This window comes from Leguminivora glycinivorella, chromosome 12, assembly GCF_023078275.1.
Source record: "Leguminivora glycinivorella isolate SPB_JAAS2020 chromosome 12, LegGlyc_1.1, whole genome shotgun sequence".
Lineage (NCBI taxonomy): Eukaryota > Metazoa > Arthropoda > Insecta > Lepidoptera > Tortricidae > Leguminivora > Leguminivora glycinivorella.
Window position 1 is genome coordinate 12,254,633 of NC_062982.1, and position 144,179 is coordinate 12,398,811.

Here is a 144,179-nt window from a genome sequence, read left to right on the forward strand (position 1 = left end):
TAAATTTACGAACTTGTTCTACAGTGTTATTGTTAATTACTATTGTTTTGTGACTAGTATTTTGGTTTTACTGGCGTTTATTTAATTTTATTTTTATTTTTTCTAATTTTATTTTAAAGGTTATCAGTATCACGGTCTCTCTCTCTATTTAATTTCATTATACATTTTCATTTATTTATTTAAATATTCCCATTTTTTATACACATAGTATTAATGGCGGACTTAATGCAAGGAGGCATTCTCTAGCTACCAGTTAACCATGGGTTAAACCGAAAGATAGCTATAGTTTTTTATTACCTTTAGCAAAAAGTGAAAATTAGTTGTGTGCGGTAAAGTGGAAACTGATTTACCTACTACCTACTACTCCTTTGATTAGTTATAAATGTTATATATACACGGTGTAACATGAGGAAACCGAAAGATTTTAACTACGCATTTCTGAGGGCAAAATAAAGATATAAAATGTTATATGACGTCAAGCAAATTTCGCCAAAAAATATTTTTACTTACTTTTTTTTGTTTTTTTGGATGTATTTTCACATAAAAAGTAAATATTATTTGTAAAGCAAAGAAAATACTTTTGTGTGTCCTCATGTGCCCATCCATGTCCGTTTTTGTCATGTGTGACCATCTACTTTTTGATATCTATCAACGAGGATAGTTAGATTATGTTCGATAACGGCATCATCGCCACCAAAACAGCAGCGTTTTGTTCTGAAAAATAATAAGTAAGTAATTTGTTATTTTTTTAAATGCTTGTAACTCTGAAAGTAGCTTGTTTGCCACGGACGTAGTATAAAAAAAAAAAAAAAAAAAAGTAGGCGAAATCAGAAAAGTTTATATGACATTTTACTTACATTTACATACTTTGGACAGATTACGAATCGCATGATGAGCTAGAAGTCGTCAGTGACGGTGACGATGACGGCCAATGCGACATCGGCAGCCAGGGAAGTGAGCGCCGCGCCATCGCAGCGGCCCCTCCACGCGCTGCGCCTACGCCGATCCGCAACATTCACCCGCGCGCACTTCTACTTCGAACGTCCGACATCGCGCGCGCACACAAAAAATTACCTTTAATCGTGAACAGTATTAAATTGTGATGGAGAAAGAGCATCAGCCAGACTCGATGGCTACGATCACCATGAAGCCGGAGTACCCGCCGTCCGAGTATAGCGCCTCAGAACCGCCACCGGTATGAATTTACCCGTTACTAGCTTTGATTTATGTTAAGCACGTAACGCTCACGGATCTACTTATTGTCATCAAGTTTTTTGGATTGTGACACTGTTCCGAGATGAAGGTTGGTCTTCTTAGAGTTGCCGGTTGAATAGACTCGGGATAAAGGAGTGGGAACGGTTGCGAAGTAAAACGGTTCGATGCGGGAAAGCGCCTTTCTCTTGCGCTGTGCTGAGCTGACGTGTTAGTGGCTACTTGTTTGTAAACAAGGGCTTAATTGCCCTTGATATTACACATTCTAGTGGCAATATTGTACCTATGCACCATTTCGGTGTTGCAAAAAACCTTGCACTCATAAGTTCATGATTAATGTTACTTAATTAACTCACTTAGACAATTATATTAAGTAAACATTTTCAGTTGGGTACCTATTGAATTCAAAATATGTGAGCCAAAGGAAACAATTCAAAGAGACATTCATAAATCGTATTATATTTGAATGTTATTGTAATAAGTCACTTGAAAGACGTAACTAACTCAACATACTTTTGCCGGGAAGGCAATATCATTACCATAATGGTAAAGATATGTTTCATAATAGCTCTTTTGTCTATTAACTCCATATTTAGAGTCGTCAGGGTCCTTCTGCGAAAGGCAACGGCAGCGGGGGTCAGTTATTCAAGTGTTTGAGTAAAAAAATAACAAAATTTACTATCAAAACAATGTATACAGAATTTATATAAACAGTAACATATGTACTTAGGTAAGCTTTAAGCTGACATTATATAGTATTTAGACACAGGTCAGCCTAATGGCTGTTCGTGACAGATTTTATCCATTACTTCGTAACAAGTGGGATGTTTAACCATTCACAACAAAGGCCGGTAATAACTATGACAGTAAAATTCAAGGTTGGCGGCTGACGTGTTACAAAACTACAGGGTATTATGAAAACTTCACTAACCTCTGATGTTTTCCTTTTCTGCTTAAGGTAACGTCTACAGTTTATTAGTTGCCATTGCCACAGGGCTTTGAATCATTTATGAGATTTAGTAATATAGATAAGAATATAATCAAAAAATATTACTACCTATTAAAATCTAAAATATTAATTACTGGCATTATTTGAGGCATTACCTATAGTAGATTACTTTGAAGTTGATAAATAAATATATCATGTTTAATAAGATACTTAACCGGTGATAGATCTCTAGTACTAGTAATCATCATCATCATTCTCCTTGCGTTATCCCGGCATTTGCCGCGGTTCATGGGAGCCTGGGGTCCGCTGTGTCAATCAATCCCAAGATTTGGCGTAGGCGCTAGTTTTATGAAAGCGACTGCCACTTCTAACCCAAAGGGTAACTAGGCCTTTTTGGAATTAGTCCGGTTTCCTCACATGTCTACTACTAGTAATCAATCCCTAATAAATATATTAAGATATATGTAGGTAGTCTAGCAAAGTGAACGCTATCTTGAGATAGGAATGAAGAGTAACGGTTTTAAAGTGAATATATTGACATTCTCGCTAAAATATAACAAAAATATGTAGTTTATAAATAACAGCAAAAACTAGTTTAGCTGGCACACTTGAATTAGATATTTACGATGATGAACCGAAGTTTATAAATAACAGCAAAAACTAGTTTAGCTGGCACACTTGAATTAGATATTTACGATGATGAACCGATCAAGTTAGTTTAATACTAATTATAGATGGATTTTGGATGTTTGTTGTTTTTCATAATCGTAAGCATACACAAGGAATGACAGCGGCTCCCCCGGTCATGCAAATGCGTCTGACGTAGACAAGTAAATGAATTCTTAAGCGTTCCTTTCCGAGAATTGCGTCGCGTACGAATGTGGGAAAATCATTGTTCTATTGTCCCTGGCCATCCATTAACAGGGCCACTTATCACGCTCCTACGGCTCACGTATTTATCTAGTCATGATATTACTGAAACTTCATCGTCTTAAAAATAATTGCCTTGAGTTATTATAGGTATTAGAATATACCTAAGTGTGGCGAATTGAATAATTAGTTACATTTGTATTAAATAACCAAATATCAATAAACATTTGAAAAAAAAAACGCATGACACATTTTCTATAGGTAAGAATCGTAAATGTAGGGAAACGTTATCTTCAATTTGTGGACTTCTTAACGTTTAGTTGGTTCCTAGTAAACTTTGAATACCTACTCGGTAAGAATGGAATCCATTGGCATAGAAATATAACATAGCATAGCTATTGCCCGAGGCTTCGCTCGCGTTAAATTCGAAAATTGCAGATTGCTCCATATAATTAACTTTCACCCCCTATTTTAGGGAAGTGGGGGGTTAGAAAGAGACAAAAATAAACCTATGTCACTCCCCATCCCTTAAACTAACTCTACTTAAAAAATCACTTCAATAGTTCGCTCCGTTTTGCCGTGAAAGACGGTCAAACAAACAGACACACACACTTTCACATTTATAAATTAGTATGGAGTATAGATTCAAAATGAAAGTTTTCATTTTCATACAAACTGAACACTATAAAAATAACCGCTTAAATCTAATCAAGTTTCAGCAACTGCTAATCAAATGATTGCCTAATTCAGCAGTAAAAGGTGGTAGTTTAGCACCTATTGGAAACGGATTAGCTTGCAGCAGTAAAGATAAATAAACAATAAGAGCAATTGCAGTGAAATCGGTTACTAGGACAGTTGACCGAACGTGGCCGCAGAGCCGCCGCGGTCTTGCGTCACGTCCGACTGGTCAGCTACCCACAGCCTGCTCACTTTTGAAGCACAAACAATTCCATTCTGGAATGTTCCAATATTTGTAAATGCCATTCGTATTTATGCGGATATTTTTCCGTGTTATAATTTAAAACGCACAAAAATTGCAGCCGCATCGTCCGCGAAAGAATGGTAATTTTAAATTTTATGCGAATCATAAACATTTCTATTATGAAGCGATTAGCCGAACAATAGTTTTTTGTTTTAGAAGGGGGCAAAGTTGTTGTTTAACCGCACGTGCCAATATTGATACCAAGGCAAGCGAAAGATTCCAATATTGAACCGCGACCGTAGCAAGTGGTTCAAAAAGTGGAATCTTGAGCGTTGCGAGGGTTTCAAGGCACGAAGGTTGAACAAACTTTGCCACCGAGTGAAACACAACATTTTTCACCACACCAACACGAACAATATACTAACTATAAAACATCAAATTAAATCAAATCCATCAATATATTGAATATTTATGATTCAAAATCATCATTTATAAGTAAATTCTACCAGCCGGCTTAAGACATCAAGTTAAAATTTGTATGAAATTACTTTGCATCCTTGTGGATGAAATACAATTTTCCTATCTGTTGTCGAATAGCAAAGTAAGCTTTTGCCAGTTGGTGTGGTGAAAATTAATATTTTTAAGTACAACAAATTGCCGCAGCTCTCGATCTCTGCTCCGTCATCGTGTTTACAGTTTTATTTTCCGCAGATATTTACCTAAACAGATACTTGTTTAGTTTTCGTGACGTTACCAAATTGCTGGTTTTTACACCGACGACGCGATGTGTAAACATATTACATTATAGTAGATATTAATTCAATCGATGTAGGTACATCGAACAATCATTATGAATATCAATAAGGCTGTTTATTCGACACCGAAGCGCACAGACAATGGCCGAGAGGCGTGTTCAGATTTCAGAAATAAGATATTAACTCAATGTATTTATTTCATTTCGTCTATTTGAATATGTTTGAGTGAGAATGAGAGCTGAGATAAATACCAAATTACAATGCCTTAGTTCGCCTTCGATGCCTACTGCGTTGGACAGTATTGTACATAAATGTTAGTCACCCAACACTGCAGCCAATTACAAAGATATCCTAACGGCTACCGACCACTATCTAGGTTCCATTCAAGTCTGACCCCCGACGGTTGGGGGTTGTTACTATGATTGAGGCCAAGTTACATTAGGCTCGCAAGATAGTGAGACAAAATGTTTTGAGAACACTTAAGTAGAAAGTGGCTATTCTTAATAAGTATGGTTGTTGTTATGATGCACGAGATGGCTCATATTGTGTTAGATAAGCCTCCACTGGGAACGACCATTATTCAAATATCATTTTAATAATATATGGTACTGCTTGCTTTTTATACTACCGTACTGTTATTCGTCGTTTACAGGATCGTGCATAAATAGATCTTTAAAACCCTGCCTACATAAAAGATGTCAAGATAAGTCTATAGTCTGTTCTCCAAAAACGCATTTGTGGCAGTGGGTTTTTGGGTTTTAACGTACTGCGTAAGGTGACGGACCCAATCATGGACAGTTTAAGAAAAAAATTCGCCTGTTTTTGATATTTCACTGATAAATGTAAAAATTCTACCGCCAAGCGTGTTAAATCTTGAATGTCCTATCCTTCTTCTACATTTCAAGCGTATTGCAGAATAGATACTCCTATTGGTTTCTTCATAGTTAACAAATTAAAACTAGGTGTTTTTTCTCCAATTATGGACGGCAGTTCTCCAGTAATGGATCCCCCATTATGGACAGTGAAATAAATTTAAAATTTTACTTTTAAAGCCAACTGATACGCAATGAGTCAATTTTATACACCATAAATACAATTAGTTTGGGTTATTTTAACATAGGATTGTTTCTTGTTAATTTTGGTTTTGTAAATTGTTCCTTGTCCATCATAGGAGGTAGGCAGTTTTTCGGGTCCAGTAATGGACACTCGCAAAATAACGTCATTTCTTTATATCTTTGGAGCAACAAACTAGTATGTTTTATACCTTATCTCATGCGTAATGCAGTAAGTAAAACGCATTCAAGATTACTCCGTGCGTTATTTTTTTATTATTTTATACATGAACTCATCTCTCTTAGCAACATTACTAAGAATTCGTCTTGATATTTTTTTCAGTAAACTGGTGAATTTTATCTTGTCTCCAAATCCTTCAGAAATAACCTAATTAATTGAAACTTCAAAATTAAACAGCTCTACAACTCTAGTTTATGGTACATAGCCGTCAGTTTTTAGAAACTTGTTTTAGATACTTATTTTTAAGGATTTGTGTTTTTTTTTGTCCATAATGGCATCACCGTCCATTATGGGGTATTTTACCTTATAAACTCATTAACGCATTAAATTGAATGAACGTTAATTATGAGTTTTATTCAGTGGCAAAGTTAATTGAACCCTCGTAAGATTTTTTTTATACTTGCTATATGCAAGGATAATTTATATAGGATTTACAATTTTTATACTAAGAATGGTACCTCATTTTTTAAGCGCCACCTATTAAATAGGTACATTAATAACTACACTAATGATGCCAACAAATTTATTTTCACCACACCAACTGGTAAAGGATTACTTTGCTATTCGAAAACAGATAGCAAAATTGCATTTTATCCACAAGAGTGCAAAGTAATTTCATACAAATTTTAACTTGATGTCTTGAGCTAGCTGGTATAATTTACGTGTAAATGATCAATTTGAATCATAAACATTGATTAGATTGATAGATTTGATTTAGTTTGATGTTCTATAGTGAGTATTTTGTTCGTGTTGGTTTGGTGAAAAATTTTGTGTTTCACTCGCTACGCTCGCGGTTCAATATTGGAATCTTTCGCTTGCTCGGGTATCAATATTGGCATGTGCGGTTAAACAACAACTTTGTCCCTTTGTAAAACAAATAACTATTTTTTTCAAAATGTATGTTGACGTGATATCGTGATATTATAATAAATAAATAATTATGCCATTTGATCTTATAAAAAATAAATACACGCAAAAATATTTGAGGAAAATATGATTTTGGCCACTTCCAGGCTGCAAAACAGCGTCATTTAGTTTTAAGCCTAAAAAGCCCATACATTTCAGGGGGTAAAATAGAACCGTTTTTCCCCCGAAGGGTAAAAAACGGATATTTAGGTTCCTGCCGAAGCTTGAACCACTAATGAGATTAACACCTTCATAACTCGGCCCTAATCGAGTGAATTCCTCGACTAGTAGCGCCATCTGGCGCGCCAGTCAAGTACTAGTGTCGCCCGGTTACCAGCGCTCGGCTGCTTTTTCCTCAGTACCTTTAGCCGGCAAGGCCCTTAAGGGTGGTTCAAGCTTCGGCAGGAACCTAAATATCCGTTTTTTACCCTTCGGGGGAAAAACGGTTCTATTTAGGTGTCCGTGCCTTCGCTTGAACCACTAATGAGACGTGTTTAAACCTCTGCCGGCGCTGGTTAGGGCGTACTGTGACTGATATACTTTATTTATACAGAAATGTCATAATAAGAAATAGGAAGGTATACAAAGGGATGTTTCAAAATTTAGCCACTAAGGTTTCATGAGTTGAAACTGACTCCACACAGCACAGCACAGTTATCCATTATGACTCTATGATGGTGGTGAATCACTTAATTTATGTATAACATAAAACCGACAGGAAGCCAGTAGTTAATAGATCGGTATTACAATATTTACGGAAATAAAACCTGTTATTTCAATAACATTTTTGTGAGAAAATATCTGTAGCAACCCAAACTCTGAAGAGCTTCCCCTTCATCAATGGGTGTTACATCAACGTCGGCTAAATTTGTCTCGCGTTTCCCTTACAACAGTCCCTAGTCAGAACAAGATCATATACATGTTTTTTGTCTTATAAATTCAGCAAGATACTAGTCTTCTTCTGCTTAAGATAACTATAATTATATCATGTAACTATAATACACAATTATATCATAGCACTGCCATGAGCATTATGACATTATGTTTAAATTTTTATTTTTCATGTAAATTGATTACTGTACCATAAGTAATGCGCCTATATGTATCTCCGAATATGCACATATTATTGTTAGTGTACTGAGTAATAAGCAATATTGACATAGCTTAAACATTGTCTTACATAGCCCACTGCCAAATGTCAACATTTCCCATAGCATAATGTGTTATGAATTCTGTATATGAAATATACATTTGCCAAAACAATTGAAATGAACGCTTGAGTTGGAAGAAATTGCACGCTATCATATGTTAATTTGTAATTTATACCCACATCACGATAATGTATGCGTTACTGCTGGACTGGTAGCAAAACTGCAAATAAGATGATAATACATTTTCGGCTTCTGACTGAATTGACAATACCATGGCCATGGTTAGCTAAGGATCCATATAATAAAAGGTAAGCTCCTACTCAAAGTCTTTACGAGAACGGAAACTATGCAAATTTTTCCTATTAAATTAAAATCCTGGGTCAACTGAGCAAAAAGCTTTGGGATACAAGCGATTGAAACGAATCAATGATCTAATGAGTCACACATACTTAGGCGAAGATCAAATGAAGGCAATTATTTATAATTAAATTGACTTTGATACTTCCATGAATATACATCAATGTTAATGCGGGAATCCTCTCTACACTGTACGCGTCAACTTTATTTAGTCTTTTACTATGTCTAGCTAGTATGCTTTTTTCGATATTTGAAATATTTAATTTGTGTTTGAATAATTATGAATATGTGATGCATATATTTTTAGGCTTATCATTTTTATGACTTATGTGCTGACTAGCCGAATTTATAAAGGCAAAATTGTACGATTCGTGAGCTAGTAATTCTAAAACATTACGACTTATGGCTCTTTAGTCCATTTCGATATTCTAATAAGAATGTAAGATGACAGATAACTCTTCAAATAAGGGTTAATGATGTACGATTACCCATTTATAATAAAAATTCAGTCATCAGCTTAAGATAGTAAATAGTTTTCTTTTCAGAACTTTCGTAATTTATTACCAAATTGCAAAGCAATATATTATATATTGCTCTTTTGTGCGAATAATATAAATGTCTCACGTTCTTTATAAACTGATGTATACACATAAACATACGGGTTAATATTTACTGTATTCTTGCTTATTTCCCAAAATCCATATGCAGCGAGACTTCCCACAAACAAGATGCAACTGTTATGTAGGGTAATACCTGATTCTACAATTATGTCGAGATGACAATTATTTATTTATCGTATGGCATATAATTAGAATTTTCTTAAAAGTCGTACGTGCACACGGATGTAGCATGTAGCGCCACGGACGATGACAATGGTATTTACACTTGCCTGTCATCCGAGACCAATAGGTAAAAATATCGTAGCTATAAGTACTGCCGTACCTTAAGCGCTGAGCTTTTATTTTTCATTTAGGTTTCAAGACCTTACTTCTGATAAATATATAGTTCATCAATATCTATTTAAACGGCAATAATTTTAAGTTTTCTGTTACCACTAGAAACCCATTTTGCCTTGAATCTGCGCTCCCTTTTATGAGTGTCTTAACAAATTCTTGTATGTCAGGTATATTAGGAGTCCGAAGTCTTATAAATTAAGTCATAAGCACAGTAATGTTATAAACATCATATTTCTAGTTCCTTACACTAAATTCAATTGGGACCGGGACTCGTCCTCTGACCTTACGAACCGTTTTTGAATAAGTTGTGGCATCTCCTCTGTTACTGACAAATAGTCGCGCCGCAAAATTCTAATAAATGGCGTTTAGTAAGCAACTGCGGAAATGTGTATCGATCCTACAACGCGCTAATGGAGTTCCAAAAGTTAATTGTATATATACAACTTCTGTTAATCTCTCTAGGCCCCAGAAACCTATTCAGAAAACATTTGTCAAATGAAATAAACGGGAACTTTCTGTTAGTAATACCGCAGTAGCGGGCGATAATTTTAGGATGCGAGCGCCTCTTTATTTGTAAGAGGAAACTGTGTTCTAAAATCGAAAGAGATTCATCCTTCATTCCGTTTAATTTATTATTTCAGAAACAGGCCTCCACATTCAGTGACTACCTTTCAACATTTTATCCATAAGAGTGCCTTAGCAAATTGTGAAAATCGGCTTCTCTCAGAAAATGTATTGCCCTATTGGTTTTAATGAGCTTAAAGTGTTTTCGATATATCATACTCATACAACAAATAAGCACTTTGAATACAATTTACCTACACGGTTTCTTGCTTTGTTTTGTGTAGTTGTTTAAGTTTAGGACCAACTTCATTTACTTCGGTCAAGAGATGTAAGCCATAGTTCTTCGCTGTAAATAGTTTGAGAATATTGTTCGGTCGTCTCTTTAATCTAATTCGTTAGTTATTTATAGAAACATAGGATTCGTAACATTACGCCATCGAACTGGGCAACCGACACATCCTTTTACGACGAGAGTCCGTCCTGAGTAACAATGCAACAAGGCATACTAAAATGCTATTGTACTAAATCACATATCCTTTAAGTCATTTTGCCAAACTATCCACAATATATCGTATATATTTGGGAGTCAGATTTCCGGTACGAGTTTGTTGTCTTTGTAATTAACCTCTTCAAGGATTGTCTGTAACCTTGGTCTAGCTAACGTTAGTAATAATGCATGATTGAGTATTCTAACTGTTGGTCGATTAACGGCAGTTTGAGGTCAATTTGTAGTACATATATGTATATATCGTACTTAGAAAACTTTCCGAGCTGTAGCTTTTTATTTCTAAATGAATTGGTTCAGAAGTCTCTACTGGGTCGATTATTACAGAAGTAATACTTTTGTCAGTTCGGTATACTGAACAACATATACTGGAACATTATCCGCCATTAGTCCGACTGGATGTTTTAGCCGGAGATCTATAAGTTTGCTGAAATACAGACGAATATCCAGGTTTCACAGAGTAATGAGCCTAGTACAAGAATTTTCCTTCGCGGTAAGTTATTTTGTAGCTAATAGTCAACATTTGCTAAGTACCTGAGTGGTTCTTCTGCATTTCTAAAGTCCGTATCAAGACCCAAGACCATGCGTCAATTATTGACGCCCGTGAGTTGATGAGACTAGAGCTCTAATCATTCATTTAAAAGAATCTGCACTCTAGGAATAGCGTAAAACAGTGGCATAAATTAATGGATTTTCTTTTTTCTATTGGTATCTTCGCCGCCCCCTCTCCCTTTCTGATTGGGCAAGAAGGGCTTTGTAATATAAAGTGGTTTTTCATTCTGTTTAGCATTACTATTATGTATATTTCTTAATTCGCTTAGTATCTGGCAACAAAGTGCTAGTTAATTGCTACCGAAGCTCCACCCACACGTTTTTAGATGTGGAAGTGGAGTTTCACAACGTCAAACCTGCTAATAAACCTCTATCATGACGAGCATTCTAAAAGTTGACATGACAAATTAGGTTGGCAATAACGGCGTTGCTTTACAGTAATTGGATCACACATTCGTCATCATTATGGCCGTTCAGATATTCACGAGTGAGATAAATTTGGACATTCCTCACAATCATTCATCTGTTGGTCAGGTGACCACGCTGATTATGTATTAGCTAATTAGGCAATTGAGACGACGCCGATGGCGTTCACTTTACCTGTCTAAAACGACCCCACTTATGGGAACCCATCACGTGATGATTTTTGTCTAATAAGACAATGACTAAACTGTGTAATTGTGTATGTCTCAGGTTAACACGTACGCTGTGGTTCTGATTTGAAAGACCTTCTACGAAGTAGATATGGTTAGAAATACCTTATACAAAGTATGTTTAGCTAAGAGTTGTGCTAATTACCGCAAAGTAGATGTTAAAGCGACATAATCTCATTGAGATTCGAGTACAAATACAACATTTTGCCTCGTGATCACAACGCTCGTCTCATGACACGAAAGGTGAATTAGTGCATAGCATGTAATAACCCAATGGGTTCTCACAGGATGTCGTAAATCATCGCATAGGGCAACGAAATCCAAATTCCAAGTCGCTGCAAAGTTTAATCTTTTACGGGACGACGCTTGTCAATTTCTATGACAGTGTACTTTTTCGCACAGCACCACTTTACTCATGTTGTCTCTAATGACGAATCATGTCTGCACAATGAATGATCTCCTTTGTCATATCACGAGGCGATGCCCTATCGGATCGTGGGCCCTATCTTTTCATAGGCCAGGTTGTCTAATGGGACCTCATCTGTCGTTTCAAAACATCTCTTGTGTCCTGTCACCTCACGAGGCGAAGCTATGACTTTTCAAGGGACGAACCTATGTCGTCTCACGGGACGTCGCTCTGTCTCGTCTTACGTGAGCGTGGCATTTGTCCCTTATATTCTTTATGACGGTGCATAGGATTACACTGTCAATTTTCTTCATCGTCTCCATGCCACCACACAGGAACACACCCTGTCGTCTCGCGGGACAATGCAATGTCGTCTCATTGGACGACGCCTGTCGTGTCACAGCACGACGCCATGTCGTCTAACGGGACGACACCTGTCGTCTCACGGGACGACGCTTGTTGTCTCACGGGACTACGCCATGTCATCTCACCGGACGACGTCATGTCGTCTCACGGGACGACGCCTGTCGTCTCACGGGACGACGTCTTTCGTCTCACGGGACGACGTCTGTTGTCTCACGGGACGACATCTGTCGTCTCACAGGACGAAGTCTGTCGTCTCACAGGACAATGTCTATCGTGTTACGGGACGACATCTTTCGTCTCACGGGACGACGTCTGTCGTCTCACAGGACGACGTCTGTCGTCTCATGGGACGACGTCTGTCGTTTCACAGGACGACGTCTGTCGTCTCACGGGACGACGTCTGTCGTCTCACGGGACGACGCCATGTCAGTCTCACGTGAGTGAGGCATATGTATCCGCGTATTTATGACGGTGCCTACAGGAGGTCACTGCGTCTCGTCGCTGGGCCAAAGGCACCGAGCGGAATATCACGAAGTTAGAAGTAATCATAATCTTTTCGATGTTTTAAATTTCTCGAACTTTTTTTTTTTTAAGACTTGCTTTTGTAAACGTGTTGCTCGGCCGAGTTACAAAAGCGTACTGAGGAAAAAGCAGCCGAGCGCTGGTAACCGGGCGACACTAGTACTTGACTGGCGCGCCAGATGGCGCTACTAGTCGAGGAATTCACTCGATTAGGGCCGAGTTATGAAGGTGTTAATCTCATTAGTGGTTCAAGCGAAGGCACGGACACCTAAATACCCCATAATGGACGGTGATGCCATTATGGACAAAAAAACACAAATCCTTAAAAATAAGTATCTAAAATAAGTTTCTAAAAACTGACGGCTATGTACCATAAACTAGAGTTCTAGAGCTGTTTAATTTTGAAGTTTCAATTAATTCGGTTATTTCTGAAGGATTTGGAGACAAGATAAAATTCACCAGTTTACTGAAAAAAATATCAAGACGAATTCTTAGTAATGTTGCTAAGAGAGATGAGTTTATGTATAAAATAATAAAAAAATAACGCACGGTGTAATCTTGAATGCGTTTTACTTACTGCATTAAGCATGAGATAAGGTATAAAACATACTAGTTTGCTGCTCCAAAGATATAAAGAAATGACGTTATTTTGCGAGTGTCCATTACTGGACCCGAAAAACTGCCTACCTCCTATGATGGACAAGGAACAATTTACAAAACCAAAATTTACAAGAAACAATCCTATGTTAAAATAACCCAAACTAATTGTATTTATGGCATATAAAATTGACTCATTGCGTATCAGTTGGCTTTAAAAGTAAAATTTTAAACTTATTTCACTGTCCATAATGGGGGATCCATTACTGGAGAACTGCCGTCCATAATTGGAGAAAAAACACCTAGTTTTAATTTTTTAACTATGAAGAAACCAATAGGAGTAGGTATCTATTCTGCAATACGCTTGAAATGTAGAAGAAGGATGGGACATTCAAGATTTAACACGCTTGGCGGTAGAATTTTTACATTTATCAGTGAAATATCAAAAACAGGCGAATTTTTTCTTAAACTGTCCATGATTGGGTCCGTCCCTTACGCTTTTTTGTATGGGCTTTGTCAGTCTCGTATTATATCGTTCTTGCTATATGTAATCTTGTTTTTGTTTTTTGCTTGCTCGAATGTCAACGAGGGGTTAAGTAAACAATGACTTAGGGGCAAAGTTGAAAAATTAATAACCATTATTTGGAGGGCTAATTCAGCTTATTGAATTTAGGTATGCAAAAAAGGTAGGAATAATTAGCTCATACCTCCCTCAAAATGCATTAATAGGCTTTAAAATTTATCAGAATAAACTATAGGAACATAGTTATGTAAACTTTTTAATGTGTTTCTTCTTACTTATTATATGTTTTGTTGTATCTATATCTAAACTCATTTAAGTAATTTGTTTTACTACAGTTCTTTGTTTTATAAGTTGGCAATGTTATTTTTTAACCGCTCGTGCTAATATTGATACCCGAGCAAGCAAAAGTTTCTATTATTGAACTACGAATGTAGCGAGTTCTGAAAGTGGAATCTTAAGCGCGGTCAGGGTTTCAAGGCAGGTCGAGGGTTAAACACATTGACCTATTCATTCTATTAGTAAGTCTATTGGGAAGAAAATTCCCACTGGTTCAACTGGTAAATAGCCTAACACATTTTGCCATCGAATGAAACCAAAAATGACCATAATATACATATAACATACATATAATCACGCCTGTATCCCATAAAGGGGTAGGCAGAGCACATGAACTACTAAGTTTCAGTGCCACTCTTGGCAATAAGGGGTAACCATAATATGAACTGTAAAATATGAAACTGAATCTTATAATTTACTGAATATTTGTGATTAAAATCCTCATTAAGTAAATATTAACAGCAAGCTTAGGACATCAACTTAAAATTTGTATGACGCTTATTACTTTGCACTTTTGTAGACGAAATACTAATTTCTCATACATTTTTGAAGAATCAAGAGAGCCTTTCGTGTGGTGCAAGTTATATTTTCTTTCCGTATCGTTCCAGAATACCTTGACCTAATTCCTTAGTTATACATTTACAATGCAACAACTTTCCTAATGTCAGGGTCCTTTTTGTTCTGACCTCCTACCCATTAACAACTCTTTCAGCAAGCCAATTAACATTTACTAAGCAATGTGTAAACAAGGCAAGTAAGGATACCAACCAACCCTTCATGATGCAGTCTCGTGTTTTCTAAGATCAGTAACTAATATTTGTGACATTTTAAAGGTACCACATTGTCGCTTAACGCTCGCGACGAGACGCTTTAACCAAGCGCGGATCCAGCTTCGTGCCCAGGGGGGGGGGTCACGTGGTAAAGGCCCGGGCCCCAGGGGGGGTCACGTGGTCTATTTGTATGGCCAACTTAGGCTCCAGGGGGGGGTCATGACCACCATACCCCCCCCCCCCTCCCTGGATCCGCGCATGGCTCTAACACGTAATTCGTATAAAGATACGAGCAAATTTCGTCCTTATGGTAAGCAATAAAGCCGACAATGTGGTACCTTTACCATGAAAATGACATTTTTTTTTACGATGGCTCGATAGTAATTAGTTTTTCCGTGAATTTCAATTAAAATGAAATACGTTATGCGGTTCCACTATTATAAAATTATATCTACCTACAATACCTACATATTATGTGTTGTTCTCAAGCAAAAGGTACCACATTCTTGTTTAAGCGTAAGGACGGTTTAATAGGTAATGCGAATATAGATGCAAATTTCACCCTTAGAGCGTTTTTACATTATCCGATCCGATATCGGATGTAGAAAGGATGTCAAAGATGCAGCCTTTAATTATACAGGACATCGTTCCTTCACAATGTGGGATCGAATAATGTGAAAACGCACAAGGGAAAAATGTGATACCTTTTACTTGAGAATGTTACATATTTTTTCATTCGTGCAGTTTAATATTTATCGCCCTCTTCGTACGTGAGTGTTTAAATCATTTAAAGTTAAGTTAAACATGCAAAAATTGCACATTTGCACGATGGTGCATACTTACAGTTCATCTTAATAAATATTTCACTTTCGTCATAAAATTTTATGAACAATTACTTATATTGCGATTTCTCTTTAAATTCCTGTTATGTAAAAAACAATGGCTGATTGTCATAAAAATAATTACCGCATAGAAAACACAGCGATAAACTTGCTACTTGTATGTATACAATATATTATCTAATATCTATCTTAGTACCTACTCATGTATTTACTAAGTACTTACAAGTGTATTTAGCATAATTACCTACTTTTATGCATGGTAAACCAATTCGTACATAGGTACGTACCTACGTAATAGGACTTTTTGTATGAAGTAATTATATGTATGTATGAAGTATTTGGTATTAAAGTAGGTGTATATACTTATGTACCTACCTATACAATTATACATACCTGCATACATATTCTGATAAAAAACCATTCAACGGACATACGTCCGTCCCTCCCATTCCTTTAAAAATCAAATAAAAGTCATAAATACAGAAAAAAATAATTATTATATATATTACCTAGTTTTCCTTTGTTAATTATTTTGAAAATATGAAACGATTTAAATGAAAATTTTACCATAAAAGAAAAATACCTAGGGCATTAAATTATTAAAATTCAAGGTTGTGGAAGGGTTAAGACTAGACATCATTAGAACATATAAAATATCTAATATAAGTGTTCTCTTGAACATTTTACGATTGGCGCCTAGCTGATGGATTCCATGAGAATAGTTAACGATAATAATACCTAACTATAAAAATGCATTTTGTTTAAACATACGGAAATTCATTAGCAGTTTCTGGTTTCCTACATCGTAAGCAAATATTGCACGTAAGCTCAACATTAACGTTTTATATAAGTTAACAGTTTTGTAACCGTTGAACAACCGCGAACGTATAGTTGAACGCATAACCTAACATGATTTCTTTAATTTTTAAAATTTCCAAAACAGCAAATGATAAAATAATATGCAAATTATTTTCGTTTCGAACGAGTGGTTCAAGTAAATGAGTGTGTTTCGCGCTAACGGCGAGGCACTTTAGCAGAGCAAATTGTAAAGATCGAAATCGACGGCGTTTGCACTCGCGAAAGATGTTGATGGATTTCTCGAATGCAATCATGGAAGTACTTTCACTGGCCCCTCTGCCCCCCCCAGAGGCCGGCGGCTTCGTCCCTGCAGTACGCAACTTATGTAACACTGCAATTCTGTTGAAACCGTTTCGGAGTTGTTAGTAAACCGTCACTTCATTAACTTTGCCCCGCTGAAACGACTCCATGGCGCTTCAAGTGCGAATTGCTTCTTTTATGATGAGCTCCGTGGCTATTCAAGTAAAGTGAAATACGCAGAGTGTTCTTAATAATTATAATTGCTTACATAGAACTATTATGATAAAGATAAAAGATAAAAGATAAAAGACATTTATTCATGACGATCACATAACATGTACGGACATGTACAGACATCAAACATAAAATGGCAAAGAACAAAATGACATAAAAGTGTTCATCACGAAATGGACCCAACTCAGCATGATGTAATCTCTTAGAGATTTATGGTTTAAGTAAATCAACTACGGGTCTTGGCCTACGACCTAACACGAACCCACATCAGTAGCCGATTTGTTCCTAGAAAGTCCTTACGTCATTAGTCTACCAATTGAATGCAACTATGATTGTTTAAATTAAAAATACCTACCTCAAATGGTATTATATCCTTTACTTAAAGCTTTGAGGTACCTTTATTCACCTTAATGTTCAGATATGAAAACTAGAACTAGTTACGTAATTAAGTAATCAAATAATCAATGTAATCATTTTTAAATTGTAGGATTATAGAAGATAATAATTTGAATGTATTTTCGAATGGTAATCAAACCATGGCTAGCTGAACTCAGTGGTAGCGACCGGAAAGTGTTGCTTCACGCAAGACTAATCGATTTTAAACAATGGTTTTTATTAAATTATTATTCAATGTTTTTTCATTGCCATCAGTATCGATGATTAATATTGCATATTCGTAGAATTGCACTGGTTATTGTACTATTTTGTGTATGAATTAATCGTGTCCCAGCGGACGTAGCAACGAAAATAGGGTAACCTCATCGGTGACACGCCTAATTCGGTGAAACAACCAAAAATCGTTTTTCGGAATAGTGCTTCAAAGCTTGTATCACCGAATTAGGCGTGTCACCGAATGAGGCGCGTTTACCCTAGCATGTAAATTCAATTCATTGTGTATCAGTGACGACGAGTAATCAGGTGGGACACGCAATGTACTCGTGTGTAATGTGTATTGCAGTGAAAACTATGTTGGCAATGACCAGACCTGAAAAATAAGTTGAACAAGTAAAATGTACCCAGTAAAAAACTCTCCATTTTACGGGAGAAATTGGTTACTAAAAAATTCAAATATGTATTTTTAGGACTGGAGAAAGGAAGGGGAGGCCTTTGCCCAGCAGTGGGACACCATATAGGCTAATAAAAAAAGTATTTTAACCCCCGACGTAAAAACGACGGTGTGTTATAAGTTTGACGTGTCTGTCTGTGTGTGTGTGTCTGTCTGTGGCATCGTAGCTCCCGAACGGATGAACCGATTTAGACTTTTTTTTTGTTTGAAAGCTGTATTAGCCATGTTTGGTGGATATCGGTCCAAAATGTCGGTGGTTTTTTCAAAATTTATTTTATTTCAAGTGTCGTTCAGATGCTATCATCAAGGCCTAATATCATAAATTAAATATAACAAGATCATACCATCCCATACATTAAAATGCGACCGCCTACGAACGCGCTTACACTCTACCACACATAGATGGCGCCACAAAAAAATGCCTTGTTGCCTCCGATTATTTGTAGATTGGCATTAAGTGTCAATTCCGAGCCGTAAATCTATGTCAAAAGTGACACTTAACGCCATCTACAAGTATAATCGAAAGCTACAAGACATTTTTTTTGTGGCGCCATCTATGTGTGGTGGAGTGTAAGCGCAGTCTAAGGCGGTCGCATTTTAATGTATGGGATGGTATGATCTTGTTATATTTAATCTATGCTAATATTATTATTGAAATCATAGAGCTAAACCGAGGACAACCCGACGACCAGGGAAATAGACATGATGACCTAAAGAGTACCGGGGGAACCTTGACTAATGGAACCCTAAAAAGATATGTCTTTAATAAAACCTTCCTAAATGGCAGTAATTACTCCCGTTTATCGTCTTCGTGTCATTCCTATTTCGTGCATACATTTATAGGCATTTAGTGGCCGTATTTTTATGTCGGTAATAATAAATGATATAATTACCTGTGACCTAATGCTAGCCCCGCCTAATTCAACAGATAAGTTAATTAATGAAGGGTGATAAAGAAAATAATTACTCAATTCCCATTGCCGTCTTCTAGTTGGTTGGAAAAATGATTGCTTTAGAGTTATACATAGAGGACTATCTTTGTCACCCGTGACACATGTTTTAAGGAACCCTCTGCAGTATCAAACTATCAACACGGTTGCTTGTTATGACCTATTGAGTCGATGAGTGTATGAATCCCACACACACCAGGGGGGTTACCATGACGTACTAAAGACGTACAGTTTAGGTTGAGAGAAAGGGACACAGCTATAGCAGTTACATAGCTCCGTCCCTCTCTCTCAACCTAAACTGAACGGCTTTAGCACGTCATGGTAACTCCCCTGGTGTATGTTCTCCCCGTAAGATGATTATGATAAGAATGATAACGACTATTCATCTGATATTCTAAAAGAAATTCTAATAAAAAAATCTGTAATGACCACATTGCACATGAAGCAAATGATCTTGACCCCGACAGGAAAGTGACCACTATTTTAAACCCAAATTAATTTTAGGTGCAAGTATGAGAATATATTGAATATTAGGCGTACCTAGGTAGTTTCATCCATCATTCATGCGATGGGTGCTATAGGATAGGTAACTAAAGCTGTACCTACTTTAGGTACTTCTCATAAAGTAACTTTTCCAAAGAGTAACGGACTTCGTTTCTTTTTCAGTCCTTGAAATTGGAGTATCCTCCTCCTCCTATATATCGTTTCCCTTTCTTTGACATAATGATTGAAAGTAATGATTGCTGGATTATCATTAGTCATAATTCTGAAACGGTTAACTTTATCTTTAAATAGGTTTAGGCTAGGTTTGTTTTATGGAAATGTGGCAAAGTTACGCGTTTCTGAGAAAAACCAAATTCTGACTAAGGAAAATGTGGACTAACGATACATTATAACTTAAGACTTTATGGGAACGAACACCCATTTGATTCACAGTATACGTTTGCATGTTACAGGCATACAGACAGCGGCAGTCGTCGTCGGTGCAGATCGCGCGGATCGCTGCGCTGACGGTGGTGGCTGCCTCCTTCATCCTGGGCTCCTTCATCCTGGCCTCCAGCTGGATCTCGGCCCGCGCCTCGTGCCATCAGCTGGAACAGCTGGACGCTATGCTCGACAAGGAACTGGCCCTCGAAGGCAGAGCATACGGGAATGATGCTCTTGTGGCGGTGAGTTTTTATAGAGTTGTCACTGTTAACTTAGTTGTATTACTAGGATAGTGGTGTTTGGTAATAAATGACACATTCGTAGATGATACAATGTCCAAAGTACTATAAGCGTAAATTTAGGAAGAAACCAGAGCATTTGAGGAAAATAACTTGTCTTAAAAATTTCCATATACCTAGTGGACCTCGTTTCTTTTTAAGTTCTTAGAATTGGATATTCTTACCTAATCCTTAGATTTGACTCACAGTATTGCTACAAGTGTAGGTACATATTGGTAGTTAATTTATTACCAAATCTGATAAAAACAAGATATTTGCAAAAAGTATAATAAACATAACTTCAATTGATGCCAAACATTTACTCGAAGGACTGATAATTCCGGCTTTTAGACAGATGTCACCATTGTATAAAAAATACTAGGTATAAACCGTGACTAATTCGTGTGTCTCGTTTTTGTTGTGTTTTGTACACAAAAGTGGGATGTGCTGATTGTGCCGGCAAACACAGACAAGCAATCTCGTTTAGCTTAGTCGTCAGCCTTGAAAGTCGCCGCTTACGAGCTTTTTAGGACGCCTCATATCGCATTATCCACAGACCACTCGCGGCATTGCAGAGATTCGTTCTGTGTCAACGAGTCTTGTTATTGTACAGGGATTATTTACTTTTTATGCCGGTAATGTTATGTTTGCCGGAGTGGTTATGTAATAGTTGCGAGTCTGTCACACTCGCAACTCACAAGCCAGAAGGTACACATTAAACCAGCGCTGTGATTGCTACACGGAGATGCTCACTCGCAGCACCATTCGACAACGCAGCGACTAGTTTACCTTGAATAAGTTCTCGAGTGTTACGCAAAGATGCGATTCGAAGCATAGTTTTTTGATGTATAACTTCCATTGATGCTGGTGCAAAACGATAAAAGGTTAATTATTTAAATTAGCACTACCTACACCACCATTAAGGATAACCGTACCGTTGTTTACCTATGCAAAATCTAATAGACTAGATTCAGTATATCCTATAAACCAGGCAGTATTCTACCTGTTCTATATGCAATAGGTTTTTGCTTTAAATGCGCCGGTTCTGCATAATGTATGTGAATTGTCCGACATTGTCGTTTTCCTGGTGAGGGTTTTGAAGTCACCATTAGATTGCACACAAACAAGTGGAATGACTGCGCGTGAGAATAAAGACAGAGCAAGATTTAACGATGTTAAGATGTTTCGAAACTAAATTTGGGCATCACACTACTTTCATTTCCAGTTTTGGTATCCAAATTAGCCATCAATAGTAAATAAATGTAGGTAACTACTTCTTAGGTACCTATTTCCGAGTTGGTAACTTGCAATCACGGCATTATCCTTTACATTCGTTTTATAGGAATATATTAAATGTGCATCAGAGTAAAAGGTACCGACCAGTACCTGTTCCTAAGATTGCATCATCAGTGCCGGGTGCAGTGAAGTTAGTCAAAGGTCATGTCAACTACTAATGAGCTTTTATGGGATTAATACTACGGGTTATTATTATGTCTGACTTCATGCCGGCGACATTGCAGCGAAAGTTGCGCCGGCTGGCCGTTGAACCCAGGTCGCCAATCGCGGATGCATCTTAGTCTCCGGCAAACAATCTTGTGCATTTCGAATATAGCACTTGCGTGTAAACCTCCGCGTGAAAGTGTAATTATTTATATTTATCACATACGTTCATTTGAAAGGCGACGAAAGACGGAGCGCAAATACAATCTACATGATTCCTTAAGATGTCAAGAGTTGTTAACATGTTACCTACTGTAAGGTTTGTACGGCACATTGAAATCAAACTGAAGAACATAGAACATGTCATAGCAACATAATTATATTTTCTCAGTGAATGTTATCATTATATTTCTTTGAAAAGCGGATTCTATAATGATTGTCTACGAGGGACAGTTATTCACCTAACAAGAAACTGTGCTCATTCACTCCTTTTGTAAAACCAGTTATGGCCCGCATTTACTAGCATAAAGTGTCTCTGTCGTTACAGTTATCCGTGCATAGATTAATATTGTTTTCGTATTTTAAAAGAGTGGCCAGACTTTCTTTTCTTTGTGTATTGTTCACAAGTCACCTACGATGTAAGCGCTCATACTTACTGACATGCTAAGATTGAAGAAGATAAGGCTGGACAATCATGCCACTGCTTTTCGTTATTTTTGGGCCCTGACGTCAATGCCATGGATGCGATTTTAAATAAAAGAGTTTTTAATTTATGTTGAGTAATTCTGCCCGTCAAGATGTCAAGTCTCTTTAGATTGAGGATCAACTTAGTAAAAAAAGTTAACTTAGTTATTTTTCAGTTTTGCAGCAATTTAACAATTTTGCCTTCTAAACATTTTATTAAATGGTACTAGAGTCTGTTCGGAAATAGAAGAGTCGTGGAATGCCTTGGTCCCCATACATTTCACGACTCTTCTCTTTTCGAACAGACTCTAATATATACACATATCATGTAACTGTATACCTTTACAGTTTAAAATGTAGCAGACCCATATTTTTACACCGTATAAAATTATATAAACATTAGACAGCCATGAAGTCCTTGATTGATCCATAGTGCTATGTTATTGCGTAGTAATCTACTATCAGCGCTGGATGGTTAGAGGGTTTGAAAACCTAGTCGTAAAGTACGAACGGAGCCAAGTAGGTACCTTCTTAGATAATTGTGTACATCACCAAATATTACGTATAATCTCTTTCAGCCAAATAGGTACACTAATATAGGTGTGTAGGTATTTATATCATTTTAATAGCAAATTTTTCACGAGAATAACTCGAAAAGGTATTTAATTTCAAGCATTGAGATATTTTCTACCATCATAATAATATTCGCTGAATTTTTTGGGTGCCAAATTGAAAAACGTAAACAAAGCGTAGACTTTTCACGGCCGATCGATTGTTCAGTTTAATTTACACAAGCAATGAAGGTTGTCATGTTTAGAATAGGTATAAACAGCGCATTTGACAATTCCATCTTCGAAAACAAAGTACGAATTGGAATGTCATGATGTTATTAACGTTCGTAGGTAGGATTGCGAGCGGAAGCAGTCGATTTTCCGCGCCCGCGCACTACAATGATCTTCAGTCACATCCGTCCACGTCCCATCGCGATGCAGTCATCTGACTAATTAATGACTAGCTCAAGCACTAACCGTTGGTCAAATGATGGAGTAGCCTGCAATGATACGATCACGGAACACCAGTAAACTTGTGCGTGGCGGGTAATTAAAAATAGAAGAATCATGCTCTGTGACTATGTGCAAATGGCGTTTCTTGTTCATGTTTTTAACTGTGTCGCCAGTTATTAAAACACGCCAGTAAAGAGGCACAGGGAAGTGCCTACAAAAACGACTTCAAATAAACAATGCTTAAAACATAGCATAGTAGTATATTGAAATACGTAATTATTTTTAATATGTGCTCATTTTTTTCTTTTTTTTTGAGTGCTCTGAGATTATGATGAAGCTTGTTACAAATTATTAGAATCATCGCAATTTAGTTTCAACATACTGTGAGTCAGTAACATTTCAAAAAGGTCGCTACCATCTATTTAACTGTTTAACTAGTTTTATAACTTTACCTGTCCTTTGTGATTTTGCTTTTACTTACGTTTCTCCATTTAATTATATGAACTTTGGAAATATGTAATTAACTTTTAAAATTACATATTTTATATCGCCAACTTTTAAGTGTTAGTGGGATACGTAAATATTATTAACTAAATAATTTAGTTTACCTCTAGTTCGTAAAATTTGTATTTATGTCGGGATGTCGACCTATGTTTAGTTTTTGAGTAAATCTGGTCAATAAACTCTTTTAGTCAATACAATTTCTTCTGGTTTATACACGCTACAACTACCTGCCTTTAATTCTTATGTAATAGATATTAATTAAGATATTTCAGGGATTTTAGTAGCACCTACATACATATAATGAAAATAGTTACTTATAATTAGGTACATATAAGTTTTAATTGATACGTGGTCAGAGGTACTGTTTGTAAGCCTACGTCTAGAAAACATCGATGTTATCTTAAAGTTTCTCTCCAATCTCCAACGGGGCAATTTCCTTGTTATCACGCAACTCTAGGCAGACGACAGCGGCTAAACGCCTTAAATGTTTCGCAAATCCAGTAAAAGTGTTGTGGGCGTAGTGCACAATGCGACAATAGTGCCAGCAACGTAATCGCTGTTTTCTATCGGTTCGGTTGCGGTGTCGCGCTCGGCTGCCTCCTCGTCAACGTTCGTCACTTCATTTTCACACTGTTTAGCCCGTTCTGCGAACAGAAAGTTAATACTTACCTAAGTACTTTTTATGTAGTTATACCTAGATCATAAATTGCGTCGATGTCGGTGAGACGAAGTTGACGTCCTAGTGAGGATTGGTGGGATACTGCTGAAGAAGCACGATGTTCGTAGGTCATCATTAATTTACGATCCTCAGTGGGATCTTTTGTCCCCTAAGTTCCCACAACGACAATATGACTTTTCGCATCGTGTTTATAATTATTGTTAAAACCGACGAGGCCGCGCGACCTTGCACTTTTCCTATGGATGTTTTTTCAAACGCTTTGCATGATTGCGTTGTCGGCTCCAGTGATTACCAGTGAGAACAAACAGTCGTCATGAACAATGACTAAGCTCTATGTAGGCAGATACATATTTCTGTGTGCGCATTGAGCTACTAATACCTAAGTACAAATAACCAACTGCATTTTAAAACGTTCCTTGCTATATACCTAAACCAATGTAGGTAAGTAGGTATTATGCGGGTTTATTATGCCAAAGTATTCGCCATCTTGCGACGACCATTTTGATGTTTATTGCGCTAAAAGTGAACGGGCTTGTGGCCAATGGTTTTGCTTCATAATGTTGGTAAAGTTTCATTACGAGTATTTGAGAAAAACTTGGGTTTGGTTTCGTAAATCAATTATGGGTTATTGTACTCACGTTGACTTTGAAAAGTGTTTATATCAATAGAAAAAAATCAGGTAATATTTGTTTCAATTTCATTAGGCTTAATAATTTGAAAGAAGCAAAGATAATTACAGTGGAAATACTTATTGTTATCGTATATAGGTACTTTACATACAAATTAGAAAATGTGGCTTAGCTCGGGGATCGTATAGTAGTAGTAATAAATAAAATCATCAATATCAGACACCTGAAAATAGCAGTACCTAATCGAAACAATCGATGTAGAAACGAGTTGTCAGGTACTCGCTCCAATTAAGGTTCCTACTCAGATGAGCAGATTCCGCAATACTCCCTCCGAAATCGCGCCAAAACCTGTTAACTGGCTCTTCGATACTCGCTTGAGTTGTTTCCACATTTGGATTTGGACATGATAGTACGAGCAAGATGAAATATTCATTTGAAGGTCTTAATAATATTTGTCTTCGTGTAAATTGCTGTATTATTTCTTAGGGTTACATTAAATTAGAATTTAGTTTTCGGATTCGGAAGACGTAACTTGTTAAGGAATTATTATACCAAACAAATAAATCAAAAATACACAAATGTTACCTAGTTCTAAAAGAATGGAATTTAATAAACGAAAGCACGAAACGAGAATGACGAGATATACTTTTTGTCTGCGACTCCTGGAATGTGTTACCGGCGCTGAGCATTTTTATGTTGTCACATTAAAGATTTAATGAAATAGCAGCAGGATACGAACATTACATTGAAACCACTTTATTGTACTAATAGAACCTAACTAGTAGGATATGTCTTCCCGTTATACCATATACTTGAACTAGTCTTTCAGTAATTTAACCCTCTGCCAAAAACCTTCCATAAAGTAGGTACAAAATATCGTACAGAATTGTATTCTCAAATCTGCTCAACTTTTAGTGCCACTTTTAGAGATTAGCAGAAAACAAAATTAATTTTAACATACATTGACGGGTTGATGTCTTGTTTGAACCCATATTCATAGTCGAATTCTAGGGCACCCATGGAAGGACCTTTTCCTTCTTAATTTAATATTATATTTGTTTGTTATAGGACGAGCCCCTGCCGATCGCCAATGCGCACGCGTTACACGGTGTCCCACCAGCCGTCTCCACGGCCGAGGCGCCGCGCGCTCCCACCGCCAGCCAGACTAAGGAGGACGCGCTTAACCAAGCAGAGTCCAAAGTAGATGAAGACAAACTACAGGTACTTAGCTTTCAATTTTATTTATGACAATGGTAGCTGTTGACAGGTCGTGTACGGAGTTCCACCCGTAGCCTCCACGGCCGAGCCACAAGGAAATCCAAATTGCAGGTACTTAGCTCTCAGTCCAAAGTAGATAAAGATAAACTGCAGGAACTTGAATTTCAGTGTTTATGACAACGGTTAGCTGCCGATCAACTAGGGTAGGCGTTGTCTTCCACCCGCAACCTCCACAGCTGAGCTGCAAGGAGGAGGCGCTCAACCGAGTCGAGTCCAAAGTAGACGAGGATACTGCATGTACTGAGCTTTTAATGTTAATCGTACCTAGCTGTCGATCAACAAGCAAGCGGTGTGCATAGTTCCACCCACCCGGAACTTGCACGGCCGAGTCACAAGACGCGCTCAACCAAGGCCAGAGTCCAAAGTAGCTTTTTTTTGACGCACGATGTGAGGGACTCGCCGTTTCTTTCCCCTCCCCGAGCGAGAGTCCAAAGTAGCTGCAAATAAAATATGTACCTTTCAATGTTGATAACAATTATAGTAGCTGTCGAACAACAAGCGCAGGCGGTGCAAGGCATCCTGCCACCGACCTCGACCGCGGCCGACGTGCCCCCAACACGCAATGTCATTGTTTTTTTGTTTTTATTTTTATATCAATAACAATATAATACTCGTAAATCGGTAGTCAGTTTGCAGTCGACCGTGAAAAACTTAAAAATATTTATCGTTATTGCCTATTTAAACGATACTTAGAGGAACAGTAAAACAAATTTTAAGTACCCATCTTTTTTCGCGATAGTCTCTGATACATGTTTGATTTGAGCGGAAGAGAAGCTAATAACGAAGTACGAGTACCTACGAGTAGGTATATTCATGTTTCGCAGTAGGGTCTTTGACTGCCTGCGGCATTTGCAATATGTGAATATAGTGTAGTAAATATCATCAGAACCGCGCTCATAAACTTCGAAATAAGCTAGGAGTAATTTGTCCTGTTAATATCGCTTAGCAACTATACTTAAGTTATTAAATTCGATGCGAACGGCAAGTATGAATGATACCTCAATCATAATTTAGGGCAGGCAGGGCAGTTATAAGCTTTTATGTGTTCTTATTACGTTTTATCAAGGTACTTATTTTGTACTAACTGTACCAGTACGTGTACCTTCAATGTCCGCTTAAAAAACTCGGCTGAGACGTCAGTCACGTTTAGTTCAAGACTAACTTAGAATAAGATAACATGCATCACTGGCATAAGCCAATTTGTATGGATTGGTGTACGGGTTCTATAGTGGTCTGTCCGAATAACTTTAAAGAAAACATTAACTGTATCAGAAACACACTATTATTTTTTATTTACACGACACGAATAACTTGGTTAGGCTATCTGACTAAGTAAAACACACGTGCAGCGTTATTGAATAAACCTCGCGTAAGCCAAGTGAAGGGCGTTTAATCTCGCCAGAAGGAAAGTCTGTTTGAAGCACTTAATAGCCCGAGCTGAGTGCGCCTAGCCTCCACAAGGGAGCACACATGTATAGTGGAAAATAGTCACTTTGAGGATAAAGGCTTCTTTAAAGAGGAAAAGGGCCTGCCACTTCTTCATAAGAAATGGAAACCTCATTTTCCTTATGCCGGCTTAGCCGAAGTGACTATCGTTCACGCTCTTTGACTAAACGTAACTGGCTCTGTCGCACCAATAGGAAGAGCGATAGAGATAAATTACCATACGCTACGTGAAAGATTCACTTCGGTAAGGCCGGCTGGATATTGATATCGTGAAAAATATATTGTACACAATTTGATGAATGAACCATAGACACGTTGGCTCGACTTTTCCAGATTTTTTATTATTAAGTATAAGAATTCATATAACGGTTCATATAAGAATTCATATAGCATATAACGGTTACAACAGTTTACCTAAAAAAATCAAATGATTCTTATGAAATACTCTTTAAAAACATAATTGTATTGGATATATGTACCTATATTTAATCGATACAAAATGAGGTCTACGTGTAAACGTATAAGTAAAACGGCTTGTCATTTTCACGCAGCCACTTTTGTCTAAAGATTGCTCTGGGTATTCACATTTACTTTAAAATGATACGGTAACCCTCACACAATACTTAGTTATTTGAAATAAAATAGTGTGTGTGTAATTCTTTATTTATGCGGAACATCACATGAAATCAATAAATTGATATTTTTAAACAAACATGTTTATGTAATACATAAATGTAATACATAAATTTTATCGGTTATGGTATATTGTTCTGATTTAAATACCTACTGTTCAAATGAAAATATTTCGTGTTTGCGACATAAATTTGTTTTGTAAAAATGTTTTGACAAGAGTTCCAAAAATAACCATTTCAGTGAAATAACCTTTCGGTGATTATAATTGAAGGTGCATGGCGTCAAAAATATTACTTACACATTTTGAAAACATTAGTAATTATCTCCACAAAAACAGTCCCATTTATTCATCAAAAGAAATAATAAAAAAAAATATACGTCCACAGCGCAGGCTTCGTCATATAACAGAGTGTTCATCCACGAAACCTTATCGTCAAAAACAGTTCTAAATTATTCCGTGCTATATATACTTTCATGACCTTGGTCGGCCCACCGTATGAAATTTTGCGGTTACCCTATATTATTGAGACTTACACTGGATCATGTTCAACTTTATCTGTATTGAGAATTGCAATTGTGAAGCCAGCTGTGATATCGAGATCATATTGTGAATAACAATAACCATACCTATTATTGGAATTCGATTACGCACAGATGTTCATGTAACAAGGCGGCTAAGTAAATCCTCTATAACTACTAGAGGAGCCGTTAATATTCGGTATGCCACCTATTCGGCCACTTTGCCGAATATCAGATACTCTGCAAAATATTCGGTATGAAGGTTGTGAAATATGAAACCTTTTATTTGAGCGTTTATTGATTTAGAAAAAAAAAAATCTGTAGATACCTAACTAATTAACTACATTCACTAGTGCTGTTAACAAAAATAGTTACCTATTTGTTTTACAAGGAGGCAAAGTTGTTGTTTAACCACACGTGCCAATATTTATACCCGAGCAAGAGAAAGATTCCAATACATATTGAATAGAGAGTGTAGTGGGTGGTTAAGAATGTAGAATCCTGCACGTTGCGAGTTTAAAAAAAATTTCACCTCACCACTGGTAAAGACTCTCTTTGCTATTCGAAAACAGATAGCAAAATTGCATTTTATCCACAAGAGTGCAAAGTAATTTCATACAAATTTTAACTTGATGTCCAAAGCTGGCTGTTGGAATTTTCGCACTAATGATGATTTTTAATGATAAATGTTATATACGTTGATGAATTTGGTTAAGTTTGATGTATTATAGTTAATATTTTCATAGTGTTGGTGTGGTGAACTCGCTACGCTCGTGGTTCAATATTGGAATCTGTCGCTTGCTCGGGTATTAATTTTGGCACGTGCGGTTAAACAACTACTTTGCCCCCTTGTAAAACAAATAACTATTGCCACAGAGTGAAACAAATAGAAAAATGATGCCTTATATTCGGTCGCCGTATTCGGCTGAGAGTCAGGCCAGTATTCGGTATTCGGCCAAAACTATTCCAGACATCTCTAGTAACTATTGCTTTGTACTCGTTAGTTGTTTGAGTGTGCAATGAAGCGCAGTGATGTGTGATGTCACAGCCGCAGCTTTCACTCGCCCGGTGGGAGTCACTTGTCAGTCATTTTTATTGCTTTGCGGCTGCAACACTTCAGTATAACCACATTATAACCAGCATATAACTCTGTAGTATAGTTAATCAAAATGAGGTATGTTTTTAAGGGAAAAACTTATTCAAATCGATATAGACTTACAGCAGCTTTGGTTTAAGCCTTGATAATATGTATAATATTGAAATGCATACATACTCAACAGAATAGCAAAAAATAGTAATATATACACATTATTAAAAACATATAGCAATTGTATCATGCAAGATTAAAGACCAGTAAAACGAAACAAAAATAGGGACTAAAATCATCCTGAGTAGGGTGCAAAAGACGTAGGTATTTTATCATTGATTATTCCGGAATATGTACGTGTATCAAAATTTCACAAGCTTCCAAACCAATATGTAAAGAATGAAATAGACTTACTGTTTCCTTATTTGTGTCGCTTTACTTCAAAACTGGGTAAATCCATTCTGCTATATTCTGCTATAAGGTTCAGATCATATTATATTTTTTATATATTTAACCTTAAAGCAGAATGGATTTACTCAGGTTTGAAGTTAAGCGACACATTTTTGAGTTACAACTTTAGTGAAAGAACTAAGTAATCAACTAGGTAATATGTATTACCCACGTTCAGTAAGCGAAGAGAATAGCCCAATCCGTATCGCAGTTGCACTGCGTGAAAGTGCCTATCGTTTTATTACGTACCGAGCCAAAATTGACCAATTTTAAGCAATATCTACACGATTTCATATTCACTTAATGGGGCTTGACACTAAACCTGTCACGCAAGTAGCTTAATGGAAAGAAAGTAATGATTTCAATTTTATATATTGTTTTAATGATACGACATTATATGATGTTATGTTAAAAAAGTCTTAATTAACAAGGTCTAACCAGATTGATGCACTCATATATTTTTAATATATCTTGCCAACTCATTCTTTATGACATAATTTTTAAGAAAAAAAAACTGTCGCCTTTCGGGTTCTGGTGAAAGTTACTTGCGAATGTTGGATTATGTAGAAATGTGTAGGTATTTTTTAAAACTGCTTTTAATGCTTTAATTATTAGATGGCAACATAAATGAATATACGTATAACGTTAAGGTTTGAGGAGTTTCCTCAATTCCTCATGAATCCGATATTATATTATAAGAAATCGAAGCTTGACAAACTTTGACTTGAAAACTCAATATGCTTAACAAACATAACTAAATAAATAAATGTCACTGTTCTGAACTTAAATGCATGCTTTTCTTGCAAAAATACCAAAGTCACTTATGAGTGTGCCGTTCAGATTTGAGGAGTACGGTTCTGACTATCATCAGCAGTTCCACTGCACCAAATGTCACTGCTCTGGACGCAAGTGCATGCTGTTCTTATAAAAATACCAAAGTCACTATAAGCGTGCCGTTCAGATTTAAGGAGTTCGGTTCTGACCATCAGCAGTTCCACTGTACCAAATGTCACTGTTCTAGACGTAAGCGCATGCTGTTCTTATAAAAATGGCAAAGTCACTATAAGCGTGCCGTTCAGATTTGAGGAGTTCGGTTCTGACCATCATCAGCAATTCCGCTGCACCAAATGTCACTGTTCTGGATGAAAGTGCATGCTGTTCTTATAAAAATACCAAAGTCACTATAAGCGTGCCGTTCAGATTTGAAGAGTTCTATTCTGGCCATCATCAGCAGTTCCACTGCACCAAATGTCACTGTTCCGTACCTAAATGCATGCTGTTCCTTTAAAAACACAAAAATCACTATATGTATGCCTTTCAGATTCGAGGAGTTCCCTCGATTTCTCCAGGATCCCATCATCAGAACTGGGTTCTGAGAAAAATGGGACCAATCTTTATGCATATACATTCAATTAAAAAAAATAATTTCCAAATCGGTCCAGTAACGACGGAGATATCGAGGAACAAACATTAAAAAAAAAAAAAAAAAAAAAAAAAAAAAAAAAACTTACAGACGACTTGATAACCGTCCTTCTTGAGATATGAGGCGACGGTTAAAAATATATTAGTAAAGTATAAATTGATATCAAATTTTACGATTTATTACACATAATTAAAATTGCATGTGTTAATCGCTTATAAGTAACTTTATATCCGTGTATCGTGGTCTCGGAGATTAAGGAGACAACGCCATCCTCGAATCAGGCCTAACATGTCAATCACCTATCATGTCAAAAACCTAAAATGTTTCAGTAAATATAATATTTATACTCGTATGTTGTGAAAATACCTACTATTATTAAATGTCAGTTACATTTAAACATGTTTTGTATTTACATACGATAATAACATCACCAAATAATTCCATTGTTGTGGTACCGATTTTACTTGATGATAAATCTAAAATTACCATCTATATTCTTAAAAACATTTTTCTACTCCCGTGTTGTTATTCGTCATTTACAGTGTCGTGCATATATCGTTAAAACCCTACATAAAAGATGCCCGCCCCCGCCCGGCGCCCCGCGCACCCACGCATACGATATAGCTCTTAAAGCATTGTTAGGAAGCCTTTAAGGGATATAGCGTGGGTGCGCGGGGCGCCGGGGGCTGGCGGCGGCGGCGGCGCGGGGGAGTGCGAGCGACAGGGTGAGGTAGGAACAGAGGGGAGGCCGACGCGTCAAAATACAGGAAATAGTGCGAATTTCACGAAAGTTATTCTAGAAAACTATTAAAAAGTAAGTGCATGGTCGTAGAAAAAGTATCGTATGCAACGGTGTTTAACTGAGTCAAAAAATACTCGTGGCGTCTTTATTAACAATTTTCGGCTTCACCTCTAATTGTTACTCACGCCACTCGTCTGTTTTGACCTCACTTAAACGCCAGTTGCATAAAATACTATTTTTTATTAGCGGTTTTTAGGTATAAACAAATAAACCATCTTTAATCCGATAACTCGGGTTGCCGTACTTTGACATTTGACAATTCAATGATTACGAGGCTTAATAGAATGCCCTTTATTTTGGCAGTTTGAAAATGTATGTTTATTTCTTAAGTTTAACCTCTTTATAACAATCAATAATTGTTTTTGCTCTTTAGTAGGTACAATGTCACCAATTAATGCACTTTTTATATTAAACCCTTTAGGTACGGTTCTTCATTATTCTGCAACACAAAATACTTCATTACTACTCGTATATGTACTTACACTTGTATAGTGCCTTGTGCCGAATTTCAGTAATAACACTGGTAACCGGGCCAGTGGTGCAATATTCCGCGTAAACAATATTCCGGGATACAAAGCCGCGCCAGCCCGTGTTGGTAGTCAAAGCCCTTTCATCGGCAGATGTTAATTCGGCGAAACATCACTTGTGGTGCCCGAAAGCCTTGCTTTAGTTATTTGGGATAGTATCAGCTGCAAGCAAACGTTATTGCCCGTACATAGGAGCCGATGCGGGTTTAAAGATTTTGATAAGATTTGTTCTTGTTTTAATGCTACTAGGACCATCTATCACAATTTTTGGTCTCTTGGTTGCGTTATGTTAGGTATCATCACTATAATATTTGTCGTGCCTAAATACATTATGGTGCACGTGTGATAACCTGCGATTCCTGCGAACCATGCAAAACTGAAACGAAGTGTTACATTTTCATGATTATTAACTAGAATTGACCTCATGTCCTTAGTCCGGGCGGGGATAAACTTGTCTCTCTAGTTAGTTAGTTATACAAGTAGGTATGCATTTGAAAAGTGGCAATGGCAAGTTGCACCGTAAATTCAGTACATTAATGGTACCTAATAGTATTAACTTTATGATCGGCACAAATCTGTTCCCAACTTTTAAACACCGTTATCATTTGAAATAGTGGTTTTTCTATGTTTATGGTACGTTAAACGATTTAAATATCAAACCTAATAAAGGGATAGAAGCTATGTATATCAGGAGCCCGATTTCTCAGCAGCTCTCAGCATTGTGAGTAACACGTGACACTCAAAACCCTTGCTCAAAAAGTATAGTATGTTACTGTTTATTGTATTTTATTTCTTATTTTTTTTCCCGTCTTACTGTTATGCTGTGTAAGTTATTTCAATAGTAAATAAATTGTAGGTGAAATCCAGATTGGTGTCGTGTTACTCAAGATTAACGCACTGACTTGCGAGACCAAAGTAATTGATTTAGTTTTCACAGTAGAAAGTGTTTATTGACCGCAGTTTCTTAGCTGCTGCTTAAATATTTAAGTATTCGATATAAAATATTCTTGTACGAAATATACGCACATTATATATTTCAACGAAATATGATTTACCCATATTTTTCTTATTTAAGTGTTCAAAATACATGTTTTCTTGGATACTTAACGTGTTCTATTATTTCGATATGGATTTTATTTAGATTGTACTTAATATGTTACATTTAAAGCAGAATTTATATTATGGTACTATGGGTACCAATTTCAAATTTACTATATAATAACGTCATTTAAATATTCAAAAGTTAAAAGGCTATTTAAACGATGACATTAAATCTCCCGCAGTAATTAGTCAGATAGAGAGCCGTTTCAAAGACTTACCGTAACGACGTACTAAAGCACTAAAGATTTCGTGGAGTTCACTGGCTCAATAAATTTTTAAATGCTTAGCAAAAATTATGACTCGTTTGGTGGCTCGCTTTGAACGCTGAAACCTAAGTAATGGGTTCTCCGAAAATCGACTAAAAAGCAGTTTCTTTTCTTTTAAAGGTACTGACACTCCACTTATTAAGCCCCCCACCGCCCCCCCCCACCACTTCTAGCGTCTCACGAGCGTAGCGTCGGGCCAACTGTATGGCAAAGCCTTAAAGCGTCTCGCGAGCGTGGCGTCGGGTAAACTGTATGACAAAGCCAAACAGACGCGGCATTTTTTTCCAGACAGTTGGCCCGACGCTACGCTCGCGAAATGCTAGATGTATGGGGCCCTAAACAGTATAGCTGGGTAGTAATTTCCAGTTTAGTTTATCTATATTAGAAACAACGAACATTTACATTTTGTAAATTATTAACTTGAAGATAGATAATAGTTAGGTACCTATTAACTATCACAAACAATGCATATTTATAGGTATGTTCTCTCATTAGAGACTTGAGCAATGAATAGTTGAAAGCTTACGTCACTATTTACATAACTAGTCAATTCGTGGTGCATGCTGCAAGCGTTTTTATTGTCAATAAATAACTTGACATATTTTATATACTTATACATTAATTAGAAGTATATTTTTCACATCATACTTACAGTCGAGTTCATAAATATGTGTACATTTCTTCACCTTAACTCATTGCAATAAGGTGAAAAAATGTACACATATTTATGAACCCGACTGTACACGGGTATACACGCGAATTCGTACGCCTAAATGTCGTTAAATGCGATTCATAAATCTCATAATTAACTAAGCACCAATAGCTGTGCAGTTTTCGAAAAGTTTGTACAAGAATTAAGGAAAAAGTTAAATTTGTTTTTATTATTCCTTTTTTGTTACCAAGATTTATTTCTTGAATTGAGATTTTAGTAAGTTTTATTTGGTCATTAAGGTTCTCTAGTATCTATATTTTCTTAATTATAACAATTATCCTGTATATATCTTACGAAAGTCGACTTGTATCACTAAATGTTGGTAATAAAATAGGATCAATTAAAATTTGCTGACGTGGCTATGTACAAACTTTTTGAGAACTGCTGTTCTGATGAATCAAACTCTCTGAAATTCAATTAGTATTTTTTAAACCTTCAAACATTCTGAGCTTGAAAAGTAGTTCTTATATTTGAATATAATAGGAAAATTCCGTTCCACAATATCGCGTGGTTATCCTTGTTTGCGGTTTTGAAATTAACTCAAAAAGGAAAATGTTTTGCTTTGTCGTCAGTAGGTACAGATAAGAAAAAAAATCTGCTAAGCAAGTTGTCGCTGTAAAAGGCACATAGGTACGAGTACACTTTCCTGTTTTGATAAAACGATTTTAGTGGCATATGGCTATTAAGAGTATAATGATGTCACTAGAGAGTCGTTGACCTAGCGTTGCATGACTTGCATGACTCTTAATTATTTACCTAGATTCTTCTAAAATAGGTACCTACAAGCAACCCCGTTTTTAATCTGATGGTGATGATGCTTAGTTATATAATTAGTGCCAAGGCAAGAAGTTAATTTCTAGAATTTTCATTAAAAGAGTAGCGTTATAAATAAGCGAATAGCGACTTAAGGTACGTATCAGATATTAGCTCTTGATACGATATGGATCGGGATAGGTCATAGTCAAAGGAGACATTTCTGTTTGAAGTACGTCACTTTAGTATTCAATCCATATTCTATCTCGAGCTAATATTTGACGTATCAGAGTTAGAATTGACTCGTGACGCAGATGGAATGCTTCCTGGCCGTTCTGTAGCCCTTTTCCATTCTTCAACTTCCCCAATTTCCGGCTACTCACTGGCGCGTTGCTGTACTTGTGTGTGTGTTGCTATACTTGCTATAACTGTCGATAAAGCGCCCAACACGTGACCAACAACACCATAATTATCGTTTGATAGCCTCGTCTTACCGGCTCATTTGCGTTCACTACGTGTACCTAAAACGACCGCCGCCGATGTACTTAAAAGAAAATTCCTAATTGGATAATTAAAATAGTAGCCTGTTTGCTTCCTTATTTTTATCGGTCGTGTAGAAATTTAGTAGAAAGCCGTGGTAACAAGCAGCATATAAATATTACACTGATACTGCAGGCATCCGTTTGCGACTTTGTCTACGTAGAAGTCTTATTTCTTGATTAGGAACGTCACTGACTGCTGCAACATTTAACTGTAGGTAGTATATTCTGTAAAATACATATTTAGTCATTGCTATATTATATGCTAAGAAATTAGTTAAGTTTTTAATATTCATAAAATTATTAAAACTCCCCCGGGAAGAAAGGGGGTGTCGTAGAAGTCGACTGTGGGATTTGGGTCAAATTGTGGCGTAGGCGAGAGGCTGGCAACCTGTCACTGCAATGTCATAATTTTCGTTTTCTTTCAACTCCTTAATTGCCAAGAGTGGCACTGAAACTTTAGTAGTTTCATGTGCTCTGCTTACCCCATTATGGGATACGGGCGTGATTGTATGTATATATGTATTAAAACTCAGTGTTGGTGATTGTCTATTTGTCTCTAAGAAAGTTACAGTTACACTACAGGGTCGGGCTAGTAACATGAGAAAATAAACAAATAACATTGCATTGATTGTACTCTCATACGATGACAGCTACTTAGTACAGTTTACTCTCTGGGTTGGAAGGTCAGGGAACGACTGCCGTTTTCATAAAAACTAGTGTCTAAGCCAAACCCTGAGATTTGTTGCCAAAGTCTGCTTTCCACTCCAGGCTCTTTTGATCCCTGGCACAAATGGTAGGATCAAAAAATTGGTAGGATCTTCATGAACCATGAGTAAAAGTAGCTACTTTATTTACTTGAATTACACAATCCGGGAAACCCAATTAATTAAACGCTGAGTCATCGACACTGCTATCTTATAAAGTTAAAACCTTATATGTAAAATAAATAAAAACCACCCATGACTCTGCATCATATTGACTCCAAACCACCCATGACTCCGCATCATATTGACTCCCATGTTTTGATAAGTGATAAGAGTCGGTGTCGATTTAATTGCGGGTGATATTTAGGAACGAGGGAACAATGGTGCGCGGGCGCATTGTTCGGACAGGATGTCCGAGCCATTGTGGCGCGCAAACAGCACAGAACGAGATCTAGCGTTCATGTTTCATGCTGTTTCATTGACTGTTTAATGCAATTTGATGCATGTTTTTTTATGAAATAGAGATGTTTGTTTACGTTCATTGTCTTTCGATTTTTAAGTGTTTGTTGCATTGAGCAATGGTGCAAGCGAAATACTAATTCGGCATGCAGGCACTTGTATCAAGTTTACGTGTCACTAAGTTATTTTGTTGGTTTTTAGGTAATCTTGGTAATTTATTTCATTTTATAATTTACACCGTGTCCAATAAGTTTGAATACAGCACAAATAGCCAATAAAACAAAATGAACAAATAGTTACTACATTATTATTATATTTTATGAATGGCACTCTTATTTACTACATTCACAACAAATGTTTTGGAATAACTCCAGCATTAACTTGTTTACCAGCCTCAAACGCTTCTCAAACGGATCACACGCGGCACGCACCGTTTTATTCACATTTCATCCCAAATACTCTCAATAATCTTTTTGAAATGATCTAGGTTTATGATTTTATAAAAATTTAGTCTTCAAAGCATGTATGACCATACAAAGTAGTCTAATACGCCTAAACCTGGAGGCCTGGGTGGCCACTCATGTTTCGGATAAAAAACTGCCAAATTAGTCTGAAACTACGCTAGAATACCATTTGCCGAATGTGCTGGAGGTGCGTCTTGTTGGGACACATGATACTCATTCCCAAGCATCCTTTTTAACTTTAAGGCATTTTTTTCTCCAAAACCTTGGTTTTAAAGAAAAAAACGTTGATTTTAACGCTTTTATCTGTAAGTACTGAAGGTAGTTTACCTCGCTTACATACTGCATCCCACACCTGGGCCGATGGTGAGCTCTGGAACCTAGGCACATTTTTCTAGTTGCCCGGAACGTTATCTATCCTCGGTACCCATAATAGTTTATTTTGGACACGTGGCGTCTGTTTTATCACATACAGATTCTGCTTATAAAAAATAACTCGTCACCTGCGTGCCGAGCAAGTATTTTGTTGGCACTTTACCTCTTTGTTTTTCTTAGACACTTCGGAAATTTCATGAACTTTGTGCTTGTATTTTATTAAAAGGAATATACTCTTCAGTTTAAATAAGAATTTGATGGCCTGTGATCCCTATATCTTTAGAACTGAGGTAAAATGTGAGTATTCGGACTTATTGGACACGGTGTATATAAGTATAGTAGTGTCACTACTTGAAATACAACAAATCAAAAAATATTCATTAAAATAATTTGATTTGTTCCCTAGTTAGTTGCAAATCTTGGTAGGTAAATTTGTTTAGACACCTGCATTCTGCATATTTTTGGAGTAAACTGTATTTGATATCTTGTTTTCTTATTATTGTTTTCGAATTAAATAATTTACTTCATAGACACGAATTTAGCCAGATATAAATATCAAGTCAACCGTTCCCGTGAAACCAAGAAATGTTTATTGTTAAAATTAGCTAATGCTATAATAATAAGCAAATAAAGCACCAAGGCACGACTTTAAAATTGCAGTCGTGAATCAGATAGAGCCACTTGCTGAGACTTGTACGTGGTTTTACAATAGGTACAATTATTTATGCAGTCGTTTTTATACGACTGACATAAGTGTTAATCGAGACGGGTTTTTCCACCTTTTGGGTCCTTGGCATTCGCTCGAGAAGAGATAATGTAACTCCGTATAAGATAGGTACATAAAGTCCAAGAAAAAACTTAACCGCGGAAAAATCTAGGAATGTTTTTGCTTGTTTAAAGAGTGCACAGGTGGTTGATACTAGGTACTAGCTCGAAGGCGTCACTGATTAAATTTAACACATAACTATCCGTTATGGGTGAAATTGTTGAAACTGAGGTTCTAAAAGTTTTAATCTTGCGTCGAGAGTAGGTATTGTCAAAGCGATCTCCAAGCTCCCATGAGCCGTGGCGAGGATGAACTCTCAGTAGTTTTTTTTTTACAATAATCCTCTATATCCATTATTTTCGGTTCGAGTAAATAATTGATGTCATTTGTTTTTCAGAAAATCGATGATGTGAACCCGAAGTTCGACGCCCCGAACTCCGAGGGAGCCGAGGACAGTTCGGAGTCGGACAGCTCGGCTGAAGATGACGAGGACCTGGATGCCGTGCGACCCATGTTCAAGCTGCCGATCCAGTTCGACCTTGACGAGCTCGCTGGCGCTTTCCTGGCCAACAACCAGAAGTATGTACCGGTCAAATTCGAATGTTTTGACAACACCAAAACACGTCACTGTTTTTGGGTAACATACAATGTCGGATAATTCCAAAAATCTGACGAAAACAATCAAAACTTCAGTATAACAAAAGGACGTTGGAACTATATGACAGTCCAGTACATTTGGAACACCTGAATACACCGTCAAGCATCTATGCTCTGAGAAAGGCTAAAGAAGATACAATAGGTACGACTAGTGATCTGATATATCCCTCTCACCTTTTTAGAACCCATGTATTTTCTTAAGTCGAAAATTGTGTAGGCTTTATCTCACCATCTAGGTGAGCTTTCATGTTTGACCCTTATTTATGAAGTAATGTATAAATTCCAGGGGTCGCATGAACTGCGTGGTGGAGCGTCGCCGTGAAGACCCCATGGAGAGGCGATTCCCCTTCAACATCCTCGGTGCCTTTGCTCCCCGCGCCGCACAAGCTGAGCGTATCGCCATCATCTGCCACGGCGGAGATGAACCCAGGTAGATTACTAGAGCTCTGTACCTAAGATAGATATGTCAGGGGCCATGGGGACCCCAGGGAGAAGCGTTTCCTTCCAACATCCTTGATGCTTTCACTCTCCGCGACAAACAGGCTAAGCGTATTGCCATAATTTGCCACGGCGGAGATGAGCCCACGCTCGTAGATTCTATCTCTATCGCTTTTGCGTATTGGTGCGACAGAGCCAGACTACCTTTCTCGGCGTTTCGTTTTCGTTTCGCGTCGCAGAAATAGACTACTAGAGTTTTGTGAGCTGTAGTCGCGAGGACTCCTTTGGAGAAGCGTTTCAGGCGTTTCGGCCGATTTTAAAATTTCCAAAAAGTAATTGGAACGTCAGCTAAAACAAAAATTGCTAACAAAGTTTCAATAGAATAAATGCGATCTGCAGTCCTTCATGCAGACTTTCAAAAGTAAATTGTGCATAATTACCTACTAATTTCTAACTAAATCGGCCCAGAAACTGGGAATTCCATTTAATACCTCTATACATATTAATTTACATTTTTCTATGCATGCACTTATGTAGAAAAAAGAATTGATAACTTAAATCAGTGCACGAGTATCAAGCCTTTCATTCCATTTTCACAATGTTTTTATAAACCTATTTATATGCATCTGTGAGATGAGCTATTGTATCGTTAAAATGAAGTCCGAATACGGTCAAATTTGCGTTTCTCCTCTAGACGGTTGGTCCCAATGATATTCGGCGTAACCTTCGATAGGTACATTAGGGTAGGTAGGTAGGTATGTTACTATTGAAGGTAAAGGCATTGACCGGGAGAGCAAAGCTTGAGCTAGGCCCTTTTTATCGGATTTGCGAGGAAGGGAGGCGTTTGAGAATTACTAAATAGGCTTAAAATGCAGGTCTCAATTCTGTTTAGTCACTCTTTGAGTGAGAGTATTGAATGATTCACGGTTATTTTCATTAGATTTATATTGACCGGTATATAGACTGTGATTAACTTTTTGAGTATCGAACAATAAAGAACGATAAATACATACTATCCATACTAATATTAGAAACGGGAAAGTGTGTGTGTCTGTTTGTTCGTCCGTCTTTCACGGCAAAACGGAGCGACGAATTGACGTGATTTTTTAGGTGGAGATAGTTGAAGGGATGGAGAGTGACATAGGCTACTTTTTGTCTCTTTCTAACGCGAGCGAAGCCGCGGGCAAAAGCTAGTATTAGATAAAAACAATATGCTAAACGTTGACTCCAAATAAAACTAAGATTTTTTAAAGCCAGAACTTACTGTCAAAAAATTGATTTGACTTAACTTGACATTATTTTTAATTACACGACATATGCTCAGAGAGATAAAAAACTGGAGGTGAAAAAAACAATTACTGTGAAAAATATGTTTAACCAAGTCCAATATGAATGTTTTCAAGGTATGTATGTTTATTCTGGTTTTATATTGAAATGTTCTTTAAAATACTTAGTGAAGTAAAGGTTAGTATTTTCGTACGTAGTAGGCTTGTAGTAGGCACATAGATCATAATTTACAATTTATTATTTGATGAAAACTTTAAATTAAATTTTGTCACGTTTCCTACTGCAAAAATTACGTAGTGTCTAAAGAAAAATATTTTTAGAAGGATGGGTTTTCAATTATTTAACATTTTACTTATAGGTACGTGATCTTACTTATAATAATCCTGAGGTTGATGAACGCCATGATTATTAAAGTTCTAAGATAATATTATTGTAATACATACAAGTACAACGGTCAGTCGGTCACATAATCGGACTAGTTGTTAGTGACCACACCTAAGTGCGTTTTCACATTATCCGATCCGATATTTATTTATTTAAACTTTATTGCACAAATTTACAAAAAAAGAATACAAATGGCGGACTTAACGCCTTGAGGCATTCTCTACCAGTCAACCATTTAATCGATATCGGATGTCGGAAGGATTTCAAAGGTAACCATTAAAGGTGGCGGCTTCAGTGTATGGGATATTGGTCCTACATCCGATATCGGATCGGATAATGTGAAAACGCACTAAGTAGCAGGTGCCTGGTTTATAGCTAGCAAGTCCGATAACTAGGAACCCATTGTGTATTGTCACCACAGAATTGGTCTGTGATTGTCACAAACTCGTTTGCATTGGAGTTAAACTTGAAATATATATTAGGTTAATCCTGGCTGGCAGCACCATCAGCCTTTAGGCTTTAGGGTTTTTATAGCCGATAGCTCATAGCTTACTAGCTCGCGGTGGGACCAGTGCCTTACACGGGATACTTATGGGAAATCATATAAATTGTTACTGTTCCATACGTACATAATGTTAGTATAATCTTTTAGGCTAGTTAATCAGTTTTGCTCATAATAAAATGACGCAGTTTAAGGTAACAACATCGGTAGTTTCTCATATTTCCGCTAAAACTCTAAGTAAATTATAAACCTATCTTGTTGAAGACGAAATATCGTTTTCAAGGATAAATCGCTCGTCTCATGTAAACTGAGTTCCCTGGTACTTTAAAATTGTTTGATCTAAATGAGCGATGTGTGTATGACTCGTATTCCATTTTTACGTCAATTCTGCACAGCTATATTTTAACTACGGAATGGGTGACACTGAATATTAGATAATAAGAATTATATCACCCGGAATAGCTCTTCGTATTGGCGACGATGGTCACTTTGATTTCCTTCTTCTTAAAGCGCGTTTGGCTTATCGCTTGGCATGCGCTTCCTCGCGCTATGAGGTCGGGGTTCGTTGTCTGAAAACTCTGAAACCGAAACTAGGGGAAACTTTCAGACGTTAGCGCCTCCACCATGTAAGAGAGTCGGCCTATCAGTGGAGAGCATCCAAACATTTAAACAACGCTTTGAATCAATATTTTTTTATATTTTAGGAGCTAAGTAACAACCGTTCACTCTCAATCGCTGCTTCTATATGAATGCCCCTTTGAAGTGTCTGTTTTCCTTGACGTTTTTATACTGTTCCAATTTTAAATCAGGGACTGCCAGTCAGCGACCATGACTGCTGTAAAAGGTTTCATTCTGAATGCGAAACCTCTTACAGTATGTAGACAACTAAGCAGACAAACAAATAAAAGAACACTACATGAAGTTGAAGAAAGCGAACATGATGCGCGTTAATGGATTTATAATGTCAACTATAAAACATCAATTTGTTTCAGTACACTTAGTAAATTACACAACACACAACAGCAAATAAATACCTTGATCACGGCATATATGTATATGAAATGGCAATTACCGATTAATACAATTTAACTTCCATTAACCTGGTTTTTGCGTAGGTCATAATGGGTATCTGAATGAACCTTGTTTTTATCAAAAATATTAGAATCACCGTTTTATCATAATTCATTTGTTTTATCATAATAGGAACGCATGGTTGGGTAAGACAATAATAGATTACCAAAAGTTCTGAGTTTTTGACTTAGGCCCTATAGAAAAAAATACAAACATAGGTTAAAAGTCACTCAAAAAAATTTAAAAAAATATTTTTTTATAATATATAAAAAATTGCTTTTAAAATTCAGCAAAAAATACCAAAAAAACATGATATCAGTGCTGCCAGCCACGATCTTCCAGGTAGCTCATGTTTTCACGCGGCGAGAGGCAGAATATAACTCGAACTCACTGTTGCTTTCACACTCACGAATGTCATTGTTTTTGAGATATTGGCCGTTTAATTTACAAAACGTAAAGAAAAAAGTGCCAACACGAGTATCTCGAAAACTATGACATTTTTATTAAGGTAAAATTCGCTTAATATGATAACGCTAATAGTGAGATGTCCTATCCCCTTGACCCTTTTTAATTTTGGCGTTGGTTTACGGGACACCTGTATGTAAAAAGTGTAACATCCAACTGATGTTCTCATTTTGTTCCAGAGCGATGAACTTCCCAGACCCGCAGTCGCAGGTGTTCGCCTTCCCGCTGTCCGGCCCCGTGCGGCTGCCGCTGCGCCCGCAGCCGGAGCGCCCCGCGCCCGAGCCCCGCATGCCCTTCGCCCCCATGGGCCCGCAGCACCGCGGACCCTTCCCCCTGCCGGTGAGTACACTGCTTTTAGTAGACCGAATGGCATAATGCACGACTGGTGCTCTCCTCCTTTACAAACCTTATGGAATGAAATTAGTATGGCCAAAGAGGATCGAGTATTATAGAGAGTTACTGTCGAAGGAAAATGTGTAATCACAGTGCATAGACTGCCACCTCTTGACACAGGCTTAAAACTTTTGAACCTCAGTTTTGACAATTTGGCCCATATTCTTAGCTTGATATGTGTTAAAATGTCAAATATTGCGCCATCTAGCTGAGCGTGCCCCAAAGGTGTAATGCCATCTAGGCCACCGTACCTTTTTCTGTGTGGTACTGAGGTACGTTTTTTTCTTAGACTTTATCTATCCATACGGAGTTATATATGTCTTTGGTATGGCTTGCGCTCACAGTGATGACATTCCATAAGATTATGTGTATTTCTGATAATCTGGGCCCGAGCGGCTGTTGCTCCGCCTAACCGGACCTACAGTCGGACCACCCCGCGCTCGAGCCGCACATGCCTTTACCCCATGGGCATGCAGCACCGGGGAATATTTCCTCTGCTGTGAGTACACTAAACTTTGCTTTTGTGGAGCGTTCCATAGAATGTAGACAATTTGACTGCCTTGAAGACGTTGTCCCGACCCGTATGAACTCGAAGTTTTAGAAAATTTGCAGAAATTAAAGTATTTTATAACAAATGGTCAAAATATGCACAAAAGAATTATCGCCTTTAATTATGCGATAAAAATTTAACAAACGTTCAAAAAAAAATAAGCAAACTAAGTAAATGGTAATTCAGATGTAAATAAAATAATGCAAAAGAAGTAGGTATTTATTCTCAAAGGATAATTCGATGCTTAATCAACTCGTATCTAGAAGAAACAAGAACTTCTTTAAAATATTCTCACTTCTCCATAAAGAGCAACATATATTTATTGTGTAGTGTGTGAATAGTTGTAAAAGAATAATGGTCGAGTCGCGTGGTAGATTGCCGGCGCGCTCGTCACATGTCTCATGCGCCCGTGAAAAGAAAAATAAAAAGGTAATAGGATTTCACGACGTTTTCCTTCGTCGTAAATCAAGCCAAGCGAGATACTTGAGCATCCCGCTGGGTTGTTAGATCCACCCATACACAAGTAGGTGATTATATTAACTTTTCAATTACATACCAGATTGGGAAAACATTTTTCCCCTCACTAGCTCGGAAACACGTGTTTTGTCCTTTAATATCAGCGGGTAAAAACGCATTTTATCCACTAGTGGGTAAAGTAATTTGACCTTGAATAAAGTCAAATTAACTGCTTTAAAATTTATAAAAGTAGGTGAATCTAGTAATAAAGATGATTTACCACCTGTGGAACTACTGGAAGCAGTGATAAACGAATTTTTTGCGTTGTAGTTTCCTCGCTATAGTGAGAGGAAAAGTTTTGTGTTACACCACGGAATATATAATAGTACGTTACACTCGGGTGCAAATGTAGTTTACTTCTCGTGTGTTAAAAAAACTCGCAATTTCAGGATTCTATTCTCGAACCACTCGCTTCGCTCGTGGTTCAACTATAGAATCCTTTCACTTGCTCATTTTTCAATTCCACACTCGGCGTTAAAATACAACTTTGCCCCCTTGTATAACAAATAACTATTACAACACGTGTATCGGGTCAGATCGATCTTTTCTTGTTTCTGTAACGTTTCAAGGTGGCTATAGCCACCGTTACAATCGCTTACGCCTTGTAAGCGTTTCGTAGCTAGCTCTTCCTATCGCTCTTCTATACTGGCGCGACAGAGCCATACCTACTGCGTTTTGGTCGCCATTTAGCGTTAACGATTGTCACTATATGGTTAGGCCGGCCGGCAGGTTCTTTATTTAGTCGCCAAACTAGTCTATACTACGCATCAAAACTATTACTTTTGACCTTACATTTTGGTATAGTCTTTATTATTATTACCAATCATCATTATCAGAACTGTGCTCACGTTATATAACATGTGAGTGAGTGTTAAATAATGGAATAAATAAATAACTAACTTTTCCCCTCACTAGCTCGGAAACACGTGTTTTGTCCTTTAATACCAGCGGGTAAAAACGCATTTTATCCACTAGTGGGTAAAGTAATTTGACCTTGAATAAAGTCAAAATAACTGCTTGAAAATTGATAAAAGTAGGTGAATCTAGTGATAAAGATGATTTACCACCTGTGGAACTACTGGAAGCAGTGATAAACGCATTTTTTGCGTTGTAGTTTCCTCGCTATAGTGAGGGGAAAAGTTTTGTGTTACACTCGGGTGCAAATGTATTTTCCTTCTCGTGTGTTAAAAACCTCGCAAGTTCAGGATTCTATTCTCGAACCACTCGCTTCGCTCGTGGTTCAACTATAGAATCCTTTCCCTTGCTCGTTTTTTAATTCCACACTCGGCGTTAAAATACAACTTTGCCCCCTTGTATAACAAATAACTATTACGTTGCTTTACATATTTAACAGAAATCAGGGCAGTGCAATATTTCTGTATTTTTTATTTAAAATAACGAGTCAGATCAATAGCCACGAACAAGGCGTATCTGCACTCCAATTACCACTGGTTTTCAGCTTCATCTCAATCATTGTGAATAGAATGGGTAGATTTAAGAGGCAAGGGTGCGGTCAGTTCTCCATACAAACAGTTGAGTCCCCATTTTATGTTAAATATTTACATGTAATTTAATATACTATTTTCTTACAGCTGTACATTTTAGAAGTGAATAACAGATTTCATATTTTTTATATAATTGCTCTTATAATAAACAAAATCGAAGAAACAGTTGTGGGTGATAAACTGACAAATATATTTACAACAAATTGTGCCAACATATTTTTATTAATATTTAGAGAAGAAAATATTGTGTGCGAGGCAATTTCTACTGGGGGGGGCAATTGCAACTGATCCTTTTTTCATGTTTTACAATGTTTGCATTATTGAATAGAGCGTCCATTGGTTAAATATGGCACGCGTTTTCAGTGGATACATGTGGAACTCAAATAATGGAAAAAAACCGGCCAAGTGCGAGTCGGACTCGCGCACCGAGGGTTCCGTACAAACCTGCAAGGTTTACAAAGTTCGTTCATTATTAAAAAAAAATATATTATGTGATGTAACTAAAAATTTATGGTTTTCGTAATTTTTCCTTTATCTATGCTATAAGACGTTGCTTCGTACCAAATTTCAAGATTCTGAGTTCACGGGAAGCACCCTGTAGGTTTTGATTCCCTTGCAAGTGTCGAAAATTTGCGGCATAAACGGCTGTATCTTTTGATTGCGTTGGCTTAGAAGTTTGATTTTTTCACAGCTTCAAGGGACAGTAGACCTGAGTAATTGATATAAATTTCAGCTTCATACCTCCACGCGTTCCTGAGAAAAAGGGTCTTGACAGACGGACGGACGGACGGACAGACGGACAACAAAGTGATCCTATAAGGGTTCCGTTTTTTCCTTTTGAGGTACGGAACCCTAAAAATGAATCAGTTACAATGCCCCCCCCAGTCGGGATTTGCCCCGCTTACTACGTTTGTAGGAAAAAGCGATTTTACGCAAGTCTTCCACTTCTGTCTTCAACTGTAACCGTATTGTTTCATTCGTTAGTGGCTCTTGTAACCATTGCTCGTTGAAAGACTATATCTGAGTGGTAGTAGTGGTTGCATAATGTCATTCCCACATGATCCTCCCATTATATCCGGATCGACGAGTGCTATTGTTTCTAGAGTTTATTGTATATTGTTGCAGAATGTAGTTTGTATACCTATGTATGTCTTATGACTAGCAACATTAATATTAATGGTTTCCATGGTAACATATGTACAATTTCTTCTTGGACAATATATCATTCGTCTCACACGTATTTCTGATTTTTATTCATTTAAAATACTTTTTAGGACCCTAGGATATTGTTTCTTCCTTTAACATGGTCCTTCGAACCGGATATGAACCAGTGACCTATGGATTATCTGACTACTGATACATTCTTGGCTAGCTTCAAACGTTTCATTGCAAGACGTAATGTTCCAACCGAGGTTTATTGTGACAATGCTGCTACTTTTAAGTCAGCTAGTACTCAGTTGTCTGAGCTATATAAATTAAATAATAATAGATGTCATCAAATGCAAGTTCAAAATGTAACTGCCAAATTGGGAACAACATTCCATTTCATACCTAGTTACTCCCCTGTCTTCGGAGCCTTATGGGAAGCGGCGGTGAAAAGTTTGAAATACCATCTGAAAAGAATGTTGGGCTCACATGTTTTAACATATGAATTATTATACACACTACTTGTTCAAATTGAAGGTATTTTGAACAGTAGGCCGATAACGCCAATGTCATCAGATACAGAGGATCTTTCCTACTTAACGCCGGGGCATTTTTTAACCGGTGCTCCCTTAACTTGCTATCCTGAGCAGGATATCACGAACTTACCTGATAATAGATTAAAGTTTTGGCGGAAATGCACTGCATTGCAGCAACACTTTTGGCGATATTGGTCTAAACAATACCTAAATGTCTTGCAAAACCGTCCTAAATGGAAGACTGCTTTGCCTAATATTAAAGTAGGTGCTCTAGTTATCTTGCGTGAAATAGATACTCCACCTATGACTTGGCCTATGGCTAGAGTAACCAAGGTTTTTCCAGGTCAGGATGGGAAGGTAAGAGCCTTAGAAGTAAAGAAGGCAAATGGCAAAGTGCATACAACTTCTATTACCAAAGTTTGTATACTGCCTTTAGATGAATAATATTTTTCTTTAAACAAAATGTGTTATGTGACACTTTCATAATATGCTATGTTGATATTTAGTTCAGTGTATTATGACATGGCTAAAAATCCTACTAAATTATAACTGTTCTATGAGTAGGTAGTCATGGTATGGATTATTTATGTTGATGCTGGTTGCATCCAATGTTTATTTTGTTCTATAAAATGTGTCTTATGTTATGTACTATTTCATAACTACATCAGCAATCTTGTGAAATTGCCTACATAGCTGCTTATTAAGTTTTTTAGTAAGTGTTAACATAATTTCAATTTACAAACCTTAAAAGATTACAGTCCACTCAAATATAAAGCTGTGTAATGCAACTATGCAAGAAGCTAATAAAAATGTAGTATATATATATATATATATAAGAAGCTATTGATTTCAAGCCTATTTGTTATTTTCTGTCGGCGGAGTATGTTGCAGAATGTAGTTTGTATACCTATGTATGTCTTATGACTAGCAACATTAATATTAATGGTTTCCATGGTAACATATGTACAATTTCTTCTTGGACAATATATCATTCGTCTCACACGTATTTCTGATTTTTATTCATTTAAAATACTTTTTAGGACCCTAGGATATTGTTTCTTCCTTTAACATATATTCACAATAGTAGGAACTATAACTAAATTTATTGTTTTACTCGTATACACTATGTAACATAATTGCCGAAGATAAATCCTACGGCTTATACATTACCTTCTATAGTACCTTTAATTTTCATGGTGTTTATTTAAAAAAAAACCGGCCAAGAGCGTGTCGGGCCACGCTCAGTGTAGGGTTCCGTAGTTTTCCGTATTTTTCTCAAAAACTATTTAACCTATCAAGTTCAAAACAATTTTCCTAGAAAGGTTTTATAAAGATCTACTATTGTGATTTTTTTCATATTTTTTGAACATAGGGTTCAAAAGTTAGAGGGGGGGGGGACGCACTTTTTTTCCTTTAGAAGCGATTATTTCCGAAAATATTAATATTATCAAAAAACAATCTTAGTAAACCCTTCTTCATTTTTAAATACCTATCCAACAATATATCACACGTTGGGGTTGGAATGAAAAAAAATATCCGCCCCCACTTTACATGTAGGGGGGGTACCCTAATAAAACATTTTTTTCCATTTTTTATTTTTGCACTTTGTTGGCGTGATTGATATACATATTGGTACCAAATTTCAGCTTTCTAGTGCTTACGGTTACTGAGATTATCCGCGGACGGACGGACGGACGGACGGACGGACGGACGGACGGACAGACAGACATGGCGAAACTATAAGGGTTCCTAGTTGACTACGGAACCCTAAAAAGGAAGTGGTATTCGTAACCGCTATTCGATACCGGTTATGCTCTTAAATGGATCACCAGCATTAATGTTACACCCTGTATTGAAGTTTATCCGTACTAATATTATAAATGAGAAGGTGTGTGTGTCTGTTTGTTTGTCCGTCTTTCACGTCAAAACGGAGCGAAGGATTGACGTGACTTTTTAAGTAGACCTTGTTGAAGGGATGGAGAGTGACATAGGCTACTTTTTGTCTCTTTCTAACCCCCCACTTCCCTCAAATGGAGGGTGGAAGTTTGTATGGAGCATTCCGCAATTTTCGAAGGCAAGAATGCTAGTTCTGATTATAAATAAAATTTTGTATATTACATTACATTAAAAGTTATTTATAAATAGGATGTACAGAATTTTATCTTATGAATATTGAGAAAATTGCTTTTAGACACGTTTTAATTAGTTTAGCACCTGGAATAAATTTAATTTAGATATATTATACAAATATACTTATTATTACATAGATATTTACTTCTATATACTCGTATTAGTACAACGCGGCCTTGTCAATTCAATTGTTAACCCGTGATACAATATTTGCTCATGTGATATTTACTGATATTTAGCTGAAGTCATCTCTCACGAATCTAGAGCAGAGCCCAACTGGGGTAGTACCTCCGCCTTACAGAAGACCGCAGCCAAATAGCACTAGACCCTACTCATAGTGTTGTGTTCCTGTCGGTGAGTAAGGCTGCCAGAGCTCAACGAGGGTGTGGTGTGCTGATGACGGGAGGACTTATGGAACTAACTTGTTCCGTTTATTGTCCTTTGAGTCGTCGGCAACCCGAACCCTCCTTGGAACTTGTACACTCCTTTTTGCTGTGTACTTAACACAGCAAAAGGGAATGTACAAGTTTCTAATGGGGTAGCAACGCGCATGTGACACTGTTTGAGTTGCAGGCGTCCATAGGTTACGGTGACCGCTTTACATCAGGCGGGCCGTATACTTGTTTGCCACCGACGTAGTATAAAAAAAATATACATAAATCTTGTTATTTGCTCCTAAATCTATTTTTAAAATTTAACAAACTACCTCTACTTTGAATATTTATCTCTGATTTATTAATATCTAAACATAAAATTTGGCCAACTAGTTTCAAAGTCAACTAGAATCAAATTATTTATTAAATATGGGGCGGGTGGTATAGTGGTCACGACGTTAGCCGCGTAAGCTGCAATTGACCCGGGTTTGATTCCCGGGTTAGCCACCAGTGGGCTTTGTCGTTGTTTCTTTCGTGTGTGATATTTGTTTCAGTTTATCATCAAATGTTAGGTTAGGTAGATACTCTAATCCCTAGGTACTTAAATAGCTTTGATACATTTACCTGCGTCATTAGACTCATAAGTATTAAAAGCCTAGGCGCATGTTTTAATGTGAGTAATAAACATCGATTAATTATTTATAAATTTCGATAAAAAAAAATCAAATATTCTTGATACTATTAGTCCTTGAGCTTTTAAAAAGTTTCTTGTGATAGGTGATTCGTATTTTTTGCAAACATGGCTCGTTTTAGTAGTTTATTGTTGCATATGTTGCTTTGAATATATTGGAATACCTAAAACTATACTCGTTAACACGCTATAAATAAATAAAACGCAGTGATTATTACCCGTTTTAGTCAATAATAACATGAAATTAAATATATATTAAATACACATAATGTACCTACGTAGGTATCATGTTCATTTGCCGTGCTGCACTTAGAATTTAGATCAAAGAATTCTTAGCGAGCATCTTAAAGTGAGGTATAAATTACGAGTATAAGTCGCCTGTTGCAGACACGAGGTGCATTGCATAAAGGGACTTTGGTGTTCCCAAACGGAAAATGATGTAAACGAGTCTCAACTATACATACAGCTTACAGCGTTTCTACTTTATGCTACATTCAAAAATCGTAAATTCTAACCACAAACATCTATTAATTACGTTCAAAAATATTTCGGCTGTTCATACTCACATGGGATTTGTAGGCTAAAGTGGGGCTGGGCTGATTATGTCTTCTGTATATGTTGATGGGCCAAAATAGTCATTAGCTGCCCGCTAGCTGGTATCCCGGGATTAGTCAGGGCAGATCGAGAAAAAAATGGCGAGACGACTGTATTACGCCTTTCAACTGGATTGGTCGATTCAAGCTCATTATAGGCAGGATTGGAAAGGGAGAAGGGCGGCATTTGTCCAGCAGTGCACTGCACACATTAAGGTTAATAAAAAATCGTACCGATACTAATATCAATACTTTGCATAATGCTAATATAATAGTCATTAATTTTATTCAATCATGAATCAAGTTTCCCACACTTTCTTACACTTAATGGTAAAAGTTGCAGACAACTCAGAAAACTTCGAGAATTCTGAAGAGATAAGATAATTTTCATAATTAATTAACCGCGAAGCTGTGACTTGGCGAAAAGGAAATAGTTATTTGTTATACAAGAGGGCAAAGTTGTATTTAAACGCCGAGTGTGGAATTGAAAAACGAGCAAGTGAAAGGATTCTATAGTTGAACCACGAGCGAAGCGAGTGGTTCGAGAATAGAATCCTAAACTTGCGAGTTTTTTAACACACGAGAAGTAAAATACATTTGCACCCGAGTGCAACACAAAACTTTTCCCCTCACTATAGCGAGGAAACTACAACGCAAAAAATGCGTTTATCACTGCTTCCAGTAGTTCCACAGGTGGTAAATCATCTTTATTACTAGATTCACCTACTTTTATCAATTTCAAAGCATATAATTTGACTTTATTCAAGGTCAAATTACATTACCCACTAGTAGATAAAATGCGTTTTTACCCGCTGGTATTAAAGGACAAAACACGTGTTTCCGAGCTAGTGAGGGGAAAATACTTTTATATATATATTCATAATTATACTAATTACCTAATTAGTATACATAAAAACTTTTCTTAGATATGTGTTAGTAGCTGAAGTCGATCGAGAAGAACAATGGTTCTTCTATGGCTAACGCCGTGGCTTGCGTGGGCGACGGTCGCGCGATCGTCGCGCGACGGCGATGCGACTCATAGGAAATCAAACCTTATCGATATGAAAGTATGAGACGCGACGGCGACGGTCGCGCGACCGTCGTCCACGCAAGACACGGAGTAATACTTACTTGCTTCTTAGACATAGCTCCTCGTATAATATACATGTGTATTATATTATACTATTCTTCTCTATAGAATTCAATTTTTCAGTTTCGAACAACATTTTGCTTTAATATTATATTATCTTTGCCTAGTTTGATTGTAGAAAAATAAAATGAAATGCCGGACGGTTCATCGGTTAGCCCAAGGCGTTTAAAGCGAGTCAATATTATTATTCCGATCGACATCCAGTGACCAATGGGCAGTGTGCAAACTTATAACTACTTAGTTGAGATTCTCGACACAGTGATCTAAGTCCAATAATAGATATATATAGGCATCGTTTTCATTGAAAACTTTATAATTACCTATATTATTTTTCCCGTACCTCAAAATGGAAAAGAAACGGAGCCCATATGTTTATGTAGGTTATTTTTTCATCCGTCTGTCTAACTGTCAACCCCTTTTTATGCGCCAACTTAATATATACTCAAGTTTGTAGTCCTTGAAGGTGTTAAAAAGGCTTCTACGTTACTGTAATACCTACAAGATACCTACGGCTGTTTATGCCGCTAAAAGTGTACATTTCGTCACTTTCAAGGGAATCCAAATGTATAAGATTTTTCCATTGACTAAGTACATCGTTTTACACTACATCATACCTACATGAAAAAAAAACTGATATTTTTTAATTAGTAAAAATGATTAGTGTTCGGAACCCTCGATGGGCGTATCCGACTCGCCCCTGTCTGATTTTTCAATAGGTATCTATTAAAACTTAACAAGAGTCTATCTTACAAATCACGAACGTACCTAAATAAAAAACAGCATAAACTGCTCTCAGGCAATTTAGCGAAATAAGGCGGTTAGGAAAACAAAAACATTTATCGAATGTTTAGGTGATTGTTTCCAATTTTATTGTCGGAACAGTTCTTTGATAAATGTAATTTAATAGATAACTTTAGACGTTTTTGTCGGCTAGTTGAGTCGAGATGGTTGTTATGTTCGTGTCATTTGTGAAGATGTGCAGCTTGAGTTGTAGTATAATGTTATTAAAGTTTAAATTTGTCAATTTGCTGGTGTTTGTGTAGGTAGTTGCGTCGGCGGGTCGTACGTGCTGTAACGTCGAGCCGAGTTGCGGTGTAATTAGTGGCTGCCAGGACGTGCCGCATTGTGGCTCTTGTACAACTTACTTCTTCAATTAAGTTATGAGCTGAGTATTAAACTCTGTGCTCTATTATGCATTGCTTTTAGATCTCGTTATTGAGAAAGTGTGTAGGCGTATATGGGCAGCCGAGTCGGGGAACAATTGATATAGAGCGACTTCAACTAAGTTGCCTTTTAATCTGCTTGAAATTCATATTACATAATAATATTACTATAGTATGATACTTAGGTATCGTTTATGTTCACTTGCACCGATAGCACGGTCACGTCACGCGATAAACGATACAATATCAGACCATCCCTATCGCACTTACAAATAGTGCGAAAGGGATAGCCTGCCCCGTAGCCGAATGCTATTTCTGTGACGCGAAACGAAAACGAAACGCCGCGATAGGTAGTCTGGCGTTTCGTTTCGTGAGCGTTTGTGCATTCGGCTACGTACGCTGATGTTATATCATTTATCGCGCGACCATGCTTGCTTGCTCGCTTGGTTAACTTTAAAGCTACGGGTATACATGTCAAAACGTTGTCTATTTATTTACAAGAGGTGTAAGATCTAGTTTTACTGAGTCACCGATTATTTTTTGTTTCATTAATGTCAATTTAAAGTGTCCTTACGAATAATTACTTATTTGTCCGCGACCATTTGGCATCACGTGAAAAACTCAAAGTCATGCCTTCACCAGGAACTGTAAATATCTTATGTCCTTACCGTAGTACCTACATATGACTACTGTAATATATCCAATATTTATCCTTTCAATGTTCTGCCTGTCTTCTACCCACGTACCCAGTTTGATCCGTTATGTGAAGGGCATTCATTATAAGTCGTGATTCTTTTTGCAAGTTTTATTTTTAATTTACAAAAATCAGAGGTATGCGGTCGATGCACCCGATCCGGTCGCACAGACTGGTTGCAATGAAATTATGTAATATAGGTGCCTACTCATCCGGTTTGGGGCAGCATTATTATAAAGTTATCATTTTAGTTATTGTGGTGAACAAGCCAAGTGCACAGATACTCGTAATAGAATACCTATGTTGCTCCGTGACAGCAATCAAACTTTATAATTCCAATTATCGCAGTTGCTCTAGGAGTTTGCTTCCAAGCAGCTGAAGTGCATTTGTATTGTCGGCATAGATCATAAATTTGCAGTGCTTCCGCGTCAATACTCAAGTGTCTATTACAGGCAAATATCTCAATTTATTACCTACTAAGAAGCGTTTGCGTTTTGTAGGTATCTACGCATAATATATGAATAAGTCTGTTTTGACCTCGTACATAAATATTGTTGCGGATGTAAAATTTTAGGTAGGCATACAATTTTGGATAAAAATCTTATACGTTTATTTAGTATTTATTTTCTAAATCGCTCGTTTGTTTAAAATGAATGCTATTTTAAAAAAGACAATTTTCAATTAGTTACGGAAATAACTAAACAACAAGCAGTCTACTAATCGCGTTGATTTATAAATAGGTAGGTAAGAGATTAAAAAACTACATTCTGATTATAAATAATAAAACACAAATGAACTATTTAACGAGTTCACTTGGAATTGATAAGAATGGTGTTATAAAAAGGAGCTCCATTCCAAATATTCCAATAGCTCAAAATCTGCCAATCCCCAATTCCACCATCTATGGAACGTAGGGCATCATTTCATTTTCCTCATTGAGTGTTTTCATTTAGTTGTTCATAGACTGTTTATAATTTCCTCTCAGAGTTCGTCCCACAAAGTTTAATAAATTAACGCTTTGTGGCAGGGGGCGGTAAAAATGACGTCTGAAATTGGAAAGCGTAGCATAAATTTAATGGAAACGTTCCCAGAAAAGAAACCCGCGTGCCTCGGCCGTTGAAAAAGGTTTACAAGGATCGGTTAGGTTAGGAGTCGTGATTCATAAACACGTTGTTGCGTCGAGTCCCTTTTATTATTTATTATTATTTATTTGTTAGCCTGTTGTGTTCCACTGCTGGGCAAAGGCCTCCCTCTCTTTCTTCCACGCGTCTCGGTTTAAGGCAATGTTTGGCCAATCTTTTCGAAAGACGTCAAGATCGTGCCGCCATCTCCTTCGCGGTCTGCCGTCACGCCGCACCATGTTTGGTGTCCATTCGGTACTTTTCTTGGCCCACAGGTCGTTTGGCATGTGGCAGATGTGTCCGGCCCAGTCCCATTTAAGCTTAGCGGCTGTCAGGGCTACGTCGGCTACTTTGGTTTTGGAGCGCAAGATGGAGTTTCTAATCCTGTCAGTCAGTTTGACACCAAGGATGCTGCGCTCCATCGCCCTCTGGCAAACCTTGAGGGAGAGCTTTTGAGCATTAGTCAAAGACCAAGTCTGGGCGCCGTAGGTCAGGATCGGAAGAATGCATATATTCATGAGTTTTCGTTTCAGCGATATGGGAAGGTCCCCCTTCATATATTCCTTCATGGACCAATAGCTCTTCCAGGCATTTTCGGTACGTCTTGCGACCTCCTTTTCTTGTCGTGCCTGGAAAGAGACTATTTGGCCCAGGCAAATGTACTCATAGACATATTTAATTCTTCCGCCGTCAACTTGAATCCTACATTTGGCACTGTTCGTCATTGGTTTGGTCTTTGACATGTTCATTTGCAATCCGATCTCGAGGCTTACCGTGCTCAGCTGTTGGAGCATGTGCTTTCGAGTTCTGTAGCCGACGTTGAGAAAAGGACGATGTCGTCAGCAAAGCGAAGGTATGTTAACCGACTACCGCCGACTTCAACACCCCTGTTTTCCCAGCCAGCCGCTAGCTTGCGGAAGGCGTGTTCCAAGGTCGAAGTAAATAATTTGGGAGACAGCGGATCACCCTGTTTGACGCCTTTGTCTATTCTGAAAGTTGGCCCTGAAGACTGTAGTTTTATGTTTGCAGTGCTGTTAGCGTAAATAATGCGTAAGCGGCTTATGTATGTGGGATCTATGTTTTGCGCTTCTAAAGCGGCAAATATGGATTTGTGTGAAATGCTGTCAAAGGCTTTTGTATAATCAACGAATGCAAGGTAGAGAGGTAGGTTGAATTCATGGTGCTTTTCTATTATTTGGTTGAGCGAGTCCCTTTTGTGCAGAAATAATAACTTTTATATTAAAAACGCGTTCGCCTTCTAGCTTTTTCCAATTATTATTTTTTTACTACGTATGTATTGAATATTAACGAAACTACAATGGAAAACAATATTTGTAAATATATCTTCTGGGCGAGCTCACTCCATTATAGGCCACGTCTTTGGCCAGTCTGTAGCCAAGAGTAAGCCCATTTATAATAATAATAATTAAAAAAAAAAAATGAAAGATGGCAATCACTCTCGACATAGACGCTGGCCGCTGCTTGCTCGCGAGGGAAGTTCATATGCCAGAAAAGTTAAATTATTAATAATGTACATGCTACACGTACTCTCGGTCCCAGTAAGTACCCAATTCCTGTGTTCATCAAGATCGTATTGATGCCGCGTGGGTTCGGTTAATGAGTCGACAAGCAATAAAAACATTTCGGAACATATCGGTCCAAATATTGGCGCGGGGACGCCGCACTGTACGTGATCTCGTTATTAGGGGCTGTGGACTTCTCATCGGTTTTCAAGCATTTGTGTCATACACGAGGACCAGTCTAAGTATGTACCTACGATCTCTTCCAGATATCAAAATAACTCTTACCTACGCTAGGTTGACTGAAGTAAGCGCTTGCCGATCTTCGCTAAAGAGATGGAAGTTGAAGTATCTACCTAAATAAAAAAGTTTTTCAACCTAAAGCTGATTATTTCGTTACATAATCTACCGAGGTATGACTCATCAGTCGTTTATATAAAATTTATAAGTAAAAAAGGTGTCATTATTAAATATAAGATCATTAACATAATGATGGATCGCTTGATGATTGCCATCAAGATATTCAAGATGTCATGTCGGCGCGCATTTGAGGGATCGCTATCGCGACGCTGTATCAACTTTTTCATCGTAAAATGTTATATCTTCGATTTAAACGGGTGTTTTCTTTTAGTATTCTTTTATAATGTAATTTACATTGTTATGAATTACCTTTTGAAAGTAACGAATTAGGTATTTTATACTCACATATTAAAATATGTCGCTTTCTATCACCAACCTCGCTAATATTTGCATGTTGATTGAGATATTTTAATCACACGGCGTATAAACATAATAACGCGAAGGTGTGCCTATACCTTACCTACCTTGCTAACCGAGGTAACTTAGTATATAGTGAACACGTATGTAAAGATTGTAAAGTACCTATATATTTGTGTGCGCAGCCACTTTTTTAACGGTTTAGCCCGCGCCTTTCAAACCAAGTGTCCTGGTTCCGAAGCCGAGGCTTGTGCTAATGACTTTCAGAACGAGTCATACTTATACGAGTTTCATTTAAACCTAAATACTTATACTTCCTTAAAGAACTTCTGATTCAAGATTTCGTGTACTCGTATATACGTTCTCTGAACTTTCTCCAAGTGTTTTCGATGCATCTTTGAGTTCGTGATAGTTTGCACTTACGTGTAGAATGCCTGCCCCAGAAGGCAAAACTTTCATCAAGTCGAGTGTACTTGCGAGTAGGTGTTTTACACTCCGGGTTTAGTAAAGACAGTAACGGCAATTGTTATTGAAACACAATTGGTCTTATTTATATCTCAATGTAGGTATAAAATAGTCAACTACCGGTCTGAACTAGAGGGTAGTGAACTGGTGACCCAGCTAGGTCCCCTGCCTTTGAAATCGATTGTCCCGGGATCTACTCCCGGCAAGGGTAATTATTTGTGTGATGAATGAAACTGATGAACACAGTTATTTGTTCCTGAGTCATTGGGTGTTATATAATTTTTCAATTCAAATTAAAAGTTGGTGTGCTTAGTTTGAAGCAAAGTTTCAAAATATTTCTTATTCCCAAATATAAGAGATTTTTATTTGCAGGTATAAATTTATTATTTATTTAATTAATCGCTTTATCCGTTGACGGTATAATGATTTTGAAATGTTAAATTATTAGTAGTAGCACGTAGTAGTTAGTAAAAAATAACTGTTACCTACTGACACATTTTTAAATATTCGTAAATGATCCGATTTTGTAAATACAGCCACCACTGGGTCGACCAAACAATTGGCAGCGGAAGCCATGCTTGACACCAGATAGTATTGAACAATTAAACATTGAAACAATGTGTTTTATTGAAATATATCGAGGCTACTTTAATAGTTAAAATTAATGAAATTATGTATAAACAGTAGGTCCAGCCGCAAAAAGCGTTCTGCTTTATTGAACGTATATTTTACCCAATCATAGCTAATTAGTCCTTAATATTATTATGTTATTTTGCACTGACACACAGTTCTGTTGTCATTTGTCATGAAAGTAAGCAATAAGTACGTAGGTTCTTTTAGCGCAGACGGGACATGTAGACTTTATAAATACCTACTAAAGGACATGGCACACATGACATGAGTACGTTTGTTTGTCACCGCCAAAGTTTATAATGCTTTTAAGGTTACGGCTGAACACGAGAGAGTAGCGGTACCGGGTCGTGAGTGAACATTAAACAATTACCTAGGTGTCAGTGGGCCAGCTCGAAGCTCAATGATCGCTCATCTACACTCTAACTGTACATGACGTTGATCTTCTTGACACCTCAATACTTTCGTCTATCGAGGTCTGTATTAGTAATTAGTACGTGGATCTAGTTGTGCATGTTTCAACCAAGACTTAATTTAGAAATATAATGTATAAATTCTATAGATAAATTAAAAAAAAACATATGGCGAACTGCAATATTCTGTAGACGTTGATAAACATAAAAACACTGATGATTATTTTATATCATATACTCAGGTATATGTATTGTATAAAGGTACTATACATATTTCGCAGTATTACAATCCGTGCGGTTGAAATCGAAACTGTAACCCTTGACTACCTCAGTTTAGCTATTTATCTTATACTTATAGCCGCCATATACACCCTGTTTTTCTTGAATTCCGTTAACTTTAAGGGAATATTCTTTACATCAAATACAATTAATGTCTCTAAGAAACTAGCGTCTTAACTCTTGCGGTTATCGAGTTATTGAAAAATAAAGATAATGACTGAATACCGGTGTGACAGCCTTTACCAATTCCTAATGTTATTTGTTTTGACATGTGTCGTCAATCACTTGACACTAACTTGAATGTTATTCTTAAGGGTCTCTCACACTAATAAATTCATTTATTATGTATGAAAATTATGAAAAATTTTTTTTTGCGAATTTAACTAAAAGTAATATACAGGGTGGTTCCTGATAATGAACCTAACGACGTGTCGAATTTAACGGAAAACAAAAAAACACGGTGTATATTGAAATCCATAATACATTATAAATATGTGTAGACAATAAGACAATTAACATATGTACGAGAGAAATCACGTATATATGTTATAATATTTATAGGTAGGCATCAGTTAGCATTATTTAGCGAATCGCGATTCTATAGATCCGCACCGATAGCATGGTCGCGCGATAAACGATAAAACATCAGGCCGTCCTGTTCGCACTACTTATAAGTGCCATAGGGACGGCCTGATGTTTTATCAATTATCGCGCGACCATGCTTGTCTGCCTATTGTACCTACCTGTACTGGGTATACAGAGTGGGGCCTGTAACAAAGGCGAAGAATTGAACTGTAGGCTATTCTCCTTATACTGATCAACATTTGTTCAGTGACTTTAAAAAAATATGAAGTCTTTAAATTTTTAATTTTTCATACAAAATAAATATTAGCTTCAATGTACGCCATTATTGTTGTCATTGACGTTGTCTGTCACACTTTAGACTTAACAGAATTCGCAATACATTACCTCTTAGAAAAAACTTTCAAGGGTGATAAAAATCTAAATACGAGTTATTTTTAAAAGTCGCCGAACAAATGTTGATCAGTATAAGGAAAATAGCCTAGAGTTCAATTCTTCGCCTTTGTTACAGGCCCCACTCTATATACGTCTGGGTATTGTACCTACCTAGGTCGACTTTATAGAGCAGGATCGGGCATTGCCATGAAGAAAACATTATTATGACAAAGTGAGGCGAGTGGCATCAGGTAAATGGTTCGGTCAGCGATCCCGAGTGCGCACTTAGCGACTTACAATTTTACACCCAATTTTCAAAAGACGTAAGCCATATAAACCTTTGCGTATATACGACTTTATGCTGTTATTTGAGAACGCAGACTCCATCTAAAATGTGCAAGTTTTATCTTAGTCCTGATGTACATACTATCTTTTATTGTTATCCCGCTAATGCCTGGAGCGACCCTCAGACTGCATGTCTGTCATTCTGCCAAGGTATATTAAAAGCGCACGGGATCATTGTCTCTTAGAATGAAGAGTGGATCAAACTTGTTACAATGCTATGAGGTTTGCGAGATTTGGCTTAGCAATTTATTAACAAAACTTTGGAAATGAACTGGCACACAAGTTACAATAATTTAATTTCAGACATGCCGTATATCAGTCACGGTTTGTGGGATTAGTGTCGAGTAATTCCGTTTTCACGTACATTATCCGATCCGCTATCGGATGTTGGAAGGATTTCAATGGAAAAATCCAAGATGGCCCCTGTAATATCGGTCGTATATCCGATATCATCGGATAATGTGAAAACGCTGGAACCCGATGTTTTTAATTGGTTTGGTTCAAGTCTTCGTCACATCGGTAGTGAAATCTGACGGGCAGCGCTAGCACGGAAATAGGCAGCGTTTCGTTGCTCCATGACCGAGGTACCAAGTAGACCCCAGAAACAATTGAACTGTGTCTGATTGTTGCACTGTTCGCGTTTACGACATGCCAAACAGCAAGCTTATTAACTGCATACTGGCGTTACTGGCTGCGTTTGACGTGAATTTATCTATATATGTAGGTATGCCGAGGTTTAAAAGTTTAAAACTAATACCTATCTATATGTATATAGGCTGTTTGGTAGTTGGATGGGCATAAATATACAGGGGATAGATGGGTGCATATTCTTGAATGATCTATCGAAGTTTGACAAATATTTGTTCTTTAGAGACCAGGGTGCGTAGCCGAATGGCACAAACGCTCACGAAACGCTCACGAAATGAAACGCTAGTAGATATCTAGCTCTATCGCTCTTGCGTATTGGCGCGACAGAGCCAGACTACCTTTCGCGGCGTTTCGTTTTCGTTTCGCGTCGGAGAAATGCCATTCGGCTACGGAGCCAGAAGTGTAAACATTAAATTCGTAGGATAGTTTAGCACCTATAGTGAAGTTTCTTCTGCATAATGATAATGGTAGCACAATGCTGACACAGCTTTAAATCGCTTATTATTATCACATGTACCTAGCTATTGTTCCCATTGCAACACGATAGACTCTAATTACTGTAATATTGTCTAAGTACCAACCTGCTGCACTTATATGCAATACGAATAATATTATGCATATTACTTGTAGGCGCTTATTGAATTGCAAATAATTTTGTTACTATGAAATGTATTAAGACTCACTGAGCATATAATTACTGTAAATATAACATAAACGTAAATGGCCTTTGTGTTATGTGTGCGTACATTAATTGTGCGTGTTCATAATAAATATAACAGTTCATATGAATTATTGAGAAGGATTTAATTATCTCCTGTAGCCTGAATTTTAAACATATATTTATTATAACAAAATTATACTTGTTAATCAGGTAAAAAATAGGTAAATATTAGCAGTTATTATAGGCATCACACCAGGATATAATATTATCCAACTATAACTCAACAACTTTACTTACGCTATATTTTTTGTTTAACCTTCGCGACAAGTGAAAAAAGTTTAATGTAATCGATTCTTGGCGAGAAACGTTTTGTTTATTTATACCTAAGTCGAAAAACGTGTTTGACCAGTTGGTGTAGAAACATAAACAAAAGTAATGTTTAAAATAGTTTATAATTCCATTATTATTCACAGAATTTATTTATTTGTAATTCCTAACTTAAAAATATTTCTAATCAACGTCATAATGTTCTCTATCTATCGTTATTTCCAAACCGTTCGAGGAATGGCAGAACGGAGCGTCAGAACACAGCCACTTCATATTGAATATAAATAACAGTCTGTATAAGTGTCACTCGGGTGCGCACTGCGCAGGGAAGATGCGCTTGAGCGCACAGGAGGCGGGCCCGCCGGAGAATAGCATCAGCGCGGCCTTGACATTTGAGGCGCGCGACGCGGGCGCCGGCCACTAGCCCCAGCGGCGGACGCGGTAGAAGCGCGCCACCGGCAGGTACGGGTACCGCGCCGGCACCTGCACGTTCTCCAGGTTGTACCCTCGCCGCCGCCGAACCAGCTCCTCCCTAACTTCGTTGCCCAGTTCCCTCTTAGCCGGTCTCACTATTTTCACCACATTTGATTCTAACAACACGTCATCTGCGATCACCGCCTCTTCGGGCCTATGTTTCGTCACGAGCTTCGCTCTGTTCTTTTGGGCGGCAAGGTACTCGTCGTTGAGAACGTAGTCCAAAAGCTTGGGAACTTGGTTGTATCGCGTGGCATCGATCTCCCGCTCGTAGCCGAGCCGGTCCCGGGGAACCGCCGCGGCGAGCGCGACGATGAGCGCGGACGCGAGCGCTAGATATGCGTGCATTTTACGTTGTGTGCGTCGACTGTTTGAGCCGCGCGCGATCAACACACACTTTATATATGCGGTGATCGACACCATTCGTTCCAAATTTGAGTGTATATTTTTTGTGATCGATAAAAGCTGGGGGCGCTCTTGAACTTGATGTCGGATGAGGCTGAGATGCAGGTGCGCTGAGTCTAGCGGGATTTCGTGTCCATTGGAGCGTTCGGGTCGCGTCCGAGCTCGAGTAGGTACTGCAATTACTTGTATAATTTGATGCACCGCAGCGCACCGGTGGCTACGAACGTTCATGAACCTTGTTCCACGTACATTAGCCGACATTACCCGCCGTGGCTGTCGGCTGTACAAGGTGACCACCATGGCGTGTACGCGTATCATGGTGTTTACACGTTGCCTTGTCTTTAATATTGTCTCTGAACACATAACAGTAAAAAATTATGGTTCAGCAAATTGCATCTTAATTGTCTCGTACCTAATACTTACCACAGTTTAGTATTAGTTAACATTAATTGAGCGAAGGCCATAACCAGCTTATAATGTTCTTTTAGTAATAATCATATCTTGAATTAAATACTGTTAAAAAGTCGTTAGAGATTATTAGGTAGATAGGTAAAAAAACAAAGCACACCGAACTAAACTGAAGGGGGCTTGAACGTTAATTTGTTCGCTTTGCTGAGAAGATAATCAGCACAAATTGCCCATTTACATAGTACACGACTTGTTCAAGGATATCTGTCGTCTTATTTAAAACATTTATGGATGAATAAATATTACGTTAGAACAGCGTTATTATGGTGGATAACAACAAAAAATTCATAGCATTTATTACAGGTGACGTCATTTTACTATGCTCGTGTCGATCATTGTACCATGTTATACCGTTAAGTTATTAGCGGCTAATTGATCATAGTCAATAAATGATCAATAATTGAGCAATGTTGATTTACTCGCTGCCTACTGCCATTGTAGCTTATATGTTCTATTTGCATATTAATGACGCTATTAAGATATCCTTCCGAATTAATAAACGTAACGCGGATACTGTCTTGTAAGTTGAGTTTTATTTAAATCTTTATTTTCTGTAAGTTATGAGTGTCAAAGGCAGGGATAATACAATTATAAAATTTCAAGAAAATTGTTTATAAAAAGAGTTTTCTTAAAAATGATTAAAGCAACTTGATAGCAATTCTGTTTTAATGCATTCAGATAATTTTGAGAGTTATTTTATTTACATAGGCGATAAAGTTTCCTATTATTCAACGTTTCTAAATACGCAGATGTGTATATCGAAATCGAAATTGTTTTCCAATCGATAGATAGCTAGAAATAGAAAGCCAAACAGACGAGTTTGTCCGGAACCAAAATTCGAGGTCATCTTCCAATATAATATAGAAAACCAGAATAAATAGCGGAAGCCATGAGTTACCAACCTTCTGAGATTTGTTGCTCAGGTAATGATGTGTGTTTATTACAGTAGGTACTAATATGTAATACTGACTGCTGATAAACTTGAAATTTATAAATCGTATCATTTCGTACCTATTAGGAGACTATACTTATGTAGTCGTCAGTATTGTTTCATTCATCTTTAAGGAAAATCTATCGGTATAGCCTATCACAAAGTATGTATCTCTCAAGAAGTTCGAGTGACAATGCAGATTCTATTTTCAATTTCGATCCGGCAGTCGGTAGCCGCCAGATTGACAATTCACATGCACAGAATGCATAATGCATTTAAATATGTAAATTACGCATCCATTGGACTCCTCCATGAGATTCACTATAATTAGGAAAGCAGTCTGAAGTATCGCGTAAGTACCTTTTTGCAAAACTTATGTAATTATATACTATTTATGTGAATTGTTAAATTTCAGGGCTCTTGCCCCTGTCACAATCCCTGCAGCCGTATTCTTTGTAGAATAAGAAATAAATAAAAATTGTCATCAAAGGAAGTACTTCTACTTCTAATACACCTACTGGATATAACTTTAGCATATTTATATATAACTAAATATAAATCAAATTAGAGGAAATAAGGCACGTGTTCTTAATTTAATTGCGCTTAGGCCTTGCTACACTAATATCATCATAGATCAAGTCAGAAACTGGTTTTGTTTATTTATATGCACATTAAATTAAATGAGGCATAAAATTTGCTTCTTAGGGATGCGCTATAGCATTAACTGAAATAAGTTCGTTAGGTATTTACATAGTTACATATTTAATTATAATATATAATAATACATTTTTTCATTGAGGTGATCAGTGATCAATGAACCTGTTAAATTTTATGTATCTATTTCTTGATAATGTAAATACTTAATCAAATAGCCTATATTGACAATCATAATATTAATCGGTGTAATAATATGAAATAAATAAACATAAATCAAAACCCCCGTATCTAGACCAAAACATCTTATACTAAAATATTTTCGTTTTTAGGTCCTATCTTAAAATAGTTATTTTCAAGGACCAATAGTCCAATATGATGATACTTCGTAACTCATAATTCATCATATTAAATTACATGTAATCGCAAATTAATATTTGTTTAGAAAACTTCTTTTATTACTGAAGCCCGATTAAAAATTGTACTTCAGGAGTCTACGAAGATTCTGTATTTTTTCTGTAATTACCACAACCACAGAATATATAATAGTACAAGTACAGAAGGCCCACTGCTTTGTTGTTCACGACATGCCGCCTTTTTATATACCTACAAAATTCTTACAAAGAAACGAGCCGCACGTGCGCGGCGTCCGGTGGTAGGGTTACCAATGGATTTTATTAAAATGAATTTTATTAATACTCACATAACATTTTATACTATTATATTCAAGTCTTGGCTACTTTCTAGGTATATATACTGTATTTATGTATTTTTGTTCTTCAAGTTCCAACATTGCAAGCCTTATTGAACTTTTCCGTGGGATAATCATCAGTAGTAGATCTGTGTAAGAATGTCCTATGGTACTTATTTTATTCATGATGTCTATTTAACTAAGTATTATTAGCCATTCCACACGCGGATACCGCACATGAACCTTAAAAAAACTCGCGACGTAAAGTAACAATAGAAAGTGCGAACGTGCATTCCGTGAGAATGTGCGCCACCCCTGAGTTGGCCGCGAACTCGCGGCCGCCAGGATGTACTTGTAGCGCGGCGATAGAAGCGCGGAGTGAGCCGCCCCTGCCACAAATAGAGCTCTAACTTATATAAATCTGAGAAACACTATTTATCAATATGTTTATTTACCAAAATACAACTTTAGTTCGAGTACATTAACATAGTAATGAGATTTAACATGTAGTAAAACAGCGGAAATAATTTGGAAGTAAACGGAAGTTGCTCGATCTGAAACTCAATGTAAGTAGGTGTAGGTAGGTACTAGGTAGGCGTATTTATTCTCAAGGCAAATCCAAATACCCGCACAGCAGGGCAAGAGCATGATGGGTGCCACAGTATCTGTATCTCTTACTTACTGTAGTAATAAGAGTGGGACGGGTAGACTGTCTCTCTGAGATACTGCCTCACTCATTATATGCTTGCCCTGCAGCTGTATTTATTCGGAGCGGTTTCAGAAATGAAGCAGCATTTAGCGACACCTAATGAATTTCGAATTTACTTCAAAATTTAATCCGAACATGAGTTACGAGTTGTGCGTATTTGTTTTTGCTTTACAGCACTTTAGAAAATGTCGAAAGGATAAAACATTTAAAACGGGTCTATGTAAAATTTATATTATAATAATTAGCTAAGTATCAATCTTTTTTGTAAGGCACAGCGGGGCAAATCTCGACTGGGGGGCAAATGTAACTGGTCCATTTTTTCCATGTTTTACAAAATTTGCATTATTAAATAGAGTGTCCACCGGTTATATTTATGGTAGGCGTGTTCAGTGGAAACCTACATGTAGAACTCAACATCTTAGTGTAATAATAGAAAAAAATGGATAAGTTATAAATGTTCTCCAGTCGAGATTTGCCCCGCTGTACCTTAATTTGAAATTTCCCGATTTCCACCCACTAATTTAGTGACAATGCTATTGTAATATTATGGTACCAACGAGCTGATCCAATAATATGGACTATATGATGGAGACTGGATGTGACCCGTAGGAACTCTGTGATCAAACAACACACCATCATTGCGTTAATTAGGGTCGTTAGAATTGTCATGATGAATTTCGTTACCTATGAACACAAAACGTAGATGCCTATCTAAATACATATTATGTACTTATACGAGTATACTCCGGAAATAACGAAAATTCTTCATATTATAATATGAAGAATTTTCGTTATTTCCGGAAAATATTACCTAACACCGTAGCCGCTGTTATATTCAAAATCTATCAATTTTATCAGTCTCCCGGTGAAGCAAGCCCCTCAATTGTGTTTGATTTGTAAATTAATCGCAGGCTCAACGATTTCGAGTGATCGTTTTTCGACTCATTCAACGATTCAAATTGACTTCTCAAGGAAATGCAAATTTGAAGACACCGTTGCGTAGCTTAGTTAAAATTAATTTAAAAGAAACTTATCTCAGTTATCTCTGATACTTTGGAACACGTATTATAGGTATATGGTATGCACCTTAAATATTATTTACTCAATATTATTTAAACGAAACCTAAGTAAGTATAAAAATGTATATATTTCTAAAATTGGGATGAGGGCGAGTTTTGGGAGGTAACGTAAGAAGCTTGGTAACAGACGCGTTTTTAAATTTTATAATTTTATAATGTCACAGTTTCGTTTTCTTTCAACCGCTTATTTGCCAAGAGTGGCACTGAAGCTTTAGTAGTTTCATGTGTTTTGCCTACCCCTTTATGGGATACAGGCGTGATTGTATGTATGTATGCATAATTAAACGATGCATCACATTAACATGAATATAACTATATCATCTATTAAAGTTTGATGTTAACTAATGACGACTCGAATTGGCCCCGCAGCTGAATGGCATTTCTCTATCGCTTCAATGCAATCTATCTCTATCGCTCTTGTGTATTGGCGCCACTGAGCCAGACAGCATTTCTGCGGCGTTTGGCGGCGCAGAAATGCCATTCGGCTACGGGGCCTGTGTGCGTAGCCGAATGCCCTAAGGCTTCACGCTTCGTGAGCGTTTCGTTAAGCGTTTGTGCATTCGGTAACGCACACTGGTCAGAACATTGGCTGCAAGTGTTGGACGTTTTAGAATACGTTGCTCGATGGTGTAAACTCGATGAGACTGGATAAATAAATAAATAAATATATATGGGGACACCTTACACGGATCAACTTAGCCCCAAACTAAGCAAAACTTGTACTATGGGTGCTAAGCGACGATATACATACTTAAATAGATAAATACATACTTAAATACATAGAAAACATCCATGACTCAGGAACAAATATCTGTGTTCATCACACAAATAAATGCCCTTACCGGGATTCGAACCCAGGACCGCGGCTTAGCAGGCAGGGTAACTACCGACTGAGCCAGACCGGTCGTCAAAAGGTCGTCGGATGTTCAAAAAGTTCGCCTGATGCGTAACATTAGCGGTGGCAAGATGTTTCTGTACAACGACAGCGGCCCAAGGACCGCGGACAATGCGTGTAACGATAACGTCCCTCTTCCGCGTTAGCTCGTTCCGCATTAATCACACCGCAGCGCTCAGAATATTAATATTCTTCAACCAAATTCAAAGATAGACATCGCCTTTGTATACTTACGTTGAACGTATTTTTGTTAACTCTACCAATAATAATAAATTAGTTACCTAGTAGGATATTCGTTGAACACAATGTACCGGCGAATATGTTTTAGTCATACCCTAAACATTAGAAGGAAGGCAGAGGTGAAAAAACGGAAAGCCTAGAATCATATAACTGGGGGTGAAAATATATTTCATCGTATGAGCAAATCAAAAGACTAGTCCAGAAAAGACTAGTCTCCACCGACAAGAGTAAAGCTGTTAAATTATTATGATGATGATATAGCCTACAATCCCACATAACTCGCCCTTACATACACGGATTGCTCATACCCAAACAAACGATATTTTGGGTCGAGAATATTAAATTTATTTAGGAGGGCCATGAATTAGCTTTCAGTGGCGGCGCGTGAATATATTTGGAAGGCAACACAGAGCAAAAAATAAAAACCGGCCAAGAGCGTGTCGGGTCACGCTCAGTGTAGGGTTCCGTAGTTTTCCTTATTTTTCTCAAAAACTACTGAACCTATCAAGTTCAAAACAATCTTCCTAGAAAGTCTTTATAAAGTTCTACTTTTATGATTTTTTTCATATTTTTTAAACATATGGTTCAAAAGTTAGACGCCTTTAACTACCTTTTTTTTCCTTTAGGAGCGATTATTTCCGAAAATATTAATATTATCAAAAAACGATCTTAGTAAACCCTTATTCATTTTTAAATACCTATCCAACAATATATCACACGTTGGGGTTGGAATTAAAAAACATATCAGCCCCCACTTTACATGTAGGGGGGGTACCCTAACAAAACATTTTTTTTTCCATTTTTTATTTTTGCACTTTGTTGGCGTGATTGATATACATATTGGTATCAAATTTCAGCTTTCTAGTGCCTACGGTTACTGAGATTATCCGCGGACGGACGGACGGACGGACGGACGGACAGGCAGACATGGCGAAACTATAAGGGTTCCTAGTTGACTACGGAACCCTAAAAAACGCAACCTACCTATATTAGGTACCTTAGGCGCCTATCCAAGTGCATTTATCATTTTTATATCATATTTAACTACGGACGATCACGGCCTCGCGTGACATTTCTTTATTTCGAATGTTTGCGTCGAAAAACGTGTTGATTCATTTAGTAAGTAATCTATTATACAACAGTCAAAATGAATTAACGTTGCCATTACTAAACAAACCAAAGAAAGTCCTAACTATCTCTTAAAAACAGGTAGTATCTAACGTTGAAACTCTGGCTTGCACTGTCACTAAAACACGACACCGAAACACTCCAAATCATTTAAATTTCACTGATATATTGCACGTAATGAGCAAGTTAATAAAAAAACTGAGAGAATAACACAAAACATTTGAATTTTGAAAGCACACGAAGCCTCGGTAACAAGCGGCCCAAGCGGGACGCAAGTGTTGCAGTGATATTATTCCATTTTCACCCACGAATTTAAAAACCTTTTCATACAAACAAAGTATATCTGGTGAAGAAACGTTCATTACCACATTACTAAACTTATATTAAATAAGATTCTCGGTTTTTTAATAGAAACTATCAATATTTAAAGGCTTTTATTTAAAACAAATATATGTGCGATAACAAAATAAAATTTTACCCATTAATACATTTATAATTTTAGTATGGCAATATTTAGCATGCAATTATTACACTGTAATATCAATCTTATTTGTTTCACTCGAAGCTTTAAATTCAAATGAACAAGTGCGAGCCATCGAATGTTGTGCGCTTGGCTGTCTATGTGTTCCCAAATGGCGGTCACCCTTCTCTGTCATCTCAATCCTGCTATGAGTAGAGTAAAAGAGATAGTTGCGCCCAAATTACGTACATAGGAGTTCGCGATAGGCAAACACTCACACGCGCGGACTTTGTGAATGTGTATGTGCGTGTTTTCAAATATAAACCTTATAACGCATTGTTTACGGTTTGTATTCAAATGAATAACTCGATAAGAAGCCGAGTTGCTTTGGAGTTTAGTTGAGCGACTTGAGCGGGCTGTTTTTATCAGCGTGTGCGTGATTTTTGTATCTGTGTGGAGTGACCATGAATGAATATGAAAGCTTAGGCATAAGTAGCTTCACTTCGCGTTCGCGCGCCCGATAATTTTAGGTACATATTTGAATTTAAGCAAATGGTGTTATTATTTGTGAGGCAATACGTAATGTTTTAATTATAACTATTATAAATATATTTTTTTATTTCAATGGTGGTTTGTAACTTTGGTATTTGTTGCGGAACATCTAGGGCAACTCGGTGGGAATTGGATTGTATGAGCGCGCCGCCACTGTTAGCTTTTCACATACAATAACGCAGGCATTGCTCGTAGTATTTAAGCGTAAAAATATCCTCTTTTGGCATTCGGACTTAATTAAAATTTGATTACGAAAACGCTTCTATATTTTATTTTGGGTCGCCTATGTGCGTTTTCACATTATTCGATCCGATATCGGATGTAGGACCGATACATTAATGGATGGTGATAAGCAATAATGTGTCAACCCACACGCCAACCATTTTGAGAAAATGGCGTCTAAAGATTTTTTCTCATTTTTTTGTGTTTCTCTTAAAAAAAATTGTTTTTATATAGATTGTTGTGTTTTTCAGCTATAATACGTTCAGTAGTAGTGATTATTGTAGCTTAATTTCAAAACAAACTTCAATTTGACGAAATAATGCCCTTTTCTTTTATTGCGAATTGTTCGACGACGTCAAACTTTTTCAAGACTGTGTTATGATACTTAACCCACTTTTGCTAATTGTTTAAAAATATCTATGAGTCTTAAATAAACATGTTAAAGCACATAAATTGTTATTGTAAAATACTCTACCTATGCATATTTTTAACTTTATAAGTGTTAAGTAACATATCAGTCATGGCCCCGTAGCCGAATGGCATTTCTCCGACGCCAAACGAAAGCGATACGCCGCTGGCTCTGTCGCGCCAATACGCAAGCGCGATAGAGATAGATATCTACTAGCGCTTCGTTTCGTGAGCGTTTCGTGAGCGATTGTGCCATTCGGCTAGCCACCATGGTCACTTATGTTATTAGGTATAAATAATAAAATAATAATAAATATTATAGGACATTCTTACAAAGATTGACTGAGACCCACGGTAAGCTCAAGAAGGCTTGTGTTGTGGGTACTTAGGCAACGATATATATAATATATAAATACTTATATACATAGAAAACATCCATGACTCAGGAACAAATATCTGTGCTCATCACACAAATAAATGCCCTTACCGGGATTCGAACCCGGGACCGCGGCGTAGCAGGCAGGGTCACTACCGACTGCGCCAGACCGGTCGTCATGTAGGAATCAATACATTATTTATTAATCAAACCTTTTAATGATTTTTCTACTCCCGAACTGTTATTCGTCATTTACAGGATTGTGCGTATCGAAAAAACTGAAAACGCATTGTTTGGTTCTGTAATCATGGCAACGCATTGCATTAACGATACTGCGTGCGTGCGCGGGAAGGCTTTGGGCAGCTGAGCTGACAGTGCAAACCTTTGCAATACAGGAAACAGTGTGAATTTCGCGAGAATTATTTAAAAAAACTATTAAAAACTAAGTGCATGGTCGTTGTAAAAGTATTGTATGCAATGGTGTTTAACTGACTCCAAAATACTCGTGGAAAGTACGCCACTCATATTTCTTGACCTCCTTTAAACGCCTGTTGAATAAAATACTATAAATTAACTATTAGAGTAATGATCATTTCTAGACACATATTTAAATTATCTGTGCTTTTTCAACAAAAAATCGTTACAAAAACCAAATAATCATCTTTAAAAAAAAAACAAACTACTTATCTAAAATATACAACAAAATATTTTTTTACGCTAAGAAATAGACTAAGTCATTTAAATTATGAATAACTCATGACTTGTACAAGAACAAAACATAAAATATCTTTAACAAAATAATAAACTACCATTCAGTAAGTATTCAAAAATCAAACAATATTTTTATGCATACATTAACACGTCTTAATGTAATTAGTAATTATAAAAAAATAGTAGCTTATATTAGATTTTTATATAAACACGTACTTGTAAAAAATGTTTGCAAATTATAATAACGAATATGTATATTCATGACTTAAAATGTTCAATTTCGTACTGAATTTACCATTCATGTGCAAAAATATACTAATGGACTAAGTCATAACTTATTCAAACATAAATTAATATGAACAGTTATATTTTACAACATAGTGTCATGGTACTTACACCAAAAACGAACAATTTATGACCCGAATATAATTTAACAATAATGACTTATGTTTTATAACACGGGTCGTAGCATAAAACAACGAATAAAATATCATTTTGCAATAATCATTCAAGTCTCATAGTGGGTAACTATGTCATTTTTTGCGTTTTGCAAGAATGAGTCAAGTGTAAAAAAATCGTTGAGTCAACCCTCATAACACATTATTGTAATTTAAATATGTCTTCTGCCAATTACTATAATAAGTTAAGGTTCTTGACACATTAATGCAAAACAGGCAACACACGATATAGGATTTGTGTTAACCTATTTTTTTACTTTTGGGATAGTAAAAATTTTCAAAATGAAAAGGTCATTTTTGCAAATAGAAGTTTAAAAATCCAGCTATAACACGGCATTAAAATCTCATTTTTTTAGTTTTTGTGGGTTGACACATTATTGCTTATCACCATCCATTTAAGCCGCCATCTTTAATTTTTGCCTTTGAAATCCTTCCTACATCCGATATCGGATCGGATAATTTGAAAACGCACTAAGTGTGTGTTGATCTATCGATATATTTTTTGTGTAGATGTAGGGTTACTTTGTAAATAATAGAAATCCTGAATAAACACTTAAGTTGTGACCGGTCCATTAGTGAACACTTTGATCTTTATATGTCGACAATTTGAGTACGTTTAACAAGTTTATAAAATAAATGAATAATCGATGAGTGTATTTGATTTTCAAGTTATTTATCTAGTCTCTCTAGTCTCGTTTAAATATTAAATTTAGAGCTAGATAGAATTATTGATATTGAGTTTCAGAACTATAAATTATCAATGTTCATCGAAGAAAACTGTAGAAACCTTTCATTGATCGAGTTGAGCTTAGTGTTTGCTTTACTTTTGCTAAGATTTGATTAAATAATCATAAATAGGTACATATGTTTCATAATTAATTAGACACTAAGTAGTTGCCCACGTTCACGTAACTTTGTTGCTTGACAAACTATCGATATTACTATATTAACATCATTCTCGTAAATAGCATAAGTATTACTTGAGACGACAACAACCAGAAATCCTACTTACATATTTGAATAATTATGGAATATTGTACAATGTGCTGAAGGTCACTATGAAGTATGATGTAAAATTAAATTAAATAGTAACGTACTCGTCAGCGACAACTCCTAAGTTTCTTTGGTATCGATATTTTATAGGATTGTCCCTGCTGGGAATGTGTATTTACTATAAAGCTGTACACTTGTATGCCATCGAATTGTCATTGATGTCAGTGCTAGTGAAATGTAGAACTCCACTTAATTTTTCCACTTAATTTATCCTTTTTTTTATCCACCACCGGAGACCGAAGAGCTGGCAGGTTCCTCAGCATATTAGCTTGACACTCCAGCGAGGAAATACTGTCAGCGTTATCGCAACATGGGCCGTTTTTATATTAGTTTAAGTTTAGAATAATTTTAGATTTATTTTATTTAAATTTATTTTTAGTTTAGTTTATAAAAAAATATTAGCATGTTAAGAGGGGGTAGAGCAGGGAGAATTTTCAGAATCTGTCAAATTACCCCATTACACACACAAACACCCTTCACTCACCTACCTCAATTTACTGTGAAAGGTCAGTGACCCTTAATTTTTTTCAAGAGTGTTATTTTGAGTTTGTAGTCAACTACTGACCTCCTTTGAGAAATTAAAACTGTAAAAAAGGTAGCATACAAGAAGACAGAGAAAAAATACGCATCATCTAGCTTTCCTTCTCTGTTCATGTCTCATGTGACTTAAATTTACCTAAATATGTAGATAACGTTCCTTATTCAATTGATTGTTTATCTAGGTGTATTTCAAATTACTTTGCACTTCATTTTGCGTTACTTTTCTATACTTAGATAAAAAATCGTCAGCCTGCCTATCCCCGCAAACATTATTCAAAGACGTGTGTGAAGGGCTAAAGGCCGATACCTCCAGGCAAACAATTATGGTCGCGTGATAAATGATAAACCATCAGCCCTACCACACTATTTGTAAGTGCGATAGGGACGGCCCGATGTTATACCATTTATCGCGCGACCATGATTGCCCTGCCGGTCTTCGGAGGCCTGTGCTGTGCATTACGTATATGCGGGGTGTATTAAAGACTAACAGATAGGTACTTTATTCTTTTTGGTCGTTAGGTTTTTTATCAATTTATCATTTATTTTGATACAAAAATAAAGTATGTGTATAAAATAAAAACCTAATGAATAGAGTACAGCTAGCAGCAGTCATGTCAGAGACACAAAGAAAGACAGGGAATATCGACGCATATCTTATCTTATCCAATACTGCCATCGGCATCTGCATCAGACTCTTGATCTTACCCAATTTCCGAGTCCCTTCTCTTAATTTCAGTTCCTTGAGTTGAAAATGTTGAAACTCATACTTAGTATTAAATAAACCACAAATACATATAAAAATCACAATATAATTTTAAATTATGGCTTAGGCCCTGTACCAGTTGCAGTCGCCACGTCTGTAAAGCCCCTTGTAGTTTCTTTTAAATGGAAAAATACCTAGATGTCATGTCATACACATCTGTGATGTAACTGAAAATTAAAAAACATCGCTTAGAGATAAGGTTCAAATTAGCATGGCAAAAAATACAGTGCAGTCAAAATACCATCAAAATACGAAAAAGCATATGTCAATGTCAATATCACTGCCGTATGCCGTATTTCAGGCCATAAGGGCTGTTTTCTCAAATATGAAAAAATCTCAAAAGCAGAACTTTAAATAGTATTTTATGCAACAGGCGTTTAAAGGAGATCAAAAAAGACGAGTGGCGTGGGTAACAATTTGAGGCGAAGCCGAAAATTGTTATTAAGACGCCACGAGTATTTTTTGACTCAGTTAAACACCGTTGCATACAATACTTTTTCTACGACCATGCACTTAGTTTTTAATAGGTTTCTCGAATAACTTTCGTGAAATTCACACTGTTTCCTGTATTTTGACGCAAAGGTTTGCACTGTCAGCTCAGCTGCCCAAAGCCTTCCCGCGCACGCGCGCCGTATCGTTATAAGGCGTTGCCATGGTTACAGAGCCAAACAAGCCGGAGGACACTGGCTTTGGGGAATATACTTTTATGTAGGGTTTTAAAGATCTATGCACGAACCTGTAAATGACGAATAATAGTTCGGGAGTAGAAAAAAGACTTTCTAGGAAAATTATTTTGAACTTGATAGGTAGAACAATTTTTAAAAGTTGTACAAAAAAAATCTGAACTAAGTTTGTAACTATATGAAAAGCATTTTTTATCTTAGATTGCATATTTTATATACATATTATCGTAACGAATTTTCTTTCAAATAAAAAGAGAATTATTAGAATAGGTTGACGGTGTCTACCGTAAACTGGGGTTACATTGACCAATTTGGGAATTTAAACGTAACGTAACTAAGGAAGAAAAAAAATGGGACCATCAACTTTTTCAGTCTTTTCCTGCTAAAAAGCTAACAAGGTAACAAAATAAGTGATATCAGGATTATTGTTTTCTGTCACAATGCCTGCACGTATGAAATGTTTCTTTTTAACCCAGTGGTTGACTGGTAGAGAATGCCTTAAGGCATTATGTCCACCATTTGTACTTATTTTTTTATGTGCAATAAGGAATAAATAAATAAAATAATGTACGCAGAAAAAAAACGATGTGATCAAACATAAACTGACATTGGGGTTACTTTGATACACTATATATTTTTTTTAATGATAATCGAATGTAATCCCTTACAAAAGTATTTTATGTCAAGAAAAGATAAAAAAAAATGGTTCGCAGTCAAATATTACAACTCTTTAACGCTATTTTGGGGTTACTTTGATCAAGAATAAAAATTAACATCTTCGAAAAACCAACTTTTTTTGCAATTATTTCAATATTTATCACAAGAAGCGATCAAATTATCAGCCTCAACAAGTACCGTGACAAAATCAGACAATAATTAACTATGTGTCATTATGGTCAATGTTACCCCATGCAAGTGATCAAAGACACCCCACAGAGTAAATCATTACTTAGTAGTAAATACCTAGTTTGACTTTATGATATAAAATTCAATACAATGGTATAGCTAAACACATTTCTGGCAACCTAATATTCACTGTGAACCTTTTACTTTAATACCCACTACGTTAGTTTATAAGTTTATTTAAACATGAAAAATAGCAATAAACTATGCTTATATTTTGACACGTTATCCGCACTGCCCACGACCATACTTACTTATTCACCGCGTCAACGCACCATCTAACTATAAAGGTTGGTTAAGGGTTATCATAATATGTGTAGATTTCATTACCGACCACTCATAACATATTTAATCCTTATTTTTTGGTAAAATAAATATAATACGCTCGTGACAGGTCATATTTTGTTCGCAATCCGAAAGAGTCAACCCTTTTCCCTATTCACCCCCTTCCCGACCCTATTCACTCCAACGTTAGGGTGAGCGAAAATTACTAAATAAAACGACATATTTTCAAAGACAAACCGAAGTTCACACTGCCGGAAGATTTTTTTGTATAAAAAATTAGCATGGCACATATAAAAAAACGGCTATCGACATTCAAAAGTCGGTTTTGGCCCAATTCACCATAAATTACGTTAGTTATACCCGTTCCGACCCCATGAACCCAAAATCTTCAGAAAACGATGTACTATGTAGCCCAATTTTATTTGGTATTTTGGAGGTAACTAGTAAAAATAATTTAGTTTTACAATTGTGCGAAAATAAATTCTCATCTGGCCGGTTTTTTTAACCTAGCCTGGTGGCCTAGTGGTAATAACGTTAGCTGCGTAAGCTGAAGACCCGGATTCGATTCCCGGCTCAGCCACCGTGGGCCTTGTCGTTTTTTCTTTCGTGTATGATATCTATTTCAATATATGTATGTATGTATGTGAACACTTTATTGTATATAAGACAAGTTAGGACATAAAAATACAGTATAGTTATGATGTACAAAGGCGAACTTATCCCTATAAGGGATCTCTTCCAACCTTTGAGCGAATTGAAAATGTATTATTTATATAAACTTGAAAAAGAACAAATCAAAAATGATTCAATAAAATAATTTTATTTCTTCCCTAGTTGTATAGTTTCATACTTATGATTTTTATTTTAAAGTAATCCGTCTATATTATAGCAACCATGGGTGATTTTTGCGGACTTAAGTAGAAACGTGGAGGTAGACAGAAGTGTGATTAACATTTCTAAGTGTTAATTTCTTGTATCTAGTCTAACTACGAAGCAATACATTGACGTATAAATTGCGTCCATATACAGAGAGGTCATTCATAAAAATACCACTTTAGGTAAGTTATTGTATACAATGTGACAAGCATTGACCACACATCCCAATTCACCCCTCTTCCGACCCTAATCAGCCCCTTCGTAAACCTATTCACCCCTTTGCGACCCGATTCCCCCATTCCTGATCCCATTCACCCCTCAGGCCGCGGATATTTATTCATCCCGTAAAAATTCCCCAACACAGTTGCATCGCTTTCTTCATGAAAACCATTATAAAAATGAAAATATGTCTTATGATTTTCTGTTATACATAAACTTTAGAAGTGTATACACATTCAAAAGGATAATAAACGATTAAAATGAGTAAAAATCCAATTAATTTGAACGTCAACTTTGACAGACATGAAACTGTAAATAAAAATGTGTGGCTTGCACATTTTCACTGTAATTTTAAATATGTAACACATTTTTTTTTAGTAACATATTGTGTATAATACTTTTCATTCAACAGATAACTGTTATTGGCCTAAGACTATGTAAAAATACCTATGTAAGTTGAGGGCATTTCTCAGAGCGTTTCAACTTTTTTGATTTCGGTGGCAGCATTATTACCCGAACTTTGTTTATTTTCTTTGTTTCTGGTAGAAATCCGCGAAATCTATTTAAATTTACAAAATTTCATGTGACTCTTACAGGATTCACGTAAAAATGTTGCCACCGAAATCAAAAAAATGTAAACGCCCTGAGAAATGCCCTTGAATATTTACGGCTGTTGTCCTAAATACCAATAATAATAATAAAAAAAAAACATAATATATTATTTTCCTACTTTGATTGCGGAAAATAGAAGTCAAGAAATATAATAACATTATATACCCCCGGAACCCTTTTCACCCCAAATTACGGTATTTATTAAATTGTCAAGAGTGAACAGGCATCTTCCGGGCGAGCTCACTCCATCGTAGGCCACGTCTTTGCCTTTGGCTAGTCTGTGGTCAAGAGTAAGCCCATTTATAATGAAAAAAAAAAAAAACCGGCCAAGAGCGTGTCGGGCCACGCTCAGTGTAGGGTTCCGTAGTTTTCCGTATTTTTCTCAAAAACTACTGAACCTATCAAGTTCAAAACAATTTTCCTAGAAAGTTTTTATAAAGTTCTACTATTGTGATTTTTTTCATATTTTTGAACGTAGGGTTCAAAAGTTAGAGGGGGGGGGACGCACTTTTTTTTCCTTTACAAGCGATTATTTCCGAAACTATTAATATTATCAAAAAACGATCTTAGTAAACCCTTTTTCATTTTTAAATACCTATCCAACAATATATCACACGTTGGGGTTGGAATTAAAAAAAATCTCAGCCCCCACCCTAATAAAACATTTTTTTTCATTTTTTATTTTTGCACTTTGTTGGCGTGATTGGTATACATATTGGTACCAAATTTCAGCTTTCTAGTGCTTACGGTTACTGAGATTATCCGCGGACGGACGGACGGACGGACGGACGGACGGACGGACGGACGGACGGACGGACGGACGGACGGACGGACGGACGGACGGACGGACGGACGGACGGACGGACGGACAGACAGACATGGCGAAACTATAAGGGTTCCTAGTTGACTACGGAACCCTAAAAATTGTCATTATGTAAAATGTCGGAAACTACGAAACCCTACATTGACGCGCTCTTGGTAGATTTTTCTTCTTAATGCTATGTAAGAGATAATAAAAAATTACACCTCCCAATTTATAATAAGTTTTTTTTGCAAAAAAAATATTTATTGCTCTCCGAGACATTTTTAAAAACCCCTGACTCAATGGGTATACGACGTTTCATAACAGAGTTCCTATGATCACCTTTCTGCTCCATCATCAGATTAGCTCCATGATACCATAATATTGCATTGTCACTTGATTTACATAGGTGTGCAAAATTTCAGCTCAATTGGAAACCGGAAAGTGGGTCAAATTTAGCTTCTACGTTTTGACTCAAACTAACATACCTACTAACAAGGCAAGTTGAATAAAAGCTTGTATAAAGGCTCGTTTTCGTGAACTGTCAAATCACCTCATACAATTTACGGCTGTAAGGCAACCAGGTAGGGTTTATTATTGCACTTTAATTACATATTAATGATTTCTAGCCCGTAAGATATATATTTGCTTTAACAATGGATAGATATTTATGCGGGTGAAAGTGTAATTTAGGTTTTTATAAAGAATCAAATATTTTTAAGCGACCCGATCAGATATGTATGCGGATAAGGACCCTCCCACATCTACCGTCTCGCGATCGTAGCGTCGGGCCAACTGTATGGCTAAGCCGCGCTGACGCGGCGTCTTTTTCCATACAGTTGGCCCGACGCTATACGCTCGCGAGACGCTTGAAAGAGAGACGATGTTTTTGCCGGTCACGGAGCATCACAAATTTTTGCCGGGAACATGTCGTCATATACTTATGTTATGGCCCACTATAGAAAATCAGATATTTTTGCACGGCTGTTCATAGTCATTTATGCTGGTCACCAGCTGGTGTTCCATGAATATTTGGTTTAGTTGAGTGGAGAAGTGCCATTCAAAACAAGCGCTTTGTAAACAACGATGTATTTAGGTGATTTATAATTATTATTGTTTTCAACTTACGGTTACGTGTTCGCGGTATGCACAGAGTAAATCTTTAATGAAATTGAGTCATTTTTTTTATATACACAATTAAATTTGAACCAGAAGCACTATACCTATACCCGCTCGCATTCCCCTTTTTTCTATTCTAAGTAAGAATCGATTAATACGTATCTGAATATGTATGAATAAATTAAATTGTAATTGTTTACATACAACCTGTGAAGTTTGGTTGACAAAATTTGACGTAGGTACTGTCATATATATTTTTAAAATGACGTACTGTTAATACCAGCGTAATGAAAATGTATTCCAATGAGTAAAACAAAACATTAAACTTTTTTCAATTTAACCTAACTAGAATGAAATCATTTATACTCATTCGGTTGTGTTCGTTATTTTCTTTGATAATGTGATATATTTTTATTTATTTTTTATACACAAGCCATGCACCTTTAAATTTTAAATGAGATTGGATCTCCACCTGACATATTTGATTTACCCTATTTATTTTGAGCACAGTTTTACACTGGTATGGTTTTTCGTGTACGTACACTATTTTCTGTCAAAATATTTGTCAAATTTAATTGTCAACGCGGAGCGACCGGCGACACGTCTGCCTCCGACGAGCCGCTCACGGCATCTAATCGAAAGGAGAATTCTGACAGCAATGGCGAATGTATGGAAATTTTACGAAAGTTTAAATTTAAGGTAAAATTTCTTTGTTGCCTTTGAGAGGAAAAATATAAAAAACCTCAAAACTTCTAGTCCATTTATCTGGCTTTTAGAATCACTTAATGTTATAACTAAAGTATTGAATTTTTTTAACAAAGTTTACTAAACGGCGACATACGTTTTTCTCATTTTAGGTCAACTTTGCGTGGGTTTATTTATTATACCTTTAATAATTAGAGATTTTGAATAGTCAAAAGTTGTAGACACACTCTTTAAGATAATAACTCCATTTATTTTATTTCATTTAATTTAGAAATGTGAGCAGCATTTGTTAAACGCCGAATGCACTTTTCGAGGATTTCGTACGACCCCTCTTAACTACGTATCACTACGGCTGCTTCATCTGATTCTTCCAGAAGTTTAACCCCAAGTTTTCATTGTCGCAGATGCCATGGGACTCGTCCGAAGAGCAGACCGGCGCCCCCCAGATGCGTATCCACGTCCAGCGCGTGTTCGCCATCCCCGCCCCCCAGAACATGCCTCAGGATAACATGGGCCCCTTCGCCCCGCCGCCGCCGCCCCAGCAACAGGACCAAAACGAGGTAAAACTCATCCTTTCTCGTATTCTTCAGGTGTTTGCCCCGTGTGGCCCCCGACGGGTTAACTAATAAGAGCCCTTTAGAGCGTGCTTAAGAATTTCATCATCACTTTCCTCGCGAGGATGTCGTAGAAGTTGACTGAAGCATATAGTGTTTTTTTGTCCTTGATTTAAATGCAACAAATGTATTTATTATATTATAATCTAAAGGAATATAACGAATTCAATCCAAAATCATACCTACCTGGCGGTGCGTAATCGGTGCGTGGTTGAATGCCTTGCAAACTGCGAAAGTTGTCGTGGTAAGCCGTGGGCGTTATTTTTAGGGTTCCTTTACCCGAATCCGACTTTGAATTCGTATTACTTAGAATCACTTGAACGGTGAACGCTGTTGTCATTGACGCTTATCTTTAAGAAAATCACGAATAATTGTGGTTTATGTCAGTTCCTCTTGTACAAATCTTGAGATGGCAATAACGGATGGAAACATATTAACCGGCATCCGGTTATTTGTGACAACGCTTCATAAAGACTAGGATACTGAGAACGACGGCTTGCTTATGATTATATGCATCGATCAGGAAAAACTTAGCTATTAAAATTATATCTAAGTATTATAACTTATAACATTTATAACCAAGTAATTACCTTCTATAAATAATTAAATATACTTGAAACGTCTCTTTAACCAATAGGTGGAATATTTTACTAGTTCTCCGACATACCTACTGAATATCTTTTGTTAGAAATAAGTACATATTCCGCATGTGTATTCCTTTTGACTTAAAAACTTCAATAGAAAGAGGTAACTAACTATTCCTTGAATCTTATTAAATTCTCTGTTGTTTTCTTTAAAAAAATTTCATTCAGAACATTGAGAAGACTCTTTTGTCAACTGTTTCTGCGAAAAACATAACGCGTAGGCACAATGTGTATTTTTAGGCTATGCTAGTAAATATTGCGACCTTATAATGCATGCTCAATGCGTTTTCGGTATTTTTATGTTATTACCCTTGCACGAATACTAAATATGAATTGTAGATTTTTTTTCATATGTATTAAGACAGCAGAAGTCTCCAAGGAACTTAAAAGTATTATGAATAAATGCAAGTGAAGTTTTACACCATTCTGTGAAATTTTGATATGTTGATGAATATTTCAGGACTTTTAAGTTTGGGCACACCTATTCGAACCTAAAACTCGGGGCCATTTTAGACAAGCCATACTTGTATGTGATTATGTGACTAATTGTTGATTTCTTTAGTGATATAAACGTTTATTTCAAAGTAAGTAATTGTGTATTTTTTTCATTGTTAGATTAGAGATACGGGCATGTTGTTTTATTCACATTGCATTTTACACGGTGGTTACCTAATATCTACTAATCTTCAATATTTAAAGTTCCGACTTGCGCAGTTTGTACTATGACATTTACAAAATACATGTTATCTACTTTGTATTCATTTTAATAGACACCAGAAGCTTTTCATAAAGGTGTCGTAGCGTGCAACTTAGTATACCACGTCATATCTATTATTGTACCCGTGTTCTTAAGTCTGCCAATGCTTATTTATGACTATTCATACTAGTTTCTTGTTTGCTTAAAATTGCAATCATTGGTATGCTAAGACGTGTCTTGGAGAGATTTAAAACAAAATAAATAAAGATAAATTTGGTTGGCGATACGAGTACGAGCGATATTCAGTAATTTCGCCTTTGCTTATAATAAAGGCCAAGTGTCTGATTCTCACAGATCCTGATGGGTTTATGTTCGCTGTGTAGAACCACTAGCTAATACAATCCTGATGATATAAAGTGTCAGAAAAATTTTTGTTTCCGTTAGGTCACGCGCATTATTATAGTGAAATTTTTTTTTACTATAATAAACTAAAACATACATACATACATACAATCACGCCTGTATCCCATGAAGGGGTAGGCAGAGCACATGAAACTACTCAAGTTTACTTCATCATGAAACTACTAAAACGTGACTCCGATTTGTGGGGAATCAGGTTTTTAATTTTTTTTTTCTGAAAATGGACAATTTAAAATTAATTGTTAATAAAGACAAATTATTTCCTTTTATAAGTGTATTAATTAAATTAGTCTAGCCGGAATATAACCATTACGTTTGAGTATTATGTACATCGAAGTCAGTGAAGCGTTTTCTCTCTGGAGGTTAAAGAACCCTCGACACTTGTTAGCATACGAATGCCGTGAATATTTACGTTCATTTACAAGCGCATTATATCAACGCACTTTCACACACTCGTATCTCTCATTTATTTCGTTGTGAATTGTGTTATATATTTAACACGGTAAAGTTCGTGATACCGCCAACTTTCCATTGAGATACGAATGTGACAGCGCGCTGCATGGGGATTGGAAGCTCGTGGTCTAAGATATGGAATAAGGAATTCAAACCCTCATACGTTATTTATTGTGATAAGATATTAATGATATATAATATTCACGTTGACACTTTACAAATAGATTTAGATAGAAATTAGTTAAAAGGCAAATATAGACTATATAGAATAGCATTTTAATTGAAAGTAACCTATTACAATTAGATAGGTAATACATGTAGGTAAACACGCTTTGAATTAATAATTTACTTTGAATTATTAAAAAAAGGAAAAATAAAACAAAATTTAGTCATTATGCAGTTTTTCAAATCTATTTACAAATTATCAATGTGAATATTATCTTTGGTTAATTTCTCATCACCCCTTAATAACGTATGAGTGTAGCAATTCCTCATTCCGTATCTCTTACTACAACTTGAGTGTTTCCAAGCATAATGTGCTCGCAAGAAATGGTCTTTTACGATTAATAAAGTGTGTAATTATTGTTCGTCTGTCTCCGCAGCAACCCACCGTCCTTCACCAGTTCGTGCCGCAGCCCGCTCCTACGCAAGAATTGGAACAGCCTGAGGTAACAATAATTATTTATTCAAGCTAACGATATCAATTTTTACAGTTCATTTTGGCCATTTTTTTTCGCACTAGTTCGCAAAGTAATGAATTACTTGTCAAATCGAAACTTCAAAGGGCCATAACTGTAAAACGTCGTGCGATACATGTAAATAAATAAGAATAAGTAATTCGCAACTCGCAATAGATTTCTCTCTCTTCGTTCGTGTTTTAATTTATCGTCACTCGTTTCAAATTCCCTATTTTTCGCACTTATATCGTAAATCGTATAATACTAATTATGGATTAGATATCTTAAACCATGCCAGTCGAACGTTTTTTATTGAGCAAGTCGCGACACCTAACGCCGTGTCTTGCGTGGTGGGCGACGGTCGCGCGACCGTCGCCGTCGCGTCTCATCGCATCGTCTACTTCCTTATCGATAAGGTTTGATTTCGTATGCGTCGCATCGCCGTCGCGCGACCATCGCGCGACCGTCGCCCACGCAAGCCACGGCGTAGCGCGCTTGGCGTCAATGGCGTGGATTTTTACGCCAATGTATCGACACCATTCGTAGGCTCGTGTAGCATCATGTCCTTACGAAGTAATATATATGTGTAATTGTGTATTATTCGAGCCCTTTCTAAGGTCGTTGGTAATTACCAACACGTGCGTGTTAATATCGTTACACTTTACATGATTACGTAAAAACTTTATTGTTCAAGACTTTGGGCACCGACGTTTGTTTTGTAAGACTGAAAAGCGCAAACCGAGCATCTGAAAATGAGTTGAAGAAAATGACATAAGGTTTTCCGTGTCTGTGTTCTATACTTATAATTATGTAGCATGTATATCAATTTCTTTGGAGTTTGAAGAACAATCTGAGTTTTACCCGACGCTAGAAATGAATGTGTCGGGTACCCGGGTTGCTCCTATTAGGTAGGTATTCAATTACCTATGATTAAATGATTATTCCAGAGTGCACATTACAATTCCAACAAATCTACTTAGTGGAAAGCTAAATACCACATAAATAATTATAATACCAGTTTAAATAATCAAATCGAGTCTTAGTTGTTACAGTGATCAATAACACTATCTATTCAAATTGCTATCTACCGTTCGTATGATGGATAATGTATTTACGATTGATTAGGTACCACAATAATTAATTTATTACCTAAGTTATCTAATCCTAGCATCTCCAATTCAAGGTGATACCCATTAAAACTTACCAACTATGTACTCAGTTAGTCATTAGCCTTTCGATAAATGAACTAATGCTTCCATTGTTTTCATTTAAGAGGCAGACTATACCTAAAACTCTAATCAGAGTAAATCAGATATGACCCATTTCTGGGCCTGAGTAAGAAAATTTTAATAGAACAGAAATATCCGCTAGCAAGGGGACTATAGCCCGAGACTGTGGGACCTATTAGGTAAGGTACAGCAGGGGAAATCACGACGGAGGGGCATGGGATACATGAGAACTCAACATCATAGTGTAATAATAATGAAAAAATGGATTAGTTACCATGGCCCCCCCAGTCGAGATTTGCCCCGCTGTACCTTACGTTTTATAGGCTGTTTTTTATATATATTTTCGGGGAAAATAACCCGTTAATGTTTTAGCCATACCTACATATTTTTAAATTGTGGTTTGTTTGTAATGTAGTCAGACCATTTGATCAAAAACATAAAAACATAAATAACTGTTTCATAATTATTTATAGGGCGATTAATATCAAGCCGATTTTATTCAAACTTAAATTGAAATACCTTGTTAGGTATTTGGAATGTAATGAACGTGAACGTGATACATATTTGATACATAATACAAATATGTAGTGTTTCTTAAAAATGCTTAAGCAACACAAATCAAGGTCATTCGGAGCCGTCAGCCTCTTAATGTTTTGTTAAATTGCGTGTCAGAAAATCGCTCTATCATGTTGTTGAGTTCGTGCTAACTTGTGAATTATTAACGCTCCCAATTAATCTTAACCCTTTCGGCGTCAAGAAAACTTGAGTTGTTGCGAGTTGTCCGACCCTAGTGTTAAATTCGACTGCTGTCTCGTACATTTATCAAAGTATACCCTCATGTCTTCAAGTACTAGCAAAGACTAAGTATTAAGTCCAACTATGTATAAAGGCTATTGATCAGTCGTCGTTTGTAAATGGTGCAAAGAGTAATGAAAAAAGTTGGATATGGAATTGTTGTTCACTACTATACAACCTTTAGTGTTTTTGAATAATTATGTAAGGTAGTATATAACAGATATATTATTAAATTTCATCTTAAATATTTATGAATTTATTTGGAAAATTTTTAATAGGTACATATATTTTTGACTGGTTTTTATTTTTGACACATCTATTCGTTTTGAGGGGAACACACCACAATGTAGGTACTAATATTAGTTTGTAATCTAAACCATCCGTAAAATAAAATTATAAATAAGGTAAAATGTCTATTTTTAAAGAGTGCTGTATTTTGTAGTATTACGTGAAAGAAATAACGATTAATTACAGAGTCCACAGGTCCGGGTATTGGAAAACTACCTTAATCAAAGCTGTCTCTTTTGCATATCAAAGGCTTTGAACGTTAAAGAGGTATTTTAGATAGAAATAATGAAATTACTTTTTAGCTTTATTCGCCTTTACCTGCGTATAGACAACGACGTCTCGGTCAGCTAGGATAGGCACTAGGTACATTAGGTGTTTACGTACTACATATATATAAGCTTAAGTCACGTAAAAACTCAGTGCCTACCTAAACGCAGCCCAATTTAAAAAAAAATACAAAAATTCATGGGATGAATGGTATTTTTATTTATTTATTTAGACTTTTTGTACGACTCAAAATTGTACAAATGGCGGACTTGCCTTAAGAGATTCTCTACCAGTCAACCATTGGATCAAACAAAAACTTTTAATAGTGCAGGATTGTAAATCTAGAGATGTGACATGAAACACAAATCATATTTTTAGATATATTTTAAATGTACTATACCTACTCAGAATTACTTCATACAATGCTTTGCTTCGTTCAGAATTCAATGTACGCCTTCGCCATAAATATGTCACGCGGGATCAGCGTTTTATATATAGGTAGGTACGTCGAAGATGATAATAGTATTTTATGCAACAGGCGTTTAAAGGAGGTCAAAAAAGACGAGTGGCGTGTGTAACAATTTGAGGCGAAGCCGAAAATTGTTATTAAGACGCCACGAGTATTTTTTGACTCAGTTAAACACCGTTGCATACAATACTTTTTCTACGACCATGCACTTACTTTTAAATAGTTTTCTAGAATAACTTTCGTGAAATTCGCACTGTTTCCTATAAGTATTTTGACTTGTCCTTTGCAATGTTTCTGCACTCACCCTGTCGCTCGCACTCCCCCGCGCCGCCGCCCGCCCCCGGCCGGCGCCCCGTGGCCCGCTATATCCCTTAAAGGCATCCTCACAATGCTTTAAGAGCTATATCGTATGAGTGGGTGCGCGGGGCGCCGGGCGGGGGCGGGCATCTTTTATGTAGGGTTTTAACGATCTATGCACGACACGGTAAATGACGAATAACGACGTCAATGACGACGTTATCTGAAAATCGATATGTGTAGTCATAACTCCTAAAAAGCACAGTACTTAGTTTAGTCAATCACGATTTAATAAGCTGAGATATTTATTGTATAATGAAAATAATGAAACCAGTACACAATCTGCAGATGTCAAACATTTAATGAATTCCATTAAAACTTATTCATTCAGAAACGGTTTCCTGTTTTTGATAATTCGAAGTTCGGAGACTTCGTAAGTTGAGTGACTCCTTTTGTTTTAGAATGTGGATGGAGCAAAATGGACGAACAATAGATTCACAACGAATATAATATCATTTAATTTTTTTTTCAATTCACTAATTATTTTCTTGGACGCTTGTAATAGTATATGTATATATTTTTAGTATAAGTAAACGTTTTACCATCGCATTTTTGCTGAAACGTATGAGTACCAACGAGTTATAATGTGTATTTATTTCGGCGAGTCTGACTCTTAATACAAAAAGCAGTGAGGTTAATACGCCATACGCCAATTATGCCATAGTGCGGAAGAAGACGGCATCAGTGGTGTTACGGATGAGGGCGAGCGCAAATAGTATTCTGAGAATGATAGCAGAGAGGTGGGATTCGGATATTCTTCGCCGATATTAATTTTAAGGTGCACTAGGGTATTTCCGAATGATTTTTGCACTAGTTGATAAGGTGTATGTGTTTCCATGAACCAGTCAATGTAGTAAAGTTTTTAGAATGAAATAGTGAATAACACACTTACTAGATGGAGTAGCCTAACAATGGATTACAGAATTTTTCATAAATACATACATACATACATACAATCACGCCTGTATCCCATGAAGGGGTAGGCAGAGCACCTGAAACTACTCGTTTCAGTGCCACTCTTGGCAAATAAAGGGTTGACAGAAGACGAAACTGTGACATTGAAGTGACAGGTTGCCAGCCTCTCGCCTACGCCACAATTTAACCCATATCCCACAGTCGACTTCTACGACACCCACGGGAAGAAAGGGGGTGGTGAAATTCTTAACCCGTCACCACACGGGAAATTAATATTTTTCATAAATAATGTAAAATTTTGAAGCATTTCAAATCTAGTTTGTTTTTTCGTTGCAAACGTGCAATTCCGAATTGGTTCGGGTAAATCTGAATACACTTGAAAACGAGTTTTACGTGTATGTCGCATAAGAAACATATTACTTTTTTGATTGAAATTACCTTCCCTGCTCTTTTTACTCAATTAGGCGTATAGCAGTACTTATACGTGTGTTTGTCAAGCTTTTATTTCGGATTTACCCGATCAGGAATCTGTGGTACTCAAACTTTAATGACACTTGCAAAGAGGACAAAAAAAATGTTGCCGCTTGAAATGCCAGGAATCGAGGAAAACAGTCTTATATAATAAGTACGTATCAAAATGAAAACTTTATTTTTTTATCCAATCGATTTCATTTATATCCACCATCAAATTCCTAGGAGGTCATAGTTTCCTAGGAGTCGACTTATGATAATGTACCTACTTAATAAAAATCCACATATTAAAGGCTTAGAAGGCAAATGTACATATTTTAGAATCGTTATATCCGAATAACAAAAGAACTTAATTTTGTTTGTTTGGGAACCACTGGCTGTTACTTTGAGAAAACAAGGTCGGGTAATTCCGGAACACTTTGTGACACGAAATTACCCACTTCGGGTAAATCTGAAAATGTAATAAAATTCAAGCTAGAATAGTTTAAGCCGATTTAAAATGGCTAAAAAACGAAGATATCTCAAACACAAAAGCAGTCAATTCATTTCCTCATCAAATTGCAGAGTTAGCGATGGTCGTCTAATTCCGAATGTCAAAAAAGCGGGAATTTTTCACTCGCTTACTAATCTGATGCGCCACACGCGTATTTCGCCGCTAGCGTTTCGAGCCAACTTACGCGGGGAGGGAGATACATGAACGTCATAGGATGTGTTGGCACTTGGCAGAGCAAATAATATAGCCGCGATTAGAAGATAGTAGTAATTTTCGGAATATCCCGAATTTCGGAATTAGCGGAGTAAACCTTAGATATTTTTAGTTAGGTAATTTACTAATATAGTTTTTAAGTGTTCTGTTTAACTAACAATATATGGATCTTGCTTATCTGAAAATAAATAATTTTTAATTTTAATTTTTTTAAATACTCGTACGATGGTAAATAATAAATAAATAAATAAATATTATAGGACATTCTTACATTTCTTACACAGATTGACTGAGGCCCACGGTAAGCTCAAGAAGGCTTGTGTTGTGGGTACTCAGACAACGATATATATAACATATAAATACTTATATACATGGAAAACATCCATAACTCAGGAACAAATATCAGTGCTCATCACACTAATAAATGCCCTTACCGGGATTCGAACCCGGGACCGCGGCGTAGCAGGCAGGGTCACTACCGACTGCTCCAGGCCGGTCGTCAAATGAATGCGGCTACGTCTGTATTTTGCTACCAATCTTTATTTATGGTTTTGAGTACCAGTGCTTGACAGTGTACAAAAGATGCAACTTTCAATATATGATGTCATTGTCAATAAATGTGGCAGAAGAGTGTCATATGTCATATATTGAGCATTCATGTGTCGTGCACTAGTACTTATACTTTTGTCTTACGTAATCATTAGAAATTCAGCTAGGCAGAAAACATATCATCATCATCCTCCTTGCGTTATCCCGGCATTTGCCACGGCTCATGGGAGCCTGGGGTCCGCTCTGACAACTAATTCCAAGATTTGGCGTAGGCACTAGTTTTACGAAAGCGACTGCCATCTGACCTTCCAACCCGAAGGGTAACTAGGCCTTATTGGAATTAGTCCGGTTTCCTCACGATGTTTTCCTTCACCGAAAAGCGACTGGCAAATATCAAATGACATTTCGCACATATGTTCCGAAAAACTCATTGGTACGAGCCGGGGTTCGAACCCGCGACCTCCTGATCGAAAGTCGCACGCTCTTACCGCTAGGCCACCAGCGCTAGGCAGAAAACACAATATGTAGGAAAGTTAGATCTAGGATTGTTAATGGATGCGAGAGAGAATGGATTACATCCTTCTAGCCAGCCAATGTTGCTAGACGGTTAGGTATCTACATTGGTCCGGAAATCGGAGATGTCCGTCCGAGTGTGATTTATAATACGTCCCGATTCGAACTTTAATATATGTCAGAATTGTCAGATATTAGATCTAGGTACAATATTCACGGAACGATAGTCTGTTCGGGCAGAGAAGAGTAGTGGAATGTATGAAGGCCTACAAATACATATCGTGACTGATATTGCAGTGGCATCTTAATCATATCTTAACAATATTGTTCGAACACGGCACTTTGTAAACATTTAACTCATTCTGATCTTTCTCGTTATATTATAATATTAACAAAGTGGCAGACGCATTGAGTAGTACATGGAGGAAATGTCTCAGTCAGTACCCATAAAATAAGCTCATTATTTCTTCAGGTCCAGAAGGCGAACATGGAAGGAAGCCCTGTGAACCTGCATTGGGGCCTGACACCCGAAGACATCCACGTGATCCACCGCACCGCCGAGGATGCCGCCGCCAACCAGCGCCAGACACAGATGGACAACGATATGCAAGAGGTATGTGCGTGCTCTTAGACAATAAATTATAACTAGAGGGTGAACATGAAAGGCAGCCCAGTGGACCTGCATTGGGGTCTGACGCCTGAAGATGTCCGCGTGATTCAACAACTAGCAAGCCAACCTACAGTAGAATCAGATGAACAATGATATGAGAGAGGTTGGTGTCCTTATACAATGAATTAAGTATAAATAGAAGGTGAACATGGAAGCCAGCCCGGTGAACCTGCATTTGGACCTGATGCCTGAAGATGTCCCGTGACCTTCCAACCAGCGCCAGAACCAGATGGACAATATATATGAGAGGTTGGGTCCCTTATACAATTGATTATAACCAGAAGGATAAGAAGAACATGGAAGGCAGCCCGATGAACCTGAATTTACGCCTGAAGATGTCCACTTGATCTACCAATCAGCGCTAGAACCAGATGGACAATAATGTGCTAGAGGTTGGTGCTTTTATACAATTTCTGATAACTAGAAGGTGAACATGGAAGATATTCCAGTGTAGATGAGCCTGTATTCTGGATCATGCATTCATTTTCTTGAGCCCGAGGCTTAGGTATAGAACCGGTGTCGCTTTATTTGACGCTCATATGCGCATCATAATATGCCTATTTCAATAATAAATTGTCTTTACCTTTTATCATTCGGATCTGACGCCTGATGATGTCAACATGATCCACCAACCAGCGCCAGACCCAGATGGACAATGATATGCAAGAGGTTCGTGTTCTTATACAATGTATTATAACCAGAAGGTGAACATGGAAGGCAGCCCAGTGAACCTGCATTGGGACCTGACGCCAGAAGACATCCACGTGATCCACCGCACCGCCGAGGATGCCGCTGCCGCCGCCAACCAGCGCCAGACCCAAATGGATAATGATATGCAAGAGGTTTGTGCTCTTATACAATGTATAATCAGAAGGTGAACATGGAAGGCAGCCCAGTGAACCTGCATTAGGGTCTGACGCCTGAAAACATCAAAGTGATCCAAACCGTCGAAAAGACTGCCAACCAGCGTCAAACTCAGATGGACAATGACATGCAAGAAGAAGGTTTGTGTTCTTATACAATGTGTTATAAGCAGAAGGTGAACATGGACAATATTCCTGAGCAGACTAGTCCCAAAAGCGAGCGCGAAGGGTTGACCTGCTGTGTAGCTGCCACATAGTGTAGGTACACTAGGTACGTGATTTTCCGATTAAAAAAAAAGAAACGGCGGTAGCTAACTGCAACAAGGAAATTATTTCGGTAAATTTGTCGTACGTCCTTGGAGTTACTTTCGTAACTCGTAGTAATTCAAGTGAACATGAATTAACATCTTTACTGGCAGTTAGTAATTAAATTGCGCATAATTAATATGAATGTGCGTCAACATGATTTTCATAAATATGAATGAACAATCATTTCTTGGGGAAATGTTTAATTGCATTCAATATTGACACTCCGTACTGTAGATATTATCAGATTCTTTCTCTCCTGTATATCAAGTTTGTATAACGATTGACCGTACCTATGCAATTTTACAATTGCACTGACACTGTATTCGTATTTTCAGGTGAAAACAATCGTGAACACATTGGCCGCGGCAGCGGAAGCGGAAGCTGAAGCGGAGGCGCAAGAAGAGCAACGCCGACAGGCCGAGGCGCAGTCCGCGCCTGCGCAGGACGCGCCTGCGCTTCCCCCCCGCGCGCCGCGTACTCTGCTGCTGCCGCAAGACATGCCAATGGAGGAGAGACCGCATTGTAAGTAATATTACTTATGTCTCTCTCCATCCCTTCAATTATCTCCACTTAAAAAATCACGTTTCTCCGTCGCTCCGTTTGGCCGTGCCATAATTTACTACCAAAAATCTTTTTTGCATTATAATTTAATGGCAATAATCTATTTTGATTAACTCATATGATTTATATTTTACTTTTTATATTTCAGACATGCAGCCTCGCTCAGTGCGCAGCGTGGACGCTCTTATGCAGCCTGAGAAGCGCGTGAAGCGTTGCGCTTGCAGCTGCGCTTAAGCACCCGCTGCGCTTAAGCACCCGCGCTCGCGCCCGCGTCCGCGTCAGCGCCCGCGCTAATACGTACTGTGTGCGAAGCCTAGCGCGCCCTATCCGTCCATCCCATCACCGTGACATTAACCCATTCGCGGCTATTCGTACAGATGTAAATAAAATGTCTCAGTTCCGAAAAGTCGTTACATACAAAGGTGGTTGGTTGTATAAATAAATACGAATTTTAATAATTGTTAAATAATTCATATATTTATAATTCGTTTTCTTAGTGAATATCGTTCTGTACAGTTTTATGATGAGACAGTAATTTGGCAATGACGTGAAACTATGCACCTGTAGTGTATCTAACTAATGCTGGCATTCTAAGATAGTGAATACCCTATAAGTAGATTTGACGTGCATTTCTTGATGATAAATAGTATTAAAACGATTATCCGCGCGGAACCACAAACGGCTTTTAAATTATGCTAGTTTTAATCTAAAAACATATGTTCCATTGTGATCCTACATTAAATTTTTATTTTATTCCCAATGTTGTTTATTTTGTCTCACATTCCTTATTTCTGCCATACTGCATGTAAGTAAGTGACATCATCACTGCTGACTTACTGAAACTAACTTTAAAAATATGGCAAGGAGAGAAACCGGCAGTCTCGAGTCTATTCAATTTCTATGATGAACTGAAATCATCTAAATCAAATAATTAAGTATATCGAAAGGCTGTAGTTGTGTAGTTGTGTGTAACATTGACAAAAAAAAAAATAAGCTACAAGATGTAGTCTGATAAAAACCAAAATGGACCTACTGATATGTGGTGATGATGAAGGCGCCCAGAAAAAAATCCTTATAGTTTGAAAAGCGACTTTTTTAAACTATAGGACATTTTTACACATACATTTTGATTAAGCCCACAGTAAGCTCAACAAGGCTTGGGTTGTGGGTACTCAGACAACGATACACTATTTAGTATACAAATACTTAATATATATACAAACAAAACATCCAAACATCCATGACTCGCGAACAAATATCTGTGCTCATTTGTGGGATTCGAACCCAGAACCGCGGCATAGCGGGCAGGGTCGCTATCCACTAGGCCAGACCAGTCGTCAATTATTTATATTAGATAGTTCAAACTCAAAGTAACCTCGGTACATGATGGTGGACTGTTATGTAGTAGGTGTTGTGGCATTTAATGAATTTATTACACGAACAAGGAAAACAATACCCTACTTTAAGGGAAATACAAATAACCAATAAATACTTTGTAAAATTTAATTAATGGTTTGGTGTGATCATAACAAATGCTTACATAAATACTGTGTACATTGACGCACGTAATTGCGGTTTGGGTTTTTGCCACATTGAGATCATTGGATTGGAAATCATTAATAAAGGTATTTTTTGAATTATCCAGAATTATATTGTTAGTTATAGGTTAGGTACCTATCTAATAAATAAGTAAAAAAATAACAGCTACTCTTGTAGTCCTGCACTTTGTTTTACGTATAATAAAAGTCGAAAATTAGAAACGTAAGGTCTTAGGAATTCCATTCCATTGCACAAAATGTGCAACTAAAATCAGCTCTACCACTTAAAACAGTAATATATAAATTTACTGGTCTATATATTAATTCATTATTTTATTTTTTCGTTTTAAGGGTTAAAAATACATATTACACTAACTATTTACTTATGTCTAATTTCTGTTGCTGCACTAAAACATCTACATTTAAAATAATCAAAATAAAATAGAGATTAAGAGCGTTATCACATCCGATCCGATGTCGGTTGTAGGAAGGGTGGCAAAGGCAAATTTCAAAGCAAGCGTCTTAAATAGGTATACAGGTGTCGATATTATCGATCCTACATCCGATATCGTGTCGAGTATGTAAAAACGCACTTAGGCTATTTTCCTAGTACATATAGGAAAAAACCGTCAGGATATATTTTTTTGACTTAGGCTTAAAGTGACATAGGTTTTATTATAATTAATAAGAGACGAAATTGTTTATATTACAATGTGTAGCAATATAAATATGAAACGTTCACATTTCATGGTCACAGTACATTACTTATCACAGTCACTTAACATTAACATCGAGTATTAATTGTGACTCAATTTTAACGGAATATCTCTCGGCACCTGGCTGCACTTCTTTATTTATAACTCCCACGCTGTAGTTCGATATCGCGTCAGAATGTTTAATACGATGCTTAAAGTTGGACGATATGAGTGCTACATATAAACATAAAACAAGAGTATTCAAAACAAATCCTGTTATATACTTAATTACCAAAAGTAAATAACACCTCACTAACCTGGATATATCTGCTGTTATCGCATACATATTTATTATTAAACATAACAAAAATGTAAGGATTGTTAAACTTCTTGCAAACTGTCTACATTTATCCTTTAAAATCTTGCGTAAAATGCAAATGTAGAGAATAGTTCCTACTACCATGAAAGTCCATTTAAATAAAGTACAAAATATCACGTCCACCAAAAACTGATCGAAAACACCATAAATAATGAACGCAACCCAAGTGGCAGTAACGGGAATAGGAAATAGCCAAGCAAATATTGATACTTTATAGAAACGATTTTTGCTGATTTTTACAAATATCACAATTAAAGAATCGTACATGTGTTTGATGAGAAAGAATACAAGAAATATTGTAACAAAATTAAAATAAGTAATCAACGTAAGATACGGTAGACAAGGTTGCTTGTTGATATCAAAAATATGTGGTTTCTTTTCCAAAAAAATGGCGTAGCTCAAGATGCGTTGTAAAAGTCGCGCCAAGCTTATCTGTGTCAACATCAAGTTCCTGTAATTTCTTCTCCACTGCTTTAGTTTTGCGATTGCTAGAAGAGTCAATAACAGTTCTGCAAACATCATAATTATTGCCACTATGTTTAACACTTCAAATGTCAGTTGCAAGTCTGGTTCCTCAGGAAAAGCAAATATGGTATCATTATAACCGCTTTCTGATAATGTACCATTTTTTCTTGGGTCTAGTCCTTCAAATGATGGAGTTGAAACAGTAGTTATTGTAGCATCTATTGGCGGCGATGTGGTTTCACTATAGATTTCAGTTGTGGTATCCATTGTTTTAGTTGTCATTGATTATCATCACTGATGTCTATTTTCACTTAAGTTCCAAACTTAGGTAACTTCATAAACACGTCTATAGTCTAGCTAAGCTTTCAGTCTACAACTGATGTTATGATCCAGACAGCATGACTGTGTTAACAGGAAATAAACAATGTTTACAGAATATTTGTTACTTACTAACATTACTCACTTATTATGACTGTCCGTTGTTTATGTCATGCTATGATATTTTGTTGGTTTACGAGGTAGTCTACTTTGGGGACTGTAGGTTTATCGATGGCTGTTGTCTTATTAGTTTGGCTTCCTATTTCCCAAAAAAGAATATGTCCATGAGAAGTGAAATTAATCTATCATGACGAACGTTTTCTTAAAATACATGATGTATTAATTTAAGTATTAACTCGCAGTACGACTACTGGCTATTTGTGACGCTTTTTCGGTTTTTCATTCGTATTTGTATTTAAGCTACTGTACGAGGTATATGACGAGTAAAGTCTGGAGCGTAACAGTGTTATATTGCCATTGGATGGAGCTGTGGGAATTGCATGGAAGTGGGACAATCTACTTTGCGGTTTTAGTATCGGTTTCCTAGAATTCACAACTCCTATGACGGGTGACACAGTTAGATTATTGACTGTGCAACTTTTGGGGTCACTGGTGGCACGTTATAACTTAAAGTTTTGTAGTTTGTTCTTGGATGTTAAGAAGAGTAAACGTCCGGAGTAAAAGACAGGTTATGTTATGTTCATGTGGAGTCATTAGGTTAATCTACACTTAAACTACAGAGGTGGCCTTTATAATAAAAGCGATCGAGATGCTTAGAAATATCTGAACTTTATCGCCTTAAGACATATCTAATGGCTACTGCATCATATAGATAGATAAAAATTAAAGTAATCGATTACACGTGTATTTTTCTGCAAATTAAATAAATTACTTAGTCACTGGAATATTTGCGATTATGAGTTGCATGTTTACATTAATACCTAACTACGCACACAAAATGATGTCACGCCTTCAAAGAATTTGTAACTACGTCACAGGTATATTTTTCGATATTTTTGTAATGTTTTTATTTTATTTAATTATTTATTTAAACTTTATTGCACAGTAAAAATATACAGTTAAAAAAGGTGGACTTAATGCTAGATGGTGTTCTCTACTAGTCAACCTTTAGGCCAAACAGAGAAGACCAAAAAAGGTGCGAGATAATGTAAAGAACACTTAGGACTTTATTTTGAAACTGGTACCTTATTCTTTGTAGGTGTTTACGTGATCGCTTTTGCTTACAAAAAAAGCTTGTTCAGATATCCGAGTCGGGACGTCAGGCGCTTTGTTTACTATTTTTCTATGGAATGCATTACTATAAGTACATACGGTAATTCGTCTTAGAATTAAATAAGAATAGATTCATATTCATGCTAACGAAGTACGTTCATCTTCTCCAGGACCACCAAGTTGAATTCTTAAAATGTTGAAATCCCGAAATGTTGACTTTCCCAGAATGTTGATTTTTTTCAGTTTCGCAAAATGTTGAATTCTTATAACGTTGAAATATTAAAAAGTTGGATTCTCAAAATGTATACTTTCAACATTTCGGGATTTCAATATTTTAGGAAGTCAAGTTTATATTCCTGGAATATTTTTTTAACATGGGTACTTTTTTTTGGTCTTAGTAGGAGAAAAAAATTGTCCCAAGATTTCCAGACATTTTTGGGATTGTCCATCCCATTACCGATATAGCTATGAAAAAATGGTAAACGGAATGGAAAACAAATCTTAGGACAGTTCCTTTCTCCTATCAGGCTATCAGGATTAAAAGAGTCCGCGATTCTTTGAAGAAATCACATAAAAAACCGGCCAAGAGCGTGTCGGGCCACGCTCAGTGTAGGGTTCCGTAGTTTTCCGTATTTTTCTCAAACTACTGAACCTATCAAGTTCAAAAAAATTTCCTAGAAAGTCTTTATAAAGTTCTACTTTTGTGATTTTTTTCATATTATTTAAACATAGGTCCAAAATATAGGGGGTGGACGTACTTTTTTTTCCTTTAGGAGCGATTATTTCCGAAAATATTAATATTATCAAAAAACGATCTTAGTAAACCCTTATTTATTTTTAAATACCTATCCAACGATATATCACACGTTGGGGTTGGAATGAAAAAAAATATCAGCCCCCACTTTACATGTAGGGGGGGTACCCTAATAAAACATTTTTTTTCATTTTTTATTTTTGCACTTTGTTGGCGTGATTGATATACATATTGGTACCAAATTTCAGCTTTCTAGTGCTAACGGTTACTGAGATTATCCGCGGACGGACGGACGGACGGACGGACGGACGGACGGACGGACGGACGAACGGACGGACGGACGGACGGACGGACAGACAGACATGGCGAAACTATAAGGGTTCCTAGTTGACTACGGAACCCTAAAAAGGAGAAAATTGTTATCTCGGGAAAAAGGGCTCTAAATCATTACAGGGAAATGTACTACATAAGGCGCTGATTCTGTCCAAATTCTGCAATAAACGTAGCTTTGTGATTGGAATGTAATAAATAGTTAAGTATATGCACTTATCAAATTTTTGTTACTTCATTAATATTCGTAATGTACTCGTAGTATAGTTAGCTGGCCAATAGGATATTAATGAACGTTAACATTTACGAAATTATCACTTTGCCCACTTTGATTTACATGGATATTGAAACTTCAGTAGCTGTGATTTTTATTTTTATATAAGATCGCTGAAGAAATCAGTATTTATGAACTAACATGAGAATTCGCACAAGACATACTTTTGTGAGAATCATATTGAAAACCTTCTTCACCATCAGGCATGACATGAATGCCCGCGGCTGCTACACTCCGTACACATGTCCAATTTGTGTGTTCAATACACAGACCACCTCAACTACTAGACGAAGCATTCTTGTCAACTCTTAAGTCTCTTAAAGTCACCATACGTACGTTCTCCCGTAGTCATAGTATGGGAAACAAACCGCTTGATCCAGTTATGTCAACGTCTACAACCAGCACCCGTATAAAATCTATCTAATCCAAACCCGGGTACCTAGCCCACATCACAATCGCTTCTCTTCGTATAAGCGTATCGTAGATAGCTCTCCCTATCACTTGTCTGTAGTGGCGCGACTGGATTGTCAGTTCGGTAAGGCTGGCAGATAGGAAAGCATAATTTTGACATGATCATTAAAACAAAATTCCAGGGCAACCAAATTTTATTCCAAATATCACAAGCGAGTCATGGTCAAGTTCAATTTAAACAGCAACAATGGGAGCAGAATAAGGGTAAGGGGCAGCCACGTATGGGGCCGATGCAGCGACGTAGGGTGCGGAGGTGAGGTATGCGGCGGGTGCGGCCACGTACGCGGCCAGCCCGTTGTTGATGCGGTGGTAGTACTGCGAGCTGGACGCCGTCACCACGGGGGCCGCCACCAGCGGCGCGGGCGCCGCCACCACGGGCGCCGCCAGCACGTCGGGCTTAGCCGCGGCGATGGCGACGAGGGTAGAGATGATTACAAACTGAAAGGTGACAAAAAAGAAACTGTTTAAATTTAGTTATCGATTGGTTTTAAACAATACGAAATTATAAAAAAAAAACTTCAGATGCGCTTATTTTTACTTAAACATGTACTTACAATCTTCATCATTTTGTTGATTTTGTTTTGGTGTTGCTTACTTGATGATGAAGCAAAGAACTGATATCTTAACATCGGCATCGCCGGGTTTTTATACGAGGTTCACTGCATATGGCGCAACGGAGCGCCGTCGGCGGCGGCGTCTCTGGCATTGGCCGGGCGTGATGAGAATCCTACACAGCTCAAGCTTTACAAGACGAATGTCATACTTGTGACCACATTTCTTAGATCTTATGACATTTTACTGTTGTAACTTTGGCACGAGACACTAACTAAGGATAAATGACTATCGGTTTTATTACAGAATACTGTTACAATTTGAGGATTTCGATATCCCATAATTTATGTTTCTATCTAAAATATCTACTTGAAAGTTAAGAAAACATTTCGAGTTATTCTGTGCATGTTCTTTATCTTAAGGTACAGCGGGATAATTTCGACTGTGGGTCAAACGCAACTGATCCATTTTTTCTATGTATTACCTACAATGTTTGCATTATTAATTAGAGTATCCACTGGTTCTATAGGGCACGCGTGTTCAGTGGAGACATGTGGAATTCAATAGTTTAATAATGAGAAAAATGGATCAGTTACATTTGTCCCCCAGTCGGGATTTGCCCCGCTGTACCTTACACGTATTTACTTTCAGATAGGTACAGTCAGCTGTAACATGTTACATTACACGACGAAGGACGCAAAAATATCCAGCACGATCTTGTATTTTTAGAGCCATATTTTGTCACATATTTATTTCCGATCTTAGAAGAATAACGTATTAATACAGGTGACCGTACCTCGCATTTCAAGTAATTAACCACTCCTGTACCGTTAGTATACTTATAATACTAAACTTCTTATAGGTATCCACAGTTCCCGTTCTTTTCAGTTCTCAGTAGCCAGGAAATATGCTTTGTTCGCCGTAAACAAAACATAGGAAAACCCAGATACAGGAATTGCTCGGAAGTACAAGGATTACGTTCTCTCATCTTTTTAATTCGAATTGAACGGGGGAAAATGCTTGGAAATGGTGGATAACTTGTTTTATCTTGAATTTGTTCAGTTTTAATATCTGATTCTATTTGGTCTGAATACCTATTCAGTGCTTAGACAATCGGCAAATATTGACTTTAGAAAGTTTCGAATACCAAGTTGAAGTACACAGGAGCCCAAGAATAAAATTATTTTAATATTGATCTGATTCTATTGCACATTTTAGGAAATCATATCTTTTATAGATCAAAATAAGTTTTTTATAGTTTCTTAGTAATGAAAAATTAATTTTATTATTTACCTACTTATTTCCAAAAGTTTTTTCCATTTTCGAGTAATTAATTTCTCTAAACCTAAATGAAATAAAATATGAATGGAAATGTGTTATAATACCTACACAATTTGTTACTCACTATTTATTACCTCACTATTACCTAGTCTGAGCACCCATACAAAATTCGTCTACTTTGTATGATAATGCTAATCGTTCCGTTTTGCCTAGTTCGACACGAACATCATATTTTTCAAGGAACGGTTACGTTCACTCGTTCGTCTCTGGCAGCAGTAAAACATCGTGACAAGAAATAATGAGGTTCGTGTCCCATTCTTGAAGTGTGAAAAATATTCAATACCGCAACAGGAAAATATTATCATGTACCTAGAGCAGGGTATGAATGATTCAGGTACTTTTAATGTACTTTTAAAATTAGTTTATTAAATTGTAAGAATTATATTCGATGAAATGCTGATAATTGAGCAAAACAGTAGATAAACGTAAAAGAGAGGCAGTGTTAACACTGAGAAAATAGGAAAATTATGCATGGTGTAATTTATTTAAATATGTTATACATATTTGAATCATCAGCATTCGTTTGCCCTTATCCTAATTACTTGGACCGGCGCAGCATGTTTTTTCATTCCATACATCTCTAATATCTCTATCGTACGTCATCTCATCAGTCACTTGCATTCGTTCCGTATCAAAGGGCCGATTTTTGAATCTCGGCCATTCGATTTCGTGAAATTCATTCAATAAGGTAACTGTCCCATATTACGGGAACTTAAGACGTTTCCTACTTTGAGTGAGTATTGTAAAAAAAATGCGATGTTTCTAGTCGTGTTAATTATTTTATTTTAAGGATAAGTCTTCTACGATGGATTTAAGATATTATTTTGCATCGTAACTTCTAATTTATAGAAATTACCGTTGTTTTACTTAACCCTTAGTTTGCCCATTATTCCGGGATACAATTTTGGTATGGCTTCAATTCCGGGAGTCGTTGTACGTAATTACGGGATACCTTTAAAGTCCACGTTGTTGAAGCATAATGTAAAAAAACGAATTAAAAATGTTGTTTACGTAAATATATAAATGCTCATATCGTTTTGATATATGCTTATACAGAGTGTATTTTTTATAATTGGCAATGTTTTGATGGGTTGGGGTGGGATGGGAAATATGATATTTTACGGTATAACTATTGTATGATATAATGACAGGGTGTTATAAGTTTTACTGTCTGCCTAAGGCATCGCTTTCGAATGGATGAACCGATTTAGATTAGTTTTTTTCGTTTGAAAGCTGAATTAGTCGAGTGTTCTTAGCCATGTTTGATGAAAAACGCTTAACAATGTCGGGTTTTTTTTTTTCAAAATTTAATTTCAATCCAGAAGCTATTGCCGGATATAAAAATTGCACGGCACTCGTGAAAATTTCAGTTTTTTGGTACTGGTGATAACTGAGCTACACCGTATACCTACATATATGGTGGTGTTACGTTATTAAATATTATAGGCCGTTCTTACACAGATTGACCGTCGTTATATTTATGAATGTCTATCCTATTATGTATTATCCTCATGTAAATTTTAGCTTTCTAGTACTAATAATGATTGAGCTAAATCGTAGACGGACAGACTGACTGACGGACAAACCAATATGCGGTATAAAGATTTTTAGCTAACTAAAGAAGTTAAAAAACATAATAGTCGGGTCTCTATACCTTATTTTGTGTTTTTATATTTTAATATACTTTATATAGGCATACCGGAATAAGATACACTCATATAAAGTCATGTACTTAATTACGGCAGTCAAAACGAAGGCTATGTTAAAAGACAAACAAGATTTTTTTCTTAGTACATTGGAAGATTATATAACAATTATACTCAAAACATCGAAATAAGTAACCTTTGTGCTTTAATTTTGTGAAATAAAACAAATTTAATGTCGATGCCACACTCCAATATTTCGCACGTATTACTCAACGAGTATACATTTCGTACTCAATTATGAGACTAAAATCTAAAAAATATATGTACCGTAATTATGTCACTATAATCTGTAATCTTTACTCAATATATTTACATCAAATAATATATAAATATACTTCACCGCAAATAGTAATAAAACATAAAAACATTGCGGACTGTGTTTCCGTTATTCCGGGATACTCCCGCAATTATGTACACCGCGTCAAAATGGTGTACATTATTCCGGGAGCGGGTATTTTAATTAAAATATGCTTTAAATTAATTTGAAAAGATGATATAAATGTCTTTTAATAACTATAAGACAATTATGATTCAAATTTAATATAAATAAACTTACCCGTATCACAGTAAACTCTTAAGAAGTTCCGCTGCCGCGTTAAGCTCACCGTCAAACACGCCCATAGAAACCACTGCGTGGTTGCGACTGACGCGTTTGGAGGTACCTCACGGCTTCAAAAGATATGATAGATATTCGAAAATTGACTTTTTCGGTTCTATTTGATCTATAGTTAATAAAATACTGCCTTAAATTAAGATTTTACTGATAGTTTCCTTATTTTGCGACAAAAACTAAAGTATCCCGGAATAATGTACCACATTTTACTATCCCGGAATAGTGTACAGTTACCTTAATATCTCCACTACTAGCGATTTAAATTATACTAACAGAATCGAAAACGAGTGGTCATTACCACTAGTTTTAAAATTACTAGCCGACTTTTTTCAAAAATAGCATTACGTCGTTTTCCAGAGATTTTCGAACGGCGAATTAGTGCGCTCGAAATTTAAAAATCGATCCCCATATCTCACACAGTCCGTTCACCTTTTCTCCGGCTTTCCTCTCCCGCGTCCTCCGTCCACAGTTCCACACTCATCCGTAATACTTGTTTGGTAACATGACTTTCATCCCTCCGCATCACATACCCGTACCACGCTAAGCGCTTCGCCCTTACTTTCTCTATTATACATATTTGAATATAGTCTAGATAATCTTAGATATGATTGCTCGCATTCTTACATCACAAAAACGTGTAAGTGCGTGCCACCAATGTGATTTTAAATACGTCTTCAGAATAAGTATGAGCCGGCGCAGGTTCGAAACCCAGGCTCTTACACACGGAATATCAATTGATTGATATTCATCATTTCATCAGCCACTATAGGAAAGGAAAATGCTAGGAAATAGGTAAGTAATAGGTACTATGTTAATATCAGGTTTCGTCATTCATTTAGAAGGTCAGATGGCCTTCGCCTTTGCAAAAACTAACGTCTGTGTCTATGATGTGTCTAAATATATCTTTGGATTAGGTTCATGCAGACTATTCATTCACCCTTAGTGATCTGTAAGGATTAGTTGGTTTAAAGTTAATTAAAGAATGCCTGTACCAGGATATACAGTCACTGTAGCCGAAATCAGCCAGGAGTATATATATATATATATATATATATATATATATATATATATATATATATATATACACTTTGGATTCGAGGTCTTCCAAAAATGAGTTAAAGTGGGTCGGTAACGCGCAGATTGTTTCACAAGCATCCATAGGCTACAATAACTGCTTAGCATCAGCCGGAACCTGTAATTGTTTGCGACGTGGTATTAAAAACAAGAAACGTTTTAAGATACTGCTAACTGCGTTATAAAACCTGCGTAGTTATACATCGACAACTGATTTTCCTTAAGAGAGGTATGCGGCATTTAGACGGTACGAGAACTCGCATACGAGTTTTATTACATTGCGATATTTGATGGCTGTGCAAAATTGTATGTAACCTCGACAGCCCGCAATGTAACTAAAATCGCATGCGAGTTCGCACGCCGTCTAAATCAGGCCGTAAGCCCTTAAGAGAGGTATGCGGTAAGCTTAGCGGGCCAGTAATCGTTCAAAAGAATCGCCTTGTGTCAGCACCCAGAGGTTTTATTAACCTTCATTTTCGTTCCCGGGTGCCCGCTTGCATACTAAGTTATACGGTGATTTTGAGTCTCAACCGGGCGGAGAAAAGAACGGCGACGGTGTCGCATATTGCCCATTTTGCATACTTAATTTGAAACTTGGTTTACACTTGTTTGGTACGTAATTTATGGTTTAAAAATTACCTTATATTATTGATACTAATTTGTGCTTAATGATTTAAAAATATAAATTAAAGACAACAATGAAATACTTTTTTGAACGGTACAGATCGGCATCTCACGAAATGATCGAACTCAGATTGATACCAATTAATTTTCAAATCTGAAAACGCATGGCATGGCGTAGAAGATGGGTAGTCAGCGGGAAGTGAGGCGGCAAAACGGCCGCGAGCTTCCAGTCTCCGCTCGCCACGCTCATTTCCGGCCGGCAATCGATAATGCCCGTAATTTACGTCGACGTGCACTTCGCTGATTGACTTCGCACTTCGCCGGGTCCGTCGTTGGCGACGCTGTCGAAAACAACGACCACTGTGTGGTCCTTTTAGCGGAGTTAATAAAATATCTTAGTGATTTTTGCCAAAAATATGAAAAACGATCATGATACATTTAGGCACACTTTGTGGAATTTCCGGCCGGTAATCGATAATGCCTATAATTTACGTCGACGTGCACTCCGTTGATTGACTTCGCACTTCGTCGATCCGTCGTCGGAGGCGCCGTTGAAAACAACGGACATTTAAGGGTTCCCGCTAGCAGAAACGATGAAAAATCCCAACAATTTTAGCCAAAAATATTGGGATTTTTCAATAGTCATTTTATATACTTAACAGGATTTCCGGCCGGCAATCAATAATGCCCGTAATTTATACACGTGCATGCCACTAATTGACTTCGCATTTTGCCGGGTCCGACGTTCGGCGTGATCGGCGCCGACGTCGATGTCGAAAACAACAGGCACGGTTCCGCTAACAGATCCAATTAAAAATCCTAGCGCTTTTTGCCAAACATATGAAAACAGTCATGCTTTTATTAGTTTGCGGCAAAAACGTGAAAACTTGTATAACATGGAAATTGACGTTAGAGAGAATGTTGCAAACTAAATACATATTTACACCTAAATGCATTTTTACTATACGTAATATAGGATATCGAGTAAGATGTCAACCATCATCATCCTTCTTGCGTTATCCCGGCATTTGCTACGGCTCATGGGAGCCTGGGGTCCACTTTGACAACAAATCCCAAGATTTGGCGTAGGCACTAGTTTTTACGAAAGCGACTGCCATCTGACCTTCCAACCCGAAGGGTAAACTAGACCTTATTGGAATTAGTCCGGTTTCCTTACGATGTTTTCCTTCACCGAAAAGCGACTGGCAAATACCAAATGACATTTCGCACATAAATTCCGAAAAACTCATTGGTGCGAGTCGGGGTGCGAACCCGCGACCTTCGGAACGAAAGTCGCAGGTACTTACCGCTAGGCTACCAGTAAGATGTCAACCATTTGCAGTATTTTATTTACAAAGGACTTGCCTAGAATTCCCAAGCTTGTTAGTTGTATTCTACTTTTCTTTACAGCGCGAAACTTCTTATAGAACCTTTCTCACGTTACATTACTGAGAACGCAAGAAAATGCTTTTCTTGAAAATTTGAATCCCTTTTGTGTCCTAGCTGCATTGTTCGATAGTTTCAAAACCATTGTTATAAAACTATCGAGTAATTTGGGTTAACTTGGAAGTTTTGTAAACTTTTGGTCCTTGGGGGTTACTCCGAGTTATAAGTTGCTTAGAGAAAATCCCTAAGGCCTTCTAGGAAAACATAACAAGGTATTAGTTAGGCACGAAAGTCACGCGCATGTTCATCGACTTGGTTGAACATATGTGCATAAAGCTAGAGTATCACCATAGTGTAAAGTGAGAGTGAGAGTAAGAGCCACTTGTAAGAGCGGGAGGCAAAAAAACAAAAAAAAAAGTTTTTCCGTTTTGATAATATTTTCATACAGAGCAAAAGTAATTTTAACGAACACTTATCGATCGGGACGAGGGGTCACTCCTAGGAAAATTAGTTTGACTTTCTTGTAGCTCTCTTGAAATTTCAAGCGTCATTCGGCAATAAATTATCTTATTCTAACTGGGATGGAATGAATTAACTTCAGAACTTCATTAATTAAGAACGCTGCTATTTTAGATTTGAAATGTGATTGTTAGGCAGCTCAAGATTTAAATGTGCCAGTTTCTGAAAATTTAAAATTAATTTGAACAAATTGAAAAAAAAAACAGACTTAAAAGTTGCTATTATTTTTATGCAATTACTTTCTAATCACAGTCTGTCAGCCTCCTTCACATCGCCTGACTGATTTTACTAGTTATGGGCGTAGACAAGTCATTTTGCAAAATTCCCACGAGCGAAAGTGTCTTTCAATAGCTAGAAAATAAAAGTTTAGGGACTTTTGTAAATGTCGCAGACTTTACTTATGAAGTTAATACAATAAGGGTTCCTCCGAGAATAGCTGCCTGCTTATTCTTTTCCATATAAATTTACTTACTTTATTATTGATAATGGATATCTCCTACTTATATTGTCCTGATTTTTGATATTTTTAGTTCTAGGATTAAGATAGACATAACATATATTAATCACTGTTCACCTAATCTTCTACCAACATAGGTTATCACCCTATTGCTCCGATAAAAATAGTAATCATGGATGGTTTTGATATTGAGCTTTAGGTAATTCAATATTTATTCTACTTATACACCGTGTTTTTTTTGTTTTCCGTTAAATTCGACATGTCGTTAGGTTCGTTATCAGGAACCATCCTGTATATCACTTTTAGTTAAATTCGCAAAAAAAATATTTCATCCTTTTCATACATAATTAATGAATTAATTAGTGTGTGAGGCTATTAAGAATAATATTCAACTTAGTGTCAAGTGATTGACGGCACATGTCAAAACAAATAACATTGGGAAGTAGGTAAATGCTGTTACACACATGTTTAGTAATTATTTTTATTTCTTTAATAACTCGATAACCGTAAGAGTTAAGACGCTAGTTTCTTTGAGAAATTAATTATTAATTGTATTTGACCTATAGAACCATCATTAAAGTTAACGGAATTCAATAAAAACAAGGTGTATATACCGTCAGAAATGTCACAATAGGTGGGCCGATATTCAGTTTGTTGGTTGTCTTGTTTCTGTCCGCTCTGTCATGTTGTATATTTTACTTATATTAATAGACCAAGAGCCCAGAGCTACCAGACCTTCATAATTTCTCAAGGCTGAAACTATGGGATAATGTAGAATTAGTATTGACATTGTCTGTACTAGGTAAGTACTACTATTTACTGAGGAGATTTAAATTAGGTACCATAATGGATTCGTTTATTTACAAAATTATTCACGAGTAGGTACTTAGGTACGATATCAACTAAAAGGTTAATGACAATATCCTATCGTAATTATTAAACGCACACAGTGTAAGGTAAGCACTATACGTTTACGAGTTCGGGGTATAATTACCTACCTAGTACGTGGCATTAGGTAAGTAATTAAGTCAAATTCATATTTGCATATCGGTAAATTTGTATTCCCACGAGCATTGTCTAAGTAATAATTAAATAGATTTATAACAAATAAAGAGGATTTCAACAAGAAAAATAAGAAAACCCCAAGTTTTTAATGATAAAACATGAACCATATCGTTAGTCATCGACGTACAGTAAACGGCCATAAAGAATACACATCGGTTTTCGGTCTTCGTAGAGCGTCGTCTCTTTCTTGCTTATGTGACGTTAATTGTCTCTTTCCAAAGACCAATGTGCGTTCTTTATGGCAGTTTACTGTAGGTACTTATATAAAATTCAAATTTAGTTGGGCCGCGTACTAGATGCACGCGGCGAGCGGGGCGACGGGCGGCGCTGCAAATGGCCGCTGCTTGCTGTCGAAAAATGAAGGGCTGACTGCATAAAGTTTTACATAGATCATCATCCTCCTTGCCTTATCCCGCATTTGCCACGGCTCATGGGAGCCTGGGGTCCGCTGTGACAACTAATCCCAAAATTTGGCGTAGGCACAGTTTTACGAAAGCGACTGCCATCAGACCTTCCAACCCAAATGATAACTAGGCCTTATTAGAATTAGTCCGCTTTCCTCACGATGTTTTCCTTCACCGAAAAGCGACTGGCAAATATCAAATGACATTTCGCACATAAGTTCCAAAAAACTCATTGGTGCGAACAGGGGTTCGAACCGGCGACCTCCGGATTGAAAGTCGCATGCTCTTACCGGTAGGCCTCCAGCGCTTTATAAAATTTTACATAGAGAAGCCTACAAAGTGAGAGTAGCACCAGCGTCAGTCGTGCACCTAGCGAATAAAACGTGTTCATTCAATTTCTATACATTTTGATCGTTCCACGAGGCGGATCGCTAACCGCGGCACCCTGTTTCGAGCTAGGCCAAGAATATTTATAGATTTACATGAATCTGTTTTAGGCAGCGTCCCCACTTAGGCGTCGCGTGTCTCGCGGCGCGCAACGGACGTCTCCGCCACGCCGCCTGGGGGCGCGTCTTACGTCGTTACGTCCTTCCTATACAAAATGTACTGAGGAGACGTTTTTTGAATTACATTCAGGTGGCGTGGCGGAGACGTCCGTTGCGCGCCCCAAGACATGCGTCTTATGAGTGTGGATGGTCCCTTAGACGTCAGGGGTGGCCGCGTGCCGCGCCGCGTGTTTCCTGTCCGCGACCTTATAGGCTAGCTAATAGCCAACGACACATTTGCCTACGCTTCATAAGCACATCATCATCATCATCATTTCAGCCATTAGTCGCCCACTGCTGAGCATAGGCCTCCCTTCGTGTACGCCACTTATCCTGGACATGGGCTAATCTCACCCCAGCAGTGCCCCGCAGTTTTCGAATGTCGTCCACCCAACGAGCCAACGGATGCCAGGCGCTTCTTACATCCGATAGCGAACCCCATTATTCGGTCAACATTTTGGTCCACGGTCCACCTGCCATCACTCTGCCTGGCAACATGCCCTGACCAATTCCATTTGAGTGGAAATGACGTCACCCACGTCCCGAACCTTGGTGCTCGGTCAGATCTCGACATTCCTCACTAGCTTCATAAGCGTATCGTTGTAACTCTGCCTATCGCGCTTCTGTAGTGACGCGACATAACCACTTCAGCTAGGCCGGTGGGTATTTCAGTACAAACCTATAACTATAATAACAGGGTAACCCTAGGGTTGCCAACTTTTTTTTAGGGAAATATAGTATTTTAGAAAATTCCATCTAAAAAATATAGTACACCGAAATAAAATATAGTACGGTACACATAATCGATAACCAAGTCGTAGAGATCGTTCTTTCTGTCCACTATAAGGGGCTCCATTCGGTTTTCATCGATTTTTGCAAGTTTTGTGTTTCATTGGTTCTCTTATTTAAGTATCGTCGAAACTTGTATGGCCGAATATAGTGATATTCGGCCATACAAGTTTCGACACGTGAGTTGGGAAGTGTTCCAACTCACGTTTCGCGCAATTTTATTACGCCGAATGTTCATTTCCCAACTTTATTGTTTTATTTGCCAAGCTCACATTTACCAACTTAACATTTGACCTTTTTTAAAAAAGCAAACTTTCATGTTGTCGAATGTTTTACTTAGCGTAATATATAAGTAACTAGTTTATTTATTGTATGTAATGTACCAAATGTTTTATTGAACACCAACAATATATATGGCGTATTTCGAAAAATATGCAATATTGAGTCTTCTATCACTTTCTAAATGTATTGACAGGTGTGCAATTTTTACTTACGTACCTATTAATATTCTTTTAATTTCAATAGTTACCTACTTACTTTTTTTACAAGACCCATATTTAAAAAAAATACCCATATTATAAGTAATTATATTTTTTTTTTATTTGACATTGTTTTAAAAACATTTTTACTTCAATGAAATCTAGACTTTTATAAAAATGCAAAAGCGATTTTAATTTTAAACTAATTAAGGCAAAACTGTTGACCAAAGAACCAGTTTCGGTCCTAAAATAGTTTGACTTTGATGCTAAATATCACAGAATCAATGAGCTGTGAAGTAGGTACCTAATTATGGGATGCTAGTTTGTTTAAAGACGATTCTGTTAATATGATATGCTTCAGAACTTATCGTAATATCAAACATTAAATAAATGTCATATCAAAGAAAAATTTACCAAGGCCTCCAGTGTTCCGAGCTGGAATCGAACCAGCGTACTCCGCTTACCGGGCGAATGCCTGAACCACTCGGCCATCGGTACACGAAGGCAAGGGTCGAAATTTCCAAGTATATGACATTCCCGAAGGCTCGTAATATTCATAATATTCATAATAGCAATGGATTCAAATCGAAGCTCATCGGAGTAGAGAATCCCCTTAAGAAATGTCGTTATTTAATATATCATGGAAAAAATACAAATGTTTGCAAACAACGGTGGCTTTATACGTAACTGCAATATTTGCAGGACAGAACGAAGTAATGAAATGTACAGTGAAGGTTAAATATGAATAAAAGCGCGAGCGGAGCGAGCGCGAAATTTTTTTCACTATCAAAACGCCGCTCCTGGCGGTTTGACCCTAATGTAAATTCGCCACTGGCATGGACCCCAAAAATATAGTACTTTTGCGTACTATATATGCTTCATATAGAATATAGTACGCTGGGCCAAAATATAGTACAGTACTATATTATATAGTACGGTTGGCAACCCTAGGTAACCCTCATCTGGCAGAATAATTTTGGTCAGAAACACACTTCGCATAACATGTTTCGCAGAAGCACTTTCAGTCGAATGGTAATTTTGCAGAAAACTTAGTTCGCATTATCACTACCAAGCATAAGACACATTTGGCAGAATATTGTTTTACAGAATATTAATTTGGACGACTTTGATTTAGCATAATTTTATGTACCTTAATAATCGTATAACATATTATTACAAGAACAGAATTATGACACGCTATCGAAAAGGAAATACAGCCCCAGAGGCCCAGTTAGGTACGACGACGAGCGAAGCGAGGAGGAGTGTTAGGTATCTTGCATCCCCAAAACATCCGACTCGCTATCAAAAAGCAAATTTCGACTTTATACCGCCTAAATATTATGCACAAATATTATCTGCGAAAGTACTATTCGACTAGAAGACTATTATGCTCATCAACATTATGCCAAAGTACGATTCGGTATTATAAAATTCTGCGAAATGATTTATACCAAAGCATATTCTGCGTAAGGTGTTTCTGCCAAACGTGACTTCTGCCAAGAACTGTTATACAAATCAAATATATGCAAAAAAAAGTTTCTGCAAGACAATAGTGAACCATAATAACAATATTCATTAACAATCAAACAGCTCGTGAAATTGGAAGTTTTATTTGTTAGTTTATGACGACCAATAATCGTCGCTGTCGTCATTTTTGACGTCAAGTGTTATGTCGTTAATTACCCGACAAGTAAAAATATTACCTTGGCAGTTAAATGCTTTATTGATGTACTCGGCGGCGACCCAATTTCTGTATTTTCCTGTAGAAAATGTTACAATTAGGTAGTAGTTACATTCAGTCTCTCATAGACCCTATATAAGGGTATAACACGGCCTATATAAGGGCAAACATTTCCTTAAGCTAAGTTTAATCAATTATTAAATTATGTTAGTATAAAATACACTTAACAATAGTTTTTGGAAATGAGATAGGCACTGTGTTATTAAATAAAACTGTCATTCAGAAAATCTGTGACTGAATAATATGCTTTTTCTGCGAGGAGCGATTTCAACTTATTAGCATATAATATAGGGTCCCTTTCCTCTGCCTTTATGTAACTTGGTACGTGATTATACAATTTAACGGCTGCATATTGAGGGCTTTTTCGGTATATTTCAAGTGTTGGCGCCAGAAGATCAAGTTTGTATTTTTGTCTTTTATTCGGTAGCTTTTTGAATAGATGCATATTTTTTCTGACGTACATACCTATTTCCAAAATATAAAGACTTTTTCCATAGATGAAGGCCGGATTCTAGACAAAGTCTTTAGCTATCGCAGCTAACGTCATCGACACAATCGTTGAAGTTTGACGCCGAACGCGCCAATACGGAAGAGTGATAGAGATACATACCTAAGTACCTACCTAGGATATGAGGGCCAGAAGTACATACATTCTTTGACCTCCTAATCCATCCTAGTACTAAGCTTCTACCAAGAGTCTCTGACGGTTTGAAATTCGTTACTCGATAGCATTGACGTCAAGGAAAATTGTATATATTTTTGGTAGGTACTAGCAAGTAACCGTTTGGAGATGCCGATGCCGTGAAATTTCTCCATCGAATGAATCAGTTTTTTTTTAATGTTTGTTATTCGATATCTCCCTCATTACTGGACCGATTTTGATTTTTTTTTGATTGAATGTATATAGGTACATACAGATTGGTCTCATTTTCATCCAAACCCCGTTCTGATGATGGAATCCTGGAGAAATCTAGGGAACTCTTCAAATCTTAAAGGCATACATATAGTGATTTTTGTGTTTTTATAAGAACAGCATGCGTTTACGTCCAGAACAGTGACATTTGGTACGTGGAATCGCTGATAATGATCAGGACGGAACTCCTCTCAAATCTGAACGGCATACTTATAGTGACTTTGGTATTTTTATAAGAACAGCATGCATTTTCATTCAGAACAGTGACTTTTGGTGCAGTGGAATTGCTGATGATGATCAGAACGGAACTCCTCAAATCTGAACTGTACACTTATAGTGACTTTGGTATTTTTATAAGAACAGCACTTTGTGTCACATTTCTACATTCGCAAGTTTCTTTCACCAGAACCCAAAGGCAGCGGTTTTTTTTTATTAAAAATTATCTGTGACATTTTTGCCATCAAGCGTCAAAAACTCCTCGTAGAGGTTCTTCTTCGAAATACACGTAGAATATTCCGTGCGATAATACTCCAGCTTGTGCATACAGGAGATGCGATGACATTTAATAAAGCGTATCCTGGAAACGCCTATATTTATCGCAATGGCAATCCAATTAGCGGCGCAAGCGTCCAATAATCCGATGAAATACTTGGCCTATAAACAATATTTGTAAAAGCGGCTATGAGGTGAGATCATCATCATATTATGTATAAAGAACTTACTTTTAGTGACCTATATCTATTAGCCTAAGATATTAAGTAATTAAAGGCGATTGATATACATTTTTGATTGACAAGCACCGGTTAAGAAAAATATTATTGTTTATACATTAAGTAAACCAATCTCTTTGTAGCAATCGGCAGACCTCGCCGGTGATGGCGGGATAACTTGGACTCCTTTTTGACAGACTGGCCAGTTTTAGCTCATGCAAGATCGAGAATAATGGAGAAAGAAGGGGGAGGCCTTTGCCCAGCAGTGGGACACAATAGGCTCATAATAATAATATAATCTCTTTGTAGACCTCGAAAATGTTGTACAGGTAAAAAAAAACACTTAGCTGGTTTGAACATATTTGTCCGCTTTGGTCAGAGTTGATGTGTTCCTTTTTTTTAATAAGTAGAATTTAAAAACCGATTTACCGTCTTGCAAAAATTCAGAATGTAATTTATTTATTTATTTATTTAATCTTTATTGCACAAAATAAAACAGCGTACAAAAGGCGAACTTAATGCCGTAAGGCATTCTCTACCAGTCAACCATTAGGCAAAGCAGAAAAGTTGTAGGCGGTGCAAAACGTGATTAAAACAAGATAATTTGGTACTTTTAGGACACAATAACATACAACCATAAATAATACATAATATATAAAACACAAAATACATACATAATATTAATACATATACATGAAAAATACATAATTATACAAAATATGAAATCAGTAATCTTTCTGAAGCAAATCAAGACGCTTGTTACTTAAGACTTATCGCCCACTTTTGTCTTATTAACATTATCGATAAGGCTGTAGGAGTTTGCTAATCACCAGTCGAGTGGCCAGCTGGCCACTCGTTCAAGAATAAACTAGGCGGGCCTTGGTGAAGTCACAGACCACTGACGAGTTAACAGTAGATCCATAACGTGTTTCCACAATCATAAGGAGTGACTGCCGTGTAAATAAAAGAGACACGGCGATGTTTATAGTTACTCGCCCAGCGGTGAGCTATCAAAATAGCCGTGTCTCTTTTGTTTGCACGGGGATGCTTATCTTTTGTTCGTTTTTATAGCCGATAGCTCATAGCTTACTAGCTCGCAGTGGGACCAGTGCCTAAGGCGCCTCAGTGGTGCCTCTACAAATAGGTACATGTATGTAATGTTTAGAGACAGCGAGTCTTACGTTACACGTATTAGGTAGTAGCTTTTGCCCGCGGCTTCGCTCGTGTTTAATTAGATAATTACGGAATGCTCCATACAAACCGCCCCCCCCTTTTAGGGAAGTAGGGGATTAGAAAGAGACAAAAAGTAGCTTATGTTTTTTCATCCCTTCAACTATCTCCACTTAAAAAAATCACGTCAATTCGTCGTTTTGCCGTGAAATACGGACGAACAAACAGACACACACACACTCTCCCGTTTATTTATTTAATCTTTATTGCACAAAATAAAACAGCGTACAAAAGGCGAACTTAATGTCGCCTAATGTAATGTAATTTAGTATATTAGTAGGTATTAAGTATTATAGTATTACGAGTACCTACCTAAGTATTAACCACCTGCAAGATTTCTAAAAGAAGAGGTTCTCAATTGTAATTACTTACGCATTTCTTTTGAAATTTTAGACTACCTACATTAGCGTCTCTTAGTCGACGTCTAGTCGACACTATGGCTGCTTCTCGACGCAGTCGCCCATCGACGCCATTTTCACAGCATTGGCTAGGTGCTGAGGAATGCAGACTCTGCATAGTGCGGAGTCTGCAGACGATGTCTATGAGCAAAATAATGAAGTTACCGGAAAACTGATACTTATGGGAGCTCCGCTTATTGAAAATCGGAGAAGCAACAACAATGAAAAGGCTAACGAGATAGCTCCTTTCCAATACCTCTCTTAAAATAGCATTTGCCGCTTTGCTCAAGTATTTATTGATTGAAATCATTAAATTAGCGTATCAGCATTGCGATACAGCGAGGAAATGTCGCCAGTATCCTTGGTACAATGCCTCAAAGGCCTATTTTAGACATTAGCTAGCTGTTAAGTTTAGTCTTAGTATCTTATAATATAATTATGTAAATATGTTCATGTAGATAAAGAGATTATATTCTAAATTAAGTGGGTACATAATATTTCCCCATTATATTTATAATTAAGCATTTAGTAGTAATTACAGATTTAATAAAAAGGTACCTACACTATTGGAAGAAGCACGTAATAAGTAGGGGTACCTAAAATAAATATGTCCTTGTCATATTTACTTAAAATCGAGACATGAATAAAACTATAAAAGATTACAGTAACTTATTTAATTAGGTACTATTAGCTACATTCAACATCAAATTTATGGTAACAGATAACGCGTCAAAAATATAAAAACACGCCTTTATTACATTAACAATAAAGATGTGTTTTTGAATGTTTTCGATGCTTCTTCTTGCAATATTAGATTTTTTGTCACTTTTGAAGATACATTTTTAACGTCAACTTATAATCCCTCATTCTGGGCTGAAACCCCAGATGTTATTGGAAGGAATTGATTATACTTAGGTACTTAGGTAAAATAATTGCATGCATAAATTAATATAAGTACTGAATCATTTAAAAAAATGGATTGACGCATTATATTCTTAAAAATTACTTAAATACGTGTGATGGGAATGTTTTGTGCGCTAGAGATATTTGGGCTGGTGCAGTTCATTATCATGCAATGAGGCATTTTGTATTTTTTTCTTATGTGCGGCTGAAACATCTGACGCATGTAGACTGTTAATAGAAATGGCCATCTCGGCTGTCACTGAGTTCGGACACACGAAGTAGATTTAGAATTGCATTTCCTCCAGTATATATTCCAGTACATATCCTTAATTAATATATTCCACAAGTCTTTTCTCTTTCCGAACACGAATAACATTGGGCAGCGTCACACAAAGGAGCTAACCGTTCTGTCAGATTACAATGTTCAATGATAAAGAAGCCAAAGACAAAATTACTCTCAAGTCGTTGGCTTTGTATCGTCATTTATAAACTTGAAAGGGCTTCAATAGCAATCTTCAATACCTATCTAAATTAATTAATAATGACAATAAAGATGCTTTATACAATTTTTTATTTTCTTTTGATGGCATTTTTAGCTTCTTTGCGATATTACGGATTTCTGCCTCAGCCGGCGGAGACCCGTCTTTTGCGTTGGCAACTTATTTCAAGAATTAGTAGGGGTATTGGTTTTTCGGAATCAGACTGTACCCTTTTAATTCAGTGATTAAACTAGGACTTCTTGGGAGTCCGGCTTTCTCACAATGCTTTGTTTCACCGAAAAGTGTAGAAAACATACATATAAGTATTAAAAAAACTCATAAATAAATACGAGTCGGGGTTTGAACCAGGGTACTTATGTGTCTAAAAGTCGCATGCTTTTACCGCTAAGCGCAATTGCAATGCAAAATGTAAGTAGGTACGTGATTTAATGTGATATATCTATGTACATATTAAAGGCCACTCGTATTATTTTCGTTTAACTCTAAGCCTAAAATAGGTTTACCCGTATAATACAGTAATATTTTATATAGGTACTTTTATCACGGATTCCATTTAGCTAATGGCCAATACCGTCACTATAGAGCGTCACATATGAAAAAGCTTTGACATGATAATTGACCTAAAAACAACAGAGGTCATAAATCACGAGAGAGCAATCAAACGGTCTTTGAAGCGGACGATTTAGCTATAACCGTGCATAAGTCATTAAGAGGATGGGTCCATCGATTTTCAATACAAACGTTGTTCTCTCTTTTCTATAGGCATATATATAGGCATATATTGAATTATGAAACTTTAATTTTAATCCCCGACGCAAAAACGACGGGGTGTCATAAGTTTGACGTGTCTGTCTGTCTGTTTGTGTGTGTGTCTGTCTGAGGCATCTTAGCTCCCAAACGGATGAACCGATTTAGTTTTAGTTTTTTGTTTGAAAGCTGAATTAGTCGGGAGTGTTCTAAGCCATGTTTTATGAAAATCGGTCCACTATGTCACGGGCGGGCGTTTTTTCAAAATTTTAATTTTGTGGTTAATAGCTTATTACATAATAGGCTACTTGACCCTTTTTTAAAGTCTATCTTATATTATTAATTACTGTCCAATTAACCGAAAAAAATATAACCATATTTCGACGACAACAACGTACAAGGCGCAATCTGCAATTTTTTTTTGTACCAGATAGTACCTTGTACGTTGCTACGTTGGTGGGTAAGGTGCAATTTTCTGAAAAAAATAATTGCAGGTTGCACCCTATACGTTGTTGTCGTCGATTTTATTACGACTTGAAAACCGCAAAAAACATGTTTAAAGTATACTTGCACTTAATTAGGGAAAAACAACATTAGCCATGTTAATCTATAGATTGTCTGCATGACGTCAATCGAATGAAACACAAATTTTTCTGACATTACCTAAGTATGAAGCATAATAAGTTCATTATGTCAGTGATTGACTTGACATGAAGTTAAGTTAGGTTATATGACGTCACTACGTGACTGACAGCGTTTTCGGTGGCCAAAGTTTAAAAAAAATATTATATACATTTTTAATCTAAAATACGTAGTCATCATTCACTTTTAATACCCAAAATCTATAAATATTGTTTTTTTATGTAAAATACTACAAAAAACAATCATTTCCTCTGCCAAATTCTACCTATATATGAGTCTAGTAGCCTATTGGATGTGATGGGACTGGGCAGATCAACTCATGTCTGCCGTATGCACCCATAGAGGTGGGCAAAGATTTAAGATGCCACGGTATAGGTCCGTTCCGCAAGACAGGCGAGGATCGGGTAGGCCCAGTTGGAGATGGCGGGATGACCTGGACGTGTACTCATATCGTAGAAATGATAGGGGAAAGCCTTTACCCAGTAGTGGGACATTATAGGCTAGTAATAAATCAGATATATACCTTAATTATACCACGTTTGATTTATTTAGTTTTTTTTTTTATTATTGTATAATTGTGCCTAAGAAACATTTCTGAAATACTAAAAACCAAATGCAAGCGGCGTTTTTAATAAAAACTTAACTATGTTTGTTTATTTAGGCGAAGACAATTTTTACTCATAATTTTAAAAAGTCCTTTATTAAAAAACCGGCCAAGTGCGAGTCGGACTCGCCCACCGAGTAGAGATGGGCGCTGACGGGTAAATACCGGGAAAATACCCATATCTACCCAATCTACCCGGTATTTACCCGTATCTACCCAAATGAGCGGGTATAAAAAATAATCTATGAAATTAAAGATTATTCTTAATTTACATGACTGAAATATATTTTTCTACTAAAATAAATATATATATTTGACTAACTAATATTAAAATGTTAACAGAGATTCCAAATATTCCATATATCATGTGTAATTTACCACATTCAATTAAAAAGTTGTATTCCCCAGATATTTTAGGCCCACTAAGTATTCAAATAACTTACTTAACTTAAACACGGTGGACAGACAAATTCAAATTCATTAGCCAATGAGGTCACAGCTTTGCAAAACGCCAGGTAGTTGCGTCCGTATTTAAAGGGTGCAATAAGTCACTTGACCGGTCAGTTACTTTTTTTTATTTTTATTTAAGGGATACTTATACTTTAGTTTGTACTTAGTTAAACAAGCGCCACGTCCATGTGTGATTTTAATTAACACTTGCTTTGAATTCGGACTGTAATAATGCCTTCTATGTGACTTCGGCTAGATACTGGACTTCGGCTAGATAGAAGGCTTTACCAAACAAACAGCAAGTAACATTTTAGTGCTATAATTTTGGTTTTCGACGCTAAAAGCTACTATAGATGTCATATAAAGGTTTTCGCGTGACCGCCTGTCGTATAAAAGCCTCCAGTAACACCTTTTAGCTATATACGCTTGTACCGCTAAAAGGTGTTATTAGGAAGTGATGTAAACGTTTATATCACCATTTTATAGAGCCGCTATAGGCCTGGTCTATAACAGGATCAAATATGACTACTATAGGTCTATATTATTGTATAATAGTGTTAGGAATCACTGCTATGCAATCAATTTGCGCTACTAAGGTTCCCGACAAGCCGCTATAGTTGTTGCGTTATACAGCTAAAAGGTGTTATTAGGAAGTGATGTAAACGTTTATATCACCATATTATAGAGCCGCTATAGGCCTGGTCTATAACAGGATCAAATATGACTATTATAGAACAATATTACTGTATAATGGTGTTAGAAATCACTGTTATGCAATCAATTTGCGCTATTAAGGTTACCAACAAGCCGCTTATAGTATTTTTAGTAGTTGTGTTTTAACAGATTTAAAACCTAACTATACCACTATTTTGGGATATAGTGGCTTTGGAAAACACTGCTATAGTATTTAACACTGTATAGTAGTGATATGAATACCATTATAGAGCTATTTTTATAATGAAGTTTTCAGGATACGTTTATATAGCTTTGAAAAGGTTATAGGTGTTTTCTAATGCCTTTTATATCTCATCGCCGTATACGCCACAATGACTCTTTAAATATCACAGACCTGTTGAATAATGATTTCGGTATCTCTTTTAAAACACAATAGCGTTATAGCTGAGTTTACTATATGTTTTATAAACCAAATCAGATATATAAGAGTAGAAAACGATTACTTTTAAATGAAAATTTTGACCTTAAACGGCTACTTTATGGTGTTTATACATCGTAATTATGAAATCAGGCCAAAGATGCGGTATCTGGTTCCGTACAGTGTTTTTCTAGAAATTAACTTTAAAAATACACATAGCGACCAATTGTAGTTTAGATTTGTCATACTAAAAAGAAAACAACATTTATTAATACTGTTTAAAAGATCTTTCTATAGTAAAACATTGAAAACAAGTATTGTTTTCTATATAAAGAACTTATAAGTTAAACTGGATCATAGTTAAATTCTCATGCAACCCTAATTGAATCCACAATGGCGGGCTTATGGCAGTGAATGCGTATGATAAGTGATATAGTCGAACTATAAAAGCGTATGTTTTACTTCTTGGATCCATAGTAGAAACTATGGTGCCAATAATTTTATTGTATTAAATTATATTTATTTATTTTATTCAAAACATGTATAAATCGAGGGCGCATTTAAAATACTCCATTAAACTAATATTCTTTTAACGGTAAAATTTCCATCGCATACCTTTTTGCAGTAATGATGGAAGTATACGAAATCCAAATTATGTTAATTGACACTAAACTTCACAAGTTCACACGCCACTTTTCGTTAAGTTCCTCGTTTAGAACAGTTTTTGTTAAATATTACACACATTAAATTATTTTAGAAATTTCGCATAAAAGGGACGGCAACTGCTATTATAGAACAAAATAACCTGTATAACGGAATCTCAAATGCTACTATAGCATACATTGATACTATAATAGCGTTACTGTGTCCTCCATGTCAACAAATTAGCACAATAGTCATCATTACATCACCATTATAGACCTTAAACGTCACGGATGATACTGCTATAGGCCTATTATATCACTAAATGGCTGCATAATTGCGCCAAATCGGCTCTACAGTACCAATATAGACTATTTATAGGACCATTTAGTGTGATTTAATTTGGTGTCCTCGACCACTATATAGGACCAGAAATTGTTACTTGAGAGGAACTATAATAAGCACACAAAATTTCATCCCCATCGGTTCAGCCGTTTAGGAGGAGGAGGTAACAAACACACAAGCATGTCAATGACATTTAACAAGTTCCTTATTCAATACAAATACTTCGATATATGTTTATAGAACTATATTAATAAAATATAAATATATTATACAATACCAAGAAAACATTTTTTCACGATTAAATTCGATTTATGACCCATTTTATTACAATATTGATTTATACCCACCCATTAGGGTAGAAAAGGTAAATATCGGGTAGATTGGGTAAATACCCGGTAAATACCCGATATCTACCCCGGGTATTTTCCCGCCGCCCATCTCTACCACCGAGGGTTCCGTACCTACAAAACTATTTTACGTTACGGTACTTTTACGTTACTCACATAAATCTAAAGACTGGGCTAGGCTAGAAGTATAGGTTCTCTAATGAGCGTAATTGTGTTTAGCGCCACCTCTCGACGAATTCGCAAACTAATTAGCACAGCTTGCGTGAGGTCTTTTATAATGTTAACCAAATTCAACATTTTTTATTTTATTTTAAAGTAGGTCATGAAATAAAACTATGGAAACGGATTAAATCGCGTATAATGAATTTAAAATACATCCCGACGTTTCGAACTCTTTACAGCGTTCGTGGTCAACGGGTGACTGAGGAAAAAATTAAAATGTGCAAAAGCTACCCACTTACAAGAAATATTAACGAACCATGACCACAAATAATCTAGATTTCTAAGGCAGGTTCACACACTATTAATAAAGCTAGTTATACAATATTCAAAAAATTTCTACCATTACTCTGTTAAAAAATAATTAACCAATTAATTACACAAAATTGACAAAGAAACAAACTGCAAATGTCCAACACCATACAACACAAATGCCTCACAGCCTTCGTCGTGCTTGTTCCATTATCAGATGTACTACTGGATCCCAAGCCGGTGGTAAAGTAAAGCCATCCTCTCTATTAAAGTTTGTTTGTTTTAAAGTTTGTTTTAATAGAGAGGATGGCTTTACTTTACCACCGGCTTGGGATCCAGTAGTACATCTGATAATGGAACAAGCACGACGAAGGCTGTGAGGCATTTGTGTTGTATGGTGTTGGACATTTGCAGTTTGTTTCTTTGTCAATTTTGTGTAGATTAATTGGTTAATTATTTTTTAACAGAGTAATGGTAAAAAATTTTTGAATATTGTATAACTAGCTTTATTAATAGTGTGTGAACCTGCCTTAGAAATCTAGATTATTTGTGGTCATGGTTCGTTAATATTTCTTGTAAGTGGGTAGCTTGTGCACATTTTAATTTTTTCCTCAGTCACCCGTTGACCACGAACGCTGTAAAGAGTTCGAAACGTCGGGATGTATTTTAAATTCACTATACGCGATTTAATCCGTTTCCATAGTTTTATTTCATTAGTAACTATCGCGGTAACCGAAGACAATTTTAAAGTAGGTGTTTTATGTAAAATTTCGTAGCTATAAATTTTAACACCTTTATTCATAAACGTACACTAAAGTTATCCAGCCGATAAAGTTCGTTTGTCCCTTTCTATCACACCAATACGTCGGAAAGGGACAAACGAACTTTATCGGCTTGATAACTTTAGTGTACGTTTATGAATAACGGGGTAAGTATTACCGTACTGTAAAAATGTAATGTATACGGATTAATGAATTTAATATAGATAGGTAATTATTGATATGTGGCAAAACGAAGGAAATTGTTTACACCTTCGCAATAAGTATCTAATGATATTTTTTTAATTTACCATGTTACTTCACTTACCTACTTAGGTACTTATTTTAAAAACTCTAAAAATGTCTATTGAGTGATCATGATGCATGCAACTGCGTCGAAATATCGGGAGCTCGACAAAAATCAAAAAGGTAATCACGGTCTATATCCCGGTCAATATAAGTCTAATGTCTATTGAGTTTCTGCCACAGACCACCATGCGGCTTCTGCATATTCTGCGCTGTGATAGAATTGCCATAGTAGGTATATATATATACATATATTGTATAATAGGCAATAAGAGGCAAAAAACATATTGTGCTAAAATATTTAAAATACCTACAGTCATTTCCGAAACGTGTGAATTCATGTCAATACTTTCTTTTATCAGTATTACACGGAGTAGGTAAACGTTTCGTGGCAGCGGCAGCGCACATTGCAGAGAGCGCACGCGGACACCGGCGGCGCGGCGCCACAGAATATATAATAGCACAAGTAGAGAAGGCCCACTGCTTTGATGTTTCCGAAATGCCGCCTTTTTAAATACCTACAACATTCTTACAAAAAACGAGCCGCACGTGCGCGGCGTCCGGTGATAGGGTTACCAATGGATCCAAACGAATTAAAACTCACATTAAATGTTATATTATTATATTCAAGTCTTGAGTACTTTCTAGGTATATACATACGCTGTATTTATATATATTTGTTCAAGGTTCCAACATCACAAGCCTTATTGAACTTTTCCGTGGGACTTAATCAGTAGTAGATCTGTATAAGAATATCTTTTGGTATTTATTTTATTCAATATGTCTATTTAACTAAGTATTATTAGCCATTCCACCCGCGGACATCGCTTAAAAAACTTCGCGACGTAAAGTAACAATAGAAAGTGCGAACGTGCATTCCGTGAGAATGTGCGCCACCCCTGAGTAGGCCGTGAACTCGCGGCCGCCAGGATATACTTGTAGCGCGGCGATAGTATAGCGGAGTGAGCCGCCCCTGGCGGCGCCAGCGGACGCGTCTGTGTGCGTGAGCTAGGTATGCATACAACTACAACTGCTGTAGGCACCGCCCCCCCTCAGCGCGTCCTCTGCGGCGCGGTGATAATCACCTAGGCTAGGCCTAAGGCCCTGGTTTAAGGCCCACTCAGAAGCTCTGGTAGACTGATTTTTGAACTGTTGTGTTTTGCTCTGATCAAAATGAATGCAAAAATACTTACATTGTAATTCTTAGAGGAAGAAGATTATATACGCGACTTAATCCGTTTCCATATAAATATTGATTTTACCCAAAAAAAAGAGACAGTCAAACGATATTTTTGTATGAAACCGGCAAAAAGAAAGTAAAATTTTTAACTTGGTACTCAAAACACTTGCATTGTAGTAAAGAAAAATTTACATCATATTATATTCGATTATATCGAAAACAGTTCACAGAAGTACAATTCATCCATTGAATTACTATGTACTAACATACTAGAAATGACACCCCAAACAAAGTCTGTGCTCCGGCCGGCAGCGCGCGGCGCATGCGTGGGGAGGTACCGTGTCATAGAGTAAGACTTGACCAATGACACAGTATAATAAAGAGTACTATCGTACAGTATGGCCACTCCCGCTCCCCGCTGAAAGTGCCACCCACCCCCTCTCGGTTACCTCACAGTTACCGCCTGTCAAAAACGCGAACAGTCGACCTGTCATATGTCACTCATACAAGCATGGTACGCGTTCACCTACACGAGCTTGGAATGTGTGCTAGGAACGCGCCTCTTTCATATTTTTGATCGCCAGTGTCCGAGGTGTGCCAATGACCACCTAGACGCGACACTCTTAGTGTAGACCTTTTTTTATACTTTTTGTAAAATACTAAGTAGTTTAATTTTAGCACTATCATACATCGTGCTATGTTTAAGTTGCCCTTGAAGAAAATCATAGGTTATTATTGTATGAAAATATCGATTACAACTCGTGTTAGAACTGTGTAGTATTCATAAGTATAACGTGAAATAAATTTAACATTTCTCTTTTATATATTACAAACAGAATATAATCACAATTACTATACTTCATTACCTACATGTCAAGTCTGTGCGATTATGATGCGATTAATCTATGATTTCGTTCAACAAAATGGCAGCGATAGCTTCGCGTTTGAGGAGCTCGTCCCTTCATTGAAATAATTACTTAAATAATCGATTAACATAGCGTGTATACTAACCGATGAAATGTGACACGTCAGTACAAACATAAGTCCACGGACTTATGTTTGTAGCGCAAACTTTTTGCTCGCAGTGTCCTCTCTAGTATAACCTCAATGAGTTCATCATTATCTTTAGTGAAATCAGTCATATTCCATATCAAGACGCCACCCGCTGTCCGTTGCTATTGTACAAAACGAATACAGACCGTCGCGTGCGGCGTGTGACCTTCGCCCGTCGAACCACCCGCCGCCGGCGACGTTTCAGAAATACATTTCCAAACAAAACATTCGAACGTCGTCAGTCGCGGACCCGCGTAAAAAACCACAACGTTCTATGAACATTGGTCAAGTGCGAGTCGGTTTTCGACTTTTCCATACAAAGAACTCATGAGCGCCTGAACGACTGTGATGGCAAAGTTAACTTTTCGCACTTTCAAGACTTTACGTATATATCTCGGAAACGATAAGAGATAGAGCAAAATGGACTTCAGATTTGGGCTGTCGGTGGCACAAATTCTATGTTTCCGTGAACAGAGACCTTTTTTTTGGACCGATTATAACAAAATTTTGCTCAGTCCACTTACAAACGGTCTTAAGCGCCTCCTTTTTAGTAGGAACATAAGTCATTTTGGCAAATGAAAAAAAAAATTGAACAATTTCTAAAAAGAAAAAGACAGAAATGAATTTCTTTCTACCTGTCCATCACGCTTACAAAATTTTAAGACGTTTAGTAACTGCTTGCAGCGTCAGTGAGTGAAAATCTTAATTTGAGTTTTTTTCTCGTAAGTCCGACTTACGCTTGACTGTAGATTTCTAATAGGTTTTCCTGTAATCTACAGGTAGAGGGCTATCTCGTGTATTTTTTTGAAAATTTTACGCTAAGTAGTTTCGGAGATAAGGGGGGAATGGTCATTTTTTGTCTATTTTCTTAAATTACTTCTAAAGTACCAAAATTAAAAATTAAAAAAAAATATATTTCAAATGCTCATAAAATGCTCTTTCATTTGATATATAACACAATATAGTTTTAATAACTTTGATTTTTAATTTTGAAGTTTACCCCCCAAAAGTGACCCCTATGATTAAATTTCATTTAATTAAATTACATATCCGTCTTTGGGCCACAGGTTTACATATGTGTACCAAATTTCAAGTAAATCGGTCCAGTAGTTTCGGAGAAATCGGCTGTAACAGAGGGACAGACAGACACACGAGTGATCCTATAAGGGTTCCGTTTTTCCTCTTTGAGGTACGGAACCCTAAAAACAACTGAAACGTCACAGCCAAGTTACATTAATGAATGAATGGATGCCTTGATGCACGTTTATATACAGGGGCGAGAAACCTCGTCATAAAATAGGTACCCAACAATTAAACCGAGTGCTCGAGCGGGGGCCCTCTTTCGCCATTGTGTTCAGTACATATTTACGTGTGATTTCAGGTCTAATTGTCGATTGCTGATTGCCATATTTCGCTTCCAGCGTGATCTTTGTATTTCCTTCATTCGACTGCAAAAAGGTAGGTACCTAACCTATATACTTTTATAATGCCACCTAACGCTTAATACAGTAAGGCACTATTGGGCTATTGGGCTATAAAAACGAACATAATCACTCCCGTGTAAATAAAAGAGACACGGCGATGTTTATAATTCCTCGCCCAGCGGTGAGCTATCAATATCGCCGTGACTCTTTTATTTGCACGGGAGTGATTATCTTTTGTTCGTTTTTATAGCCGATAGCTCATAGCTCGCGGTGGGACTAGTGCCTAAGCGTAGGTATCGTAGCCCCTATCGCTCTTCTCTAATGTCGGGACAGAGCCAGACTGAGGTTGGATCGCCATGTTGCGTCAACAATTGTCACTTCGGCTAGGCCGGATGTGATCTGCGGGCGTAGCACACTAGTTCGATAAACTTTATCGCATCGGTGCGTCCCTATCGCACTTACAAATAGTGCGAAAAGGACGGCCTGACGTTATATCATTTATTGCGCGACCGTGCTTGCCCGGCAGTTCGTTTGTTATACACTGTAACTACTGTGATTACGAACAAATTTGTTACTTAATGTATGTTATTATGTTCAATAAAAATCTTTAAATCTTTAAAAATCTTTAAACTGTAAGTACCTATTTGGCCGTAGACACTCCACTCACCAGTTACCACTGTGCACCGTACACTATATTAAGGCTTTTTCGCTGATCACCGGCGGTTGGATAAAAGACTAACAATAAATAAGCTTTAAAATAACTTGAAATAATCAAATTTGTTTATGAAATGGAAACTTATTTGACTTATGATTACTTTTTGTTTATGAAACTAAATTTTATCATCTTGTAAATCTAGTTTAGCTTTGTAAACCTAAGTATTAATTTGACTTAATTTGAATTAAATTCATTTTAGATTGGAAAATATCTAACGCAACTTAATTGCAAAAACATTTTGAATGAAAAGTACTTACATTATTTACAAGGTTTGATTGTAAGTGCCTGATATTATTTAGCAATATGAATTAAGTAAGTAAATATTAGTTCTTTATTTGTAGATTTGAACAACTAAGAGACGAAATAAATAAGTACTTCGTAATATATTGTACTTAAATCCATACTATGCTTAATATATCCACACTAATATTATAAATGGTAAAGTATGCGTGTCTGTTTGTTTGTCCGCGCGTCTTTCACGGCAAAGCGGAGCGACGAATTGACGTGTTTTTTAAAGTGGAGATAGTTGAAGGGAGAGTGACATAGGCTACTTTTGTCGCTTTCTAACGCGAGCGAAGCCGCGGGCAAAAGTTAGCAAGTTATGAATAAATACTTGCTTATAAACCATAGTTTAGTTAGACAGCATAGAGTTATTGACATAGCTGGGCACCGTTAATCAAATAGTTAACTTCGATAATCGTTAATCCGTTACTTAAAAAGTTAACTTCGTTAATCGTTAAAGCGATACATTTCGGTAGATTTAACGGAAGTTAAAGTTAATCGATAATCCGTTAACACGTCATAAAAATAGGACTCCACTGTAGGTATTATGTATGTATTTCTATTTACTAAGTATCCACCAAAAACTATTAAAACCTGTGATGCCAATCGGTAAAAAACCGAAATGTAATAATTTCGGTCTCTTCGGGCGTGTACCGCCGTTGGTTGCCTAATCCTAGGTTTTACTTCGGATTGGTAATTATTGGGTCAAATGGGTCATTCATGCGGTCGCGATCGTGGTGCGTCGGTTCTTCAGATTGAGATTTGAGATGACAACTCGATGCTGTGGGCCACGATAACTTGGTAGAGTAATCTAAGGCCCGCGCCGAACTCTAACTCGTCGATGCGTCGGTTGCGCGATATGTCTGTCATGCCTGATGATTGCACTCTATTTCCAGGTTAGTGATCGATCTAGCACGCCTAATAAGATTTAGAAGATCTCGAATAAGTGATCCAAAGTCGCCAATTGGTCTTTAGACTGTTTATAACCGACGGATCTGCTTTTACCGATAAAACCTAGGTTTTTCCGTACTACGGGCTTTTACAGTAGCAGTAAGAACGTGATTTTCGCGGCGCAGCGACCCGCTTGGGGTGCTCGATTAACGATTAACGGACTCTATGAAATTTAACGGAAGTTAACGAGTCCGTTAACATTTTTTAAAGTTAACTTAAAAGTTAATCCGTTAATCGAAATGTTAACTTCGTTAATTAACGATTAACGGATTAACGAGTTAATGCCCAGCTATGGTTATTGAGAAGATCAAGATCTGATTCCGGGATTGACAGTTAAAATAAAGCACTCTATTGCACAGTCTGTATCGGCAAAATTTTGAGGCATTCGTTTGTGTTAGTCATTATAAAACTTTTAGAAACAATCAAAAATATTTTTCCATAACTTGCCTGTTAATTTTCAGCGTTAGAAAGAGCAACAACATTTTATTTATTAACAACAAAATTATGCATAGTATTTACCTACAAACATCGAATAACCATAATTAAAAGGGCCGCCATGAAAGGAGTTCTGGATCACCTGTCGCGCGCACGGCGCGGGTGATGGAACGAATACACCGCACACGATCAACAGGAAGAGGGCTCGAGCCTTCAGGACGCGAGGCCGTCAGTCGTCGCCCAGCCGCCCGCCCGACAGCGCGCCCGCCCGCGCCGCGCCCACGCACACCACTACAAACAACTCAAACAACGCACCACACACGCGCACAATAATAATAACATCTCAGAGGCTTACTAGCCCCTCATTAATTCGTAATCAAGGCTACAGTTTCAAGTTTAAGTGCGAAAGGATAGCGAAGGATCTTAGGGTCCTTAAAAGCGTTTTACGCTGGAGGCGAGGTAAGTTGAAAATCTATTGGGGAACGATTTTTATTTTAGGTTCGACAATGATTTAATCGTCAGTAAAGGGGCTTTTAGGGATCAAACGTAGTTAAATTAAACTAGAAATGCGCATCTGATTTTGTAAACGGTTACATTTAAATACTTTGAATCGAAAGGAATTTTGACTCAAATGTATCTTGAATTATTAATAGTATTAACTCTCGTCCATGAGTGTTGAGAGGAATACATAATAAATATGTATGTCGAAGTACTAAGAACAACGACAACAATCCGTTCGTAATGAAATGTTTTTCGATATGTATTAATATTTTTTTTCTGATTTTTCTAATTAAATAAAAAATGTATCATGTAGCCCCCGTATGGTGACGGGTTAAGAATTTCACCACCCCCTTTCTTCCCGTGGGTGTCGTAGAAGTCGACTGTGGGATATGGGTTAAATTGTAGCGTAGGCGAGAGGCTGGCAACCTGTCACTGCAATGTCACAATTTTGTTTTCTTTCAACCCCTTTTTGCCAAGAGTAGCACTGAAACTTGAATAGTTCATGTGCTCTGCCTACCCTTTATGGGATACAGGCGTAATTGTATGTATGTATGTATGTATGTATCATGTAATATTTATTTTAACATTTAATTTGTGTATGTAAATATAAAAACGATTTCTATAAGAAAATAAAAAAAATACAAAATAGGACAATAGGTATAGATAGGGCAATATGAAAAAAATAGGCCATTTTTTACATTTCTATTTATTTGTCCAAATACCTTTGCAAGATTACAGATTACCATCGGCCTAAACACGAAATATAAATTGGAGACAAATGCATATATAAGTATGGACATAGACAATATAGATATACATAGACATTATTTATTGGTAGTGAAAATTACGTCATTATTAAGTTATATAGATAATAGACTTTCTTTTTTTTACTTCAGAATTTTCAAAACATTTTTGTAAGATTTATCCAATTTTATCCAATTTTGAGGTACACATGAACCAAAAAATAAAACCTAGAAAACTGCAAGTCGGACTCACACACAGCGGGTTCTGTGCAAACTTCATTCATTTATATTACTAATTATATTTTTTACAAATTTATAAAAGACAATAATATTTGCCAAATTTAGTAACTATACCTCCGTTTTGCGACATTCTATTTTTTCCTGTTAACTCAAAATTTGATCAACTTCAAATAGCTGTAGATTTGATTTACGGTTTTAATTTCATCTGGATACGTTCACGAGTTTCCCAGATAAAGGGGATCTTGATTGACAGACGGACCGACAAAAAAGTGAGGAATACCGTTCCGTTTTTCCTTTTGAGGTACGGAACCCTAAAAATTGCCCATGTTATAATTATAACAACTATATTACGTATGACTCATACACCTGTCAAATTTCAGACCCCCGGAATTTAGATAGATACCTACCTAATAAACCCTTTTTTTAATCTTCTAAAAACGAGGTCGTGCTATAACTTCATTTTATCTTGGTGGTTGGCACCGTTGGCTCGTCGGGTCCACGACATCCGGAAAATTGCGGGTCACAACTGATAAGACTAGCCCAGGACCGGGAGAAGTGGCGTACTAGAAGATAGGCCTATGATCAGCAGTGGGCGATAAATGACTGATATGATGATGATGATGATGATAGGATGAAATCTTCTTAGGTGTAATATAGTACGGGAAAGTTAGCTAAAATTACGGCATAATTAATGGAAGGTTTTTTTTTAATTGAAATATGTAAGTTATAGACCGAAGTTATTTTTCATCGACCCTCCCCACTCCTACCCCCTCTGCGTCACCCCTCTACCCTCCCTTATAGTGCCGAAAATGCGGTTTTTCTCGATTTCTGGCAAAACTGTTGAAGATACAGAAAAAGCGCGTAGCAACGAAGTAATCCGTAATAAATTTACTACAAATCATTCATGGACGTTTTGGTTCTAGCACTTATAGTTTTCGCGTGATTTGTCACGAAAGTTGGCCCTTTGCTGCAATTTTCTTTTATGAATGTTAAGTTTTCGCCCAAAATGCTTACGAAATCGTCGAAATTTGTTTGATATGACTAACATATTGTAACTCATGACTAAAATAAAATGAAGGGGGAAAAATCACTACCATGGGTGGAATTTTCAATATGTCTTGGAATTCCAGTAACTATTTAAGACGTAATATTTTCACGGTAGTAGTCGCTAGGAGTACCATTGATCCATATAGTATATCGATGACTGGGGATGAGTTTTTGATAGCTGTTGGTAGAGCCCTGGAGTATCAATCCAGAAACCGTGAGTTCAAGTCCCACCCATGGTAGTGATTTTTCCCCTTAAAATTAATTTTCAGTTTATAATATTTTAGTAATATCAAACAGATTTCGTAAGCAATTTGGGAGAAAACTTAACATTCACTAAGGAAAATTGCAGCAAAGGACCAACTTTCGTGATAGATCACGCGAAAACTATTAATAAGTGCTAGAACCAAAGTGTCAATGAATGATTTGTATTAAATTTATTAAAGATTACTTTGTTTCTACACGCTTTTTCTGTATCTTCAACGGTTTTGTCAGAAATCGCGAAAAACCGCATTTTCGGCTATTTAAGGGGGGGAAGAGGGGTGACACAGAAGGGGGAGGGATGGGGAGGGTTGATGAAAAATTACTTCGGCCTATAATGTACATATCCCAATCAAACAAAATCTTCCATTAATTATGCTAACATTTTCATACATAACTTTCCAGAAGTAGCGTACTAATAAACATAAAATAAGATTTTTATCGTGTAGGTGACTCTTGATACAGTTAAGGGCAGGTAATAAATAATAATTAGCGGATGGGCGGGCGTCACACCTACACCAGAGTTCTGTTATATAAGTTATTAGAGCAGACTTTCATGAAATCACGCTTAGTTGATTTCGTTAATATTTAATTAGGTGTACCTAACCATAACCACAAAATTTAAATTTTGTGAAAAAACCCGACATAGTGGACCGATTTCCATCAAACATGGTAAGAACACACCCGACTTAGAAATTCAGCTTTCAAACAAAATAAACTCAATTCAGATTCAGATGATTTATTTGCCATTACAAGTATAAATACATGCAAATATTACAAATCACACTCTAAGTACTTACATGCTAGGATTTACTTATTCTATGCTGATGTACCTACAAGATCATGAAGTTGTCCATTAGAATAATGAAACTATTACATATAATGTCATGTTACAAGTTACAACTAAATAATTACAAAAAAAAGTCAATAAAGATTAATTAAGAGCATTAGCAAATGGCCTATTAGTAAAATAATCCTTTAATTTTCTATTAAATATTCTGAAATCTAAATCGGTTCATCCATTCCGGTGCTACGATGCCACAGACAGACACTCACATACACAAACAGACAGACAGACACGTCAAAGTTATAACACCCCGTCGTTTTTGCGTCGGGGGTTAAAAAAGTACTTACCACGCAAGTATCTGGGGGTACGGTAGTGCCCCCGCCAAGACGCAAAGCGCGAGGGCACTACCTACCCATTCTCGAAGTGATTCGAACCCTCACAACTTGGGTCTGGATTATCTATTTATACTAGCTTCTACCAGCGAACATCGTTTCATCTTTGTTTTTGTTTTTCATATATGTCCTCTCTTAGTTTTATTTCTCATAAAAAAGCTTCTCCTTATATACTTAACTTTAAAATAAATCCGGACAATCTCCTAGCTAACGATATTTATTCCCGTTTCTCAAGCAAAATATTTCAAAATTTAACACCCCAAACCACAGTATAATAAAGAGTACTATCTATATCGTACAGTATGGCCACTCCCGCTCCCCGCTGAAAGCGCCGCCCACCCCCTCTCGGTTACCTCACAGTTACCGCCTGTCAAAAACGCGAACAGTCGACCTGTCATATTTCACTCATACAAGCATAGTACGCGTTCACCTACACGAGCTTAGACTGTGTGCTAGAAACGCGCCTCTTTCATATATTTGATCGCCAGTGTCCGAGGTGTGCCCCAAACAAAAAATTCCAATGTTCGAGAGTAACTCGTAATTCGAAAATCAGAATATTCAGCGCTGCGATAGTTCAAGGTATAGAAGACAGTCATACGATCTTGATGTCAAGTATTTTATTTTTAATTTAGCATGCTTTAATGTTCCACTCCCACTGCTGGTGAAAGGCCTCCCTTCTTTTCCTCCACTAACCCTGTCGCTTGCACTTTTCCACCATTCGGATAAAATATTTCCAAGTCATTACACCATCTCCTGGGTGGCTAGCCGAATGGCACAATCGCTCACGAAACGCTCACGAAACGAAGCGCTAGTAGATATCTATCTCTATCGCGCTTGCGTATTGGCGCGACAGAGCCAGCGGCGTATCGCTTTCGTTTGGCGTCGGAGAAATGCCATTCGGCTACGGGGCCTGGGTGGCTAGCCGAATGGCACAAACGCTCACGAAACGCTCACGAAACGAAGCGCTAGTAGATATCTATCTCTATCGCGCTTGCGTATTGGCGCGACAGAGCCAGCGGCGTATCGCTTTCGTTTGGCGTCGGAGAAATGCCATTCGGCTACGGAACCTGTTCTACCTTCACTATCTATGTTAGTAGTTAGTAGGTCCCACTCGGTAATCAATTTGGCCCACCTTTCAGGATGCATGTGGCAGACGATTTTAATTTTTAGGGTTCCGTAGTCAACTAGGAACCCTTATAGTTTCGCCATGTCTGTCTGTCCGTCCGTCCATCCGTCCGTCAGTCCGTCCGTCCGCGGATAATCTCAGTAACCGTTAGCACTAGAAAGCTGAAATTTGGTCCCAATATGTATATCAATCACGCCAACAAAGTGCAAAAATAAAAAATGGAAAAAAATGTTTAATTAGGGTACCCCCCCTACATGTAAAGTGGGGGCTGATAATTCTTTTCATTCCAACCCCAACGTGTGATATATTGTTGGATAGGTATTTAAAAATGAATAAGGGTTTACTAAGATTGTTTTTTGATAATATTAATATTTTCGGAAATAATCGCTCCTAAAGGAAAAAAAAGTGCGCCCCCCCCTCTAACTTTTGAACATAAGTTTAAAAAATATGAAAAAAATCACAAAAGTAGAACTTTGTAAAGACTTTCTAGGAAAATTGTTTTGAACTTGATAGGTTCAGTAGTTTTTGAGAAAAATATGGAAAACTTCGGAACCCTACACTGAGCGTGGCCCGACACGCTCTTGGCCGGTTTTTTTTAAATGGTGACCACTCGCAGACGACCGTGCCCGTTCACTAATTTTCTCGTAAATATAACACAGAACTCTAATATGTATGTCACCATACCGAGTAACGTATTCTAAAACGCCAAAAACTCCAGTAAAAAAGCTTTGAATGAACTAACCTGAACTGTCAAAGTAACGACGTTGTATAAATGAAGTAACATTAGTATGCACTGCGTGGTCCCAGCGCTGAAAATTAAAAGTTCATATAAGCAGCTTAGCGATGCTTTCATGCGGAGCGACGGTCACTTTTAATTTAGGTGACCGCAAGAACTGTGCACACAGGAAAATTGCACTTTTAATTTGTTGTAAGACCAGGGGCGGCTCACTCCACGATTCTATCGCCGCGCTACAAGTACATGTCACGGCCGCGAGTTCGCGGCCCATTCATTGGCGACGACCTTCGCGCGGCGCAATAAAATTCAATGTTGGCTGCTCGCGTGCGGTCCATTTGTTAATGTAGGTAAGAATTTATAATGGCGGCATTTTGTGAACATCAAAGGAGTGAGCCTTCTGTACTTGTACTTATTATATATTCTGTGGTAAGACTTGTAAGTGACCGCCCGCCGGCGACTAGGCCCGTATACTAATTTTATAACATATCAAATTCTAATACAAACGTATGCCATTGCGGATTGTATTGCGGAGAAAAGCCCTGAATGAATTGACTTGAACTGGCGAAATGGCAATGTATTAAATGAACCAACATTGGTAATATGCACTAGTCGTTTAAAGTTAAAAGTTCATATAAGCGGCTTAGCGAGGCTTTCATGCGGAGCGACGCGACGGTCACTTTTAATTTGTTGTAAGTGACCACCCGCCGGCGGCCGATAGCGACCGTGCCCGTCCACTAATTTGTTTTGCTTCCACTATTCGTTATCAAAGCTTTATTCGTGGCATAGGTTAAATCGGGGTTAAGCTCGGATTTTCTTGAGAGTTTATGAAGGTTTTATTCATAGTATTTTTTCATAGATCAATGCAGCGGTTTTATTTTTTTTTTTTAGTGACGGCGACATCAAATAAAAAAAAACACTCGTCGTTTGTAATTTTAGACCTGATATCTACAGGTAGATACAGCTTTTTATTTTATTGTTAATATTATCGCGGAACCTCTACGGACTCTGCGAGTATACCGTAATAGATTATTATAGAGTCGTACGTAGGCAAGTTGCCAGTTATATTCATACAGTACAGCCCGTAGAGGGGATTAAAAGAATAAAGTCCTGAGTAAAATCTGTTGATATTAGCCATGTACAATTTCATAAAAGCAGCGGCAAGATAACAATGACAGCCGACAGATAGCAAGCTCGCTAAAATGATAAGGGCCTCTATTGAATGCTAATGCAGATTGATATGATAGATACTACTAGTATCAGTATGTTGTCAGGTTTCGATACTTATTACAACTTTGCTTAAAAATATTGAAGCACTTTTTCACAGCCAAACTTTGATTCGTTAAAATAGGAGGAAAATATAAAGTTAATTTAGATGAGCTTTAGAACATGACGAATGAAAGTAGTAATTTGTTGTGCAATAAATTATAACATAAAGTCAGGTTTGAGCGGCACGTTATCGAAATATGGGCTAATTTAAATATTAAATAATCTGAAACTCGATATAACGTTGATGAGCGCTGGCATTTCGGTAGGAAATCCGATATTGTCCGGTCAAAATATTTCAGGCTGGTTATCCGTTAAATTATAAATAGATAAAACACAAATCACTGACCGAAAAACGTAAGTTAAGCGAAGCCTTCGACTTAGGATAAAGGATACACTCGTCAGTAAGGTCAAGACTCAAGATTGAAGGACCTCCATGTATACATATAAATATTGAGGTCGATTTTTTTTTGTGGTTGTTCTTGTTATCCTGTTAGATACTTCGACACATTTATCAATAAGTATAAGTAAATGATAGGGATGTCATAACTTGAACAAGCTTTTACAGTTATTACTATATTCAGTTTTGGAAAAAAACCATTCAAGTAAAAAAAATATTTAAAAAAAGTGTCACTTGCAAAAAAATAGGCACAAAGGTTTTTTTTTCCTTGGTGGTATATGTAGGTTTAGTTGTTCATATGTATAGGTATAGTTATATATCTAAATATGGCTTCAAAAAATTGCATTCCCTTTACAGCCACGTTTAAAATATTGTCTCTTAATAAATCTTAAAACCGTTTAAGTCTCAAGCATGCTCCTGTCAGTTTCCAGTGGGTATTTGAATTAAAGCTCAGCTAGCGTCTTAGTGTTTTATATTTCTAGGTAATTAAAGCCCTGGCTCATTCCGGCCCCTAGCACGGGTGGTCGCGCACCTCGTTTGCCCTTCACATCGCTAAAAATACGCCCTGAGGTTGTATGCCTCATATGTGTAAGTATGTACTGGATTTATTTTTGATTGGCACGTAAATGAGTTCAGTAATGGAATCACGAGACTTATTAATAAATGTGATTATTAGCTTTGGCGACAATCTTACATATAATAACTAAACTAGTCCCAAAGTACCTAAGTAAAGCTATTGGTTACTTTACTCTATGTTATATAGTCTAGGGAGACTAGGGAGGCCTACAATATATATACTCACTAGCTTTTGCCCGCGGCTTCGCTCGCGTTAAATTCGAAATTTGTGGGATCCTCCATATAAACTTCCACCTCCCATTTTAGGGAAGTGTGGGAGAAAGGGACAAAAAGTAACCTATGTCACTCTCCATCCCTTCAACTAATTATCTCCAGTTAAAAACTCACGTCAATTCGTCGCGCCGTTTTGCCGTGAAAGAAGGACAAACAAACAGACACACACACACTTTTCCATTTATAATATTAGTATGGATGTACCTTACGCTTCGAAACATCTACGACTCACGAACAAATCATGTTCATCACACACAAATGCCCTAACCAGGATTACTGTTGTATTACAAAATGATGATTATTTTATTGTTGAAAGTACCTATTCATCACAAGTCACAACCTATGTATTTACTTCAAGTTGTTGGAAAATTCAATCACAATGAGATAGACGAAGTAAGCAAAGTAAAACAACTAAACACTTTGCAAGTAAACATTACAGGGTGGCTAGCCGAATGGCACAATCGCTCACGAAACGCTCACGAAACGAAGCGCTAGTAGATATCTATCTCTATCGCGCTTGCGTATTGGCGCGACAGAGCCAGCGGCGTATCGCTTTCGTTTGGCGTCGGAGAAATGCCATTCGGCTACGGGGCCTGATCCGATGCACGAACTCAATCATTTTATTTTCGACGGAAACAGAAATACCCGCTTCTAAATTAAAAAAAAAACCGGTCAAGTGCGAGTCGGGCTCGCTCACCGAGGGTTCCGTACAAACTTTCAATAGTTGAATCATCAAAATGTTACTCATAGAACTCTACAGACTTGACTAAATCCTAAATCCCTCAAGACTCAATTTCCCACATAACAAGTAATATTTTAATATACATTGTTAGACAACGTCCAAATAAAATCAATAGTTTACGACTTACGACATGTCGCAAGGACGCTCCTGAACCGACCTCATTATATCAGGAAAAACGCGATGTAGGAAATGAGCGTTCAACGTACAGCGACATCTATCGGCAAATTGAGTAAACTAATGCGCGCGAGCTAGTATGGAAACTTATTTTTATGGGATAATTGTTTATTTCGTGAACCGATTTTAACCATTTTGTCTCTATTTGAAAGCAGGTAATTTAATTGTTATTTTGTTTTTGTTAAAAAATGCAGGTACAATAAACACACGCAAGGGTGTTGAAATTGAAAATGTAAGTCTGAAAGGTTTTTTATTAATAAAAAAAAAGTTTTCAAGATAAGTGTACGATTTATTTTTCCTGGGGAGCGGCGCCATAAGGGTTCCTTGTGTACTTTTTTGGTACGGGACCCTAAAAACGTCTAAAATTCGCTCTGTATGCGATATGGAGCGTAATTGTCAGCGTCAAAAGTAAAATTTACTCGAAACACATCTATCTTTTAACAGCTAAATATCTAATACATAAGATGCGGCCAATATTAGCTTTGGATGTATCGGATATTGAAAAATGACGTAATCAAAAACGTTACTATGACGCTGATATATCCAACTCATATCGTATCATGCACTATATCAAAGCCCGAATCAGGCCGCTAATCTCGCTTCAGAAAACTAGTAAATATCTGTACTTATCTAATACAGCCGAGATCCGGTTTTATCAAATTGAATTCAAATTCAAACCTTTTTACTAATCTAACTTCCCAGCATTTGATATCTCATCCCGTCGGCTAGTATTTGCTAGTGTCAACTCTGATTCTCGTCCAGATAATAATGCTGAGTGGCAGTTTGACAGCCAGTCCTGCCTTGGGTTTAAAACACTTTTTGACGGGACACTTTGTAAACAAATGCTACTTTTAGACACCCGATAATGGGGGATGAGGGATGAAGTAAATTTGCTTGGCAAATCAATTAAGTAATGGAGGAGGATGGTCACCATGGGCTTAGTTGCCAAAGGTGCGCAGGGCGTTTTTCTAGGCATCACACGATTAATGACGTGGTTCGCCGGGCTTTGGTGGCAGCCAACATTCCTTGCGTGTTAGAACCTCCAGGGTTATCTCGCACGGACGGCAAGAGGCCAGACAGACTCACGTTGGTTCCGTGGCAGAAGGGTCAGTGCCTATTGTGGGACGCCACGTGTGTGAGTACTTTTGCTCCGTCCCACCTTGGCCTCACAATTAAGTCTGCTGGGTCAGCTGCAGAGTTTGCAGCTAGACTCAAGCACGCAAAGTACAGCGCCCTGGAAGCAATGTACAAATTTGTGCCACTTGCTGTGGAGACGGCGGGACCCTGGGGAACTGAGGCTAAAGCCTTTGTTAGGGAACTTGGTCGCCGACTTAGGGATAGGGGCTGCGATCCGCGTTCCGGGTCGTATCTGGTGCAGGGGATTTCATTGGCTATACAGCGTGGAAATGCTGCTAGTGTGACGGGAACCTTTGGGCCCGGTACGACTCGGGCGGGTCCTAGTTAGTTTGCGCGTATGTTGTTGTTGCAATAACCCACATATGGGTAAATGACGAAGCCTGTTGCGGATAGCTTTATTGTTTGTGTGTAAGGACGACGCCTGTTGCTGATTTATGGCTGTAACCTCATGACGAAGCCTGCGTTGCGGATAATGGGTTATAAAATATTTAGTGTTATTTTTGTCCAATAAATAATTTTATTATTTAATTAAAGAATTGTTCAGATCAAATTTTAAAGGGCGATTAAGTAATAGTTAACTGAATAATTATAGAAAACAAATATTAATTACGGAAACTGTTATGCTTGTCAAACATTTATTTTCGTTAATAGCTATTATACTAGTAGTATACCGATACTGATTAAGGCACTGGTCCCACCGCGAGCTAGTAAACTATGGATAGCTCATAATAATGTTATGCTATCGGCTATAAAAACGAACAAAAAATAATCACTCCCGTGTAAATAAAAGATACACGGCGATGTTTATAGTTACTCGCCCAGCGGTGAGCTATCAATATCGCCGTGTGCCGTGTCTCTTTTATTTGCACGGGAGTGCTTATCTTTTGTTCGTTTTTATAGCCGATAGCTCATA

General features: G+C 37.0%; 2 protein-coding genes across 4 annotated transcripts; one reads left to right on the forward strand and one right to left on the reverse strand.

Annotated features, from left to right (window-relative positions):
* Window positions 1-981: 981 nt before the first annotated feature.
* On the forward strand, window positions 982-96,780 carry LOC125231590. 3 transcript variants are annotated; one of them, XM_048137047.1, is made up of 12 exons: window positions 982-1,195; window positions 20,312-20,524; window positions 26,569-26,721; window positions 40,202-40,383; window positions 40,748-40,891; window positions 44,788-44,947; window positions 83,958-84,113; window positions 86,984-87,049; window positions 94,090-94,230; window positions 94,992-95,129; window positions 95,795-95,981; window positions 96,169-96,780. In XM_048137047.1, the coding sequence occupies exons 1-12, from the start codon at window positions 1,103-1,105 to the stop codon at window positions 96,252-96,254; spliced, it is 1,719 nt and encodes a 572-aa protein (XP_047993004.1). In that variant the 5' UTR covers window positions 982-1,102; the 3' UTR covers window positions 96,255-96,780. The 3 variants fall into 3 exon arrangements, with proteins under 3 accessions (XP_047993004.1, XP_047993003.1, XP_047993005.1); XM_048137046.1 differs by having other exon boundaries at window positions 984-1,195; window positions 94,989-95,129; XM_048137048.1 differs by lacking the exon at window positions 94,992-95,129 and having other exon boundaries at window positions 987-1,195.
* Window positions 96,781-102,593: 5,813 nt separating this feature from the next.
* On the reverse strand, window positions 102,594-103,180 carry LOC125232203. Its single transcript, XM_048137839.1, has 2 exons — window positions 103,032-103,180; window positions 102,594-102,915 (listed from the first exon to the last, which is right to left on the reverse strand). The coding sequence occupies exons 1-2, from the start codon at window positions 103,110-103,112 to the stop codon at window positions 102,652-102,654; spliced, it is 345 nt and encodes a 114-aa protein (XP_047993796.1). The 5' UTR covers window positions 103,113-103,180; the 3' UTR covers window positions 102,594-102,651.
* Window positions 103,181-144,179: the final 40,999 nt, after the last annotated feature.

Excerpts from the sequence above, each read along its gene's own strand:
- LOC125231590 (XM_048137046.1), top strand. The coding sequence starts at position 1,103 with ATGGAGAAAGAGCATCAGCCAGACTCGATGGCTACGATCACCATGAAG. Across the intron at positions 44,948-83,957 it reads GCGGACCCTTCCCCCTGCCG|ATGCCATGGGACTCGTCCGA; the intron begins GTGAGTACACTG and ends TCATTGTCGCAG. Across the intron at positions 95,130-95,794 it reads TGGATAATGATATGCAAGAG|GTGAAAACAATCGTGAACAC; the intron begins GTTTGTGCTCTT and ends TCGTATTTTCAG.
- LOC125232203 (XM_048137839.1), bottom strand. The coding sequence starts at position 103,112 with ATGCCGATGTTAAGATATCAGTTCTTTGCTTCATCATCAAGTAAGCAA. Across the intron at positions 102,916-103,031 it reads TCAACAAAATGATGAAGATT|TTTGTAATCATCTCTACCCT; the intron begins GTAAGTACATGT and ends GTCACCTTTCAG.